General features: G+C 39.3%; 3 protein-coding genes across 3 annotated transcripts; 1 reads left to right on the forward strand and 2 right to left on the reverse strand.

Annotated features, from left to right (window-relative positions):
- Window positions 1–18,613: 18,613 nt before the first annotated feature.
- Window positions 18,614–78,557, reverse strand: IKZF3 (IKAROS family zinc finger 3). Its single transcript, XM_081345663.1, has 8 exons — window positions 78,505–78,557; window positions 73,150–73,203; window positions 72,724–72,837; window positions 52,971–53,234; window positions 52,348–52,515; window positions 50,465–50,581; window positions 34,590–34,706; window positions 18,614–19,437 (listed from the first exon to the last, which is right to left on the reverse strand). Exons 1-8 carry the CDS (start codon window positions 78,509–78,511, stop codon window positions 18,728–18,730), a joined length of 1,551 nt encoding a protein of 516 aa, XP_081201789.1. The 5' UTR covers window positions 78,512–78,557; the 3' UTR covers window positions 18,614–18,727.
- A 2,865-nt stretch (window positions 78,558–81,422) lies between these two features.
- Window positions 81,423–95,414, forward strand: ZPBP2 (zona pellucida binding protein 2; the record flags this gene model as incomplete). The annotated part of the gene is made up of 8 exons (XM_081346194.1): window positions 81,423–81,474; window positions 84,114–84,191; window positions 85,546–85,671; window positions 87,069–87,230; window positions 89,901–90,119; window positions 91,137–91,222; window positions 92,525–92,702; window positions 95,317–95,414. The coding sequence occupies 8 exons, from the start codon at window positions 81,423–81,425 to the stop codon at window positions 95,412–95,414; spliced, it is 999 nt and encodes a 332-aa protein (XP_081202320.1).
- Window positions 95,415–137,371: 41,957 nt separating this feature from the next.
- On the reverse strand, window positions 137,372–138,249 carry LRRC3C (leucine rich repeat containing 3C; the record flags this gene model as incomplete). Its single annotated transcript, XM_081343289.1, has 1 exon — window positions 137,372–138,249. One exon carries the CDS (start codon window positions 138,247–138,249, stop codon window positions 137,467–137,469), a length of 783 nt encoding a protein of 260 aa, XP_081199415.1. The 3' UTR covers window positions 137,372–137,466.
- Window positions 138,250–144,179: the final 5,930 nt, after the last annotated feature.

The raw sequence follows: 144,179 nt of genomic DNA on the forward strand, positions 1-144,179 counted from the left end.
CAAATAAAATAAATAAACCTGGAGGGGTGAGGGGGTAAGAAAGACATGTGAGGTTGCCCACAGTAACTCCAGCCATATTTCCCTGTTTCAGGTTAGCAGTATGACCAAAAGCATGCAAATGAAGTGTTTCTTGAGGAATCCCTCACTTGTTGTCTTCTATGTATTGATTCATACAGTACATTAAGCTATTATGTTTTATTTCACTTAGAGTACTGTTCAAACACAGAAAATGGATGTTTTAATGGCTTTTTTTTACATGTCCAATGAATCCAGCTAATCGTGGTTTATTCAACCAACTATTGCTAAACATACCATGGGCATGATTCCTTCCATTTTGGCTGCAAAGCTCTAATAAACCATTTGAAAGAAATAGATTAGCAATGACACCCAAGGGCATCTATCACCATCCTGCTCGCTTTGCTCGTCAGGGCCAGGCCTCCCTTGTGGGCAGGATACGGGATGGGTTTGGCAGCTGTGAGAGCGTGGCTGAGGGGAAAGAAAGACGCAGGCAACAGACTGCAGCAGCTGCCACATGTGGCCTCTCAACCTGATGCAAGTACATTGGTGAGGGAATGTGGGAGGAAGAGGAGCGGTACTTCCTGAGTGCAGAGCCAGTACTCCACTTAGCCCTCCTTGGGTAGGCTACAGCCCATCTGGCTTATCCTCTAGGGAAACTGCAGGGGAACGGTGTGGTGGGGAGAGCATGCTTGCTCTCTGCACCTGATGCTGTGGTCCTGAGCAAAAGCATTCATGCATATTTGGCCAATGGTGGCAGCAGTCAGAGCAAAGGATCTGATCTCTGCTTATCTGTCTGTAGGATTCAACCCAGGAAAGTGCTGGTTTCAACTGGAAATTTCAGCAAGTTATTAAATCTTTTCCACTGAAATTGGAAGTGGTCAACATCAGCAGGGATTGTCCCCTGCCCACCTTTTTTTTGTTTTTTGCCTTTTTTCACACATCTTTTCTCCTGCACTCCCTACATTTTTGAACAAAGGAAAGTTTTATTCAAATCTGCAGAAACCACAGAGTCAGGGGTGGCTGCATCTTTTGGGGTCTTTGATGGGAACACATGTGAACTGTGGATCCGGCAGGTGCTCTTCCTGTTACTGTGGCAGCGGAGGAGGCGGCAGCTGGCTGCAAAGCTGGCAGCTCCCTGGCTTCTGGTTCTCTATTTCTTTTGTTTATTTTTTTTTCAAGTGAGATTCAGCGAGCAATCTGTAACAAGGAAAAAAAAAACTCCCTTGTGCAAATCTAATGAAGGAAACAAACGGATTCTGTGCAAGAGATCAGTTTCAAAAACTGAAAAGTCTATGCAGCGTAATTAGAGAATATTATTATGTTACTGCGGTAAATTTCAGTTCATGGGAAACAAGCAATAGACTTTTCTATTCATCATTTTTTGACAGAATGAAAAAGAGAGGGGAAAAGAGAGAGGGGAAAAAATAGAGAAAGAGAGATGCTTAATTCTCTTTTGCACCAAAGAAGCATTTCTAGACAATATTCTCCAATTTCTCCTTTCAGTCTTGAATCTTAAATAACACAAAATATAGTCAGATCAGGGACTCTTAAAAAGCAGGGCAGAAACAGTATTGATGCCTTCAAACTTTGATGTTGGAAAATACTGTGGATAGCCATGAAAACATCAAATGAATCACAGATTAAATTCAGAGTTCTCACTCAAGGCATATTTTGGATACATTATGCAAGACAAACTCCCTAGTCCATAATACTAGAAATAGTGGGAAAGAAAGAGAAGAAGAACTAGCAGCAAGGTGGATGGTCTCAATTACAGCAGTGATTGGAAGATCTGAAGGGCCAGGCTGGTCAGCAGATCATGGAGAAGATCTACCTATATGGCTGCTAAGAGTGGACATTGTGATAATGTCATGGCACATTATCAATATTTTTTTCAAACTAAGCAAAAAATACTGGGTTAGGAAAATTTCCCGTACATGTTTAATTGGGATGGGAAAATACCTTGGCCTGATGTTTAAGGCACCATACTAGACACCAATTGTCCAAAAGTTTTAGTCCCATCTTAGCCATGAAAGTCAGATGGGTGGCTTTGACCAGTCATTCCCTCTCAGCTCAGCTCAGCTCAGCTCACAGAATTGTTGTTGTGAGAAAAATCTGACAACCCAAAACTCAAGACTTTATGATTGAACAGAGCATAGCAGAGAACTAAAAAAGGCCAACCATTTCCACTGTGATTTTTATTTGTAAAAATATTTTGTAGACAGCTGGGGAAATTTGTGGGTACGAATGTTCATTATTTTTAAGTTGAAATTGTACTTTTCTAAAACAGTACATATCTTATTTCCCAATAAAAATGTTTATCATGGAAGCAATAGAAACAAAATCCTTTTTATTCCTGTTGTGATGATACTATGATTAAAGTGAGTTTGAACATCTAAACTGCACATGCTTTGAGTATTTCTATTTTTAATATCAAATATTCTTTTAAATATATTCTAAGATACTAAGAATGCAGATGCAGTTTTAATGTCTAGGTGGGGAGATAGTACAATGGTAGGGAGATGAAATTTTTCTATTAAATTTAAAATTGCTCATTTCCCATTAAACATTGCAGTCTCAGCCTGGAATGTCTTAGATGTATATGAAAGTACAATTCCCACCATCTCCAGCCAATCTATCCATGGGGATTATATTAGTATGATGATAATTGGTCATCCTGTCAGCAGATATTTAGCCTGGATTTGGCATTTTTGTTCACTTACTCACATCCTTCCCAACCACCAGCAATAGACAATGATGTACAGATGTTGTTTGATGGTGTGAAAGATCTTGTTGCAGATCATAAGCTGTTCCAATTATTATTATGACTGACCACACAGTCAGCTAGATGTTTATACTGGATTGATATTTTTATCTATCCATTGAATCCTTCCAAAGACCTGAGATAGGCAGATATTATTATGTTACGATTATTATTATTAACTTTCAAAATATTATGCAACACAAAACAGTTAAAAAATATAACTAATGCAAGTTTTGACAGATACAGGACAGATAGCCTTCAACTTATAGTGGCAATTGGAACCAGAATTTATGTTGCTAAGCAAGGCAATTGTGAGACACCCAGTTTTAAAATCTTTTTCGCTATGGTTGTTAAGCAAATCTGGCTTTCTCCATTGACTTTGGTTGTTGGAAGCCTGCTGGGAAGGCCAGAAATATCAATCACATAACCCCAGGACACTACAACAGTTGTTACTTGCCAGTTGCCAAAGACAAATTTTGACCATGGACTGCAACAGTCATAAATACAAAGAGCAGTTGTAAGTCCCTTTTTTCAGTGTTATTGTGACTTCAATGGTCACTAAACAAGTGTTTATAAATCAAGGACTATTTGTAATTAAGCCTCTGAGTTTAGTAATTGATTGCAACTTGCCTCCAACCTCTCGGGAGACTCTCCCTGCTTCAGGATCAGCTGCTCAAACTGAGGGAGACAGCAGGCAAAGAAAGACGAGGTGCTTTATTTTCTGAGGTAATCCCTGATTTGGACACCTGGACAGCTCAAATAGCTGAAATTCATATGAAGGCTGACAGGAAGAGGGCGCGTGAACCCACTCCCTCTTTCTGTTTCACTATGTACTCCAACTGGGCCTGTCAACTGTTATTCTAGCTGCTTTTGACATGGGTTTAGATCTCTTCCAGAAGCTCAAAGATTACTGACAGTAACTGACAGGCTTGGAGTGCTTATGATTATGTATATAAAGCTGTGAAATAGCAGAAAGAAAAAGTCAATTCTGTCTTTTCTCATTCTGCTTTACCATATAGCTCTGAGACTGCAGCTACAAGCAAGCAGTTCTTAGAGCTAATCAAGATCTGAATTCAGAGACTTAAATGGAAGACAACTCCGTTCAAAAGAACTAGTTTCTCTTCCTATGTAAACCAGAATGACCTTGGAGGGGAAGGAAGGGGTTGAGCTCACACTGTTTAAAGAGGCCAATATGTGTTGAGTTTTCCCAACCCAAGTCACCTAAAGTGCATCAATAAAATAACTAGGGAAGCAAACTAAGTTGTTTACCAGCAAACTCTAAGAAAACTTCTTTTGTTTGGTGGCTATGTAAGGGGAAAAACATTGTTTTAACAACAGAACAATAAGCTATGTCTATGAATTGCCCCAGATATAAGTAGAAGACCAATTAAAGGTATTATCATGGGGACAAGGAGGGAAAAAAAGTCGCTATGGCATATCTGCATCATAATTGAATGGCAAAACAGAAAGGGTCTTGGAGAATTCTCAATATAACAAGCACGGAATTTTTCTCCAGATTTTTAAAGCTAGCAATACAGGAGATTTCCCTCTCACACACACATACCCAGTAAATATCTGCAGAAACATAGACCTTCCAGTTAAAATGTCATTTCATTTGTTGTCAAGTGAGACTTGTTGAGGCTTCAGCTGCTATTGGAAAGCAAAGAATTTGTTACACCAAACCACTGAATCATTTCTCTTCCTCACTCACACCTCCTAATAATTAGAAAATGTTTTGTAAGGGTTGTGAAAACCTCTTGAAAGAGGTAGAAGATAAAAATCAATCTTAAAGTTCTCACCTTTGCAGTGGTTGTTCACTAATTTGAGGTGGGAAAGTATATGTGGGTGGTGGGAAGCCTTGTTTGGGTCAAGGGGGGCTTAAGATAGGGGAGAGAAAAAAGAATGTAAGACAGGTTCTCATGGATAACATGGTAACATGGGAGAAATAGAGTGCCACAAAAGTTTGCTAATCCGCATAAGTGTCGAATAGTAGTATCTTTCAGTCTTTCAATGAAGTCAGTTGTCACTGTTAGAGCAGCCAAGAATCTGGTGAAAAAAACAAAAACAATCCTTGCCCAACAATTTAAAAGAAAAAATTGTTTTGGTTTCTTTTTTTTCTTTATTAGTTTATAATATATTAATACAAAAATACAAAAGAAAATAGTAGGAAAATAAGGGAGGAAAAAGGGAAGGGAAAAGTGTGGGGCAAAACGAAAAAAGAAAGAAAAGGTGTTGACTTCCAACTCCCTTCGGTGAAGTGGAATAAGATAATAACCTCAACTTTTCACTTTTACATAATAATATAAATTAGCCATTTCTATAACAATGTTTGCTTTGTTTTTGTTTTTGTGCATTGTTGCATTCAAATAATATTTCAACAAGGATGAATGTTCTTCCCTAAATTTTACCCACCAGGCATATAAAGATTGTAGCTTATAAAGAATTCCCAGCCAAGCATGATTATCCCACAGAAGAAAAGCGGGGGGGGGGGATAGTGAAATATATGCATCACTCCATCTAAGCCTTATTTACACCCATCTTGATATGAGAATACATTTCATTTTTTATTTTTTGTTATTTTTGAAATTTAAAGTTCTTTATTATACTTGTTTTATACATGGCACTCACTTTTTTGTCTTTCTGATCTCTAAACCGTCCCTTTTTCTGCCTGCTCTTTTCTTCTAGATTTGAAGTGTTATTCTTGTGTCCTTCCCTCTTTTTTTTAGATATAAGCACACATTAATAAACCAACTTTTTTAAATATTAGAAAATATCACAGTTCCAAAGATTAAACAGATTGGCAAACGTAGAGCGAACCTCACCTAAATACTATACACACATATCACACAATCTTGATAGTCTTCTAACAAAGTCTACTGATTCTAGTTGTCCCTACAAGTTCCAGCTTGCTGTAGGATTTCCAGCCTTTTCCTCTGAGTTGCTGGTTGTGTCCCCCAGCAGGAACATCACCCTTCTGAGATGTAGCACTACTTCACTGCACTACAATTAAGCTAGAACCATTCTTAGATACTTGACATTTCTAATCAAAGCTCTACTATCTTGGGTGTTAATTAGTTCAGTGCTCTGAAGGATAGAACATTTTTATATGTTGGCTGAAATTTATATTTAGTAAAATGTTTCACTGTTTTGAGGAGACTTCAGCATGCTGCCAATGCAACCAATGATTTGAGTGGAATTTAGCAGACTATAGTACAACCCTATGGAAGAAGTCAGACTCAGAATAGGTTTAAAATATTTCATTTCAACTCTCCATGATAATTCTCAGCAGCATACCTATTTCAGCCTCTGAAATGTTCAAGAACCACAAATGATGAAGTGGAATATTTTCTCACAAGTAGGACATTGGGGGAAGTGGCTGAGATCAGGAGTCCCCAACCCCAGGCTGTGGTCCACTACCAGACCCTGAGCTATTGGAACTGGGCTGTGGAAGTGCCAGCCAGGCAGGTGCACCCACATCCCTACTTCCATGAGTGGTGGGCGCACGTGCATACTGCTCTTGCTAATGGAGATGTGTGCATGTGTGCACTTGCCCGTTGCTCGTGTGGAACCATTCCCTCTCTCCCTCCCCACTGGTCCACAAAGCTGGAAAGGTTGGTGAAGTGTAATGGGTTAACACACACAAGACGATGCCAGGCAATGAATTCAGCTCTTTATTTGTAGAGAAGAACCAGCAACAGAATGGGCTGCCTGTGCCCTTTATATACTCTGACTGCTGAGCTGACAGCCAATCAATTTAACCAGGCTTTCCCGCTGAAAGCTGAGCCACGCCTTGCAGCAGTTATGTACAGTCCCTTCTAGCTGTCATCTGTTAAGCTATTGCTTAATACAATACACAGCACCCCTTCCCTCTTAAGAATGAACAATACAACAATATAATACAACTATATATACATTTTTCCAGACAATAAGTTGGTTCTTATGGTTGCACATAGTCTTTGAGATAAGCCGGTGGCCTGTGATTCCTAGCAGATCTTCTCAGAGGCTCGCCCCTGTCCTGAGCCGATGAGTCAGTGGGTGCCTTTGCTCTGTCCTCACCCAGTGTACCACCCCCAGTTCCCAGCTCATTGTGAGCTCCCTGTGCCTGTTCTTGCCCAGGTTGAACAGTTTTTTCTGGCCACAGATCCAGTTCCCCCCTTGCGTTCGGCTGGTGATCATACTGAATCGTGGGTGGTACTGACAAGTGTCCCTCATGTTGGTTGCTGGCTGGCAGTCTTTCAGAAACTCGTGACCTGATCTGATCAATGTGTCTTCTTATTTGTTGATCCCCCTCCACCCCTATAATGTAAGACAACGGCCCTGTTCTGTCAACCACCACCCCCGGGATCCATACATGTCCAGGCCCATAGTTCCTTGCCCATACCAAGTCACCTGTGTGTAGTTCCCTAGGGGGGGTTGGATCGATCCGACTCCGCAGCCACTCTGTCGGGGTGCAGTCTGTCTAGCTTGGTGATAAGCCTTCTGCCCCAACAAAGTTCCGCTGGGCTCTTTCCAGTAGCCGTGCATGGTGTGGTGTGTTGGTTAAGTAGGAATTGGGCTAACCTTTGGTGCCAGTCACCGCTGATAATTCATTTTAATGCATCTTTGGTTGTGTGCACCATGCGTTCTGCCAATCCGTTGGTGGCCGGGTGGAAGGGTGCTGATGTGACGTGTCTAATTGCCTAGCTCCTCGTGAAAGCCTGGAATTCAGAGGAGGTGAATTGAGAGCCATTATCCGATACTAACACATCCAGGAGGCCATGTGTGGCAAAAAGTCCCCTGAGCGCTTGGATTGTCCTTGCTGTGGTCATACTAGTTACTGGAACTACCTCCAACCACTTGGAATGGCTATCTACGACCATTAAAAACAACTGTCCCTGGAATGGTGCTGTGTAGTCAATGTGGACGCAGAACCATGGGGTGTGTGTGGCCTCCCACTTGTGAACAGGCGTATGTGGCATCTCAGGTCTGGACCTTTGACACACATAGCACCCTTTCACTTGCTCCTCTATGGCCTTATCTAGGGCTGGCCACCACAGGTAGCTTCTGGCTAGTGCCTTCATCCTTACTATTCCTGGATGCCCCTCATGTAGAGATTGGATGTCTCTGTCCCTTAGCTTTTCTGGAATTACCACTCAGCTGCCCCACAATAGGCAACCCTTGTGCACGGACATCTCATGCCTGCAAATAAAATACGCCTGGAATTCTGGCCCCGGGCTTTTCTCCTGCCACCCAGTTGCTACCCATATTAAAACTCTGCTTAGGATCTTGTCTGCTGCTGTCTCAGCAGCGATATCCTTTGCCTTGAGTGGGCATTCTGGCAGGTCCTGAATGGTCAGTAGTTGAGCTGCCGGTGCCAGATCCGGATCCACTTGCGTTAGTGGCAACCTACTTAGTCCATCAGCATGACCCATCTCCTTCCCTGGCCTGTACACCAGTTTACAGTTATAGGCCGATAGGAAAATGGACCACCTGAGCATTCTTGGGGATAAGATCTGGGGAGTTTGCCTATCTGATGTGAACAACCCCAGTAGTGGCTTGTGATCTGTGAATATTGTGAATTCTTGGGCGTAGAGGTAACCATGAAACTTTTTAACCCCAGCCACTATTGCCAAGGCCTCTTTATCAATTTGAGCATAATTCCTTTCAGCCCCTGACAGTGTCCTGGAGTAGTAGGCAATGGGTCTTTGAACCCCATCCCCTTCCAAATGACTCAGAACTGCGCCCACTCCATATGGGGAAGCATCACATGCTATGCAAATGGGCTTAGATTCTATAAAGTGAGTCACAGTTGAATCGCTCGACAACAGTTTCTTTAAACTCCTGAAGCTATTTTCATGTATAGGGGTCCAGTTCCACACTGCCTGCTTATCCAGCAACCTGTGAAGGGGCTCAGCAATAGCTGCTTTATTTGAGAGGAATGAATGATAGAAATTTAGTAGCCCCAGGAATGCTTGCAGTTCTGTCTTATTCTTGGGGGTGGGGGCCATCTTGATGGCCCTTACCTTGGACTCTGCAGGATGGATTCCCCTGGCATCAATTCTGAAACCCAGGAATTCAGTGGCCTTTACGCCAATGCTGCGTTTGTCTTTCTTTAACTTAAACCCTGCAGCACGAAATCTTCCTAACACTGTCTCCAATCGGTCAGCCAATACTTCTTCCGTGTTCCCTGTGATGAGTACATCGTCAAAGTATGGACATACTCCTGGAATCCCTTTCAGAGTCCTCTCCATCACCTCCTGAAAAATTCCTGGAGCCACAGTCATTCCGAACTGTAAATGGTTAACTTTATACACTCCACGGTGAGTTACAATAGTTTGTGCGTCGGCCGTCTCCCTGGTAATCGGGAGCTGCTGGTACACCTGCGCAAGATCTAATTTAGTGAAAATGGCACCACCTTGTAGGGAAGCGAGGACATGGCTGACCGTCGGGACCGGTAAGCATGCGGATTGAGTGTTCTATTGATCGTGCACTTGTAATCCGCGCAAATCCTAACCTCCCCATTTGATTTGAGGGGGGTGACTATTGGGGTTTCCCACTCACCCCCTTCTACAGCCTCTAACACCCCTTGTTCCACTAGTTTGTCCAGTTCGCTCTCAATTTTATGCTTGAGAGCGAAGGGAACTTCCCAGTGTATTTGCCCAGTTGATCATTGAACACGTCTGCAAACTTTTTGCAGACGGTTTCGATGCTCTTGGCCTGGGTGTTGTGGATCCCTCCAATCACGATACACAAGGCCTTGAACCAATCTAACCCCACTAAATTAGTCCTTCGGCCTTCAACTACATCCAAACGCCCCTGGAACCCCTTGAACCCCACATACAATGTGGCCTCCCCCTTAATTTTAATTGGAGTGTTTTGGAAATCTGCTAATTTGATATCGGAAGGCCTCAACTTGACCCACCGCTGACTTCGGTTGCACACGTGTTCAAAAGTCTCATTTAAAATTACTGAGACCGCTGAACCAGACTCCAGTTCCATCTTGCAGGGAATCCCCTGCAAATGGATATCCAATTTGATTTTTGGGGTGAGTGGCCGGTGAACCCCGGTGTTATATATTTTGAAATTGCCAATGGATGACTGCTGGGGCCCCCAGGTACCTGTTAGATCTTCGTCCTCAGACTGGATCTCGTGCAGGCCATCTCTGGGGCAATTTCGGCAGACTGTTGCGATGTGGCCTGTTTTTCCACAGGCCTGACATTTGGCCGTAAGGAATTTGCAGGCCGCTCTGGTGTGATTTCCCCCGCAGACTGCACACTTGGGTTGGGTTGTGCTGCATCCGCAGCAAGTGCATTTGTGTTGTGTTGTTGGTGTTGTTGGTTTCTTCTGGGTCCTTTTGCTGTTGTTGTGCCCTTGCCATTGTTGTGGCATCTAGTCTTTGTGAACCACGTCGATGTTGGTTGTCTCATCCCAATGTCCACTCCCGTCGTACATAGCGTTTGCTGGGTGCATGGCCCCTCTGGTAGTGCTGGGTCTAGAGTCGCTCTGATCTGCACCATCGTCCAAGTTTCTGGCCAAAACCTCATCCTGGACCTCCTGGAAGGTCAGGTTCAGCTTGGCGCAAAGTTTCTGCCGCAACTGCTTGTCCCGGAGGCCAAAAATGACCCAGTCGTGAAGCCTCTCATCTAAATTTGTGAATTTACAGAGGCGGGCGGCTTGTCGCACCCCTGCGATAAAATCTGCCACTGATTCGCCTGGCCGCTGATCCCTTTTTTCAAAATGGAATCGCCAGGTCAGCTCAGACTTTCTTCTGTTGAAATGCCTGTTCAGTTTTTCCACGAGGTCGTTGTATGTAACAGCTTCAATGGCTGTTGGCATGCACAGTCCAACGGCCAGATCGTGAACGGCTGGGCCGCTTGTGCACATTAGAGCTGCTACCTTCATACTGTCCTCCATGATTCTGTTCACCCGTAGGTAGAACTCGACCTGACTCAGGTGTGATTCCCATCGCTCGGGATACCTTGGGTCAAATGGCTGGATCTGGCTGAACTGTGCCGTGTTGCGTCTGGTCCTGCAGATCCTGCTTCAGATAGCCCTTAAACTTGGTAGCTGGGGAAGATGCCTCTTCCCCCAGTGAGTAATGCGGGCCCTTTGTTAAATCAGCTCTTTCTGAAGCAGGATCCCACCTTCGTCGCCAGTGAAGTGTAGTGGGTTAACACACACAAGACAACGCCAGGCAGTGAATTCAGCTCTTTATTTGTAGAGAAGAACCAGCAACAGAATGGGCTGCCTGTGCCCTTTATATACTCTGGCTGCTGAGCTGACAGCCAATCAATTTAACCAGGCTTTCCCGCTGAAAGCTGAGCCACGCCTAGTGGCAGTTATGTACAGCCTCTTCAAGCTGTCATCTGTTAAGCTATTGCTTAATACAGGAGTCTTCAAACTCGGCCCTTTTATGACTCATGGACTTCAACTCCCAGAATTCCTCAGCCAGCATGCCTGGCTGAGGAATTCTGGGAGTTGAAGTCCATGAGTCATAAAAGGGCCGAGTTTGAAGACCCCTGGCTTAATACAATACACAGCAGTTGGGGAACTCTGCCCTAGCTTAATACCAAAAAGTTTTTAGCATTAATATGCCACTGTCATAAGACTAGAATTTGAGGGTTTTTTTAAAAAAAAGTTTTGGCAATAAATTCAAGAACTTAATCTTAAGACCTTTAACTTTGTATTTTCCCTACCATAAGTTATGCAATGGTCATTGGTTTAGAGGAGTTTCAGCTTTAATCAGTTTGTCTCCACCAAACACTTTCTGAAAATGCTAACTAGAATCCTCTCAAGTGAGGTTAGTGACATTCATGGAAACTTAGTATATCAGAACTTAGTTGCAAGAGGAAACTCCCTATACCTGTATAAAAGAAGCACATTCACTCAAAGGAGACATTATTCTTGGTCCCTCACAGTGACAGATTATTTACACCCTTTCCTCTATGTCAGTGTTTCTCAACCTTGGCATTTTTAGGATATGTGAACTTTAACTTCCAGAATTCCGCAGCCACTAAGACTGAAGTCCACCTATCTTGAAATTGCTAAGATTGAGGAACACTGGTCTATGGAAATCAAAAAAGGCTAGTGTTTATTTAAATAATAAAAAGGGATTCTAATTAGGGATTCTGGGAAAACAGCTTAGCATGATGGTGTTACCTCTAAATAGCTCCTGAAATTTACTAGAAGCTGAGGAAGTTCAAGAAAGAAAGCAGAGTACTTTTGCTTCAGAAATACGTCCTACTTTTATGGAAATAGTTAAACCTCTAGCTAGGAGATAGCAATTTATGGAATGGAATCTAAATCTAAGATTTATTTCCCTGTAAAATGTAAGAAAATACATGAAACTATATTTTTTAATTTTTATTTTAGATTTGTCATTCCACCTTTATTATTTTTTATAAATAACTCAAGGCAGCAAACAATACTCCTTTTTCCTCCAACTTTCCCCACAACAACAACCCTGTGAAGTGACCTGGGCTCAAGTCACCCAGCCAGTTTCATGCCTAAGGAAGGATTAGAATTTACAGTTTTCCTGGTTTTTAGGCTGCTGTCTTAACCAGTAGACCAAACTAGACCAAATGTTGTTAACCTTTTATTCAATGTCAGGACTGTTTATGCAGCTATAATTTTTCTGTAAAATTGTTTAAAAATTCCTCCATTGTTTGAATAATGAAACCCTCCATTTCTAGAAAACCAGTGCCATCTTGTGGCTTGCCTGATATTTTATTATCTTTTTTCCTTTTTTAATTCCTCAAGAAGTGGCTGACCTGAGTTGGTCACTTTGTATCAGATTCTCTTCACCCTTAATGTTTGTATTTCAGTGTTTAAAGTTAATAAGAGATTGTTACATTTTATCTCTTTTCTTTTTATAAAAAGGTTAATTTTGTTCATTCTTTATGAGATTGGTCTATCACTCCCAATAGAAGGGCACTATTTTTTCAATTTCTTTTTATCTCCTAATTACCATAAACGACCTAGTTCTGCTGCATGCTGCTTATCAAATGAGCAACAGATAAAATGACACCACCACCCCTCCCAGAAGATAGACTGTGGCAGCAGAAATGAAAAATCAGAATTCAGAACCAGAGGAGATCTGAGACCTTCAACTTCCCATTCCAAGCCAACCAAGCATTCCACTAAGGCAGGGGTAGGCTGCCAGCTGGCTCAGGAATTCTGGGAGTTGAAGTCCACGAGTCGTAAAAGAGCCAAGGTTGCCTACCCCTGCACTAAAGCTTGGTTGGAATTCCTTTATTGAGAAATTGTGTTCCTTAAGTATAATGTGTCCTATACCAAGGATAATATAGGAAAGACTTGTGAACTGGTTTTCTGAATTTGTTGCTTCTTTGTTCCCATATAGTGCTTTTCTCTTCTGCAAGATATCATTGAGACAGACTAAAAAATATTGCAGTGATTGACAACTGAAAGTAGTGAATCAGCACTTGTCAAATAAGGATAGAATATTTTCCCCCGTGGAAAATGAATGTGGTAGTAGAAGATCTCCTAGAGAGAGAAATTGGCTTCCTATTTCCTTTGCAATTAAAACCTCTTATGCCTTTATTGTCCACATTGCTATTCATTCCTAAAAGGTTCTGATGAGTGTAATGGGTAGAGGATGACTTGGCTGTAATAGAATGTGCATTTTAATCCCACTGTTATTAGGTTTCTTACTTCTCAATCTAGATGCCTTGTTTCAGGTATTAACTGACTGTTTTTTCCAGTTTACAAAGAAGGCTTATAATATCTAATCTAGACCAATATTAATAATAAAGTAAAATAGTCAGAGCCGTGTATATTGAAAATCATATTGTATTAAAATTATATCTACTCATTTACATTGAAGAAAAGACTTTAAAATAAGTGCTTTACAATATAAACTAAAAACAATAGAAATTTATGTTTAAAGCCAAAACATTCCACTGAGTTTTTCTAGAGAAGATTCTGAGCAGCCGTTAGTTGAAATAGCAGTGTTTATACACAATATTACCATATATTAGAATGACAGCTATTACGTGATAATATTAAATCTATTTGGATAATAGTTTGTTTACTAGGTAAGAGAAAGGCTTTTTCTTTCGGAAGTATTAAAATGAAAGGAGATTAAGCAAACTTGAGTAAAAAATTACCAGCACAGTAATGCAAATCTTCCGACTGGCCTGAGTAATTTCTCTAGCCTTATAGAAACTTCTTTTTTTTTCTTAAGAATTCATTGAAGGAAAAAAAACTACATTTTGAAAGCTGATTCTGAACAAAGTTTCTTAGCATGTATTGGATTTTCCCCCTTTCCTGTTGAGAGATTATTTTACTGTTCGTTGTATTTCAATATCCCTTCAATATTCCTCTACTTTTTTTGCCCAGAAGAAACTTTGACATTTCATTGAAAATGTGACTCTCATTGAAATTTGGTGGGATGTCTTCATTTCCTCACACCCACCTTTCTATCCTCTTCATCAGTTCTGGGGTTTATCTTGAAGGACAGAAGATAATCAAATTGTCTTCTGCTTGGTGTGATTTTATAGCTAACAGTCTACTATTATCCCATATGAAGCAGCTTTTTGATTGGAACACTACTATTATAGAGGATAACTTCATACCTAGAATAATAACAAATCAGTACTCAATATTCAACAAAAGCTGAAGGCATTCCCTGCAAATTTGACAAGTATCCTTGACACATGACTTCAAATATCTATTGAATACAAATAGCTATTACAGTGCATGTATCAAAGAATGTCACGTATAAGAAATTCTAAATTCTTCGCCTACAAATCTTTATCTAATGGTCATATAATGATATACCTTCATTTTTTTCATGAATGTCCAAAACATGATTATGCCAGCCCTACAACACTATCCCAAAGCTTATTTTTAATACTAAAGATGGCAATGAGTTACATGTTCAGCACTTTGGCTTCATAATGATTTAGATTTCAGTTCAGTCACAGGTTTCCACATTTTAAAAATTCCCTTATTGTTGGCATTCCTTGCATTTTAACCATATGAGTTCTAGATGTTTGCTAAATTGTAATTTCTTCTTGTAAGAAAATGAGGCCTGCCTTCAGTTTTGTCATTATACTTTTCTATATGTCATCATTATGTGCTTCTGGACTGCTGCTGAAAGACATTGTGGAATGATTTGGGAGCTTTTTTTCTATATTGCAATTCTGAGACAAGAAAGTTAGAAATAGAATATGATGTCATTTGGAGATTTAGTAGAATTCTGAATAAGGCAGTTTGACAGCTTAATAGAAGTCTAGTATGGAAGAAATCCCCTTCATGGATTACTGCCTTGTCGTGGCGAAGGGGCTTGCGTAATTCAATGAAGCTATGAGCTATGCCGTGCAGGGCCACCCAAGACGGACAGGTCATAGCAGAGAGTTCTGACAAAATGTGATCCACTGGAGGAGGAAATGGCAACCCACTCCAGTATCTTTGCCATGAAAACCCTATGGACAGTACCAAAAGGCAAAACGATATGACGCTGGAAGATGAGCCCCTCAGGTCGGAAGGCGTCCAATATGCTACTGGGGAAGAGCAGAGGGCTAGTACTAGTAGCGCCAGAAAGAATGAAGCGACTGGGCCAAAGCCGAAAGGACGCTCAGCTGTGGATGTGTCTGGTGGTGAAAGGAAAGTCCGATGCTGTAAAGATTTTTTCTCCATAGGAACCTGGAATGTAAGATCCATGAATCAAGGAAAACTGGACGTGGTCAAACAAGAGATGACAAGACTGAACATCGACATCTTAGGTATCAGCGAACTAAAATGGACAGGAATGGGTGAATTTAATTCAGATGACCATCAGGTATACTACTGTGGGCAAGAATCCTTCAGAAGAAATGGAGTAGCCTTCATAGTCAATAAAAGAGTAGGAAAAGCAATACTGGGATACAATCCTCAAAATGACAGAATGATCTCAGTTCGAATCCAAGGCAAACCATTCAATATCACAGTAGTCCAAGTCTATGCCCCAACCACCAGTGCTGAAGAGGATGAAATTGACCAGTTCTATGAAGCACTACAGCACCTTATAGAACTAACACCAAAAAATGATGTTCTTATCATCATGGGGGATTGGAATGCTAAAGTAGGAAGCCAAAAGATAACTGGAATAACAGGCAAGTTTGGCCTTGGAGTGCAAAATGAAGCAGGGCACAGGCTGATAGAATTCTGTCAAGAGAATACGATGGTCATAGCAAACACTCTTTTCCAACAACCCAAGAGACGGCTCTACACATGGACATCACCAGATGGTCAACACAGAAATCAGATTGACTATATGCTCTGCAGCCAAAGATGGAGAAGCTCTATACAGTCAGTAAAAACAAGACCAGGAGCTGACTGTGGCTCAGACCATGAGCTTCTCCTTGCAAAGTTTAGGCTTAAACTGAAGAAAGTAGGGAAAAGCACTAGGCCACTCAGGTATGAATTAAATCATATCCCTGTTGAATATACAGTAGAGGTGACAAATAGATTTAAGGAATTAGATCTGATAGACAGAGTGCCTGAAGAACTATGGACAGAGGTTCGCGACATTGTACAAGAGGTAGCAACCAAAACCATCCCAAAGAAAAAGAAATGCAAGAAAGCAAAATGGCTGTCTGAGGAAGCTTTGCAAATAGCTGAGGGAAGGAGGGAAGCGAAAGGCAAGGGAGAAAAAGAAAGATACACCCAATTGAATGCAGAATTCCAGAGAATAGCTAGAAGAGATAAGAATGCCTTCTTAAATGAACAGTGCAAAGAAATAGAAGAAAACAATAGAATAGGGAGGACCAGAGATCTTTTCAAGAAAATTGGAGAAATGAAGGGAACGTTTAATGCAAAAATGGGCATGATAAAGGACCAAAATGGCAGGGACCTAACAGAGGCAGAAGAGATTAAGAAGAGGTGGCAAAATTACACAGAAGAACTATATAAGAATGAGCTTAACGTCCCTGATAATCACAATGAGGTGGTCACTGACCTCGAGCCAGACATCCTAGAATGTGAAGTGAAGTGGGCCTTAGAAAAGCTGAGCAACAACAAAGCTAGTGGAAGTGACAGTATTCCAGCTGAGCTATTCAAAATCTTAAAAGACAATGCAGTAAAAGTGCTACACTCAATTTGCCAGCAAATTTGGAAAACTCAACAATGGCCACAGGATTGGAAAAGATCAGTTTACATTCCAATTCCAAAGAAAGGCAGTGCCAAAGAATGTTCAAACTATCGCACCATTGCACTCATTTCTCATGCTAGTAAAGTCATGCTTAAAATCCTACAAGCTAGACTCCAGCAGTATGTGGATCGAGAACTACCAGAAGTGCAGGCAGGATTTCGAAGAGGCAGAGGAACTAGAGATCAAATTGCCAACATACGCTGGATCATGGAGAAAGCTTGGGAGTTCCAGAAAAACATCTACTTCTGCTTCATTGACTATGCTAAAGCCTTTGATTGTGTGGATCATAACAAACTGTGGCAAGTTCTTAAAGAGATGGGAGTACCAGACCATCTTATTTGTCTCTTGAGAAACCTATATGCGGGCCAAGAAGCAACAGTGAGAACTGGACACGGAACCACTGATTGGTTCAAAATTGGGAAAGGAGTCCGGCAAGGCTGTATACTGTCGCCCTGCCTATTTAACTTATATGCAGAGCACATCATGAGAAAGGCAGGGCTAGATGAATCAAAAGCTGGAATTAAGATTGCCGGAAGAAATATCAACAACCTAAGATACGCAGATGATACCACTCTAATGGCAGAAAGTGAAGAAGAACTAAAGAGCCTCTTGTTGCAGGTGAAGAAGGAGAGTGCAAAACCTGGGTTGAAACTTAACATTAAGAAAACCAAGATCATGGCATCTGGCCCTCTCAATTCCTGGCAAATAGATGGGGAAGAAATGGAGGTAGTGACAGATTTTATTTTCCTGGGCTCCAAGATCACTGCAGATGGGGACTGTAGCCAAGAAATTAAAAGACGCTTGCTCCTGGGGAGGAAAGCCATGGCAAATCTAGACAGCACACTAAAAAGCAGAGACATCACCCTGTCAACAAAAGTGCGTATAGTCAAGGCTATGGTCTTCCCAGTTGCAATGTATGGCAGTGAAAGTTGGACCATAAGAAAGGCTGAGCGCCAAAGAATTGAGGCCTTTGAACTCTGGTGCTGGAGAAGACTCCTGCGAGTCCCTTGGACCGCAAGGCGATCAAACTGGTCAGTCCTAGAGGAGATCAATCCTGACTGCTCTTTAGAAGGCCAGATCCTGAAGCTAAAACTCAAGTACTTTGGCCACCTAATGAGAAGGAAGGACTCACTGGAGAAGAGCCTAATGCTGGGAAAGATCGAGGGCAATAGAAGAAGGGGACGACAGAGAATGAGGTGGCTGGATGGAGTCACTGAAGTAGTAGGCGTGAGCTTAAATGGACTCCAGAAGATGGTAGAGGACAGGAAGGCCTGGAGGAATGTTGTCCATAGGGTCGCGATGGGTCGGACACGACTTCGCAGCTAACAACAAATGGAAGAAATCTTCGTTTTCCTTAAAAAAACATGCAGCAAAATTATGCAGTAATGTTTGCTGGAGTTTAGGCAACACTATAATACAATAAACTCTTTGCCGCAAGACTTGTTTAACTAGACAAAAGATGACTAGACCAAATGTTAATACATTGCTATTAAAATGTTGAAAAGCAGAGAATCACTGAAAAATGAACCAGTTTTTCTAAAAGTTTAGAATTTAAGGAGATCCTTGTTTTTAAAAAGATCTTATTATGCTTCTATATAAGTAATTATAATCTGTTTAACCTTCCTAGTTCTGGTCAAAGAATGATGAACACTTTAGTTCTATAAGTGAACTTCATAAAAATACCCATTCATACATCATGATCAGATGTGTTTTGTTTTTTGAGAAAACTCAGTATTTAACTATACTTCAAAATCTGGCTGATTTTGCAGTACAGATGCACATTGAGTCTCTCAGAAAATAACGGAGTAATTTTGCTTTCATATCAGCCCTATTCTGTGTTCACCCCGAATTATGTGAGAGGAGAACTCATATTTGTCATGGCTCCTGTGCCCACACATGTTACATTCGAAAGGGTCACGGAAACCATGACATCCCATATGGATAGTGAACATAACATAATCCAAGAAAAGAACACGACAATGATCACATCGATAGAATCCAACGGGTTCACCTTCTTTGTTGAAGACTTTCAAGACATCACAAGGACAAATGGTTGGTTGTCTGAACATGTCATATGCTCTAGGAAGTTCCTTGAAAGTCAGGAGTCCATTCCTGGCCTGCAAAGGAGGAGGAACCATTTGATTTTGAAGGTAGGCATGATTCTGGTTCTCTTCTTGATTGTTATCTGAATCTGCAGAATGTTGACCACTATTACTTGGAGAAAGGCCTTGTTCAGTAGGTATCTTGTCCCTTGGTTGGGTGTCACTTTTTTCCATTTTTTGTGGGTTATTATTAGGCATTTCAGTGTGAGTGAATGTAAGGGGGTACAGGCTGCTGATAACAGGCACCATCTCTGAAGTTGGAGCAGCTGAGGTCTGCACAAGTGGGCGCACTGGTTCTGCACCAAGATAGCCAATGGCATTGTTGAAGGCTTGCTCTGCCATGCATCCTGGCAGCATAGCCTCTCTCTCCTTTTCATATAAAAAGCCATGGCTGTAATTCATTTCAAAGTTGGGATGTTTTTCTCCTATGAAAGAAAATAATACTTGAGGAGTTAGAAAAAAGGTTTCAAAAACAGCAATATTTGCGATGGATGAAGGAGGCCACATCTTTGAATCTCAGATGTGCAGCATGTACATTTAATAAACAAATACTTTCTCCATATTTTCTAGCTTGGTTCAAGTACTGGAAAATTACCTTTAAAGTAATACAAAAAAGGAAAAATTCTTTGGCAGGTAAATGCTGTACAATATAGAAACCTGTATTTCAGAAATAAAATCATGGAATCAGAGTTAACAGTTTCATCAAAACTGCTGACACAGCCAACTTTTTAACCTGCAGCAGACAATACTTTCATATTAAAACTTTGTAAGCTACACAATAGAAACTAGAAAAAAACCTTGAGATATTTATCACTGGCAGAACTATGAGTCAAGGACCTCCAGTATTTGGTGGATAGGAGTGAAACCATACGCTCACGTTTCTTTAATAATGTGCTTGAGAGTGCTGACAGCTTATTGCCAATCTCAAGACCCATCTGATAGTTCAAAGGAATTTTAAAAAATCCCCGCAACATGACATTTCATTATGACTCATAATACCTATTCTAGAAAACATGAATCAAATAATATTCTTAAGCTAGGTTCTCAAGGGGCATCCTGAATATATGTCAATACATTTGCCATCCCTCCAAGTTGCTGAGATATGAGCAAAAGGATGCTGATATACTAAGTTGCTTGGAACTGAGTGATCATTTCTGTGGTAAAACTGAGAATTGTTTGCACTTGTTGAATATTGGCCAATGTGTGCCTGAATGTACCATTCTTATCTTTACCATTAGAAGGAAATGCCCCATATGGTACTAAGGCTGCTGCTATAGTCTATCCTGTCCTTATCAAAAATGTACTATGCAAAATCATTGAATGACCAAAGCCATGTTGGGCAGTGGAGGTCAATTTTTATGGGGCCATCTGTGATGAACATGGTATATGGAAAATTCCAAATGAAAATGAAATGAAAAATGAAAAATAAATTGTGTTTTTATGAAAATAAGACAAATGATATAATGTTTTATATATAATATAAAAGTAGTCTGAGTTGAATTGGTAAATACTTGCAGGGAAGTAAAGATATATATGTAATTATGAATAAAAAGGCTGCAGAAATGTCTGAACTAGAGTCATTTAAGTTGCTATGAGTATGTATGAGAACAGGAATTTATAGATTGGTGTTAATTGCATCTTATGCTCCACTGAATGGTGATAACCGAAAAACTACAGAGGAGTTTTAGGGAGAACTGTGCAACCTTTAAAATAAATGTGATTCAGAGGAAAATATTATTCTCTGAGGTGATATGATTGAATGGGTGAAAAGAAGATGATAAAAGAATACAGAAAAAGGATTGGGATGAATGAGAACAATGATTAAAATTTGCTTAGAAGTTCTGTTTGTTTCTAATACATAATTAAGCATAAATTTATTCATACATACTTATGTCAAAAAAATAATATTAGCCTAAAATCATAATTTATTTAACTCTATATAATGAGAAATTGAGAAAATTAGTGAAAGATACAAGAATAATGAAAGGCTCCAAACGAGGAACAGACCATTTTTTGTTAGTTCATAAATGGTTCTTTAAAAAAAAAAAGACATAGGAAAGAAAGAAGTAAAAAATCTTAGAGCTGAAGTAAAAACCTGAGGGAAAAGAAAATGCAAATTATGTAAGGAAAAAAAAGAGAAGAAGATAGATTAAATTCTCAGCAGAATGAACATAAGTTAACAAGGGAAAAGAACATGAATACCGCTTAGAACAGAATGAAAAGAATTATGTTAGAGACTATAACAGAAATATCTAGAGTTACTCTAATGATCACTGTGGAAAAAATGTTGGGTGGGATGACGGTGGAAAAGATTGCGGAGGAGGGAAAAATGCATTTAATGGGGATGCCACTGCACTCAAATAAGACACAGCAGAAATAACTGGACCTTGCTTACTTGCCCCAGGAACAGGCATCACCCAAAAGTTTCAAAGATACTTCATTAATCTCAAGAGATGTAGCATAAAAGGCATAGACATAATAAAAAACACTATCCTGATTTTAAGATAATCTATTCTGCTATTTTGCCAGGCTATACCAGGAAAAGAGTTTATTTATTCATATGAGCTTAAATGGACTCCAGAAGATGGTAGAGGGCAGGAAGGCCTGGAGGAACGTTGTCCATAGGGTCGCGATGGGTCGGACACGACTTCGCAGTTAACAACAATTCATATCCCACATTTCTTATTTTCACAAATAACTCAAGGCAGCAAACATATTTAACATATTTTCCTCCTCCTATTTTACCCAGTGCAACAATCCTGTGAGATGAGTTGGGCAGAGATAGAATGACTAGCCCAAAGTCACTCAGCTGGTTTTCATGGTGAAGACAGAACTTGAGCTCACAGTCTCTTGCTTTCTGGGCAGGTGTCTTTTTTTAATATATATATAGACAATGGCTAAAATGATGATGATGTTTATCAACATCAAATAGATCTAACATTGAACATACAAAAAAATCCACCCTAGCTGGATGCTGGAAAGAAAATAATATTAAAAAAATCTTATAAATTTTTCTCCCCTTACATGATGGCTCTAGAAATAATTATAAGGTTTCTCGTGTTTTTTTTAACAAGAAAAATATATGAACAAATATTTCAGAGGAGGCAATCTCTCAGCATCTAATCAATATATATATTGTTTTTGTTGTGTTTATATATATAAAAGAACAGTCAATAGATTAACCCAATCATTACATAATCTTCAAATCCCTCTGTTAATTGTTTAATTTATAGAAAGTCCACAAACAGCTCCAGTCTCTTATAAAGCTGTCTAATCCATTGTCTTTAATCAATTTATTTGAAACTGCCTTCTGAACTCACTTTTGTTTCTCTTTATCCAGTTTAATGCCTGATGCCCAGAATTGGAGCAGAACTCCAAGCTAATAAGTGTACATTATTTCCCATCACATAGGTGTAATGCCTTTGTTAATGCAATCCAAAACAGCATTAGTCTAATTATGTGTTTCATCATAATTTTTGCTCATGTTCAGCTGGTAGTGTACTAAAAACTCTAAATCATTCTCAGAGGCATGGTGGTCAAGTCTGATTTCCCCAATCATGGATCTATATATTTGATGTTTTCTCTGATGCATCATCTGTTAGATACAACTAAATGTTCAAGTCTGTCAGTGTTATTTAATTTGTGGGGCTCTTTTTCTCTAATTTTTTTAGCCAATCACCACTTATTGGCATCTACCAATTTAAAAAGTTTCCATTCCATCCAACAGGTCATTTATAATAATATTTAATAGCAGGTGGCCAAGGTCAGAGCTCACTCAGTATGTTTCTTCCAATGAATAATCATTTAGTATTCTTTGTGTGAGCCTTTCATCTAAATCCTCTGCACTGCAGAACTGCAGAATCTCTAGCTCACACTTATCCATCTTGGGTGCAAGAATGTAATGAGAGGTTTTGCTTTTGCTAAAGACGGTGCTCAATGTCTGTATCACCTAACAGTATCAGTTTTCCCTTTAATATTCCATTTTCTACCAAGCTAAGGGATTACTCTGTCATGAAAAAGGGACAGACTGATATTTGTTCTTGACAACCAATTCTGAGTCCTAATAATCACAGCATTGTTTCTATATCTTCCAAAACATACGTCTTTATAATCTCTTCTAGTATCTTTCCCAATGCAGGTATTAGTTTGTGTGTTTCATATTACCTGATGGTCTGACTGTTTTCCAAAAGAATCAGCTTGTACATTTAGCAAATTATTACAGAAAATTGCGTGACACACATATGACCAGCACAAAGAAAAGCCCCCCCCCAAAAAAAGATACAAGTCCCAAATAACAGAAGTTGCAAAATAGTAGTACAAAAATGAATATTGCACTCCCATTAAACAGCAACAGGTCTAGGCACCCAAGTGGGAAGGAGAATAACAGATAAAGAGTGGAGTCGAATGAGAGTGAAACTGCAGCTTTAACTTCTGAAGATGGAATCAGCAGAACAGTTAAGTTCTTAGAAAAAAAATAATGATTACAGAGATTAGAATGAAGCAGGAAATTGTTTTTCCTGTGACATTCTAGGGAAGTAAAGGTTGGACGTTAAAGAAACAGAATAGAAAAAGTACTGATACTTTTGAACTATGGTATTGGACAAGATTCCTGACAATACCATGGATAGCCAAAAAAACAAAACAAACAAAAAGGCAGGCACTGAACAAATCAACTCAGAGTTCTTATGCAAAGCACAATTTACCAATCTCAAACAAGCATACTTTGGAAACATTATAGATCTCTGGAGAAGTCTATTGTGCTAGGAAAGGTGGAAAGAAAGAGAAGGAAATGAAAGAGAAGATGAGTACAAGTAGCAGGATGGATTGACTCAATTTTGGTCACCACGATGTAAAAAAGATGTCAAGACTCTAGAAAGAGTACAGAGAAGAGCAACAAAGATGATTGGGGGACTGGAGGCTAAAACATATAGGGAACGGTTGCTGGAATTGGGTATGTGTAGTTTAACGAAGAGAAGGGTGAGGGGTGACATGATAGCAGTGATCCAATATCTCAGGGGCCACCACAAAGAAGAGGGAGCCAAGCTATTCTCCAAAGCACCTGAAGGCAGGACAAGAAGCAACAGGTGGAAACTAGTCAAGGAGAGAAGCAACCTAGAACTAAGGAGAAACTTCCTGACAGTTAGAACAACTAACCAGTGGAACAACCTGCCTCCAGAAGTGGTGAATGCTCCAACACTGGAAGATTTTAGGAAGAGACTGGACAGCCATTTGTCTGAAATGGTATAGGGTTTCCTGCCTGAGCAGGGGGTTGGACTAGATGACCTCCAAGGTCCCTTCCAACTTCTTCTTCTTCTTCTTTTTCTTCTTCTTCTTCTTCTTCTTCTTCTTCTTCTTCTTCTTATTATTATTATTATTATTATTATTATTATTATTATTATTATTATTATTATTATTATTATTATTATTATTATTATTACAGGAGCAATGGATGCACTGACAGAAGACTTGAAAGATCAAAATAGAGACAGATAGTCTTGGAGAAAACCAAGAACCTGATACCAACTTGGTGGCACATAATCAATCCTATGTGGAACTTTTCAAAGATTTCTTCGATTTGATGGACAGCTTGGGGGGGGGGCTAGCTGATATATGGAGGTAGAAAAACAGTAATTCAAAGGATCCATTTCAAGTCTGGACCTGATTTAGATTTCAAAGAACTTGGCTACTGAGGTTTATACCATATAGATATTATCAAACATTTTTTAGGATTATAATCTTGTGAGTTTGGTTTATAAAAGAAAACCAAATTATTTTAGATGGAGACTAAATGAAATGTTGCTACAGAAAGAAGCAGTAGCAAAGGATTGTAAAAAGAAATTAAAATAAGTTTTTGAAAATAATGTAGGTAAAGGCACTAATTTAAGAATAGTTTGACATGTTGGTAAAATTTTTATTATATATTATTTAATACAACATAATAGTGAACTTAAAAAGAAGAGCCAAGAGAAAACATAAGCTATTTTGGATGAAACAAAGAGGGGGAGGGAGGGGAAACAAGTAAACCAGGAAAATGACTAGCATGTAAAATATAAAAATAAGAAGAAAATAACCTAGAGTCACTTGGTTGAGTTAGAAACTGAATGAGTGAATGAATGAATGAAATGATAAGAAAGAGATACAGTTCTAATGGACAATGCATCCATACAAAAAACATCCCATAAATAGTATTCCAATTTATATAAAGGAGATGATATCTTACTAAAGAAAATAGATGAATATCTAAAGAAATAAAGTTTATCAAGGGTTGCAGAGGAGCAAAAACTATATTATGAATGGACCTATAACAATAAGAGTTGCTGAAGTTGCTGAAGATATAAAAAAAATTAAACCAGGAAAGGTGCTTGGACCAAATGGATTGCCAGGTTCTTATGTTTTGAGGATGAACTTTGACAACCTTTACAAAACACAATGAATTTTATCTTACTGGGAGGGAAAATCCTGGAGACTTGGAAAAGGACCAATATAACACCAATGTAGATTTTTACATAAAGGACAGTTAAAGGACAATGTTACAAATTTGTTGGATATTTTGGAATATTTAGAGCAACATAATGAAAAACAAGCCACACTGATTTTCTTAAGATCTAGAGAAGACTTTTGACAATTTGAATTGGGCCTCTTTGTTCAAGGTTTTGAAAGATATGCATTTATACATGACATAAGCATGAATAATTGTTAATGAAAACAATGGAACTAACAAAACCATGTGAAATACAAAAAAGAACAAGACAAGGATTCCCACTGTCTCTTCTCTTATTTATTCAAATGAAGATTTGAAAAGAGATTTAAAAGTTAAGGGCTTTTGTACATAATTTGGTGTTGGTTCTGGAAGATCCTCTAAAGAGAACTGAAATATTAATGGACAAATTAAAATTATTTGGTGCACTAGCAGCTTTTAAGAAGGTAAAATATCTGGATGTCATTAGGTCAAATATGATTGCATGTTATTTCAAAATAGTTATGTTAAGACATGGAATGAAATTAAATGATACATTAAGATGTGGGAAGCTAAAATTGTTGCTGGAAAAAAATTCTATGATAACAATGAATGTTTTGCTTAGAATGATGTTTTCATTTCACACAGTACCTGTTTTGATAACTCATGCACCATTTAAACAGTGTCAGAAGGATATGTCTAAATTTGTGCATGGAGAAAAAAAATAAGTTACATACAGTATAAAGTATTATAAGATGCAAAGGAGAGAAGAGGATTGGCAGACCTGATTTGAGATTGTATTTCATAGCTCGCTTTTGGTCTGGATGAGAAACAGAAGTATACGACCTAAGATGTGAGTGGCATGGATATTTGTGACACAATAAAGTCAAGGTTAATAGGGATTTTAAAAACTATTATATTGGATGCACAATATTAAGAATATGGAATATGGACATTCAGGTTGTGCCTGAAAACACCTTTGTGACTGTCAGCACAAGAGGCATTTTATAAAGAGATAATAGGCAAATGCAAATGGCTAACTTATCACAAGATACCAGAATCTGGACAAGAGAAATATAATATAAAATCAAGAAAAGAACTGGTGGCAGAGGGATATAGTTTTCAATAGTTTCCTTATTTGCAATTATTAAAAAGATTTAAAGTAAATAAAAGAGTTTGGGATTTTGAAGATTGTAAGACTGACTTTGAAATAGAATTAAGTACATGTAATTGCTAAAATGTATAACATTTTTATTGAAACTTGAAACAGAAGAAAACAGATGAACAAATGCATGATAAAGTAGCCTTAATTTTTTGGTTATAATATGCAGCTGTAACAATGGAAAATATATGGATGAAAGGACTGAAATTAACATTAATCTTAAAGAGAATTTTTATAAAATGATGTACCATTAGTATATATCACCAGAGAAATTGTCTAGAATGTTTAAAGGCATTCCAAATCTATGCTGGAAATATAAACAACAAGAACAGATATTTTACATTTTGATGGACCTGTAAAAAAAAGCTACAAAAATTCTGGATTCAGATATACATATTAATTCACAGGATTTTAAACATTAATGTACAATTGAGACCAGAGGTTCTTCTTTCAGGATTAATGGAGAAACGCTTGGGGAAAAAAGTCATGGAACTTTGTTTTGGTACGTTAGAATTGCAGCAAGATTACAGTATTGTATGCACATAAATAAAAAGATTTGACATCAGCCACAATGGACGAATGGATGGAGAAGATGATGGAAGTAGCTGAGATGAACAAATTCATTTATTTGATCAGAGAAAAGACAATATTTGTTTATTGCTAACTGGAAACCCCTTACAGACTTCCTTGTATGAAAGAGAAAAAAACTTGTGATTTATGATTTTGATGATTAGACAGAATAAATCATAGAAAGAAGACAGCTATGTTGTAATCATAAAGTAAGAGGAAAATTCATACTGTTATACTTATAACTGCTGTGAAGAAAATCAGAAGCTACTTTTTGTATGGTTTATCTTCATACTTTTCTATTTTTCTCTTTGTTTTCTTTTATTTTTAGTTTTGTCTTTGATTTGTTTTCTTCTTTTCTTTTTCTCACTTTATATTAATTTATATTAGTCTTTATCTTATTTTATAAAAACTCTCTAGCATAATTATATCAAGAAGGAAGTTGGCTTTGTAGTCTTTACAGATATCTTATCTTGTTTTTATACTGACTGTGAATCAAAAGTTTGATGTTTGTAAATACCAGCATATGCTGATAGGTGCAGTGGGAAAAATAGAGAACAGGTTTAAAATGATCTTCCTTTCATAGAAGTTACTTAGATCACCAGATTAAGGTAAAGGTAAAGGTTCCCACACATATGTGTGCTAGTCGTTTCCAACTCTAGGGGCTGGTGCTCATCTCTGTTTCAAAGCCGAAGAGCCAGCGCTTGTCTGAGGACATCTCCGTGGTCATGTGGCTGGCATGACTAGACGCCAAAGGCGCACAGAACGCTGTTACCTTCCCACCGTAGTGGTCCCTATTTTTCTACTTGCATTTTTACATGCTTTTGAACTGCTAGGTTGGCAGAAGCTGGGACGAGTAACAGGCACTCACTCTGTTACGCGGCACTCGGGATTCGACCCGCCAAACTACCGACCTTCTGATCGACAAGCTCAGCATCCTAACCCACTGAGCCACCGCGTCCCTTATCACCAGATTTTTGGCATTTCTGCTCAATAGACAAGATGACTAACAATGTCTAGGCCACTATATGTTCTTCTTTATCAATTGGATCTGAACAGCATGATAATTTTGCACATAATATAAAAGAAAATGATGCAATAAAAGAAAAATAATGCAATCAGATGTACATTAAAATGCATTCAATAAAAAGCTAGGAATCATGTTGCTTCAGCATTCAGGTGACAGCAGGCCAGCTAGAGAGGTACACAATACAGGTAGATCTCAACTTACTGCTCAAAATTTATGGTGGTGAGATATTTGTTAAGCGAGTTTTGCCATTTTTTGCCCCATTTTGCAACATTTCTTGTCTCACTTGTAAAGTGAATCACTGCAGCTGATAAGTAAGCAACACAGCTGTTAAGTGAATCTGGCTTCCACATTGCCTTCACTTGTCAGAAGGTTGCAAAAGGTGATCACATGACCTTGGGACACAGCAATGGTCATAAACATGAACTAGTTGCCAAGCATCAGAATTTTGATCACATGATCATGGGCACGCTGCAAAGATCCAAACTGAAAAACGATCATACGTCACTGTTTTCCGTGCCATTTTAACATTGAACACTCACTAAACGAACTGTTGGAAATCAAGGATCATCTTTAGTACCTTATAGGCTCTGTACTTGTAACCTGCCACAGTAAAACACACATTATCACTGATTTAAAATACAGCATTCCTGCACCCATCCCTCTGTACTTATCATTCTTCAAGATTAGGGTGGTTCTCTGTATTTTATTTTCACAGCAGGAAGCTCATAGCAGATCAAGGGTTTGTACCTCCAAATGCTTTGATTTATTGACCTCTGCTGGAGGAAGAGTTATTGATTACGTATAGAACATTAAAATCTGTAATGTTGAGTCAAACTTTGAATCTCCTCAGTTCTCCAAGCACAACAAAAATAATCTGCTTTTTTGCAACTATCACATTTTGGATTCATCTCCAATATTTGCAATGAAGCTTGCACAGCAGAAAATCTGTGTCACTGCAAATACACTCTGATCAACACATTCTTACACAGAACCATATCTGAAGTTTAATATATGGCACCACCAAACAGTTTTGCATAGCTTTTGATGTAAATAACGGAGGGAGGTCTTTGCGGTTAAGGTGAACAATTGTTCCCCCTTCATTTTTGCGAAGTCAGAGGAAAAATATTAGATCAACTTTTTTTTTAGTTCAATGACAAAGACAGAAACAGTAAAAAGGAATTATAGTTGTAAGATCTTTAGATAAATATATAGTATTATAGAGCTCTTTATATAATTGTGGTGGGCTTAATTTGGGCGTGGGGAGCAGGGAAGAAAAGGTTTGGACATATATGTATCTTAAGAAACAATGTTTCCTTCTATTCTGAATGGAAATAGAATGATACACAAAATCAGAGGTTAAAGATAGAAAAATTCATCTAGTTCTAAGGGCTAGTGTGCAAAGATTTATATTATGTCATTTAGATCAAACTCTGGAAGAGGTATGCCTGTGATTTAGTGGGTTTTTATGAATCTTCAAAAGTTAAATGAAGTTGCTACCAAAAACTACCCAAACAAATGGCCAAAGCCTTTAACACTGTACTAAAATCCACACTGAGAATATTTAATAGGCTCCTATCAAGTTGGGTAAAAAGCTGAGAAGTCAAGTAACCACCATTTTTTCCATTTGAGAAATATATTTGATTTGAAATGGCCTGTATAATTAAAAATATTTTTTTCTCTCTTACACTCTGGTTAGTATGAATTGTATATTCAATTTATTTCGTATTTGATATTATAAAGTTCTTAGGAAATATTACAAATCCTAGAAATTAAAAAGATATATATATATATATATATATAGATAGATATAGATATAGATATAGATATAGATATAGATATAGATATAGATATAGATATAGATATAGATATAGATATAGATATAGATATAGATATAGATATAGATATAGATATAGATATAGATATAGATCCCCTTCATGGATTACTGCCTTGTCGTGGCGAAGGGGCTTGCGTAATTCAATGAAGCTATGAGCTATGCCGTGCAGGGCCACCCAAGACGGAAAGGTCATAGCAGAGAGTTCTGACAAAACGTGATCCACTGGAGAAGGAAATGGCAAACCACTCCAGTATCTTTGCCATGAAAACCCTATGGACAGTACTAAAAGGCAAAACGATATGATGCTGGAAGATGAGCCCCTCAGGTCGGAAGGCGTCCAATATGCTACTGGGGAAGAGCAGAGGACTAGTACTAGTAGCGCCAGAAAGAATGAAGCGACTGGGCCAAAGCCGAAAGGACGCTCAGCTGTGGATATGTCTGGTGGTGAAAGGAAAGTCCGATGCTGTAAAGATTTTTTCTCCATAGGAACCTGGAATGTAAGATCCATGAATCAAGGAAAGCTGGACGTGGTCAAACAAGAGATGACAAGACTAAACATTGACATCTTAGGTATCAGCGAACTAAAATGGACAGGAATGGGTGAATTTAATTCAGATGACCATCAGGTATACTACTGCGGGCAAGAATCCCTCAGAAGAAATGGAGTAGCCTTCATAGTCAATAAAAAAATAGGAAAAGCAGTACTGGGATACAATCCTCAAAATGACAGAATGATCTCAGTTCGAATCCAAGGCAAACCATTCAATATCACAGTAGTCCAAGTCTATGCCCCAACCACCAGTGCTGAAGAGGATGAAATTGACCGGTTCTATGAAGCCCTACAGCACCTTATAGAACTAACACCCAAAAATGATGTCCTTATCATCATGGGGGATTGGAATGCTAAAGTAGGAAGCCAAAAGATAACGGGAATAACAGGCAAGTTTGGCCTTGGAGTACAAAATGAAGCAGGGCACAGGCTGATAGAATTTTGTCAAGAGAATACGATGGTCATAGCAAACACTCTTTTCCAACAACCCAAGAGACGGCTTTACACATGGACATCACCAGACGGTCAACACAGAAATCAGATTGACTATATGCTCTGCAGCCAAAGATGGAGAAGCTCTATACAGTCAGTAAAAACAAGACCAGGAGCTGACTGTGGCTCAGACCATGAGCTTCTTGTTGCAAAGTTTAGGCTTAAATTAAAGAAAGTAGGGAAAAGCGCTAGGCCAGTCAGGTATGAATTAAATCATATCCCTGTTGAATATACAGTAGAGGTGACAAATAGATTTAAGGAATTAGATCTGATAGACAGAGTGCCTGAAGAACTATGGACAGAGGTTCGCGACATTGTACAACAGGTAGCAACCAAAACCATCCCAAAGAAAAAGAAATGCAAGAAAGCAAAATGGCTGTCTGAGGAAGCTTTGCAAATAGCTGAGGAAAGGAGGGAAGCGAAAGGCAAGGGAGAAAAAGAAAGATACGCCCAATTAAATGCAGAATTCCAAAGAATAGCTAGAAGAGATAAGAATGCCTTCTTAAATGAACAATGCAAAGAAATAGAAGAAAACAATAGAATAGGGAGGACCAGAGATCTTTTCAAGAAAATTGGAGAGATGAAAGGAACGTTTCATGCAAAAATGGGCATGATAAAGGACCAAAATGGCAGGGACCTAACAGAGGCAGAAGAGATTAAGAAGAGGTGGCAAAATTACACAGAAGAACTATACAAGAATGAGCTTAACGTCCCTGATAATCACAATGAGGTGGTCACTGACCTCGAGCCAGACATCCTAGAATGTGAAGTGAAGTGGGCCTTAGAAAAGCTGAGCAACAACAAAGCTAGTGGAGGTGACAGTATTCCAGCTGAGCTATTCAAAATCTTAAAAGACGATGCAGTAAAAGTGCTACACTCAATTTGCCAGCAAATTTGGAAAACTCAACAGTGGCCACAGGATTGGAAAAGATCAGTTTACATTCCAATTCCAAAGAAAGGCAGTGCCAAAGAATGTTCAAACTATCGCACCATTGCACTCATTTCTCATGCTAGTAAAGTTATGCTTAAAATTCTACAAGCTAGACTCCAGCAGTATGTGGATCGAGAACTACCAGAAGTACAGGCAGGATTTCGAAGAGGCAGAGGAACTAGAGATCAAATTGCTAACATACGCTGGATCATGGAGAAAGCTAGAGAGTTCCAGAAAAACATCTACTTCTGCTTCATTGACTATGCTAAAGCCTTTGATTGTGTGGATCATAACAAACTCTGGCAAGTCCTTAAAGAGATGGGCATACCAGACCATCTTATTTGTCTCTTGAGAAATCTATATGCGGGTCAAGAAGCAACAGTGAGAACTGGACACGGAACCACTGATTGGTTCAAAATTGGGAAAGGAGTCCGGCAAGGCTGTATACTGTCGCCTTGCCTATTTAACTTATATGCAGAGCACATCATGAGAAAGGCAGGGCTAGATGAATCAAAAGTTGGAATTAAGATTGCCGGAAGAAACATCAACAACCTAAGATATGCAGATGATACCACTCTAATGGCAGAAAGTGAAGAAGAACTAAAGAGCCTCTTGTTGCAGGTGAAGAAGGAGAGTGCAAAACTTGGGTTGAAACTAAACATTAAGAAAACCAAGATCATGGCATCCGGCCCTCTCAACTCCTGGCAAATAGATGGGGAAGAAATGGAGGTAGTGACAGATTTTATTTTCCTGGGCTCCAAGATCACTGCAGATGGGGACTGTAGCCAAGAAATTAAAAGACGCTTGCTCCTGGGGAGGAAAGCCATGGCAAATCTAGACAGCACACTAAAAAGCAGAGACATCACCCTGCCAACAAAAGTGCGTATAGTCAAGGCTATGGTCTTCCCAGTTGCAATGTATGGCAGTGAAAGTTGGACCATCAGAAAGGCTGAGCGCCAAAGAATTGAGGCCTTTGAACTATGGTGCTGGAGAAGACTCCTGCGAGTCCCTTGGACTGCAAGGCGATCAAACCGGTCAGTGCTAGAGGAGATCAACCCTGACTGCTCTTTAGAAGGCCAGATCCTGAAGCTAAAACTCAAATACTTTGGCCACTTAATGAGAAGGAAGGACTCACTGGAGAAGAGCCTAATGCTGGGAAAGATTGAGGGCAATAGAAGAAGGGGACGACAGAGAATGAGGTGGCTGGATGGAGTCACTGAAGCAGTATGTGTGAGCCTAGATGGACTCCAGAAGATGGTAGAGGACAGGAAGGCCTGGAAGAACATTGTCCATAGGGTCGCGATGGGTCGGACACGACTTCGCAACTAACAACAAAAATAGATATAGATATAGATAGATAGATAGATAGATAGATAGATAGATAGATAGATAGATAGATAGATAGATAGAGATAGAGATAGAGATAGAGATAGAGATAGAGATAGATAGATAGATAGATAGATAGATAGATAGATAGATAGATAGATAGATAGATAGATAGATAGATAGATAGATAGATATAGATATAGATATAGATATAGATATAGATATAGATATAGATATAGATATAGATATAGATATTCAGTAAGGGGTTTTTTTTGCCTTTTTTCTCTTTTTCAACAAATTATTTCAGATATAGTTCAACAAATCACACCCCCATTAATATTCTCCCAATACAATTATCAGATGCCTAAAATATCTTGCATTATAATAAACATATTTTTAAAAGCCAGTATTAATGACAATGATATTATTTTATTATAAACAATCATGCTAATCAATAAGTTTTAATTGTACAAACAACTGATGTGACCTAACAATCATAATATTTATTTTAAAAAATTCCCTACTGAATCAATATTCAGTTTATCTAATTAGTAAATAGTAGAAAATGATTCTCAATCAACAAACAGAACATCTCTGCAGTAACTTTACTTTTAACACTGCTTCATCTTGCTCTCTGACAATGGTAAAGAATGAGACATTTTACTTTTGTGGCAGTTTATTCTATATTTCAAAAAATTTATTGCTCAGCTTTTGAAAATTCACAAATACTTATCAATGAAAGGCAGTCGGCTAAAACCAATTTTGCTAAAAATATTTATTATAATGTCTATTTCATGGAGGAAGAATTAATGCCCCCCCCCAATATAAGAGAAAGGAGACAGAACTATTTGCCTTGAAGTAGCTGCATATACTTTGGTACCAGGATCTTTTGTATTGCAGCTGCCTTGATTAGTTGACATACTGTGAAATCAGTGACAATTCTCAGTCTAATGCTTTGTGGTCTGAAAGAGTCATATATCATCCAGAAACCTCTGCTCTGTATATTTCAGGGGCTGGTCTGCATGTGCCAGGGATACATATAAAACCATTCATGTCATTGTAAAGAGGGAAGAAGGAAATACAGTAATGGCTCTTCCTTATTTGATATATTACAGTTGTCTAACAAATGCAAGTTTATGAATTTGTTCGTAAGAAGAAGAACCATGTCATATTTCCACTGCTTTCAATGACTATACGCAAAAGAGAGTCCATTAAAAAACATCCTTACCAATAAATTTCTGTGGCATGGAACGTTTTCGTTTGGCAACATTGCTTGCTAAGCGGTCCAGGACAAGGGCCCGCTCAGTCCCCATTTCACTTCTGATGTGCCTTCTCTCTGAACTTTCTAGATTGGGAAAATCAAACAGAAAAATTAGAATGAAGTCCTTAAAAGCAAGTTTTAAAGGAAGACCTACACGCCCACAACTATTCATTTAGCAGAGCTGCATGGGATTAATTGTGTGGGTTTTTTTTCTTTTCTTCTGCCTCTCTTATTCTCATACCTCCGTTTCACTAATGTGGTCAGCAGAGCTGGAGCAAAACAGAAGACACATCCAAATTTTGCAGTTCTCAGGTTCACAAAGCCTCACAGAATTAACATCTTGATTATACACTTCCTCTTGTTAATGAACAAGACCTGGTAATTTATGAAACACAGAGGAAGATATTGTCCCACCCAAATTTCCATCTGATTTTTGAGAGCAATAACAAGACACCTATAGAATGGCCCCTGAAGATGTAAGAGGCACGGGCGCATGGTGAATATTCAAACCCTTGAAATGCCGATCCACTGAGATGAAATCTTACTATCGCCACCTATGAAATATCAATTATTACCATAATAGTAACAGTAATATTCAAGATTGCAGTATATTATCACTAGGCTATATGTAGAAACTTAATAAGAATAGACTGCTCGAAGACTATTCCATGTACAAGGGATCATGGTAATAATGATTATAGCAGTAATATAAGCAAAAAATAAACTCGCACAACAAAATTTCATGGTGGCTGGGTTAATAACACATGCTAATTTCTATCTACAATGCATTATTCTCTTAATTTCAATGAAATAGTATATCATATTTTGTTTTATTAGGGTTTAGAGCACCATGAGGACAAAACAACAGAATGTAGGGGGTTTCTTGGTTGGGAAATGTTCTTATTACATTTTATTACAATGAGCCGCTCCACAACCAAACCAAGGAGGTAGGTTTGTAAATGGAATAATTGCCATAATAAAACTGCCCCATTTTTCCATTTTCTTAATATTTTGTGAGTCTTAGTGAATGTTTCCATTGCAGCTATATTCCAACTCCTTTCAGTGCAGTAGCACATGGCAACCCCCTCCTCCTCCAAGGATAACACTAAAACCATTTTTTTCATTCAGTTATATGTCTTCATACAAAATGTATAAAACTGAAACCTTGTAGCATTGGCGTAAACATGTCAATTTGCTTTGGTAGGCATAGGGGCAGGCTGCAGTCATGTAAGAAGTGACTTTCATATGCAGATGAAAAAGTAAAACTATTGAAATTGTGTTTTAGTCAATTTTAGACTTCCTGCATAGATAAATAAATAAATTGGTGTTTGCAGGAATTTGATGGCACTGGTCATTTTGACAGTCCAGTGGAATGGGGGATTGGCCTTGTGGTGATGGGCTGTCTAAGAAACCCTAGGGAACAGGTGCCAGGCCACCCCCACACTCTCAGATACTTTTACCTCCTATCATTTGATGTTTTGCTCCTTTATTAACTTTATAAACAGGACATAATTTTAGCTGAGAAATATAGTACACTGACATTAGCAAGAATTTCGTAATCTGAGTTGATCATAATTTTGAAAAGCCGTTGTCCAAGCAAGTTTCCAGTCTCTTGAGATTGGCTTCAGTCCCAAACTATTTATTAAATTCTAGAATTTGCCTACACTTTAGATGAAATGTTCTTATTTTGATCTTGACTGAATAAATATAATTTTTGCAATAAGGTGATTTTTCCAAGTGGGCTTTCTTTTTTTTCCCTCTCCAAAAATATTCCTATTGCCCATTTTTTGAAGCAAAACCTTGTATTATAGTCTTTTAATTTATCTAATATTTTTTTAAAGTTCTGAATAAAAAGCTTCCTCTCCCTCTCTGTTGCAATCCTTTATAAATTAAATAAAATGTCCCCTAAAAACAAAGATACATCTTGGAGAAGAAAAGCTTAAATACATTTTTCTAGATTTTTTTAACCACAGTATATTTTTATGAAATGGTTTTTAAAAAAAATATGTAAAACAGACAATATCTGGGAGCACCTTTAAAAAAGTATGGTACAGACATTGGATTTATCAATCATTACTCTTGCCAGATTACCTATATCTAATTTTTCATTAGTGGATTATAGCAAGGCTGCATCTGTAATATATTTTGTAATATATTTCAGCAATGGGGTAGGTGAAGTACCTCATGCTGTTCTGATTAGCAGCTACTTACTGTAAGTATAACCATAATAAGTAAATACATAGAACAATCAACAATCATGCTCTAACATCAACAGATCTGCTTCAAGATGAACTGATCAAACTGAACTCAGGAGTGGAGTGTAACGAGGTTCAGTCCTGTATTTCAATGATTTTTGGCTGAGGAAAGAATTAATGCTTATCAGATCTGCTGATAAAGCTCTACAACAGCTTCTCAAAGTATTTGTCAAAAAATTTGAGGAGTTGTAAGATCATGGATTGGGAGATTCCTGAGAGCATGTCTTCTCAGCAGTTCCTCATGAGCAGGCTTACCACTTCAATGAAAACTTTTGCAAAGCAAAAAATAATATTATACTTCCAGAGCCTATATAAAGATTAATGTTTTTTTGTTTTCTTTGTAGTTTCACTTTTTCCCCCCACCCACCTCCATTACATTTGACTTTTTAAGGAAGAATAATCATGCCTTGAGCAGGACCATCAATTCCCATCTTAGAATTATGAATGAGGAAGAGAGGCAGCTATCAGAGTACAGGGAAGAGAAAGTTCAAGAATAGGGGACAAGATTTTAAAGTATCAGAGTCTAAAGGAAATAGATGATCATGCAGTGACTTTATGGTACTGCGACTATATGGGGGGAAAAGTACCAAACCCAGTTTAAAGGCTGTAGTGGTTTGCAAGCTTTAGTATTTAAGAGCAGGTGATTTAAAGGAAGAAGTTCATGATTGTAAAAGCTCAGGGGGAAAACCCCATCCATTTCTATTCTTTTTTTTTTTGGACTTTCTTGAGTTAAAAGTAGGGAGAGAGTAAGTTACAATAACATAATCACCTGATCCACACACCAATTAAAATCAGTGTGGGAATTAAGTTTTTGCCTATATTTGTATTTTGTCTCATAAATTAATAATATAAAAATGTGTTATTTTATTTGAAAATAAATATTGCTTGGTTTGGGCTTCAGAAATAAGCAAATTTATCCTGGACATTTAAAAGAAACAGTTTTAAATCTCCAATGATTTCTAAGTTGTGAAGTTCTAGCATTTTTTTTTTTTGATACGTGAGTTATTTTATAAATAAGTAGTATTTTTATTTCTTGCCCAATCCTAACCCAAATGAAATAATTAGTTTTATTCATGTATTGGGTTATGCAAACCCATTCATCATGCTAGATCACTGTATTTGAGAACCTCTGTCTAGAAGACTGAAACAATATTTCAATCTTTACAAAGTCCTGTTAGGGAACAACAATCAAGTGCATCAAAGAGACTGGAAATGTGGCTTAGCAACAATATTTATTTAAAAAACCCCAAACATTAATTTAATTTAATTTAATTTAATAATATTTATATACCGCCCTTTTCCCGAAGGACTCAGTAATTAGTCAATAGCATCTGGCTGCAGAAACATTAAGTCCAATTTTAGGGTACATCAACAAAGGTATAGTTTCCAAAACTATAATGTAGTACTTCCACTTTATTCCACATTAGGCATCCCTCATTTTAAGATCTGTATTCAGTTTTGAGTGTATCACTGCATTTTAAAAAGATAGAAAAATCTGGAGGGGGGTAACTTGGGAATTAGAAACTACATCCTCTTCACAGCAATTGAAAGAATTGAAAATATTTAGCCTTGAGAAATAAAAAGTGAGTGTAGCTAAAAAAAAAAGTTCCATTAAAAGTCTAAGCAGGTGTTACACAGAAGATGGGGAGAGCAGTAAGTCTCCTGTTTGTTTTGATATGAAATTTATTTGCATTCCTGCCGTAGATGAATTGCACTTAGTGCCCAAACTCTATCACCATTTTATAATATAAAATAGTTATGCATTTCAGTCCAGTGTCTCTTTTTTAAATTAGAAAAATAAAACAAGAAGTTTGCAAAACAAAAGCAATACATTACAATGCAGAAAAGAATCTCATAAGTCTTTTTTGTTTAATTATTTGAATGACTGTTGATACTCTTAACATTCTTTCATCAGACCTGAAATAACACTTACCAATTATATTTAATGCAATACTAAGGTAATCTGTAGTTGTGGTTTTCAAAATACGTTCTTCTGAGTGCAACAGGTTTATCAGTAGTTTCTTAATGAGAAGATTTATAAAAGCAGACAAACTTGCTAAAAAGTAGTGTCCTTCAGATATTTTCCTTTGTTTGAAAGATAGGAACAAATGCTAAACATGCTCGAGGTCACTCATTCAAAGCAAAAGCACACTCAGAAACCACTTCATTCTAATATGTTAGGACTTAAAACACAGAAAATCTTGGAATACCATCCATTCAAAATTTCAGCTCCTTAGGTTAAGCATTGTAAGAAGAGTTTACTGGGAGGAGTTCAAAGACCTGTCAAACTAGAGATTTTGTTCTTCACAGATGCCAGATTGATGGCTCAAAGACTCATTGCTGTCTATGCCAAGAGTAGCTAAGATGACTATGATCTGCCCCACTGGAAGAGGTTTATCAAGAAAGAAAGAAGTGCTTTAAAAGCTTCAAATACAGAGACATAATACCGTACCATAATATTGTGCCTATTGCTCTGTAAGTTCTCCCTTGACATGTTTTGTCAACTCAGTTTTAAACTCAGAGGTATTTGAATTGGCTGTGATAGTAATCATAAAAATGGGACCAAGGCAGATTACTTTATTTGCCAACTTGCACTTTACACAGCAAGTGCTATTGAAGGAATAGGGCCATCAAAACACGCATTTCCTAAGTCGTGCTTTGGAAAATTTGTCAGAACTGGTGAGGGGGAAGAATATGATTAATCACCACTGTGGCTTTTTGTTTCTTTCTTAGGACATTATCTTGACCAAAAAAAAAAAGACAGTCCCACTATACAGCACACTATATATCATTCTCTTTGGTGTAGCAGCTAAGACATCAGGCTAGGCCAGGGGTAGGCAACCTCGGCTCTTTTATGACTCATGAACTTCAACTCCCAGAATTCCTGACTCAGCTATGAGTCATAAAAGAGCCGAGGTTGCCTACCCCTGGGGTAGGCACTTAAAGTATGTGAGTTCCAGTCCTGCCTTAAGCATGAAGCCAGCTGGGCCAGTCATTCTCCCAGTTACCACATGTCATGACTGACTTCAAAGCACCAAAAAACTAACAACAACCCCCCAACCCCACCCCCCAAAGTATGCAACTTCATTCCTATTTTCAATTCAAGGACTGGGGTTGCGGGAGAATAATGCACATAACTTTTCAGAAATGCCTAATCCTACGTTAAATTTTGTTTTGTAGTTGAGATTCTTTTGTGTATTTCTAAACTTCATAAGACTATCCCAGCATTGAAGCAAACGATTGATGCCTTTGATAAAATAGCAGGATACCCTATACAGTAATTTGTTCCAAAATCAGAATTAATGCCTATAGGTGAAAATTTGGTTAGCCATTCATTTAAAGAACATCAATTCTATATTTTTACCATATCCATTGAATATCTAGGTATGTGTATATCAAAGGATATAACTCAGTAGTATCATATAATATAAATAAAATACAAAGAGAGGTTTCTTCAGATATCAATAGTGGGAGCCATTAAACCTTGCCCTTTGGGGAAAGGTAAATGAATATTTTTCACAAATTATTTTATATTGCTTTATATAGTATTAAATATATACTGACCAACAATCAGTGTTAATTTTCCAATTTGGGCAATTTTGGAATTCTTTTCAAATTTTGGAATATTGGTTGGAATGGACAATATTAGGATCTAAGTATACTAAAAATGGAAAATCTCTTGAAACAATTGCATCAGTTAGAAAAGTATGGGATGTTCACTTTTCCTTAATTTCAAAATATTCAAAAATCCACACCAAAATCCAAACATCTTTTGGGTGACCTTTTCTGTGTATGTTTCCAGTCCCCCAAAAGAGTAGATACATTTTCCAAATATGTATGTATTTTTTTGCCCATTTTTCATCTCATGCACACTTTGTATATAGTTTTTTTAATTGTAGAATGCATTGCAATGGCTAAAAGACTTTTAGTTTTTGGGAAGTTATTTCACTAAATCTTACTTCACAAGTGATCTCTGTTGTACTTGAAGCACAACATACAAACAGTTCAAGAAGTTAACTGATTACTTAATTAGTTCTGAATAATGTACAATCTCACAGTACATATTTCTTTCCATGTGGCTTGCATATTAGGGGGAAAATGCTCAGATCACATGGAAAATATTAATTTACTGGAGTTGTCTTCAAGCAGTATAATTTCAATAAGCTCCACACTAAAGAATATGCACACAAGTTCATCTAAAAAAATCAGCTCTGTTTAAGCTGACTTAATGTAAATGCAACTAGACAAAAAATCCTTCTTGACTTAAAACTAGAGATGGATAAATCTGTCACTTGTGTTGTAATGTATTGGCCATTTCTGTTTAAAATCACTTGCTTAATGTCTGATCACTTGCTTAATGTCTGACCTACTTTTTCTGTGTTATGTAATGGCTGCTGTTACTGAGCCAGACTTGCTGTCTCCAAGCTGATAATTAGGTTTGGGGCATGAAACTGTTACTTTAAGCCTATTGGTCACCACCTAGAGGCCAACCATATAAATAGCTGTGTAGCAGCCATTAGCTTGCTTGTGTTTTGAGTTAATCAACTTGTTAGCTGTTTCAACACCTCATCTTGCTTAATGCCTAAAGAACCAAAGATATAACAGTGGCGACGAAGGTGGGATGTGCTGCTTCATCACAAGAGTCTGAAATCACTAGGGAGTGAGGCCAGCACAAAGCTGACAGGGACTGCATTTCCCCCCCTCGGTCTGCCAACAAGACACGCTGGAGACCACCATGCCCTAAGGATCTGTCTTAGGGCCTATGCAGAAGCCAGCAACACAAGGCAATGCGAGCAACAAGAAACGCAAGCAACTTACCATGGCAAAAGTGGGGAAATTCGAAGAGTTCAACATCACACACCCCGAGAGATGGGCGTCCTACATTTCCCGCGTCGAAAATTACCTCCGGGCCAACCAGGTCAGCGAAGATGGGCTGAAGGCTGCAACCCTCCTCTGCATGTGCAGCCCAGCCACCTTTGACATTGCCGAGAACCTGGTCATACTGATGCCGCTTGAGTCCGTCACCTACGTGGACTTGAAGAAAAATCTCCGAGACCAAATTATCCGTCATAGCGTGGAGGCATACTTTTGAGCAGCGGGAGCATCAGCCCAGCGAGACAGCCACACAATTCATCACCACTCTTCATCAAGCATCCCGACTCTGCAATGTTGCAGATCTGGAGGAGAGACTAAGAGACTGCTTAGTCTGTGGACTCTGGAACAGAGAGCTCCCAACAAAAACTGTTCGCCAAGGAGACTCTCTCACTACAAGAGGCCTTGAAGGAGGTCATGGTGAACAAAGCCACCAGAGGGGCCGTTAAAGCCCTGCAGCCCTCCAAAAGCACTTCAAGCACTGAAGCCATCCACCATGAGGACGCCGAACGGATGGAGGACACCGACTCTGACTATGAGGTCGACAAGCTACAGAAGCACAAGGAGAAGGGACCACGGCCAGTTGACAAGGCAGTTCAATTCCTTAGATGCATGGGCTGTGGAGGCCACCATCAATGCGCGGAATGCCGATTCCAAACAGCAACGTGCTGGGCATGTGGCAAACCAGGCCACATCACCGCCATCTGCTGAGGTCACCCGAGGGACCATCAGCAGGAAGACTCATTGAGGAGAGGTACCGGGGCCATGGGGCAACACCAAATAGGGTTCTGCTCCAGCTGGAGGAGCATGTTCCTCATTGGTGCCTACTGCCCACTTAAACAGAAGCTTCGACTTCAGGTCACGCTTCAGGGAGTTCCATGCAAAATGGAACTGGAAACAGGCTCAGCCATGTCCATCATCTTCATAGGAACTTTCCGGCACATATGCAACTGCAGCAACAGAGGGGTCAAACTTCGGCCATCTAACCTTCTGCTCATAGACTTCCAAAACTCCCAAGTGGTGGTCAAGGTGAAGGCACATTTCTGGTGAATTTCAAGGGGTTTACAGGTCCACTAGATGTTGTAGTGGTGGAAGGCCAATGCACGAGCCGCATAGGGCTTGATTGGTTTGATGCATTGGGCATCCAAGTAACTAGCATTCACCAAACACACGGGGCAGACTTGTCTTCAGTCTGCCAAGAGTTCGTGGATGGTTTCAATTCAAGCCTAGGAGAGTACAAGGGCCCTCTGATAGCTTTCAAGCTTGATCCCCTGGTAACACCAATCCGGGTCAAGCCTTGTCAAGTGCCTTTCACTTTAAAGCCCAAAATCAATGCAGAGCTGGACAAGCTGGTCAGTCAGGCGTTATTGCAGCCCGTAGATAGTGGGGTGTGGGAGTACATAGTAACACCACTTAAGGCCAATGGAGAAGTATGCATATGTGCTGTCTATAAGTGCACCATTAACCAGGCACTTCAACAGCATGCATACCCAGTGCTAGTTTTCAACCATATTTTGGTGTCTTTGCAAGGTGGCCGCATATTTGCCAAATTAGATTTGGTGCAGGCCTATCAACAGCTGCCAGTGGACAAGGCCACGGCAGACGCCCAAACCATTGTTACCCATTGGGGGGGCCTTCAAGGTCAAGCGCATACAGTTTGGGGTGAGTATAGCCCCAGGGATTTTCCAGGGAGTAATGGAGCTCACACTCAAGGGCATTCCAGGGGTCTGCCCCTATTTTGATGATGTACTCATTGCCAGGGAGTCTACAGAAGTTCTGGCTGAATGGCTTAGAGCCATCCTTCAGCAGTTCCGCACAGTGGCACTTAAATTAAAAAAAGAAAAGTGCAAGATTGGGGGAGAGTCAACTGAGTTCCTTGGGTTCCGCATTGATGCCGACGGCATTCATCCTGTGGATTGAAAGCTGAAAGCAATTTAGCAGGCCCCAAGCCCTAGGTCCAAAGGGGAGCTTCAAGCCTTCTTGGGCCTTCTTAATTTTTATCACGCTTTCCTCCCACATAAGGCCACAGTGGCAGAGCTGTTACACCAGCTCTTAGACAAAAAGGCTCAGTGGCAGTGGACCAATGTCCACAAAAGTAGTTTCCAGGCAGTCAAACCACTGCTCTCCTCAGTGCTCACTCATTTTAACAAAAAGCTGCCAGTCTGCATCATGTGTGATGCATCCCCATATGGGGTTGGGGTTGTGTTGAACCATTTGTTCACTGATGGGAAACAGTCTCCCATCGCTTATTATTCGAGGACCCTGTCATCTGCAGATTGACAAGGAGGCCTTGGCCATTGTGGCCGGGATTAAAAAGTTCCATGATTATTTATATGGCCGCCATTTCATGGTCTTTACAGACCACAAGCCACTTCTAGGGTTGTTCACTACGAACAGGCAGACACCTCAGATTCTGTCTCCTCGAATGCTGAGATGGTCTATATTCCTTTCAGCCTACAGCTACAGGCTGATTCACAAACTGGGCAAAGAAATGGGCCATGCAGACGGCCTTAGCAGGTTACCCTTGCCACACATGTAGCCAGATCCAACTCCAGCTGCATGCATCCTAGCTATACAGGACTTGCCAGAGTCTCCTCTCCTTGCTGGAGATGTAGCTGCTGAGACAGCAGCTGACAAAACACTTAGCTGCATGCTAACTTGGGTTCACACAGGATGGGTGGACAAATGTCCAGGGCCAGAATTTCAAAGATTCTTCATGAGGAAAGATGAGCTTTCAGCTCATAAAGGGTGCATTCTTTGGGGAAGTAAAGTCATAGTCCCCAGCTTGTTAAGGCCCAATGTTCTTGAGTCTCTGCATAAAAGCCATCTGGGAATAGTCCGAATGAAGGCACTGGCAAGGAGCTACCTTTGGTGGCCATGGCTAGATAAAGCTATCGAGGCCCAAGTACATGGTTGCTATTCATACCAACAATCCAGACTGGAGATGCTGCAGGCTCCTGTCCACCGATGGGAGGACACTCACACATCGTAGTCAAGAATCCACATTGACTTTGAAGGACCCTTTCAGAGACAGTTGTTTTTAATAGTGGTCGACAGCCACTCTAAATGGTTAGAGGTTGTACCAATTCCCACTATATCTACTGCTAGGACCATCCAGGTACTGCACAGAATATTTGCAACACATGGGCTTCCAGACGTCTTAGTCTCAGACAATGGGGCTCAGTTCACCACTTCAGAATTCCAGGCCTTTCTCAGGGCAAATCTCATAAGGCACACCACGTCAGCTCCCTTTCACTCGTCGTCGAACGGTCAAGCAGAACATATGGTCCGCACAACCAAGGAATCCCTGAAACAAATTGTCACAGGGGATTGGCATCACAGACTGGCCGATTTTCTACTCTGCCAGCACACAACACCCTGCACCACCATGGGCAAGAGCCCAGCTGAGCTTTGTTGGGCCAGGCGTTTGATCACCAAACTGGACAGGCTGCACCCCGACAGAGTCACCTCAGACACTGCACAGCCAAAGACACCAAGAAGTTTACAAGTGGGTGACTGGGTTTGGACCTGGAATTATGGGCAAGGGGCTTTCTGAGTGGCAGCAAAGGTTGTTAAGGTGTCAGGACCACTCTCCTATGAGGTGGTCCTGGAAGATGGGCGAGTTATTCACCAGCACATTGATCAGCTACCTCAGTGGCTAGCAGATCAGTCGCTGGATCAGGATTCCCAAAAGGGCCGAACACAGGGCCCGCATGACAGTGGTCCAACAGAGCAGCTTGCATGCTCTGAAAGAACTCTTGCTCATGGTGATGGGGGAATGGCCGTAGAAGAGTCTCCTCTGGACACACAGACTGTATCCGCTGATCAGGACGGGCAAACTGCACTGAGAGACAGCCCTGCAGACTTCGCTGCACAATTAGACTTTGGTTTGGGCCGACCGGGACTGGCCAGCCAAAGGGACTCAAGTCACTCCGACTCCACTGAACCTCAGAGCCCTGGTCTACCCAGCCTGGCAGGCAAGCAGGTAGACCGGGAGATCCCTGTAACCCCTAGACATTCTGAACGGTCAAGAAGGCTGCCTAATTATCTCAAAGATTATGTCAAACAATTGAGAGTTTGAGCTATCTAGGGGGAAGGGGTGTAATGTATTGGCCATTTCTGTTTAAAATCACTTGCTTAATGTCTGATCACTTGCTTAATGTCTGACCTACTTTTTCTGTGTTATGTAACGGCTGGTGTTACTGAGCCAGACTTGCTTTTCTCCAGGCTGATAATTAGGTTTGGGGCATGAAACTGTTACTTTAAGCCTATTGGTTGCCACCTAGAGACCAACCGTATAAATAGCTGTGCAGAAGCCATTAGCTTGCTTGTCTTCTGGGTTAATAAACTTGTTTGCTGTTTCAACACCTCGTCTCGCTTAATGCCTAAAGAACCGAAGATATAACATGTGGATTCTTGGTTTCCCATTTTTCCAAGTCAAATGTCCATGTTTCAATTTCACATACAATATAAAATTTATCACATAATCAAAAGGTCATTATAAAATTGTACATGGAATACTTAATATTTTTTAAACTATACATAAATTTGATAATGATTTTACATGCATTTTTCTAATAGATGCATTTTGCATGTATTTTTTCCAACTATATACATTTTTGCAAATGTGTTTTGCAAAAAAAAAGTTTTAATTTGAAATGCTATACTGTGAAAAGTAAAAAATTGAAGTGTTTCAACTCAAGTAGTGCTTCAAAATGTAAAATAATGCTGCAAGTATAAAACAAATATTTAAAATTAACAGAAAATGTGATTTAAATTAGTTGATAAAAATAAATCAGTTAAACTGTTTACAACAAAATATACTTCTGATATATTATAAAAAATAAATGTGTGAACCATTTTTTCAAATCTTAATATATTTAAATTTAATCAATCAAGCCAATTAAAGCTAATATCTCTAATACTTTCATATGACATTGTGTTAAATGTTGTCTATAGAACTACTATGTGATGTTAAATGATATTCAAACTTAAATTACTATCAAAGGATAGTAAGAATAGAAAGAATTAGTAGCTAAAAACGTCATCGTAAGTTTAAGTAACTAATCTCATCAGAAGTATTTTTCTGATCTTTATTCCATTTCTCTCTATATCCCTTGATTCTCTATTTGATTATTATTACAGTGGTGAGTCTTTTGGAGAGACAGTTCACACTGTTCCAACATGTGACTTTTGTCATTCCAGGCCTATAGTTTCACATTTTTCAGAGCAAGAGAGCTGGTTAACAAAAACCTCAGAAATGCTAAGCGTGACCTGAATGAACGGCACTGTTTCCTGTAACACCAAATGATGTGGTCAGCAAGGGAATGGAACACGGAAAAAGAAAACCTGTTAATGGTCTGATATGAATCTCCAATCAAGCATGGGAGCCACATTTGAATTCAATGTTACATGCACGTCCCTACCTTCCCCCAATGCTTTCAGCCCTGTGGTCACAAAAGTTAAAATTATCATCAGTAACAAATTCCAGAGGAGCAGTCAAACAAAGGTTAGTTATTGTTAGGTAATTATGTATGTGTGTGTGTGTGTGTGTGTGTGTGTGTGTGTGTGTGTGTGTGTGTGTGTAAAATTCCCATGTTCTCTCTTCCAAAAGACCAGCTAACTTTGATATAGCCATATAGCTACCATGAATATGGGCAGCCTCAATTTTTTTTACCTGTGTCATTTATGATTTAAAAAATGACTAGGTTTCTTTTTAGTGATATTGATAATTCCACCTGTTCTATTATTTTTGACACAAATATGATCAGAGATTTCAAAATACCCTATTTGCCAAATTTCAAACATGAATTTTGGAGTACTGCATTGAACAAAGGCCTGTGATTTTTAAATCCATATTTCTGCATTTTTTTAAAAAAATGTAAGATATCATAAATTAGAAAATTATAAAATATTAACAAATGCTAAATACAATTGTAAATCAACCATTATTATTAATTCAGCAATGAAAAAGTGTATATGAAGGAGATGAGTGATTAATAAGTTTGATAAATAAATAGATAAATAAATAAATAAACAAATAACCATATCCTCAGCCAAAAATTCCCACTGTAGAAGTAGCAAGCCATTTGAATTGAGATGCCATTTACCTATCATTTAAGACAGACATTTTTTTTAAAAAAATGCCATTCCTTTGATGGTACAATTGAGAGAAGCCAGCAGTAAAATCACGTTGCAGTCATGTGATGCCTCACTTCATGACCTTGGATGGTTCACTTAATTACCATGGCAGAAGTGAGATTTGCACTGAAATATGTATATTGCAGTGACATATTTTACTTAACAACCACATCATTTAGCAACTGTTTTGCTGGGCTGATCGTGGACTACCTCTATGATATTTAAATTCCCATATTATATTCATTTAATCACACAGTTCCATTGTTTTTCCTTACAGCAAAAGGGAAATAAGATTCCCAACAAGACTATTCCAAAACAGCAATTAAGAATTCCCAACTTCTGACTTCCGGTTTTGCCTGGTAGCGACCAGTTGCAGCCTTGTGGATTCTCTGCACCCCTGTGGCTAATTTCACCCTGCCAGGGGATCCTAAATGGGTCTAAATCGCCCCGGAGAGGCAACAAAGAAAGAAAGGTGCTCCAGCAATTCTGGAATGGCAGTGGCTGTTCCGTTCAACTTGGGAAAAGCCTTCTAACCTGACAAGAGAAAGGCTGGCCATATTGCATCAACCAGCCCAAGCTACTTGCAACCGAAGTCCAAAAGCATTAACCAGCACAACTGTGAACAGTATGCTTGAAAGTGGGTGAGGAATTTGATGTTCTCTTTTCTATTTTACATTTAATTTCCCAGACAAGATCCCCAAGAAGCAAAATACCTTCGAAAGGGAAGGAGGGGGATTTCCGCCCCACCCTTATACTAATGGAAGTGGCGAATTAATCTTTTTATGGAGGATCAAAATATATGGAAGTGAAATAAATAAAAAACCTGAAACTTAAAACTTAAACTTGGATGAATCTAAATTGTTTTAATGGTTAAGACTCTCATTTCAGAGATTATTTTGGAAATTGAAAAACAAATAGTTGCAAATAGTTTTGAACTATTTGGATTACAAATATCTACCTAATTGGGACTCTAAAGCTATTTACAGAGAAAAGAAAGGAAAAGGAAAACTCAAATTCTTGGCTATCACGGATCAGAGACATGTAGAAAGAACATATCAAGAAAACATAAAAACGTCACAGGAGGAGATATATAGTATACTGCAACTAATTCAAACAACAATGACTTTAAACCATGAAGAAATCCAAAACAACTTTGAAAATATAAATCAGTCTATTTCCATGCTAACTCTATAACAAAAAAAATTCCCAGAAAACAACAACAGAGAAGGAGCAGATAAAACAGGTAAATGGATATAGAAGTGAGAATAGAGAAATAAAAATGGAACTTAACAAAACAAGGAAACATGATTTAATCCTAGTGGAAAAAATTTCACAAGAATTGGAAAAAACAACTTATACCTTAAGACTACAAAATAAACCTGAGGAAAAGAAAACAGATCAGATAAAATGGACTGCAGAAATGTCAGGAACATTGGAGAGAAAGGAAATAATAAGAGAAGCGGAGAGAAAGAAAAAGAAAAAGGTTTTCAACAAACATGGGAAGACAGAAGTCCCGTACAAAGACACTTCTCCTGATTTACTTTTTATATCTACAGCAACATTTACGAACATACAGAAAAACTTTCTGATTCAGCAAAATACATTGATTAAGACAGACACTGGGCAAAAGAAAAAGACTAAAGTGAAAACTAAGAAAATAGATGATGGGACTTACCAGAGAGAATACTTAAAGAAGAAACATTTGTTTGAATATGATTAAAGAAATAGAAAAGTTTTGGAATATACATGTCACTTTAAGAGGGATGAATTCTCTAAATATAATATAGTATGCTTTTTCCCTTTTTTGTTCTCTTTCTTGATATGAGTAATATAAAAAAGTTGAAATGACTTAGATAAAGAAAATGTTTTAGATATTTAAATGTGATTGAATTTAATAAAAAATGTTTTGAATAAGAGTTAAAGGACTAGATGACTAGATGCATTAAATGGAATGTTTAAAGATCAAACATATTTTTAATTATGGTTAAAAAGAATAAGAAATTTAGGAAATAAATACATATTACCTTAGGAGGGATATATATTTTAAGTAGTATGTTATTTTTTATGCTTCTTTACTCTTGCTTTTCTTTCTTTTTTTACTATTTTATCTATTTCTTAAGAAATGTAAAAGTGTGAGATGGTTCATTTGGAAAAATAGAGTTAAATTCTTAAATGTAATTAATTTTTGAGTAAATCTTAACCAGTAAGAATATCTAGAATTTGGTGGGAGAAACAAATTAAAATAAGGACTGTAACAGGATCTATGATAAGGCAACCAGAATGATTGGATAGAAAAGAAATATTATATTGATGTGATTATTATTTTTAGGACTATTGGGAAAAATTATATATCTAATTGTTATCTATCAAAACAATAAGAATTGTATTAACTCAATGTTTGCAAAAGAGGATATTTTGGAAAAAGAGGAAATCAAGTAAAACTATTATGTAGATTATGGATTATAGAAATCAATTGCTAGTGATTGTTTTACAAATGTAATTATTAAGTGATTTATGTTTTTAAAAAATCAATAAAATATATTACACAAAAAAAAAGAATTCCCAACTGCTCACCAGCTTCACTGAGGCTAGCATTCTGGAGGTATGTTCGACATCTTTCTTTGTGTTCCTCTAATGAACTTCTCTGCTTATAACTCCGTCCACAGAATTCACACTTGAATGGTTTCTCCACTAGAAATGAGTATTTGGTTTATAGATATTATGTAATAAATATATCATTTTAACATATCAAGCACTTCAAATCATAATCCGTTAATCCCCAGAATGGTCCTGCTAAGTTAAATAACCAATCAGTTTTAAGCCTGAAATAGCGAAAGGTGCTCTAAACTGGGAATGATTGATTTCCTAATCTAAATATATTTGATTAACAGAAGGAAGAAGGTTTTTTCCCCTTTCTCTGGATAATGCTACACAAGAAAGATATTTTAATCTTTAAAAAGCCATGGTCTCATGAATGTCTGTGGAGGAATTGGATTGGGGGTGAGAAATGATATCACATGCATTTTCAATTACTTAATTGACAACATTTGTACAATGACATCATGACACACAAGCCCTCCTTTTGATTTGAAGAAGTTGGTTCTGTCTGAACCTTTGTGTTTCCATACTGTCAGCAGTGGAAATCTCAGCTCACTTATACAATATATGATTAATCAGTGATGTACTGGAAACCACTGCAAAGTTAGATATTTGCTTTGCTTTACTGCAGCTCCGTTTCCATGCTAATGAGTCCTCTTACTTAATACCTCCTCATCGTTCCTGAACTTTAGGTTCCATTAAGGAGATGCCAGCATGACGTCTTTGCAGCTACATCTCAGCTGTCTAGACATAAAGTGCAGAGCATTAGACTGCTGTGTCAGTGTCCTCCACATTGGATAAACTAGCAGTGAGAGGGACTACTGGAATGCCTTCCTTCCTTCCTTCCTTCCCTTCCTTCCCTTCCTTCCTTCCTTCCTTCCTTCCTTCCTTCCTTCCTTCCTTCCTTCCTTCCTTCCTTCCCTCCCTCCCTCCCTCCCTCCCTCCCCTCCTTCTTTCTTCCTTGTGGAAGAGGGCTGCAAGGGCCTCAGAAGCTGGAAGAGCGGTTGCAGCACAATCTATGGCTCCGATTTTCACTTATTTTTAGTATTGCAAGCCACAAATCCTGAAAATAATAACAAATTATCTTTAGATATATCTGATAATTTTCTTTCAAGAAAAAAACAATAGCAATGAAGAAGTGCCACCAGTATTCTCAATCTTTCTTTGGGGTATTGACTAGTTTTCTTTGTAATTCTTTTTTTCTTATCTTTTATGCCTTCGTAATATAATATAAAATAAAGTCGTCTCTCCCCAGATCTTTTATATTATTTATTTATTTATTTATTTATTTATTTATTTATTTATTTATTTATTTATTTATTTACTGTATACTTCCTATTTCTTAACTGTCCATTTCCCTTAGAATTGTTGTTCCTTACTTGCAACAATAAAATTGATCAATCTAATGTTATTAATAGATCCTTATAGAGGATGTGCTTTCAAAATGATTTTGCATGGTTAATATGGAGAATTTGATCATTGTTAAAGAAACTGAACTAATTTCCGCTTCTCAGCTTACAATATGGACCTGCAGTTCTTAGATCAAAAATAAAAACTGCCTAGTGTGTATGCAATATGGTCTATATATCTCCTTCCAGTATATGTATTTTTAGCTGAGAAATATGCAGGAATTGGATGGTTCTATCATGAAATTGGATATATATATATGATATTGATGTAGATTAGGTAAGAACTTACTTTTTCATTTATGGTTATAAAACATGTTGTTGTTGTTGTTATTATTTTATATTATTATTATTATTATTATTATTATTATTATTATTATTATTGAAATTAAAATACTGCTGATAAAAACAGAAATAAAGGAACTAAATCAATCTGGAGAGAAATAAACTTACCAGAATGTGTCCTTAAGTGTCCTGTGAGTGCATCTCTTCTTTGACAGGCGTAGCTACAAAGGTGACATTTGAATGGCTTTTCCCCAGTGTGAAGTTTAACATGGCGGAGAAGATTTCCCTTCTGAGTAAATGAGGCTCCACATTGATTACAATGGAAAGGGCGCTCACCTTAAAAACAGCATGTGTGGTGGAATGATTATTAGAGCACTATAGTCTTAGCTAAAAATAAACTCAAATTATCCTGCCATAAGAACTATGGGGTTGATTTATCTTGTCAGAGCAGAGGCCTGAGCTAGTAGAAGGCTTAATGCAATAAAGGCTTGGTTGAGAAGGGGAAAAAATCTGTTTCTGATTGTATAGCACAGTTTCCCGCAGAAGCCAATGAATGGCTTTCTTTACCAAACAATTTCCTTTTAGAATGCATAAGAGTAACAACTTCAAGGTATTCTCCCCCCTCCCCCAACATACATACATACATATGTATGCCCCCTAAATTGGGCCGTCCTATCTTGCTTGATCACTATCTGGACTCTGCCCAACTTAGTGCATTGCAATGGCTATTGGAACAGCCTCAGATCAAGTATTTTCAAATGAGATCTTGCTTCTGAATGAATGGTAATTACCAGTATGACTACGCTTGTGAACCACCAGAACGTTGAGGCTGACACAGCCCAGTCCACAAATGTCACACTTCAGTTTTGCAGTATTTGATTTAACAAGGTCATATGGTTCAGAATGCCTCTCCAGTTCCATATGGTCATAGTCTCCGTACTCCGGCTTGCAGTTATAAAGGATCCTGGGTTCTTCTCCAGTTTCTACCGGCTCAGACTTCAAAATTCCATCTTGTTTTTCATCATAGTCACTTTTGACCTTAAGCATGCTGTCTTCTGGAAATAACATCATCGTGGTCCCAAAATAAAGCATAAATATAAAAGTCCACAGAAGGAAGACGACTACTACTACTACTACTACTACTACTAATAATAATAATAATAATAATAATAATAATAATAATAATAATAATAATAATAATTGTTTAAAATAATAACTGTTTAAAATTATGTTGAATAGTAATTTCCTTTGTCCATATTTTTCAACTTCTTTGATAAGATTAATCAGTCATATGCACAATGAAATGTACTGTAGATCAATAAAATCCTACCATTACATTTGATATTTTCTGAGAGAGGAAAGAGAGGAGGGAAGAGGAGGGGAGGGGAGGGGAGAGGAGAGTGGTTGCCTCCCTCCTAGGGGTGAGGGAAACTGACTGGCCCAAAGTCAGCCAGCTGGCTTTGTGCTTAAGGTAGGGCTAGAGCTCACTATCTCACCATTTCTACCCTGGTGCCTTAACCAGCATGTTTGACTGGCTCTCTCAATTCTGATGTCAAAACTGAATAGAACTTTATACTGAACATTCAGATTGAGACAGAAATGTTTTTTTATGTTCTGATTTAGAAAACATTCATTTAAATTGTTTAATGATCCTTACCTGCAGATATTATTCTCCTTCCAGATTTTCATTGCTCAGCAGTACAAACTGACATTCCATTTAGCAAATATAAATGTGGTAAATTGATTCCAAATGAAGGGGAACTTTATTTTCAGTTTCCTAAAAACTGCCTCTATTGTGTAGTGGGTCCGACGCAAGGAAGAGACGCCAGCCGGTGTGTGAGTTCAGCTCTTTATTGGAGGGGGGTAGTGAACTGGGAGATGAGGGTTACCTGGCCTCCTTAAATACCTAGCCAGGTAAGCGGACAGCCAATGGGGTTGGCCCTAGGTTTCCCGCCGAAACTGGGTTTCCCGCCAAAACCGTTCAGGCCAACGCCCCCTGGTGGCTGTTGCTATGCAGGTGCCTGCGTACATGACACCCCTCCCCCCTTAGAGAAGAACCACATAACAATGAAACAACTTGCAACTAACTATAACTATGTACACTCTGTGTCAATAAAAAAAACAATGCAACTGTGTAGGGGTCATTTGCACACATAGTCCGACAGGTAGGCAGGTGTCCTGTGGGGCCGGGTGGACCGTCTGGGTGTGGCCTGGCCCTGGGCTTGGACAGCTGGTTCCTGGGGCCTCTGTGCTGAGCTGAATAGAGCTGGGTTCAGGAGGCCCTCCTCCTCTGGTTCCTGCTCTGTGTTGTTTCCGGTTGGGCTGGCCTCTCCTGGGGTGTGGCTCTCCAGTTGGGCGTATGTGGTGTGCTCAGGGACCCTTCCTCTGAGCTGGTCGATGTGTCGCCTTATGTGTCTGTCCCCCTCCACCCCCAGGATGTAGGAGAGGGGTCCAGTTATCTCAGTCACTGTTTCTGGAACCCATGGATGCCCTGCCCCATAGTTCCTTGCCCAGACCAGGTCCCCCACGTTGAGAACTCTGTGTGCTGGTGATGATGGCGATGAAGATGATGATGGTGGTGGTGGTGGTGGTGGCCTAACCTTCTCGGCTGCTACCCGGTCTGGGTGTAAACGGTCCAGCTTGGTGATGAGACGCTGTCCCCATCGCAGTTCTGCTGGGCTCTTCCCAGTAGCAACGCATGGTGTAGTGTGCTGGGCGAGTAGGAATTTCACCAGTCTGTGGTGCCAGTCCCCGCTAATGATGCGCTGGAGTGCGTCTTTAGTCGTCCTTACCATCCGTTCAGCTTGCCCGTTGATCGATGGATGGAAGGGCGCGGAGGTGGCGTGCCTAATCCAGTTCACCTTCAAGAATGCCTGGAAATCATTAGCGGTAAACTGAGGCCCGTTGTACAACACAACTACGTCGGGGAGGCCGTGTGTGGCAAAGAGAGCTCTGAGCACCTGGATTGTCCTCCCCGAGGTCATGTTGGGCACTGGGACTACCTCCAACCACTTGGAGTGGCTGTCCACCACTACTAAGAATAGTTGGCCCTGGAATGGCCCTGCATAGTCAATGTGAATGCGGGACCAGGGTGTGTGTGTGGCCTCCCACCTGTGCACGGGTGCGTGTGGCATTTCCGGCCTGGATCTCTGGCACATGTAACAGGCCTTGACCCGTTCCTCAATGTCCTTGTCCAGCCCCGGCCACCAGAGGTAGCTTCTGGCCAGAGCCTTCATCCTAACCACCCCTGGGTGTCCCTCGTGTAAGGAGTCCAATACCCTGCCCCGTACTGCGGTGGGAATGATGACCCTGCTCCCCCAGAGGAGGCAGCCCCTGTCCAGAGGAGGCAGCCTCATTGCGCCTGGTGAAATAGGCCTGAAACTCAGGCCCCGGGGACTTGTCCTGCCACCCTGTACAAACCCATGAGTGTACCCTGCTCATGATGTTGTCTGTGGCTGTGTGGCTGGCAATGTCCTTGGCATGAACTGGGCACTCTGGTAGTTCCTGCAGGGCTAGGATCTGTGTGGCTGGGGCTGGGGCTGGCTCAGGGGTGTCTAAGGGTAGCCTACTTAGACCGTCTGCGTGGCCCATCTCCTTCCCTGGCTTGTGCACCAGCTTGTAATTGTAGGCTGCAAGGAAGATGGACCACTGGAGCATTCTGGGGGACAGAATTTGGGGAGTCTGCCTGTCCGTTGTGAACAGGCCCAGGAGTGGTTTGTGGTCCGTGTAGACAGTGAACTCCCTGCCATACAGATAATCGTGGAATTTCTTGATTCCTGCCACGATTGCCAGGGCTTATTTGTCAATTTGGGCGTAGTTTCTTTCTGCTCCAGACAGCGTCCTGGAATGGTAGGCTATAGGGATTTGTGCCCCGTTGGGCTCAAGGTGACTGAGTACTGCGCCCACACCGTAAGGGGATGCATCACATGCGATGCAAATGGGTTTGGACTTGATGAAATGGGTTACTGTGGACTTATCCGACAGTAATGCTTTCAGGGCCCTGAAGCTCTGGTCGTGGGCGGCAGTCCAGACCCATGCTGCCTGCTTGTCTAGTAGCCTGTGGAGTGGCTCTGCAATGGCTGCCTTGTGTGGGAGGAATGCATGGTAGAAATTCAACAGGCCCAGGAATGCCTGTAGCTCTGCCTTGTTCCTGGGTGTGGGTGCTAGTTTGATGGCCCTCACTTTGGATTCTGTGGGGTGGATTCCCCTGGCATCTACTCTGAACCCCAAGAATTCTGTGGAGGGAACCCCTATGCTGCATTTCTCCCTCTTAAGTTTGAGTCCAGCTGTGCGTAGCCTGGACAGTACCTCCCTGAGCCTACATGCTAGTTCCTCTGCTGATGCTCCTGCAATGAGGATGTCATCAAAATAGGGGCAGACTCCTGGAATGCCCTTGAGTGTCTTCTCCATAACTTCCTGGAAGATGCCAGGAGCGACGCTAACTCCAAACTGCAGCCTGTTCACCCGGAACGCCCCCCTGTGTGTTACTATGGTTTGAATGTCAGCTGTTGCCCTGGTAACCGTGAGTTGCTGGTACGCCTGCGCAAGATCGAGCCTTGCAAAGATGGCGCCACCTTGGAGGGAAGCGAGAACGTGGCTGACCGTGGGGACCGGGTAAGCGTGCGGGTTCAGGGCGCGGTTCACCGAACACTTGTAGTCGGCGCAGATCCTTATTTCCCCGTTAGATTTAAGGGGGGTGACGATGGGGGTTTCCCACTCCCCCCATCTATGGGCTCTAAGATTCCCTGGGCCACCAGCTTATCTAATTCACACTCTATTTTAGTTTTGAGCGCAAAGGGGACTCACCGCGGCCGGACCCTAACGGGGGGAACGTTCAAGTTAAGCTTGAACGATATGGGGGGCCTGTGTACCTGCCCAGCGACCCGTTGAAGACGTCTGCGAACTCCTTGCAGACGGCCTCGATGGAGTCCCCCTGGATCCGGTGGATCCCGGTGACTGTGATTCCCAGGGCCTCGAACCAGTCTAGGCCGACCAGGCTGGCTTTTCGGCCCTCTACCACTACAACCACCAGGTGCACTTTGCGACCCTTAAACCCCACCGAGATGGTGGCCTCCCCCTTTACCTTGACCGGTGAATTCTGGAAATCGGTCAGGGTTAAATTGTAGGCCGTAATTTAATCCGCTGCTTGCTCCGGCTATTTATGTAGTTAAGGGTCTCATCTGAGATGATTGAGACTGCTGATCCGGAGTCAAGCTCCATGCTGCAAGGAACGCCTCGCAAGCGGATTGTTAGTCTAATTTTGGGTTTGAGCAGCCGGCAGCTACCCGTGTTGTTAACGGCTAGCCGGCTCTCAACATAGCCAATTCGTGATTTGGACGGGGCCCCAGTACCTTTGAACAGCGATTCCTCCGGTTGCAGCTCGTGGATCTCCTCTCAGGGGCGGCGGCTACGGCAGACCGCAGCTATGTGGCCTGCTTTCTTGCAGGCCCGACACGTGGCTGACTGGAACTTGCAGAGGCTGCGCACGTGGTTCCCACCACACCCTGCGCACTTCTGAGGGTTGGCGGCATTGCTGGGAGGCCTGGGCTTGTCTGGGCATCTGGCTCGCTGGTCGGGGGTTGACTTCCACTGGAGGAGGTTGATGCTCTGGTCGTCCTCCTCTGTGGCAAGTTGCCGGTGGATGCTGGTCGCCTGGCTGCCGGTTTCCTGGCATGCTTGGACGGCCCCGCAGGCCGCCTCGTGGGCTAGGATGGCGTCCTCGGCTTCCTGGAGCGAAACCTCCTCTCTCTCGAACAGGCGCTCTTGGAGCCGCCTGTCTCGTAGGCTGCAGATCAGCCGGTCCCGCAGCCGCTCCTCCAAGTTCGAGAACCTGCAGGCGACAGCAGCTTCTCGTAGGGCAGTGAGGAATTCGGCACCGGTCTCGTCGGGGCGCTGGTCCCTCTTTTCGAATTACGACCGCGCGGCCACTTTGGAGCACCGGGGCTTGAAGTGGGCATTGAGCCTGGCCACAAGGTCCCGGTACGTGACGTTGTTGATGGCCTCCTGGGTGAATAGGTTCGCGGTGATCTCCAGCAGCGCTGGCCCTCCGATGCAGAGCAGGGCGGCCGCCTTCGCACCGTCCTCTGATATTTGATTGAACCGCATGTACAGTTCGGCGTGAGCCAGGTAACGGGCCCAGGTCTCGGGGTGGCGAGTATCGAATTCACCGGGTTGTCCGGCTCTTGCCATGGCGGTGCTGTTGCGGTCCAGGTCGCGGATATGGTGCTCGGGGTGGTCTGGTTGGCTGGCAGTCGTGGGGGGGAGAAGGAAGGAAAAATGCCTTTTCCTTCAGCTCGTGGAGCATTTCCCCAGTGACTTCAGCTCTTGGTTGGCAGCGATCCCACCTTCGTCGCCACTATTGTGTAGTGGGTCCGACGCAAGGAAGAGACGCCAGCCGGTGTGTGAGTTCAGCTCTTTATTGGAGGGGGGTAGTGAACTGGGAGATGAGGGTTACCTGGCCTCCTGAAATACCTAGCCAGGTAAGCAGACAGCCAATGGGGTTGGCCCTAGGTTTCCCACCGAAACTGGGTTTCCCGCCAAAACCATTCAGGACAACGCCCCCTGGTGGCTGTTGCTATGCAGGTGCCTGCATACATAACAGCCTCTCTCCAGCATAAGCATTGTGATAATGGATTTCAAGTAACAGGAGTGCATTCTGAGTACTCATTCCCCTTGACATCACTTACATTACAAAACAGATTTGCTGGCATCCAAAATAAGTTGGAACTTGGAAGAGGTAATATTAGCTCAAATGCTAACTTCTTTCAAGAGTTTCTTTTTTTAAGAAGTGATGGCCACTGCTTTGGAAGCATTTGTGGCAAGTCACTAAAATAGTTTGGATATGATTATATTTTCAGTTCATGTTTGTAAGTGGAGAGAACTGTGTACCAATCAATGTTCATTCTCTTTTCAACTCATGAATAACAGTGTCTCAAAAGAAAACGAATTGTTCATATTCTTCTCCATACGCTACTATATATTCTATAGCTGTATATCTATAACTGTAAATTCTACACAGTTTGAAGGCAAGTGATACAAAAGAGGGTTAATTATAAATATACTGTACATATACAAAAAGTTTCCAGTCATCAGAGCTTTTGTTGCAAAGCAAATTGTAATTATGGTATTTCAGCAATGTTGTACGTCCTTTTCCTATTTCTATACCATTATTTATTGGTCTGAGACCATAAACCAAAAAGTCAATCAATCAACCATGCCAACGTATATCTGGGTGAATTGGATAATGTGGAGTTAGATAGAAATAGAAGGTAAGTACTATGCCTAGACATTGAAAAATCCAGGCATTAGAGGTCTCCAAATTTAAGACATGGCTGGCACAGGAATTCTGGGAGTTGAAGTCCACAAGTCTTAAAGGTGTTAAGTTGGAGACCCCTGGATTAGACAATAGGAGATTGCAGGATGGGAAGAGTAAACAGTACAACTGCAGTTGTTGGTTTAGAACTGTCCATATGGATTGTGAAAGAAGCTGATACATCCCAATTCAAAGAAAAAAGTTGAGTATTCTGTGTTTTCAGAAACACCATGAGGTAGCACATAAATAACATCCTTTTTGAGACCTTTTGGAAGCATTGCTAAAATGTATTCTCTTACTGGATTAATAATAATAAATGGAAGTCCCCAAAACAAGAATAATTTTAATATTCTAAAATTCCTAAAATGATAGCTATAAATCTGCCTTACTCTTTTAAGCATCCTAAGTGGATATGAACTACAATATTTCTCACAACTTTTGTACTGCAGATTCTGAATAAGAAGAAGCCTTCCTGAAGAACATTTCCTTAGCTAACTAAGGCTGTGAAGGAATCTGTAGCAGTGGGATGTAGTCAGTTAAGCAGAAAAAGAGGCCTTCAGCTTTTGCAGTTCAGTACCAAGGAGAAGTTTTGCAAGAGAAAGAGGGAATCAGAAAAGGGGAATGTCTTTTAGAAAACTCATGAAAACTCATGTTGCTTTACTTATTAGCACTGCCTACAAAGGTGTTTCCATACTTCTCAGTGCTGAATTCTGGAAACAATCAGATGCCACAAATCGTGCCAATCCTTTTCACATAAGCCTTGGTGGAGCAGTGGGCTAATGCCTCCTTAAGTAACACCAGCTGCCTGCAATTAGTGCAGGTTCGAGTCCCACCAGGCTCAAGGTTGACTCAGCCTTCCATCCTTCCGAGGTAGGTAAAATGAGGACCCAGATTGTTGGGGGCAATTAAGCTGACTTTGTAATAATGCCGCTGGGGGGGGAGGGCTGAAAGCCCTAATAAGCAGGCATATACACAGAATGAAGGCTACTGCTAAGCACATTGATTTGTGCTTCTTAGAGTGTAAGCCACCCTGAGTCTTCGGAGAAGGGCGGGATATAAATGGGATTAAAATAAAAAATAAATAAAAATAAACAATAAAAATTGCCACTGTTCCAAAAAGTCAGGGGTTTTTTGTTGTTGTTATTGTTGCACAAAAGAGAACCAGTCCTCTATTTGGGGAGTTTCTTTTTCTGAGAACTCCACTGCATATATATATATAACTCATTCTGATATTTTTCTTTTTTTTTTGGGAGATTCCTCCATGGTAAAAAATATACCTGCTGTTTGCCTTTCTTCTAAACCACCTGCTTTTATATAAGCATCTCGGCCTTTGATTGCTTCTGGTAGGAAACTGAAAGGATGCACCTGAATCTTCCTCCTGACTTTTTTATCATGCTCCAGCTGTGGAAAGCTCCCCCCAAAGAAAACCTCGAGCTTTTTCATTTAAAAAGTCAGTGGAAAACATGTGCTGACTGGCAGATAAACCAAAACTGAGAAAACAGCAGTTTGATTTATTTATTTAATTGTATTTATATACCGCCCTATTCCCTGAGGACTCAGGGCGGTTTACAGGGAATTAAAAATCCAAAATACAAAAATTAAGAACCAAATTAAAAAAAAATTAAATTAACCCTGTAGTCAGTTAAAAAAGAACCCCAAATTAAAAATTCCTCCTCAGTCTGGGCCCGAGAGCTCGAAGAGCCAGGTCTTCAGGCCCCGGCGGAATGATCGGAGGTCGGGGGCAGTCCTCAGCTCCACCGGCAGCTGGTTCCAGAGGGCAGGCGCTCCCACAGAGAAGGCCCTATCCCTGGGTGTCACCCGCCGGCAATCTCTCACCGGCGGAACCCTGAGCAGACCCTCCCTGTGGGAGCGCACTGGGCGAAGGGCGTTTGATGCCGGCAGCAGGTGTTCCCTCAAATAACCCGGACCCAGGCCATGTAGGGCTTTATAGGTGATAACCAGCACCTTGAATTTCACCCGGAGGGCAACCGGAAGCCAATGCAGCTCGCGGAGTAGAGGTGTTACATGGGAGTATCGGGAAACCCCCATTACAACTCGCGCGGCCGCATTCTGCACCAGTTGAAGCCTCCGAGTGGTCTTCAAGGGCAGCCCCATGTAGAGAGCGTTACAGTAGTCCAAACGGGAGGTCACAAGCGCATGAGTGACTGTGCGTAGGGCGTCTCGGTCCAAATAGGGACGCAACTGGCGCACCAGGCGAACCTGTGCAAAAGCCCCCCTGGTCACGGCTCCTATATGATCTTCAAAATTGAGCCGTGAATCCAGGAGGACGCCTAAGTTGCGAGCCCTATCAACGGGGGGCAACACCTCACCCCCCATCGTTAGAGGTGGAATAACATGGTTAACCCGAGACGCCAATATGCAGAGCCACTCAGTCTTGGCGGGATTGAGACGAAGCCTGTTTCTCCCCATCCAGACCTGAACCGCCTCCAGGCACCGGGACATCACGGAGAGGGCATCACTGGGTTGGTTTGGGGTGGAAAGAAAAAGTTGGGTATCATCAGCGTACTGGTGATACCCCACCCCAAAACCACGAATGATCTCACCCAGCGGCTTCATGTAGATGTTGAACAGGAGAGGCGAGAGAACCGACCCCTGAGGAACTCCACAAACGAGAGACCTCGGGGCGGATCTCTGCCCTCCTGTCAACACCGACTGCGAGCGGCCCTGGAGGTAGGAGGAGAACCACCGTAAAACGGTGCCTCCCACTCCCAACCCCCTGAGACGTCGCAGCAGGATACCATGGTCGATGGTATCAAAAGCCGCTGAGAGATCTAATAGGACCAGGACAGAGGAGCAGCCCCTGTCCCTAGCCCTCCAGAGATCATTCACCAGTGCGACCAATGCCGTCTCCGTGCTGTGTCCGGGCCTGAAGCCCGATTGGTACGGGTCCAGATAATCAGTTTCCTCCAGGAACATAGGGAGCTGATGCGCCACCACACTCTCAACAACCTTCGCCAGAAAGCGAAGGTTGGAGACTGGACGATAGTTGTTTAAAACAGCCGGGTCCAAAGCAGGCTTCTTGAGGAGGGGTCTCACCACCGCCTCCTTCAGGGCGGCAGGGAAGACACCCTCCTTCAAAGAAGCAGTTATTACTGCATGGAACCAGCCTCGTGTTCCCTCCCGAGCCGCATAAGCTAGCCAGGAGGGGCACGGATCCAACAAACAGGTGGTGGAGCTCAGTCTTCCCATGATCCTGTCCACATCATCAGGGGAAACAGGGTCGAACTCAGTCCAGATAACATGCTCAAGACCGCCTGATTCCTCCACATCAGACTCTGCCCAGTCAGAGTCCAGGCCGGTCCGGATCCGAGCGATTTTGTCCGCCAGATGATGACTAAACTCCTCGGCTCGTCCCTGCAAGGGATCCTCTCTCACCTCCTGACTAAGGAGGGAGCGAGTCACCCTAAACAGGGCGGCCGGGCGATTATCTGCGGATGCGACAAGGGCGGCAAAGTAGTTAGACTTCGCCGTCCTTATCGCCGCAAGATAAGACCTTATAAAGGTTCTTAACTGCAATCGGTCGGATTCGGATCGGCTGGATCTCCAACCGCTCTCTAGACCTCGTCTCCGACGCTTCATCTCCCGGAGCTCCACAGAGAACCATGGGGCCCAACGGGATCTGCGCCGAATCAGAGGTCGCATGGGTACAACGCAGTCGAGTGCCCTGGTGGCAGCCGTTTCCCAGGCCTCCACCAGAGCATCAACTGGGCTGTGGGTAAGGGTGATAGGTATCAATTTAAATAATATTGTAAACCTCCCAAAGATATCACGCGCTAAGATGGGTGGCCAGTAAATTGGATAGATTAAATAAATAAATAGTCTGACCAGCAAAATATAAGTCTTGCATTGCCCGAGAGCTTACTTCTAGATGATAAAAAAAAACCTGCGCAGGTCAGTATGCTTGCTTGGTTAAAAAAAAAAAAGTCTGATCTGGAAGCTTTCCTTAAATCCTACCACATTCAACCCATCAAGTTCCCTTCGTCCAGTGCGCTCGCAGAGGGAGGGTCTTCTCAGGGTGCCGCTGGTAAAAGATTGCCGGTGGATAACACCCAGGGAGAGGGCCTTTTCTGTGGGTGCGCCTATCCTCTGGAACCAGCTGCCCGTGGAACTCAGGACTGCCCCTGACCTACGCTCATTCCGCCGGGACCTGAAGACGTGGCTCTTTGAGCTCTCTGACCCAGGCTGAGAATTTTAACTGGGGTTTTATTTTCAGGGATAATTTAATCTTTTAATTCTCTTTTAACTTTGTACTTATATTGATATGATTTCAAAATGCCCTGTAAACCGCCCTGAGTCCTTCAGGAAAGGGCGGTATATAAATCTAATAAAATCTAAAATCTAAATTACAGTTTATTAGATTTTTACTTTACTTTCTGTAATCATGGTACTCAGTGCTATCTCCTCTTTTTTTCCCTTCATCATAACCCCCAGAAAGAGGGAGTGAGGGAATTTCCAGGGCTGAGGACAGACTGAAACCAGAATTTTCCCAATACCATCCAACATCTTAACTATGACAGTATAATGGCTTTTTTTTACTGCCTATTGAAAATTGAAACAACTCATCAATAGATGAAAACTGGAAAGAATTCAGTACATTTCATTGAATTCAATAAGCCAGTAAACCATCTGACCAAACCTATAGAGGATGCTGTAGTTTAGTTTGCCATTCTGTGTATATTTAGCTGACAATAACTACTACTGAAATTTAAGGATGTTACTCTAGAATTACCAGGGCTTTTTTTTCTCATAGAACGCTCAGAACGGAGTTCCGGCACCTTTTTTGAATGGAACCTTGTAGGGTAGACAAGGCGGGTTGTATGACATGTGTGAGTTCCGGCACCTTTTTCTTTTACAAAAAAAGCATACTTTTATCAGTTCTTATCTATATTCTTAATATATTATTCCTTCTCACTTCCCCTCCCATATAAAATTACTCACTGGGAAGAAAAGTGGCTTTCTCTGTCACGTCACCTCATATATACAACTAAAACTGCTTTCCAGTATAGAAGAAGAAACTTCTTGAAAGCTTAAAATAAAATACAATTGGGATAAAACTAGATGCCTGAACTAGAATCATTATCCATATTGTGAAATGGGTTTCACAGGACAGCCAATATAATATGAAAGAAAAGAAACATTCCACAAGCTAAATTCAACTTCTCCAAAAATTCAGTCTTGCTTTGGAAAATCAGATTTATTTTATCTATCTATCCCAGCAATCGTCACAACAGTGTTGTAAGACAGTGAAAATCAGTACATTGTAGGTTAGGAAAAGAAAGGAGGCAATTTCCGAAAATATGCCTGATTAACATTATTTACTTACTGACATAAATAAAATCGCACTGAATTCAGTCATCTTGTTCCCACCTAGGAATATTTTCTTTTTTGTTCATTTGAAAAGGAATTTTTTGTCCTCAGGTCTAAGGAAGCCTTATTTTACCCACACTAGTTGGCAGGGTCCTAAGATTTCAAATGAAACAACTTCCAAGTTGCAAACACTTATAATATTCTGATTTATACTTAAATAATAAGAATGCACCCAAATAGCAGGAATTCAGTCATCATAATGGGACAAAATAATGTCACACCTGATTTATTATAACAATTCCAAGATAAGAACACCTCATGCTTGTAGATGTTTGGTTTGGTACACAACCCTGCCTGCATCAGTATATAAGGCATATAATAGTAATGTGTAGGTCACCTTTCCTAAATATCCTATTAAAATGTGTTAGAAGTGTGTTGACAGCAGTCAATTTGCTTTAAGAGTTTGATGCAGCAAAACATCATTGCAGCCCCCCCTTCCCATGCACTCTCTCCAACCTCTTACATAACTATAACAAATTTGATTACATTGCCTCCAGGCAAAAGTAGTTAAAATTATTTAATTTTGACAGTGGTTTGCTTGTTTCAATTTAATTTCTGAACAATACGTTACCAGACTAGGTAACATCAGCAGCAGGTTTTCTTGTCCTATTTTCCTTAGCTGATAAATGTCTTGTGTTTTATTAATATTTAGGATACATCCACATTACAATAAAAACGTAGTGAGATTCTTTGGGGCCATTCCCAGAAACACATGATGCAGATGGTAACAAAAATCAAATTAATGTATCAGAGGAAATTTGCGTACTTTTTTGAATGCTTGAGAAAAAGCAGCCCTCTAACAGTCTATGTGAATGATGTTTGGAGTACTAACAGAGAATTTATTGTGTAGGACTATCTCGGATGGCCTTAAAATTATCACACCTTTTACCTAACCTGACATTTCCACCGAACAGCACAGACATTACTTAAATTCTTTTGAGTATTGCAGGTAGATAGGTCCTCTTAACCACAGAATTTTAAGGCTACTGAAAATGTAGACAAGGATCACCAGTCAGGTTGCAAAGTTTTCCGAAGTGTTGTAAAAAGCAGTTGTTTACCCAGCTATACATTTGTTGCAATGGTGGGATTCAAATATGTGAACAACTGGTTCTCTGTGTGGATGTCACTTCCGGAAGTCCGTTCTGGGCCTGGGCAACAAAAAATTAGCTATCAGTTCTGCTGAATTGGTGTGAACTGGCTGATTCCCACCATTGATTTCTTCCTGCCTGACTCAATCTCTTACTTCTTTCAGAACTCAGGATTAATACCAGGTTTTAATATCAGAACCAATTTTTTATTTCCGGAACTCACAAATGCAGCATCAAATATAGTTTCACGAGGAACCACACAAGGATAGCAATATATGTGTTTGGAAAGACAAATCTGTCTGCTACTTTCTATAACTTTTTATTCACAACTTCATTCCATTTTATTTCTGCACCAATTTACAATTTCAGTTTAAATTTTGAAAAAAAAGAAGGCATGAAAATGTATTCCCCTCTTAATAGGTTTTATCATATAGATGGATGGATGGATGGATGGATGGATGGATGGATGGATGGATAGATAGATAGATAGATAGATAGATAGATAGATAGATAGATAGATAGATAGATAGATAGATGAAATTAAGAGAGATTTTAAATAATTAAGTAGTTAAATAGATCTAATTTAAAACTAAACTCAAATCATCTTTCTTTGTTTTTCTTCCTAATCAATGCACTTTTGTACTCATTGTTACATTAAACTATCATAAAACACAGAGAAGTGCAAAAATGAAAGGATAGTTACTTTATGCTGTTTTATTAAGTGTGAATCAGGATGAATCATATTACAAAGTGAGCAAAATATTTCTTACCATTTCTTCAGCATTAGAGTTTTTAAGTGGTTAATTTTGCCAGTCCTTTGGTTTTTCACTAACTGTCAGAATAGCTAAAACAGTATTATGGCTGTTTTACCCACCTACCCACCTAACAACAAAAAAACCCTTTAAGACACCTACAAGAGGACCTTCAGGACTAAATGAGTTATCAGCCTGTGGATCATGCTGGTTCTCTTTCTCTGGAGATCTACAAACAGATGTTCTAGCGAATCCTGTATTTACTGGATAACTAAGGTAACTTCCACCTGTACCATTCTGTGATGTTAAATTGCTACAGTATGTATCCTTCATTCTTCATAATTTTTGCAAATTTGCAAAATTTGCAAATTTCACCAAATTGCTACTACAAAGGCTTTCCCATACTGCATTGCAGAGATAAAAGTGGTCTTAAATTATACAATTACACAATAATGGCTGACTCGTGCTATGTTCATAAACAAAGGCAGAAATGAAGCCACATGTACAGTCTGTCACAGGATCAAATGTCTAAGTGACTGGACTCTACCCTGACCTAAAAGTAGGCACTATACCTGATCCTTCAAAGCAAGTAAAGAAAAATCTGAATTAGAAAAATTCATCTCTTATCACAAAATCTATTTTAAAAGATGAATAGTCCTGATGGAAAATGTCAATCAACTTCAGAGAAGAATGTGTACCTTTTAGCATTTACCATTAAGAAAAACTGGTTACAAAAGAATGGAGAAAGAATATTGATGTTGATCTCAGTGTCTTGTTTCCCTGAAGAATTTATAGACATAAAAGCTAACTTAGAAACTTGTTAACTTAGGAGGGTAACATGTAGCTTGGCTTCTGTGGATGGTTCACAGCAAGGAGCCAGTTATCTATTATTTCTTTTACACTATTCCATTCTTAATATCCATTGTTTTAAACCTTATATTTCACTCATTTACACTATGGTTCTGGTAAACTGTAAGTGGGAAGAAATTGCAGAGGTATAGTTTTCATAAAAAGGAAGTGCCTTGTGGATCTGAGTTTGGGGGGGGGTGGTTGGGGGGGCTCTTTTTTCAGTCCACTGAAACACTGGGGTAGGAAGGGATTAGTTTTGAACTTGTCTTCTTTTTCATTTAAATAATTCAGTTTTGGGGTGATGCCTCAATGAACTCAAACAGACAGTAAACACCTGGTGGAAATTTCACAAGTTAAAAATAGCAACAGAACTTTCTGAATTCCCTACGGAGCATGAATGTAGAGTACAAATTGGTTCACCTCTAAGAAGGGAAGGGAAGGGCCATTCTTATGAAATGACATGGAAAACTATTAAGATTTTTAAATATTGTAACTTATGCTTCCAATATAGAAGCATCCAGGTATTTGAAGCAACTTTATCTCAGGAAGTTGATGGTGACTGATACTGTTATTTTCCTCTATCAAAAAGCCCATTCCAAATAAACTAGCTTCATAACAAATTCCTGAATAGTGAAAGGCATTTTGGGATTGTAGAGTTCCAGGTCAGATACTTAATTTATGTATTTATGGAACTCATTTATGTGATGTGAGAAGTCAAAATGAACTTAATATGGCCACTGTATAAATGAAGGGTAATGTTGAAGGACAATATATATACACCATACTGGATTTGTCATTGAGCAATCACTGATTAAGCATAAGTAAATCATAACTGCATGCAAATGAAGGCATGCAAATCTATAATAAAGAATATTCTAGATGGAGGAGGGAAGGGGGGCACAGCTTATTTACGGAGCATATCTTTATTGAATAAGGTTTCAGTTTTAATCTCCAGCATTTCCATGTTTAAAGATACAGGTCAGAAAAATCTTCTGCCTGAGAGACTGAAGATCTAATGTCACTGGACATGAAGAGATACGTTGACATGCTTCATATTCTTTGAGTCTAAATACAGGTAGTCCTTGCTTAATGACTAGTCATTTAACAACCATTCAAAGTTATGACAGTCTTCCCCCCCATCCTCAAAATTGTGACTGCTATAACCCACCCACCCCCACTCCTTTGTCATGTTCAGGCATTTGGCAACCAGCCCACAATCACTTGTAGCATTCCACAATTACCTGCCCATGATTTATGACACTTTTTGCTAGTTTATGACAAAAAATTCCATTCAGGAGAATGGATTCACTTCATGATCATGTGATTCACTTAATGACCATGTGATTTGCTTTAGCAATCACGTTAACTCACCTTACAACTGTCATAACAATGATCATAAAATTGAGTCAGGTCACGTAGAGACTGCAATGATTTCCAATCAAAATTCCAGATTCAATAATGGTTGTTACATGAAGATTACCTATAGTCTACATATACAAGGACAGCTGTGCAAAATCATATAGTTATGCGCTCATATATATGATTTTTGCACCATGTTTGTTTATGTATATGCAGGGCTTTTTTGTCATAGAACGCTCAGAATGGAGTTCCGGCACCTTTTTTGGATGGAACCTTGTAGGGTAGGCAAGGCGGGTTGTATGACATGTGTGAGTTCCGGCACCTTTTTCTTTTACAAAAAAAGCACTGTGTATATGTATAAGTGCTGCCCTCTGTATGTATCTTTGTATATTATCCCTGGCACTGTGTCTATATATCTCTTTGTTTCCTATGGCTAAACATATGCTTAACAATTAAATATCTTTAGAAAAGACGACCTGCCTTGAAGGTACACTGAGATTTGTTTTAAATGCTATATATACTGAAAGAAGAAGAAAATACAGGAGTACTTCCCTTGATTTCTTAGACACAGAATTATGTTTTATTAACATAAGAGAAAAAGAAACAATAAAACCTGACTTTGAGTTTCAAACCATGGCCACAATCAAAGGAAGGCCATGCCATTGTAGTGAGCCAGGTTCCATGCACTTTTTAAGGTTTTGAATCCTTTCTATAATCGCTTGTCGAGTGAACCTCTGATGAAAAAATATCAGCTGGGTGTGCTACATCACCCACACCTGCACCCTGCTTTTATTTTTTATTTTTTATTTAAAAAAATAGCTTTATTAATTTTTTCAGCTGCACCCCACTTTCTAACTCAGCAGGACGGTACACAAGATCTAATTTTCCGACTAGAAAAACACAGCATTTCCTTTCCTAGCACAACCACATGTCTTCTAAGGCAAGGGTGGCTGGAACCTCAGCTACAAGCTTGAATGTACTTTTGGCTGATTTTCCCATTTCTTTGTTCCTCTTTCCTGCCTGTAAAACACCGCCCTCACCACACCAGTTAATTTAAAAGCCTGTAGTAGGACCACTTACGCTGCACTTATTTTTCCTGTTTTGCATGCACCATATCTATGATTTCAAATTCCCATGTAGAAAAGACATATCTTTTAAGAAGTTGTTTGAAACTCCAACAGAAGTATTTTGACCCTTTTGAATGAAGACACAAAAACTGTCTTCATTTTTTAATGAGAAAAACTGACTTCTATTCCTATTGCTGTTTATCTCTTCCCCATAGTTTTGCTATCCTTTTTGTTTTCTTTTTTCTTTTAAAAAAGCTATTTCAGATGCCCAGACTTTCTCAATCTTATCACTATGTTCCTGCAAAGGTCTATGGAAGTCCTATGCAATATCAAATGATGCTTGCAATACTCATTGACACAAACTTCAGTGCACTTATTGCTAGAGACAGTGAGTGGTTTAAGAAATGTATTTCTATGCACAGGCAAGATATTCCCATAAATCTCTTACTTCAGGGAATGGAGTTCACAAAAACATGGAGCTATCCTTACTTCTCTGACTGGCAGATGCTACAAGATGCTATTTATCTGTCAGCAAAGCAGAAACATGGTCTATTTATACAAACAGGTGTTAATATGAGGAGGATTTGCATACAAGAGTCTCAGTTGCAACTTCTGTGGAAAGGATTAGGACTTTTAAAGAAGAGATTGGACAGCCCTTTGTCTGAAATGGTACAGGGTTTCCTGCATGAGCAGGGGGTTGGAATAGAAGACACCCAAGGATCCTTCCAACTCTGTTATTCTGCTATTTTGAATGCAGTATGATCATGCTGAAAATTGAAAGAGGATTGTGCATGTAGAAAGTTTTTTTGCTTGAGGAAGACAAAACAAAATCTCTTACTCCATGATGGATGGACAGCACTTTCTAAGGACAGCATTTTTTTTGGAGGTATAGTATTGAATGGGCAGCATGCTAGAAATGGCCTGTTAAAAACCTATATTGAACAGTGCCAACAATAGCGATGACCAATCCCTTTCCTGTTTTTATTTTTCATTCTTCACCATATGCCCTGCTAAGGGGGTTTCAGAAGACTCTGGCCAAAATTCTTAATTTGGAATTAGCAATACAAAATTAACCTTAAGCCTGCTGGTTGCTTACAGGAATGGCTATGAACAATAGTGGTATGGAAAAGTTAAGACTGATGTGAAAATCTAGACTTCAAGAATTTAGGAAAAGTAGCAAAAATATACCATCTTTGCAAAGATGACATGTTTTTGCTATTCTTCCTAGATTCTTGAAGTTTGGTTGGCCAGAGCACAAAGGACTAGATAGGAAGGGAAGTTGGATTTTGGAACTTCCAGAATCAGTTTTGATTAAATGGCTATTAAGTCTTGAAAAATAAATAAAATAAATATGGTTGTAATGGGGGAGAGACCAGTATAGTGGCAAATGAAAAAATACATATTTGAAAATGATCATCCTTAGTTTGCACAACACACTAAGCAAGATAAAAAGGAGCTTCATTAGCATGTGCTTTGACATATTATAAGAACCCAGGTGTTGCCATTTAATGTTATATAATCAAGACACACTTTAAGCCATGATATGTTTCATACGTTATACAAACAGGCAATAGCAGTGTGGAACAGAGGAATGTTGGAGTGACTTAAACACCTTTAAGTGGTGTTTAAATACCTTTAAGTGGGTATAATGAGGTAGGGAGAAATTTCCAGTAGCAGCAGCCAGGAATTTGTCTTCTCTGGAAAAGAAACATAAAAAGCAGTGGCTGTGCCAAAAACATGATAAGTTCAGACCTGGCTGACTTCTTTTTTGTTTGTTGGTTTGTTTGAATGGGCTACTTTTGTTCAGTGTTAATAGAATAGAATATATTAAACATATAAAATTAGTTCTTCTCCCTCCTCCCTCCTCTCCCTCCTCCCTCCCTCTCTCTTCCCCCACTTTTTTTGGCTTAAACTTTGAAGTCTCTTCAGTGGAGGGACATAAAGAGGAAGTTCATGACCTTTTCCTTTTTATCTCCCCTGTTGCTTATCACTTTTTTTGATGCATAGACAGTTACTGTTCTGCTAACTCTATAAGAGATAAAGTTAACGTTTCCAGCTAAAGTCTGTTGGTGAAAAAAACGAGTCGATTTGCCCTCTGAATTCTTCCAAACTTGTAGCTTTTCTACCTGGAGAGGGCTTTTTCTCTGTCAGGATTCAGTCATACTGTTTTGCTATTACTACCCATTTCAATTTAAAGCTGCAGTTAGTGGCAATTTTGCAAGAACAAGTCAGATTGTAATCCAGGAGTCAAGGTTTGACCCTCTTCTGCTTTTGCTATCCATATACTTCCTGCTTCCGATCAACAAATCTTTGTCCTGTGTCTGTTATTCCACAGTATCTACTCATTCCTCACACCCATCCCCAATTCCCCACAAATGTCCTATAGGTCTAAAAGCCCATTAGACCCATTCAGGTTATGGAAGACATTGCTTTATTGATATCTTCACAATTATGCTATTGCAGGTAGTCTTCAACTTACAACTGTTCACTTAGTGACCGTACAAAGTTACAACAGCACTGAAAATTGACCTATGACCATTTTTCACACTTATGACCTTTGTAGCATCCGCATCATGTGATCAAAATTCACATGACTCATCACAGTTGCTGTGTCCCAAGGTCATATATATATATATATATATATATATATATATATATATATATATATATATATATGTCATATTCTGTTTACCAAGTTATGAATTTTAGTTTGACAATTTCTACTTTACCTTCTCTCTCTCTTCCATTAGTCAAATTATATCCTTTCACATCTTCACTGTTCTGCATGTTTTCTGTTTCACGGTATGTGTTACGACTGCCATCATTCACAATGTCCCGTAAACCTGGTACAGTTTTAATGAAAAGAAGACAAAGACAAATGATGAGGAAGATGATGAATCACTGTTGCATGAATTTTAATGAGGTTTGAAACATTTAGGTCATTCTTTAAGTATTGGGTGCTTTGAGTATTGGATAATATAGCAAAGGAGTAGTAATAAGTGCTCAGGTAGGAAGATAAATAAGTTTGTTAAGTTTTATATAATAAAGCTTCCCATAGGGAAGATTGTTGCTGGTCTGCACCATTTTCCAAAATGTCATAAGTAGGTAAGAAGCTTTTTTAAGGAAGGAAATGAGGAAAGTTCAATGGCCCAAACCTGCATGTTCTGTCTGTTCTTGACACAGGCTGAGGTCCAGGCCAGCTGGGGAATCTAGAACAGGAAAACACAAAGAAAGAATTCAGTCTTTGTAAACTCTGTACTGTATTACTTCAGTAGCACAAGCAGGTAGGAATTACATGGGCTCAGAACTCCACAGTATTGTTATTTTGTAAAATGACCTTTCAAGTTAAAGCCTTTTTCCAAAGTAACAGCTCTGAAAGAAATCTATGCAACAATTCTTGTAATACTTGCAGTGGAATTCATGTAATAACTATATTTCCAGGCTTCCAGGTGCAAATAAATTATCAGAAGAGAACATAGAAAATTCACTCTTAAAGTAATGCATATAATTTCTGGGTAGATTCTGATGCAAAATTTAATGAATGTCTCTGCAAGCTGACCCTAGTGCAGATTTGCATTTTTATTGCATGGTCATGGCTACGTTGCGACTTCTTTGACCTCCTCTGTGGAAGCTCCTGAAATTTCCTTAGGATAGGGTTGGACAACCTGTACCTTCATGTATGCACCTTAGTACAAGATCATATTGAAGTTTTGTGCCACTTTTTCTTTCTTCTTTTTGAGAAAAAAAAGATAGGAATGGAAATGAAAGGCATCTGAGAGGTGCACCATTTCCATCCTAACCCTGAATCCAATCCAGGTGTGAAAAAAAGACTTTTAGCCCATCCAGTGCTCCTCAACTGCCCAGCCATTTCCCCCCCCACACACACACACACATGACATATAGGCCAATAACACAGCCTGGTGTTTTTAATAGGCTCTTTTCCTTGCTGGTCTGTTCATCGCAAAACTGATCAACTGCAAAATGATCTACAACTGCCTTTGATGAAGATTAATCAATTTTTCCTCTCTTAAAGGTGATGCTACACAGTCTCCCTTTTTAAGTTAATTTCTTCCTTTCTCTCCACTTTTAATCTCCTTATCAAAGAATCTGAAATCTTAAAATCTTGGTCCTGGCTGTTACATAACTGCAAAATTTAGCTCACTTGAAGCAGCAGGAAAGTGTTAACCGCTTCCCTCGCTTTACCACTAAGGTTTATGGAACATACATGGGGCCTCTGCAAGCTCTGAGTATATAAACTTTGATAACTGAAGACCTTTCCAAACCTTTATCAAAACACCACTTTTATTTCCCTGAATACTAAGTACTTTTGGGTGGAGCAAGTTCCAGAATTAGGAACACATTATTAAGATGGAATGGAGTGAATAAAGGGAATTAAACCCAGTTTCTTCCCTCATGTTTCTTCACCACTGGAAGAAAAATGGGCTGTAGCTTAAACTATAACATTTTAATTGTTCCTATCTCCAGATTACTTTTAAAATCTGTATTCATCGTATATCACTTAAAAAATAGGTACCTAATACCGTGGAATTTGAGAAAATATCACTATGATAGTACTTTTTCCCCTCTCCACATCACTTCAGATAGGATATGTATACCAGGACAAATAAGAGAAAAGAATTAGAAAAATTCTTCTTACATAATGTTTGAGACTGGAAGGTCAAGTAAAGCCAACCAGGTCTTGAGCTATGAGCCAGAAGTTAATGGCCACTCATCCCTACCATCATTAACAGTTGTTTCTCACAGGTAAACTATGGATAGATGCCATCATATTTGAGTGAGAAACCCAGAGAACTTCTTTGCTGAAATATTATTGAAAGCAATGTGCAGATCAGCAGCATAACAAAAAAAGAAGGGGAATATCTCTAAACATGTAGTGGTTTCCTTTTTCTTACAATTATGGGACTGCATTGAGCTCTCTCATCCCATGTGAGAAAATAACGGGTTTCAAAATGACACTTTCAAGGAGAGCCTGAATCTTTTTGAAGTTAAGCAAAGCAACTTCTTATTTATTTTTCTCCTTTTCTTTGATATTGGCAGAATTAAGCTAATCATCATCAAGGTTAGGAATGTGGTGAGCCATTGTCGCCAAAACATTGGATACCTTTCATTTTTTCATATTAAAAAAAATTTATATACTTTCTCACAGGTTTGATGTTTGAGAGAATTGCCTCCCTAAATTGTACATTCCTGCAGAATAAATAGAAAACAGCAGCTGCAGAGTCTACTTTAACAATCTGTCTTGCGAGGACTTCTGAAGCAAGGAGTGCTTGTGAATTGACCACAACAGCTTTCTTTTTCTTTACAAGTAAAGGGGAAAAAAAGCTAACAATGTTTGATATCAAAAATGAAAGTGATTGTGCTTATTATAGAACAGCTGCAGCTTAAGCACATTAACAAACTCAGTTATTTGAGAATTGAGATTGTATTGAGAGAGAATGTATTGGGAGACAGGTTGTAATAGAAGGGAAAGGAAAAACTGCCCTGAATTTTAGGTCAGTAGTTTTTGGATGTGTGTACCCAATGATCAGTATGCATTTCTGCTCCATCCACTCACTTCTGAGGTTTAAATTATAGAGAGCTGGAGAGAGAAGCTAAAATAAAGGCTGAAAACTGTCAGCATTAGCAACTTTCACTCACAGAGTTTTCAAATAGGGACTAGTGACCTCAAACTTTCTCAGGGACAAAAGCAAAAGGGGAAGATAAAGAGACATAAACTTCAGGGAGAGATCCTATTAAGATTTATTCCCAATAAGAAAAAAAAATGGAAAAACTTGCCTAAGAAATAAACAAAATAAAGGACAACATCTAGGATTTTTACTAATGTCTGCTAATTCATTTGATATGAAGAAAAATCACTTAGTCCTAAGGCCTCACATTTGTAGGTTGTTCAAGGTAACAGTTTAATGATCCATAGTTCATGTCTAGATGTCCATAGAAGGCCTGCATTCACCAATAACATGAACCTTCCCATTACAAGTTACCAATGTCAACTACTGTAAATCCTTTTTTTTTACCTTTAAGACCTGGGACAGTCCTTCAAAAACTATAAATTAGCTTTACGTATGAAATAGTCAAATCTTCCAATCATAAACATCTAGATATCCTTGGGCTGCTAATGCCAGGAACCCAATCAGAAAAAGGCTGATCAAATATTTCATCTTTGTTTAGGGAGAAATTGTATGGCGGCCCATCAAGCACATTGGTTGTTTAAGAAATGCAAGAATAACTAAAAGACCTATACTGTATTTAAAATGAATAAGGGGCAAATCATACACCTAAACTCCTCCAATCGTCAAAGGCCAAGAAAACCGTTCTAACAGAACAGACCTATGATTGCTAATTCTTCATTTACAGGGAGAAGGAAGTGGGGTTGGAGAAACAAAAGGAATTAGATCTAGAATCTGGACAACCACCACTAAGGATATAATTAAGTACTCTTCCTTTTTCATGCTACCACTGCCAACTTCTTCTATTAAAAAAAAATTAACATCCTTTTCTATTTAAAATGGAGTCCCAGATGATGTTTTGTTATTCACGTTTGTATAGCAGAATATCTCAACTTCTCATTACCCAAGAATTTTAATTTCTGTTTCCTCAGGATAATAAAAATGGATCTAATCTTAGGGCATAATATATATTTGTATATCTTTGCCTGCAAAAAAGAAATAGGAAACAGTTTGATAAAAAAAAGTTTAAAAGCTCCCTCCCTTTGTCTAGAGCATTAGATTTATATATTAGATTTATAATATGATCACTACCTAACAACAGGTCAAAAGATTGCAGGAGAGGCTCAGAAATCTTTTTTCCCCAAAATTTTTCTCTTTTTTTCTCTTCCTTTTTTGAAGCAAAGAAACCTTAGTCTTTGCATTAATATTTTGCATTATATTTGCCTATTTTCTTGCTCTGCAACGATCATCTGAATTTTTTCAAATCTAAAATAACATGGGTTGGGATAGGTCAATGAAGCAACATTAAAAATATTGAGAAAATCTAAATCTTCAATTTCAAAAAAGAAGTATAATCCATGCTGGACTAAAAAATAAATAAAATTGAAAGAATGCAACTTGAAAATAAATTATTTTGTTTCTGACATTAGGAAGAAAATCAAAGACACTGCCTCATTTTTACTACGTTGATCCTAAAAGTATATTTTAAATTGAATGCAATCTGAAAAAAAGCAGTGTAGTGGTGTTTTACATTTATACACAAGCATATAAATAGCAAACATATTAAATCCTATTGTTCACTAGTTTGTATATTCCTCTCTCAAACGGAACACATAGACATAAAAAGTTTATTTGTTTTGATGTGTTAGTGGCAACTTATTAGATGCAGACACTTTTTAAAGGTGTAGCACACTTTAAAAACGGTTTTGGCACCATGCAAACATTGTTGCTAGAACCAAATCATGTTGACTGAGAGGAATTCTCCACTGATTTGAAAAAAGCTTTCTTTTAAATAAGCACATGAAATTTCACTTGTGTGACAGATAAATTTTTAGAGCACAAATTCACTTGACAGGTGGGATCTCTTAATATCACTTATGGAATTATAGTAAAGAGTTCAACTTGTTATGCTGAATAAAGAACTTTAGAAATTCAGAATACTCTTAACATTGGCAGATAACATTTATGACAGGTAACTGATTCTAATTATCTTGGTTGCAGCAACATTTTAAACTTCCAGATTAAAATGTTCGAAATATGCAATATTTGTACAATTTTGCATCTGAAATTATACCCTGATATAACAAATAAAGAGGAAAATGGGGATTGTACAGTAATAACCAGATCGTATTCAATATAACGTGGGAGGAGATTTTACTGATTTTGATAGAGTTTAACTTATAGAACATTTTTAGGAATTCTTTCTAAATTCCTTCTAAAGGTTCTAATCTATGACAAATATTTTCTATTAAAATAATTCCAAATATATAGTCAACAAAATGCATGTACTGTAAATATATATCTCATGTTTTGAGTAGCTATGAGAACCAGAAAAAAAGGTAAATTTTCTCTTGTAGTTTTTAAAGGGACATTTTAGGATGTTCTTTGCAGGTTTAGAAATACAGCCGGTTTTGTGGGGAGGGAGGTTCTTGGTAATATCTTTGTAAATCTTATCATTCTGTTAGAAATATATTGGTTTGTTCAATATTATTTAAGAAAAATAAAACTGTTGGAAAATCCTAATAACAGAGGCATAGGAAAGGAAAGAAAAGGAAAGCTCTGTAAATTGAGAAGTAAGTAAGTAAGAAATTGAAGAAGAATTTCTTATTCTGACAAAGTGTTTGCACTATTATTTCTCCAAGATGGTAAAGTTAAAATCTTGAGTGGGGGGAGGATGCTTAAGTAGGTGATGAAAAGGAAATAAATTTTAAAGCAAAAATGCTTTTTAGAAATTGGTAATTCAGATTTCTAAGTGTGCTGAAAAATAAAAGAAACTTGAGTTTCACTAAAATAAAATCAACAGAATTCCAGTAAATCTCTCACCTTCCATTTTGTTTGATAGCAGCAACTAGTCAGAAAGCTTCTCTCCAGGGTTCAGGGATTCCACTGAACTTCAGAAAGGAAGGAAGATTCCCAAATAGGCAGGTTTCAGATTCAAAAAAAGAGCTGGTTGCATTGCAATAATGAGATGACAAGGACAGGAAATGGTTAGATGTTGTGAAGAAACAGGGCGCCCTCAAGCTGTGAGGAAGGTGGTCCAGTGGGTGTAAATCATATTCCCAAACCATGGTAATTGTAGAGTTGTTGTTATTATTCATTCCAGGCTGAGAACCTACAACTGTTTTCCAAACTACTGCTAAAGAAAACAAAAGCACTTTTTCATGATGCCTAAAAAAAGAATGTTGAATTTGATAGGGCTTAATTCAGTCAGAAAACAATACCTCCTAATCAGAAAGTCCTTTATTTTGTCAGACAGAATAAGAATTAATTTCTTTTTTCTTTCTTTCTTTCTTTCTTTCTTTCTTTCTTTCTTTCTTCTTTCTTTCTTTCTTTCTTTCTTTCTTTCTTTCTTTCTTTCTTCATTCTCTATCTTAGAATTCGGTAACAATAAAGAGCAAAATTCCTCAGATTGTAATTCATCTTAAAATTGCCACAAGTTTTTCTTATTTTAAATCTAAACATTGGAAAACCTGGCCTATTTTCTCAGATGTAAATTCCGTTTATAGCTACACCACATACAGTTCTGCCATACAATATTCATCACCACTCCCTGCCCCCAACAATCTCTGGTTGTGGCAACAGCCCCCTCTTGCAAAAGGGAGAACCAGCCCTAAGAGGGGACACACCATTTCCATAAAGCCTTAGTTGAACCTATTGAGTCCAGCAGTCAGCTGAGGGATTTAGAATCTATCTGTTCTTCTCCTGAACACTGAGCATTATATGGGACCTTTGGCAGTAGACAGGCATCAGCCCACCAGAGCTGAAGTGAATATGTCCACAAAGAATCCCAACGTTCTCTGGAATCTAGTTGAAAACCAGTAAAGGAGAAAGGTAGTCATGGTTACAGTTGGTTGACAGTTGGAATGCCATGTGGGTGAGGAAAGGAACTTCTTGCTCTTTCTTCTTCTGTATGGACAGAAGGCTGCCTAGGCCCGAGTAGGAGGAAGGATGGGCTCTCTCTTGCACTATGCAAGGTGGCAACACTTGGTTAACTCTTTCTCTCTGCATTGTCCTGCACCTAATCTTCCCTGCAAGGTTTGTGCCGAATGGTGTCATGGCCCCAGAGCAAGGTATATGGCATCTTATAAACTGTGTGTATAGGATAAAGGTGGAAAACTTCTAAGAAGTTGAGTAACACTCTATCTCTCGATAATCTGCTGAAGACCTTCATATTTCTCTAAAAATGCTGAGGGCATCAGAAGGAACATGGCTGATTGGGGGAGGGGGTAGGAAGAGGTCCATTTTTCCCCAACAGAAGAGGGCAAATCACTACACTTCCCACTTTAAACACCCCCCAAAAGCAACAGATCAATTTTCATAGTGAAAAATAATGCAAAATACTGTGGACTAGTAGCATATGTATACCTTCCACATTGTATTGTTATTTATCCCATATTTTTGCTCAGAAGAATTATTTGTTTATTGCTCCCTCCCTTCCGCTCTCCTTTATCTTTTATTATTGCTTGCTATATTCTTGTGATCGAATCAAAATAACTTGTTTCCAATCTAGTCAGTTTCAAGTTAAGAGAAAGCATGTCGTTAAAGCATGTCGTTAAAGTTTCTTAGAGCAGAATCTTTGATTTTCAATATACTGGTTTTATTTTTGAGCCCATTCCCTGAAGTATCGCTAGCCTCAGAAATAAATTATGCACCATTTGTTTTACAGTTTTATTTGTATCACCATGTTTGTGTTTACAAATATGTTTTTATAAATTTACAGTCCATGATTAGGATTCCACTTTTTTGAAATAACATTTTTTATCTTAATTTCTTTTGTGTTTATTGTTTATTATTGTAGATTTCCAGGATACATTGCACATGACAGGAATTCTTTATGGTTCCTCTATTTGTTTAATTATTCTCTAATAATTTATCCTGATTAAGTTTTTCTTAATAAAAAGTCAACATATGGAATAAAAAGAGAAATCTGAGAAAACAATGCAAAAGATTAAAAACCAGATTTTATTTCCCTGAACTACATTCAGTTCCCTTGTACCCTTGGGGTAATTTCAGGGTACGAGTAACTTTTTTTAAAAAAAACACACACACATTATTCTCCTTTGAGGTTCATCAGTAGTTTCTCAGTTAAAAGATTCCTAAATAGTTCTTTTCCATAGAATTTGTTAAGCAGTATGAAGTCTTTGTTCCTGTTTGCAATTGCTTGGTGTAGTAGGTATTTGCTTCCTCAACTTGAAAAAAGCAATGGTGAGACACAAATGTTCTGTACAAGGCTCCTGATAAATGTTTTAGAAACCTAGAATCATCCAGCAATTTTATGGGAAAGGAATTCTTAATAAATTCAACCATTTTATTCATTTATTTAGTTTTTAGTTTTTTATCCTGTTATTGTTGTTGATGATGATGTTGTTATTCTTGTTGTTTCATGACTCAAATCAGCCAGTGGTGGGATTCAGCCAGTTCACACCAATTCAGCAGAACCGGTAGCTAATTTTTTGTTTCCCAGGCCCAGGATGGACTTCTGGAAGCGGCATCCACACAGAGAACTGGTTGTTCACATATTTGAATCCCACCACTGAAGTCAGCCAATTTATATGTCATGCGGCTCCTATTTTCTCCACAACAATCCTTTGTCTTGGGTTGGGTTCGGCTGAGAGACTGTGATTAGACTAAAATCACCCAGCAGGCTTTCATGCTTAAAGTGGGACTAGAACTCAGAATCTCCTGGTTTCTGGGTCAGCACCTTAATCACTACACCAAACTAGTTCAAGTATTTATTAACAATGGAAAGTTTTGAAGCTTCTTTACTACAGGTCATCACATTAACTCTCCAGAGTGAGTCCATAAATGCTAGACCTCATTCCCAAAATAAGCTACTTACAACCAAAAGCATCAAAGGAGGTTGTTGGGGTTTTTTTTACAACTGATTAATCTAAGAGCTAGATTTAAAATTTAATACTTTAGAAATAATAATTTGCCCACTAAGGGGGGAAAAAACCCTGAAGGTTTATCCATACTGACTATGGGTTAGTAATTAAGTAGCAGTAATTAAGTGCGTATGAAAAATTCCAGGTTTGGAAAAGTATATGATTATAGGATCCAGCAGAAGTAACTATTAAAAGTGCACACAGGTGTATTTTTTGGCTCCATGTGATTACCTAGTCAGCTGCTGCTGATAATAAATATAATAAATTATATTTATTATCCAAAAACCTTGTAAAATATTAATATGGAACAATAAAAGATTCCAAATAGTAATACCAACTATTTAATAATTTAATAATTAAAAAAATAAAAAAATAGAGGTAAGCAAAATCCTTCCTGATAACCCCAGGACAATATTTGGCAAAAAAGCCTGGAAGCATGTCTTTTGCTTAAACTGGATTTGTTCAAAAGCAACAAATAGGAAGTCAAAAGCTATGGTATAGTGGTAGCTTGACTCACAAGGCAAAGTCTAGGACCCCACAACTAATGGATGGTTAAAATAACCACTGAAGAATGAATTAAAAAATAATGAAAATGCCAAAATATCCTTTTAATACACATACACACACATTATATGCTAAAAATAAGATTACAGATACTCATGCACTGATATATATATGTGTGTGTGTGTGTGTGTGTGTGTGTGTGTGTGTATGTATATGTATATGTATATGTATATGTGTGTGTGTCTCTCTCTCTGTATATATATATATATATATATATATATATATATATATATATATATATATATATATATATATATATATATATATATATATATATATATATATATATATATATATATATATATATATATATATATATATATATATATATATATATATATATATATATATATATATATATATATATATATATATATATATACGTCTTTGGTGTCTAGTCATACTGGCCACATGACCATGGAGACGTCCTCGGACAAGCACTGGCTCTTCGGCTTTGAAACGGACATGAGCACCGCCCCCTAGAGTTGGAAATGACTAGCATGCATGTGCAGGGGAAATATATATATATTTATATAAAAAATAAATTTTTCCCCACTGCATATCAAAAATGTAAAGAGAATTGTAAATCTAGGAACTGGAGGGGGAGGGGGAGACAGAAATGTTAATTGTATGTTTTACAAATTAAGATTGGATGCCTCAACATCTAAGTCACTGTTTGTCAACCTTGGCAACTTTCAGAGGGTGAGCTCCACCCCTAGAATTCCCCAGCTACTAATATGGGAGTTGATGACCACCCTTTTGAAAACTGCCAAGATTGAGAAATGCTGATTTAAGCAATAATGATCTCTGCAAGATGATGATGATAATGTCGCTTAAAGCTAACTATTTGCAACCGTAAGCAAAGAAAAACAACCCTGTGCTTCTATTCCAAGAAGGCATTTGGGAGTTTATTAATACTTGATATACAAAGGACTGAACTAACAAGTCACAGATAGTCCTTTTTTGGGGAACAGCTTCTAAGTAATGCTGATATTCCTCCTGACTATTCTGGCAGATGCTTACTCTGATCTTAGAGTCCAGATACTAGGCTAGCTGATTGATAATTGCTATTCTATTGCTGGGCCTCTGCAGACCTAACTATTGCATTCAAACTGTTAAATAAACTTTTTCTCAAACTCATTGAATGCAAACTTTAGATTAACACAAGGAACTCAAAGGTTTCTGATCAAGTCCATGATTGTTTAATCCAGTGGTTTCTTAGATACGGACCCCCTTTAAATACCATTTTTTGCTATGGAACGTGGCCACAGACCCTCCCCCAAGTCTTAATTCAAGATTTAAATCATAACATTTCTTCAAGCATTCACGGAACCCTGTAATGACATCATGGTCACTGAGAAACACTGCTTTAATCCTTAATCCTTTAATCCTGAGTCCTTCAGGAAAGGGCGGTATATAAATCTAATAAAAATAAAAAATAAATAAAACACTGCCCTTGAGGGAACAGCCACAGAAATTTTGTTTGGAGAAATAGTTTTTTTTATTAGTAATCTTAGGAGCTACAAATTATAAAATAAATGGATTTGTATGGATTTGAGGTTGTGAAATCTGCCAAAATACAATATAACACATATAGAAGTACAAATTGGAGCCTTATTGTGTCCTTTTTCTTGGGTTGAATGTCCTTACACAAATAATTAATTTGTGAAATATGTTCTAAACATTGTTTAGTTTTTAAAAATTAACAAAAAAGAGCTTATGTATTATGGTAAAAATGAAAAATGTTTCATCAGGGACATTGATGTAATAAAAAGTAATATCAAGACAATTTGCATTAAAAAGTCTTTGGGAAATGTTTAACTATGTACATTAGGGGAAGTGGTACCTCAAACCTTTGTTGTTTGAAAATGTGCTAAAATATATTTTTAAGTGGAAAAGTTCTTGAAAGCAAGCATTTGCACTTTATCTCCCAGGTCTAATCTGAATGATAAACATTTAATACTTTTATTTTCCCTGCAACAGGAAATGGAGTGGACGAAACACAGTATTCTGTTAAGTTAATTAGAAAGAATTATATATATGGCAACGTTAACCATGAAGGTAACATTTTGTGTGTTTAATGAAAAAGTAAGATGATGCAAGGAATGTGTATATTCTGGAAACAGCAATTCCTTGGAAAACCAAGGAAATAAGCACAAATTATTGACACAATAAAAAGCAAAACTCTTTGGGGCAACTAAAACCAAGAATGACACTCTATGTTCTGTAATCTGGAGCAGACCTCAAGGGTCACTTATTTAAAAATATGAAACATCCTTCATATTCCAGGCTCAGTCATCACTGTTAAATAAACACTGCCTGTATTTGTTGAAAACATTTCTAGCCCAACCACTAACTCGAGGTTCTTTTGGCTATAAAAATCCAAAAAAAACCAATTGAAATGAACTAAAGGTGCTGCTTCATCTCCAGGAAAAGGGCAACCTATAGTTGGGATGTACCAGCAGAGTCATATGCTATGTACTGCCAACATTCCATGGTTTTATTTTAGAGTATAAAACAAAATATAGAACATAAAGCAGAAATTTGGATCCTGAAATCAACAAAAATTTGAGTTAAAAAATATATAAATCCTTCCTGACAAAATACCAACATATAGTCTCTTAGATTATTTTTTCCTAAAATAGTAAATCTGTATCTGAGATATATCACTACAGACTATAGAGGAAACCATAAGTTTTGCCTTTTCCACCAGACATAATGCAAATAAGTTTGGGTATGCAGATCTATCCTTTCAAACAGAAATTTCCTGATACTAGGCTTTTTGTATTGTGGAATTATTTTGCGTTCAAAGCAATTATTCTGAATGTGAAGCAATCCTATGTTCAAAACACTTGCCCAAAGCAATCTATTTCACTATCAAACCAGCAGTTTCACACTCAAAATAGGACATTGTGTAAAGAAAATATTTTGAATAGCTTTAAACAATTGTGGGGGTGGAGGTGACTAGGCTGAGAATATTTATTCCTGATTGAAGACATTTAGGGCAATATTTCTCAGCATCAGGAACTTGAAGATATGTGGACATCAACTCCCCGAATTCCCCAGCCAGCATATATTCTTAAAATTCCCCAGCCACCAGTCATCTTAAAATTGCTGAGGTTGAGAAACACTGAATTAGGCCACTGAGTCCTACCACTAGCTCAGAGTTCAAATCCAAATTAAAGCACCTCTGACAGATGGCTGACTAGTCCTCATAAACATTTTCAGTGAAGTGAGGGGGCCATCATTTCTCTGAGCAATTGATTACATTGTCGGATTGCTCTTACTCAGAGAGATGTAAGTTCTACTTCACTGGATGTGTGCTCAAGGGGGAGCTAAGGGGAGCTTTAATTTTCTCTGTATTGTCATTTTGCACAATAGCTATGGAAGATGCCTGTTTCATCTTCTTCTGCAGTCAATGTTTATGTCAAAGTGCACAGAAACAGCCCCTATCTTGTCTGCATGGATTTGTCTCTTTCACAAAGTGAAGTCATAGACCCCAACTATCTATGGATTGGACCAAATGGACAAAACCTAAGAAGTAAGTTACATTTTTATCAAGAGATCAAAATATTCATTTGTTTTGAAAATTTACACTATCCAAATGGTCCTGCAAGCTCTATTTGTTCTGAAAATGTTATAGCTCTGTATGGTACATTAACAAAATCAGTAATAATAACAACAATGCACAAAAGCTGTAAACATGGTATTTTGGGGAAATAATTGTGTTTTTCCCCCTCAAATTCAGCTGGTAGGGTGTGAATCAGGAAGTGGGGACAGGAGAGTCTCCAGCAGTCTGGCCAATTCCAAAACCAACACATGCCATGGATAGAATTGCAGGGACATGAATCCCACCAGTTTCTGATGTGCCTGTGAAAATAAAAATCAAGAAGATGAGTCTTAGGGGAAAGAAAAACAATTATCCACACTTAACAAAACTCATTCAGAGGCCATTCTAACTCAAAACAATGACTATGATTAGTCCCTAAACTTATGTCAGTTGCAGTGTCCCTGCAGTCATCAGTCACAATCCAAGTGCTTGGCGCTGCCTTGCAGTTACAATGTTACAGCATCCCGCAGTCACATGATCATCGTTTATGAGACTTCTTTGCCAATTTCCAACAATCAAAGTCGATGGGGAAGCTAGTAAAGGAGTCTCATAAATTGCAAGCATGTGACGTTCTTACTTAAGCGATCCATGGTGATTCACTTAACGATGGCAACTAGAATTGTCGGAATTTCCACTGCAGTCACATGACACCATGCTTTATAACTGCATCATTTAGCAATGGAAATTCCAGGGTCAATCACCATTTTTAAATGAATACTACCTGTATTTGTTGGGAACATTTCCAACCCAACCACTAAACAGAGGTTCTTTTGGCTGGTAACAATCCACAAAAACCAATTGAAATGAACCCAAAGTACTGCTTCACCTCCAAGAAAAGGGCAACCCAGAGTTGGGATGCCCTAGTAGTTGAAACTCTTCCCCCTGAACTGCAGGACATTGAAACTAATGCTTCTTCCCATACACACACTTGTAAATCATAATATCTGAACAGTTATATACTGGAGGAGACACCCTTCAAGTATCAAAAAAAACCTACTAAGTGCCTTGAATACCACTATTAAACAGGAAACAAAAGTGAGATGCCTCTTAAAAATGTGATACTCAGCTTTTACTTTCCAATGGCTGCTGTTTAAAAGTCAAAGTCAAGACGAGGTGTGTCCAACCTGTAGCCTGCAGGCTGCATGCAGCCCTGGACAGATAGTAATGCAGTCCCACAAGACTGTAAACTTTTAATATTAACATGATTTTTAGCAATAGTTATTATATATTTTATATGTAGCCCAAGACACACTCAAAATAGCCCACGCAAGCCAAAAGCTTGGACCCAAATTGAATTATGTTGACCTGGCTTCTCATTTCTATTGCAGGAAAACAGTATGCAAACCTTACAGAAACTGGAAAGCTGATGTTGCTTGGTTTTAAGGAGCAAATGTCTGGATCTTATATGTGCACACTTTCTTACAGAGTTTTTCGAAATGACATGCAAGCAGAAGAAGAAAGATTCAAGACCTATAAATTTATGGTTTATGGTAAGAGAAAGAAACTCTGTCCTTATTCTGCCCTATTCTAGCCTGTGCCGAGTTGCTCCTCATTGGGCTAAATTAGGCTAATCTAAGCTTTAGAGCCATTTTTTTTAAAAAAAACATTAAAAAAAAAGTTTGGATTTTCAAAATGTCTAATCCAGCTTTCACTGCTACTCTCCCAAACAAACAATTTAAAACAAAATATAACATCAGACATACTGTAGAATTTTAATTGTATGAAAATTAATAAACTTTATTAAAAAGTTTATCATTTGCTATCTCTCTTCCTGCACTGGAAAAGATGTGCAGGCAATGTTTTTTTTCTCTCTGCTATGAGTTGGAAAATAGTTCGGGGGCAAATTAAGAAGTTAGTTGCTGTGAAAATATAGACTTCAGACAAAGAATTCAGTAGGAAGTACTTCCTCCAGCCCACTCACAAAGCTTCAGGGCCAACTCAACATGATGGAAATATCTCCCAGTGTTTTTCTTATTCTTGTCTTTTACCATATTATGTCCATGGTAAAAGTCTGAATTTGTTTGGAACAATTGTATCAGAGAAAGAGGGTGCTTAATTTTTTCCCTGTGGGCCACTGTTCTAATCAAAAGAATCCCTTCCCTCTAAAGATGTTTTCAAATGCCTATGCATTTTTTCCATTATAATGAGTAAACAGCTGAAAGAGATTCTAACAAAACAAAATGTTCCACTAGATCAATATTGAAAGGTTCTCTGTCTCTGTCTCAACCTTCTCATAATTGTTCTGATCTAATTAAGAACACACACCCCCTCTTCTATTTCTTTCCCAGGGTCGTATTTAGTACCTATTGTTTACCCTTCAAAAGCATATAGTACTCTGAATGGAAGGGGAGATGGACAACATAGAACCATGATGCCACTAGATGGCAACCACTAACCTCCAAATAAAAATGCCCCAGATTTGAACAGCCAAATCTTACAATAATTTTTTTCCTGTGAAATTACTATTTTGGGTTTCTTAATTTTTAAATTTAGAAATCATGTATGAGCCTGAGAGACTTCTTTGATAAAACATTATGATTCCATCCTACTTGATGCCTGTATTTACATGATATCCTAAATTTCTTAACTGGTTAACAGAACCCAGTTCCTGCATTCCCATAGCATGTAAAATTCCATTAAATGTGATAGCCTGATTAGCACAGTGCTAAGAAAATGAATTGGTTTTCCACAGTACATAGAACCAAAAAATATATCAATCCTATTTTCACCTAGTATGGCATTTTGCCTGATTACAAGCAGTTTATACTATTTTATGTGGTACTAAAAACACATACATAAGCTATTATGTATTATGTTAAAGACATACTAATCTCTTCAGTTATGCCAAAATGATACTGGGAAATATAAATAATGTATATTATATGATATTTATAATATGATATATTTATTATGTTATTATTATATTATATTATATTATATTATATTATATTATATTATATTATATTATATTATATTATATTATATTATATTATATTATATTATATTATATTATATTATTATATTATATTATATTATATTATTATATTATATTATTATATTTATTATATTATTATATTATATTATATTATATTATATTATATTATATTATATTATATTATATTATATTATATTATATTATATTATATTATATTATATTATTATATTATATTATATTATATTATATTATATTATATTATATTATATTATATTATTATATTATATTATATTATATTATATTATATTATATTATATTATATTATTATATTATATTATATTATATTATATTATATTTATTATGTTATGTTATGTTATGTTATGTTATGTTATGTTATGTTATGTTATGTTATGTTATGTTATGTTATGTTATATTATATTATATTATATTTATTATATTATATTATATTATATTATATTATATTATATTATATTATATTATATTATATTATATTATATTATATTATATTATATTATATTATATTATATTATATTATATTATATTATATTATATTATATTATATTATATTATTATATTATATTATATTATTATGTGTTTTATATTATATATTATATTATACCATACCATACCATACCATACCATACCACATTACATTACATTACATTACATTACATTACATTACATTATATTATATTATATTATATTATATTACATTGCATGCATATCAATCAATCAAAAGCCAGAGCTAGATCTTTGGGCCAGATCAGTGTTTCTCACCCTCAACAGTTTTAAGAATTTTTGTCCCATAATTACGTCTTTACTGAAGTACCTGTTTTTAAATTTCTTTTCTTTATTGCAACATCTATATGCTAGCCCAAGCATTCTCTGGAACATGCATGCTTAAGCAGCATATAATATACAGATATACACAGATATTATGAAGATATTATTCTTTCCATCCACTGCATGCTAATCCTTTTCGATAAATTATGAGAAAAAGAAAATAAACCACACTATTGGTCATCAGTTTGTCAAGATGGTAGATACTTCAAAAGGACACTTTCTCAAGGAGAATGCTCCAGATTTTTATTCCATATAGAATTTCTAATGCATGAAGATAATAAAGTAAGAATTATGAAGAGCAACAATATATTACATTATCTGCCACTTACATTATATTTCCTTCCTCTTCCTGTTTTTGAAGCATATCGGGAACCAGACTATACTTATCGTATATCTGTTCACTTTACAACTAAAGAATGCAATCTAGCAGCTAACAGACAATTCTTTGAAGAACTACAGAAAATCTTGAATAATTTGCTTGATTATCTGAAATGCCACATCGTTGAGTCATCATACAGATGTTTTTCTGTCAAGCGACCCAAACATGGATTAGTAGATGAACTATTCATTGTTTTTCAAGGTAATGAAAAAGTGATGCTTTGTTTGCCTCCATGATTTTTATTTTATCTGGACAACCTATGTGGAGCTGGATTGCGGGAAATGAGTCCCTGTTCAATATAACTATGTTTTCAGTGCCTTTCTTATTGATGGTATAATTCCATCAAACCATAATCCCTTTAATTTGGCTCTGTGTTCTTGCAAACATAAGATTTTATCCATTTGATACAGACCTAGCTGCTCTCATTTTGTTTCTGAAGTGAGCTGCATTAGTTCTTCCCCTTAAAAATTCCAAAACTGTGTCACTCCAAAATATATTCTCCTGAATTCAGTCACAGAAGGTTTGCTATGGATAATCCATAAAAAAACCTGAACAGAAAATTACTGCAGGCTAATTATTAACACCAGAGCTTCTGCTGTATTTTTGAGGGGATGGGGAGGGTGGGGAGGCTCTTACCGGCTAAATCTTTTTATTTAATTCAGCATCAGCAAAAAATTCTATACCTCTATTAATTCAACTGAAAGATGGAGTCTGTTGCACTGCTTACATGAAGTGATGGTATGACTAATCTGCACCATGAGTGGAATATATATCTTGAATTCATTGCAATTGGGGGGGGGGGCAGAGGAAAAATTGGGAAATATTTCCTTAGGAAACTTTGACAGCTAGTGTTAAAATGCTTCTTTCAGCTGCTGTCCATGGTACCTCATCGGATAAAGTGGGATTCAGACATCTGTTCTTTTTCCACTTCCATCCGTTTTCACAGTAACAATTTGGGATAGATGTTTTGGCCTGGCTAACTCAAAGATGGAACTTCATTACAGGTTATGTCTCTTCTGAATTAATTGTTCTTCCTAGGAACAGCTGTATATAAGGTACAAGGAGAAATAGCCTTTGTGGCTGAAATCATAAATCATAAATCCATACAATTGTGAGTCCCATTTCAATGCCCAGGTTTTAATTATTTATTATATTTAGGCACAATTCATAGAGAACTATATTTTTATCTGCAAATGTTTATCTCTTTTTGTCACTTAGTAAATCCATATGCCCCTGGCTGGGAGGTTAGTTGCCGTCAAATTACCACTGACTGTGAAGACATTACCAACAGCCATGTACATAAGGTTAGAGGGTTTTTTTCAGACTTTTTCATACTGGCATGTTTCGGGATACTCAAAGTACCAATCAGTTTAGAAATAGTTTAGAAGGTGTCAAATTGCAGGTTGTGCAAGAATCTATTGTAACCCCTGGAATCTCCCTGCAGATTTAAATATTTAACTTTAGCAGCAAAATGCACAATTCAGTGGTGGGGGTAGAAACTCGGATAACAAAGCATAGAGAGCTTTGAAACCTTAACAATAAAAATAAGTAAATATCCAACTCCCACCAATTAAAAAGAGAAAAAAAATTAAGTGCATCCCTTCCAGTGACATTGATGCACCAGCACAATTGCCCCGCATCCCTTAGAGTTTGAAAATTAAAATAACCTGAACCAGATAAGCTGTGTTCCTGCCAAAATAGATAAATAAGTAAAAATTACATACTTCAACACACAATGAAGTATCACAAACACTTTCTTCAGTGTTACTAAATTACATTGAGGACAGATTGCGGGTCATTTTTCTATATGAATTTATAAATAACAATTAAATCCAACCAAAATCAGAGAAATCCACTCTCTCATTGATTGTTTTAAGCAGCTTTCAGAATAGCATCAAGATTTATGCCACCTTAGCATAGAAGAAGTGCCATCACCCAGAAACATTGTTTCTAGGCCCCTGCCCTCTAAATTGAGAGAAAACCCATGATTTCTCACAAAAAAAAGTCAGATTGTTCAATTCCATTTAGAAGAGGTAGCTAAGAGTAGCTGGGGGGCAAAACATCTAAGCCCCTTGGGGTTAAAATCAGACTTTGAATCACAAAAACACCTTGAAATCTATCTGAAATAAATGCAGGGATTTTATCAAAACACAAAATTGCAACACAAGTGTTATGTGCCCTGGCAGCTCTCCTGTACAAACAGAGAGAACAAAGACGAGAGAAGATTGACCTAGAGGTTTATAGAAACATTGATATAAATTCTTACGTGATTATTTTCTTGAGGAGTGTGCTTCTGATTTATCCTTACCATTAGAATCCATTAGAGTTGGGTGCCCAATAAATTTCAATAAATAAAGTTGTAAAGTGGACTGAATAAGAAATAGCCTTTCCTCCTGGAAATCTGTGAAAGGTGGGGAGGGGGGAACAATCTGCAAAGATTGGCCACATGACCTCCAATTTAATTTGCCTACAATGAGGCCTAGACATCCTCCAGGCAGCTTACCCTTTGATTTGCCTTGCATTACATGAGTTAGATTCCAGGCTACTGGGCATCAAGCTTTATTCCTATGATTTCATTTATTAATGTTCTTCTTTTAATGTTTTAGGCTCGAGAGCTCATTGAAAAGTTTTTCCATGAACAATGGTACATCTTGAAACATGAATTTGTGAACATCCCTGCAATCCATTACATAGATCACAGTTTCCAAGTCACTCGACTAGACAGCTGTCGCCCAGGGTTTGGGAAAAATGACTTCATCCACAATGACTGTGCAAATTGCTGTGGTATTTATTTTATCCATGTGCTTTTTTTTCTCAAGGACTCTGCTTTTGATTTATCCTCACAACCAACTTAGCATTTATGATTGGCCATAGATTACATTCCAGGGGTTAAATCCTTTAGGCTTGTTGGTTAATTTATTTTGACAAAAAACATTTTAGGAAAAAATATTTTTTACTGAATTTGATTTAGAGTTCAGGTTTTGTTTTCTGCTACAAGGTTTATAGCTGCACAGTGTAATGTTCCAAAAGGGATTATATTAAGGTAGATAGTTTTCAAATACTGCTCTGGGTTATCAAAGGTTCTCTGTAATTTTACTCAGTGTTGTCACTAAGATTATGCCACTGTCCTTTTAATTCTTATTATTAGCCTCTAGGCTAGATGGCTGTTTCTACTACCACCACCCTTGTGTCAATCGTTCTACATACTTCCATCCGAACACAGCTCCTCTTTGTGGAGAAAGCAAAGTAGGACGAGAAGTTCTGATCTCCTGATCATCTATCTTTATCTTACTATTTAGTCCAGCTGTTCCTTTTTCTTCCTTTTGTTACTTTTAGCTTCCTTTGTGAGCTCAGGCCACTGTGTGTTTTAGCCTTTCTATTTTCCTGCCAATATTAGCTACCTCCTAGTAGTTTTCCTTTTTTTTCCTTTCCAGTTTCCATATCCTGTGCATGTACTATGAAAGCTCTCCATGCATCCCATGTATCCCTGGCTCTTCGCCCACCACCATCTTCATTTTTTTTCTTATTGAAATTACGTGCAATTGTACTTACAATATTGCTAAAAGGAGGAGGAGGTCAATTATAGCATCACTTTGAATATATTTGTTTTTGTCACATTCCAATCTCTGGTGTTCCTCTTGATTGAGGAATACTCTTTGTTCAGTCCTTTCTATTCAATTTCAGAAGAATTCCTTATTTTTATCAAATCATTCTGCACTCTCTCTTTTAATCTTATCTGTTCCCTCATCTTTTCTATTGCATTAATTGCATCTACCTATTTCTCTGCATACATTCTGTGTTTACACTCATTCTTTCATCTTCACTTTAGTAGCCACCGTTTTCATATATGCACTTTTCCTTATCTGCAGTCTTTATTTTAGTCAAATATAATATTAAAACTACAGAAAGCCAAAGAAACTGTGCCTTTACATTATTATGCCAGTAACATATAAAATATCTTAGTTCTAAATTTTGTAAATAAAATTATAGTGTTATTAATAAGGTAGGAAAACTCATTTGATGCAGTGGTTCAGGCATCAGGCTAGAAACCAGGAGACTGTGAGTTCTAGTCCCACCATAGACATGAAGCTAGCTAAGTGACTTCGGGACAATCACCTCCTCTCAGCCCTAGGAAGAAGAAAGCAATGGTAAACTGCTTCCAAAACCTTTGTCAAGAAAACAGAGATTTGTCGAAGCAGTCATCAAGTATCAACAATGAAATAAAGGTACCAAAAAAAGACAAAAAAAGCCCAATCACTTGTTTTGTACTTCTTGTCTCATATCTACCAGTCAGTCCTGTCACCCAGCAGGAAATTTGTCCCCTACAGATCACATTGATTTAGAACATTGCATAATTTTCTTCCCAGCTCATCCCTGGTTCTTCAGTTATCACCCTCTTATAGCTTTCTACTTTCATATTCACTCACAATGACCTAGATCATGCCAGTTCATACCTTCTGGTATATTTTTCATCCCTTTCATTCGAAATTCAATCTTTAACTTTACTTCCTGGCATGACTGATAGCTCTACTCCACAGATCACATCACTTTCATTGATATAAAATGCATCTTTCCCATCTCTTCAAGTTTCACTGAGACACAGTATTATCTTTCTCATGTTGTTCATATTGTTAATTCATGTTATTGAATTAATTCATGTAATTCAAACCCAGCATATTGCATCTGTGAGTATATGTCCTATGGCAGGGGTGTCAAACTCAATTTCATTGAGGGCTGCATCAGCATTGCGGTTGCCCTCAAGGGGCCAGGTAGGTATGGCCAGGGTGGGCGTGGCTTACTGGGTGGGCATGGCTAGAGTGCATATGGCCTACTGGGTGGGCGTGGCCAGCTCTACATCCATTGGCATCAAGGGTTCCTATGGGGGCCCGGGCAGGAGTGGGACAGATCTGAGGGTCTCTGGCAGGAGAGGGTCTTTGGGCCAAGGCCAAGGCAGTGGGGGCTGTTCCCTCACTGTTTCCAGGATGGCTTCACGGGCCACATGAAGCCACTTCGCGGGCCGGATCCGGCCCCCGGGCCTTGTGTTTGACATGTCTGTCCTATGGGATTCAGGTTGTTATGTATGGGGTGTGAGCAGCAGCTCTGCAAGTACCATCAGGGGGCGCTGTGCTGTGGTTGGATTGGCTGAGAGGTTTCAGCGGGAGATACGGATGGATGGATTGGCCAGAGCATCACCTAGCCAAGTATATAAGGGGTCCAGGTAACCCCCTTTGTTCAGTACGCGCCTACCACAAATAAAGAGCTGACATGCGGTACTCCTCTGCCTCTTCATTGTCATGTGGTCCACAACCCACTACACAATACAGGTATTGCAAAAAAATATCAACAATGGGCAGATGGTTTCCTTTCTGTAACTAACATACTGCTTTTTTTTTTGTAGTTGCCTGTGACCCTGGAAGTTACAGCCCAAACAATGACATAACCTGCCAGCCTTGTACAAGCATCCGGATTAAACATTATGGAGCAAAATCCTGCTAAATAAATTCAAAATAAGAAAAGGAGAATTGCTGCAAGGCATCTTGTTATCTCATCATTTACTTCTGTGTCATTGAGTCAAACTAGATATTATGCTAAATTCAAGATTCCAATTGAAAAACAGTAGTTATGCATTTAGTTTTCTTATGTAGTAGAATTTATATCCCATGTTATGGGCAACTGATAACAGAGTAAGAAAAATGCCAAACTTCATAATATTTAAACAACGTAAATTCTATCAGTTGCTATGATCACTGAACAAGAAGTGAAATAGTTGTCTTTCACGGCCAACAGCTAATTAGTCATGCTCTTCATGCAGTATGTAACTGAACTCTGGGATCTAATTCTCTATGCACTATTCAGTAATTCTATCTCTGAATATTATCAAATTTGCACTGATATAATTTTTGAAGGGTCTGCAAAATAGTGTTAGGAGAGCAAAACACTGGAGGAAGCCGTTTGAATGCCTATTCCTAGACAGTGAAAAGCAAATCAAGATTAGTGAAGCAGGTATGGTAATTTAAAAGAAAGGTTTATTTAGCAGGAATTCAGAAGATAGGCAGGAAAACCTAGCATCTACAAGGAGGAAGTCTATGTTGGAGAGAGGAAAGGCAACATGGAAGATGCTAAGACTAGGAAGCTTGTAAACAAAGAACAGGTAGAGTAAGAAATAAAGAGGAAACATAGGGAATTTCTCCTTATCTGTGGTCCACTGCCCCTGGAAATCCACAATTAAAGAGTTAAAAGAGGGAGTATATCTGAATCATCCTCCAAAATCTGCTGGAAAAGATTGTGGGTTTTCCACAACCAGGCTCTAATAATCAAGAACCAGTAGCATTAGTCTTGTTCTAATATTTGAAAAAAGGTTAGAAAGAAGGAAATACTATTGAATTTTATGTGCAAAAGTGTTAACTAGGCATCTGGGTAATTTAAATTTTAAAACCCTTTATTTGGAAAAAAAATTGTCAAAGAATGGAAAGATTTAAAATTTAAATGCATTTTTATTATCAGTTATACAATGTGGTAAAATACATAGGAAGTTTCCATATGAGATGTTGCAACTGTAAGTGGTTTTACACACACACACACACACATCTGCAGGACTTGGGTTTGGCTAGTCTAAAGAAAAAAAGAAATAGGGGTGACATGATAGCATTATTCCAGTATCTGAGGGGCTGCCACAAAGAAGAGGGGGTCAAATTATTCTCCAAAGTACTAGAGGGCAGGACAACAAACAATGGTTGGAAACTGATCAAAGAGAGAAGCAACCTGGAATTAAGGAGAAACTTCCCAGTAGTGAGGACAATTAACCAGTGGAACAGCTTGCCTCCAGAAATTGTGGACGCTCCATCACTGGAGATTTTTAAGAAGAGATTGGACAGTCACTTGTCTGAAATGGTATCGGTTCTCCTGCTTGAGCAGGGAATTGAACTAGAAGACCTGCAAGTTCCCTTCCAGCTCTATTCTATTCTAAGTCTATGGAGACCACATAGTAGAGTTGAAGGTCATCTAGACCACATCCTCACACCCACAGAGGACATCATTGATGTGCTTTCCATCTTCTTTAAGAATAGAAGCAAATAAGATCTCTTTGAAGAACTACAGTCCTTACAGCATTTGTATTACTACACATCAAGCATGAGACTGGTAAAGTCACTGCATAAGGACAGCAGCTTACTCTGCCACTCTGCTTCCAAAGAAATTTCCTTTCGGCTATGTGAAAGTCTAGCCACACTAAGGCCATGTTGCAATAAGTCAGAAGAGTCATTCTAGTTGAGTGATCAGGCCCAAATGGGTAACAGGAATAAGAGCAGCAAACAGTATTTTTCTTTCAGAAACTTTGTCTCTGGCATTTGACAGTCATAATACTCCCCAGTTGGTTTTCCACAAGATCATTATTTTCTTGACTGAAAAAGAGAGATTTCCTGGTTATTTTTTCTCCTAAGACAAAGAGGGGAAAAAAGGCCACAGAAGAATAGAAACTCCTGACAGATGGGAGAAGGCATTCTCACAGTGGGCAAATTGAGCCTAATGGTACACCTCTTCCATTGGAAAAGTTTTCACCTAAGGTGGTTTTCTTCCATTTTCTGATGGAAAACACTGCTTTTTTGCTGGATCACCTTCCTTTGGCTTCAGCCTCAGGGGAGAGGGAGGGATCTGTTTTACAGCATGTCCTTAATAAATTGTAAGGTGAACTATCTTGAACAGGGATTGGAGAATATGTAAACGTGACCTTATTCAGAAACCTGGGAGGCCAAAACAATATTTTCTCACAAATAAGTTAAAGGATTGTCTACCTATCTCTGACCTGGCACCAGACAAAACTGGAATAACATTATCAGTAATCCCAATTCCTATTCTGTTTCTATGTATCAGTTCCTATACTGTATCAATACCAAGGGGTATTTTCCCAAGTGTGTATGCCACTTGCTGTAGACAAAATGTTTGGATTTTGTCCCCTGGATTTTTTGCTAACCTCCTGAAGCATATCACCAGCCAATGGATAAAGCATCTATCAATGGGGTATTCTCAATACAAACAGAATGGGACTGATTTCAGAGCTCTGTTCAGAGCTCTGTTCAAGTTGTTTTCTCAGCCCTTCCTGCTACACTCCCTTTGGGCTTCTCCAAAATAAGATATGGGAAGACATCATAAAAAAATAAATAAATAAAATGGGCAGCTCATAAATTCTAGAGAACTGAAAACTGTTTGGCATTTTACTTCAAGGAGAGGGAGGGGAAGTGACTAAAACTGACAAATTCTGCAAAATGGCAAACAGATACAAAAACTCAGGTAAACCTTTCTTATTATTTTCTGAACACTGCAGTAATGGATAAAAAATCACCTTTGATGTACATATCTCCATTTCAAAATACCATCAGCACAGAACTGCACACATACAGTATGTCTCCTTTTCTTCATACTTAAAATAGTGGATATCTGCTCATTTCACTGTCAGAATCAAATTGGGCAAATACACCTCCGTTTTCTGCTCTAATAACAGATCAGAGGTGTTTTGTTCTCTTCTTTATTGGAAACCTGGAAAGAAGTTGATTTAAAAAATGAAGTAGGGTGAGAGGTACTAAAGCAACTCAAGAACCAAAATAAAAATGGAAAGTGTTGTGTCTGTAGATTAATTAAAAGGGGCCTTCTGGAAGCGGGAAGCTCTGAGTGCAATTATTGGCTGATGCAATTTAGGCGGGAGTTTCCGGGCTGGGGATTGGCCACTGTTTGAATGTAGCTAACTATATAAGGGGGAGTTAAACGGTTAATTGCCAGTTGACTTATGCTTGTGTTAATAAACGTTCTTGCATTAAACCTCACGGTGTGATCGTCTATTCGAACCTAACAATTGGCGACGAGGATGGGATAGACGACAGATCGGTGAAGGAACGGCGGAATCAGCTGTGCGCGAGGCGGAAAAATTCAAACGCAGTCAACCGAAGTACAACGCTGCCAAAAAAAAAATTCACAATGGCACAAGTCGGCTCATTGACAGAGTTTGACCCGCGATTTCCAGAAGACTGGGAAGAATATGTAGGCCAGATTGAAGGGTTCCTGTTAGTAAACGGCATTACGGACGACAGGAAGAAAGCCGCGGCTCTTCTGACCATTAGCGGGACGCCTGTGTATCGGATTGCCGTCGGCCTGTGTCAACCGCTGCCGGTCTCTAGCGTCTCGTATGCAGACTTGTTGGCAAAATTGAAGGTACACTTCACGCCAAAAAGGTCTGAATTATTTTGGAGACGGATTTTTGAAAAAAGGAATCAAAGACCTGGCGAATCGATTACACAGTTCGTGGCAGCGGTTAGAGAGGCGGCTTTGAGGTGCAAATATGACAACCTCAAGATCCGGATCCGAGATCGAGTGGTGCTCGGCTTGCGGGACGAGAATCTACAAAATCGAATCATCGCTAAGCCCACGGGAGATCTGCAGGAAGTCCTCGATGAGCTATTAACGTATGAATCAACCGGAACGCGAGACCCCCCCCGAAACAGCATGGCTTCGGCAGCCGAAATCAACCTAGAAAGCCATGTGGACAGCGGGGAGGTGGACCAGCAATGGGAGGCCGACATAGCTGAGATCTCCAGACGATTTGGTAAGATGGCAGCCAGACCACCGCGGACCGAAGCTCCTGACCAGGGCCGAAGACAACAACCACAAGCAGCGCAAAGAGTGCCGCGTGACAGCCTGCCCAGACCCAGAGACCAGGACACCAGATGCGGTAGCTGTGGGGGCAACCACCCCAGATCAAATTGCAGATTCCGCACAGCGAAATGCAGATCGTGTGGAAAGACCGGCCACATCCAGGCCATTTGCCGCAACCGGACGCGAGACAACCGAATCCACGAATTGGACGTCTGGGCCGAAGGTAAGGTAACCCCCCGGGAGCATGGCATAGAGACCCTTAGACCTAGGGCACAACAATCCAACCGCGGGGAGGGGGCGAGAGTCAACCACATAAGACAACAAAAAATAAATCATGTACTGAGGCCTAAATTAAAAATCGTAGTCCAGTTGCAAGGAATACCCTGCAAAATGGAGGTAGACTCAGGGGCCTCAGTATCAATAATTTCATGCGAAACCCTGAAGTACATTGAACGGGAAAGCGGTCACAAAATTCCGCTTAAACCGACAGGAATCCAGCTAGCCGATTTCCAAAAATCCCCCATAAGCATTAAGGGAAAAATCACCATTAGGGTTAGTTATAAGGGGTTCAATGGATCATTGGACCTGTTAGTGACTGAGGGCCAAAGGACTAGTTTAGTAGGCCTTAATTGGTTCCCTGCATTAGGAATTTGGGTAGGGGGAATAAATACAATTCAAAGTAAGACCCTCAAATCTGTGTGCGATGAATTCGCAGACGTATTTGATGGATCTTTAGGCAAATATAAAGGCCCCCCCATTAATTTTAATTTGGACCCCGCTGTAAAGCCAATTAGATTGAAGGCCCGGAGGGTGCCTTTTGCCCTTAAACAAAAAATCGAGGCCGAGCTTGATAAGCTTGTAGGCCAAGGCGTACTTGAACCGGTCGAGGGAGGCCTGTGGGAGACACCAATCGTCACACCCCTTAAACCTAATGGGGATGTGAGGATTTGTGCCGATTATAAGGCCACTCTAAATTTAGGAATGAAAAAACACGCTTACCCGGTCCCAACGGTGAAGCAGGTCCTCGCGACGATCCAGGACGACGCCATCTTTGCCAAGCTCGACTTGGCGCAGGCGTATTTACAGCTTACCGTGTCTAAGGAAGCCGCCGAGGCCCAAACGATTGTAACCCACAAGGGGGCGTTTCGAGTTCACAGGCTTCAATTTGGAATTGCAGCAGCTCCAGGCATCTTTCAAGAGGTGATGGAGAGGACCTTAAAGGGCATACCTGGTGTATGCCCTTACTTTGATGATGTCCTGATTGCTGGAAAAACTGAAGAAATCTTAGCTGACCGACTGGAACAGGTACTGGGAAAATTTAGAGCTGCAGGACTTAAATTAAAAAGGAAAAAATGTTTTATAGGAGTTAAATCAACAGAATTTTTAGGGTTTAGAATTGATGAGAAGGGCATTCACCCAACAACTGGAAAAATTAAAGCAATTAAATTGGCACCTGAACCAAAGAATAAGGCTGAATTACAAGCCTTTTTAGGATTAGTCAATTTTTATCATACATTTTTGCCACATAAGGCTGCCATAGCTGAACCATTACATAGACTCTTAGAAAAGTAAACCCCTTGGCAATGGCAGGAAAAACATAGAATCAGTTTTCAAACGTTGAAGGACATTTTGTCTAGCCATTCCACTGTTACACACTTTATTGAAAATAAGCCAATTTATTTAGCGTGCGATGCTTCACCCTATGGTGTGGGTGCTGTCATTAGCCATATGGATGACAAGGGTCAACAAAAGCCAATTGCTTATTATTCGAGAACACTTACAAAAGCCGAAAGAAATTATGCCCAAATTGACAGGGAAGCCTTAGCAATAGTGGCAGGTGTAAAAAAGTTCCATGATTACCTTTATGGTAGGAACTTTACTATTTACACTGACCACAAACCCTTATTGGGATTGTTCACCACGGGTAAGCAGACACCTCAGATCATGTCCCCTAGGATGCTTAGGTGGTCCATATTCCTCTCAGCATACTCATTCTCCCTAAAACATAGACCTGGCAAGGAAATGGGCCATGCAGATGCCTTAAGCAGGTTGCCACTGACTGACACTGAGAGGGATCCTGCTCCAGTGGGCCAGATTCTGTCATTACATGAAATACCTGAGTGCCCGTTGACTGCAAAGGACATTGCCATAGCCACTAAGAAAGATCTCACACTTAACAGAATTTCAGCATGGGTTCAGGGGGGATGGCCCAATAAGAATCCAGACCCCAAATTCACACCTTATTTTAGGAGAAAAGATGAATTATCATCTCATTTGGGATGTTTGTTGTGGGGCAGCCGAGTGGTGATTCCTGAGATTCATAGGAAGTCAGTATTAGCTGAATTACATGATGGCCACCCAGGAATAGTACGCATGAAGGCTCTAGCTAGAAGCCATTTGTGGTGGCCTGGGTTAGACACTGCAATTGAAGAGTGCGTAGCTGGTTGTTACCTATGTCAAAGATCTAGGCCGGAACAGGCTCACATTACTACACACAAATGGGAAGCGGCTAGGAATCCATGGTCACGTATCCATATTGATTTCGCAGGCCCATTTCAAAGCCTAACATTCCTAGTTGTGGTAGACAGTTTCTCCCGGTGGTTGGAGGTTGTGCCTGTTCAAACCATGTCATCAGCTAAAACAATTCAGGTTTTAAGGGGCCTCTTTGCCACCCATGGGTTACCTGACGTGATTGTCTCTGACAATGGGCCCCAATTCACCTCTGCTGAATTTCAGGATTTCCTCAAGGCCAATTGACTTTGGCACCCTTTCACCCGTCCACCAATGGCTTGGCTGAACGCAACGTCCGAACAACAAAAGACGCTCTGAAACGCATCATCCGCGGCAACTGGCAACAGAGATTGGCACAATTCCTTCTGTCACAGCATACTACACCCTGCACAGCCACAGGGAAGAGCCCAGCTGAGATGAGGTGGGGAAGAAGATTAACAACAAAGCTGGACAGACTTCACCCTGACAGACTACCCACAGAAGCTGAGGCGGCTATACCAACCCGGTCTCTCAACATTGGTGACTTAGTGTGGGCCAGGAACTATGGTCCGGGTGACAAATGGGTACCGGGAGTGGTCATTGATGTCACGGGGCCATTGTCTTATTCTATTGAGGGGGAAGGGAATAGAGTAATGAAGAGACATATCGACCAATTAAGGAAAAGGGCCCCAGAAATTGATATTGGGAAAAATGATGTGGGCAAATACACACAGGCTCAAGATGTCATACTCAATCCTGACCGCCTGAGCTCGACAGTTACCAGGGACGGTGAGGGTGGAGTTGAAACACAAACCAGGCTACCTAACGTAGTGCCTCAGCTGGGCAATGATGACGGGGAGTTGATTCCAACGGGTAGCTCAAGTGCATCTCATAGAGGTCAACAACAACAAACTCAACAACAACAACAGAACACTAACATTGTGTCATCAGAGCCCTTGGCCCAAACATCTGGGACAGGTGACAATAGCCAGACAACAAATGAGACGGTTGCCAACAAGAGTAATAGATACCCCACCAGGGTTCACAAGCCACCATCATATCTGAGAGACTATGTTAATAAATAACATTAGTGGGGGGGAAGGGGTGTTGTGTCTGTAGATTAATTAAAAGGGGCCTTCTGGAAGCGGGAAGCTCTGAGTGCAATTATTGGCTGATGCAATTTAGGCGGGAGTTTCCGGGCTGGGGATTGGCCACTGTTTGAATGTAGCTAACTATATAAGGGGGAGTTAAACGGTTAATTGCCAGTTGACTTATGCTTGTGTTAATAAACGTTCTTGCATTAAACCTCACGGTGTGATCGTCTATTCGAACCTAACAGAAAGGGCAAACACCAGGAGAGGAAAAAGCTGTGACAGATACTGCTAGTGGTTAGAGCAGGGGTGTCAAACTCAATTTCATTGAGGGCCGCATCAGCATTGCAGTTGCCCTCAGGGGGCCGGGTGGGTATAGCCAGGGTGGGCGTGGCCTGGGTGGGCATGTCTAGAGTGCGTATGGCCTACTGGGTGGGCATGGCCAGCTCTACATCGTTTGCATCAAGGGTGCCTATGGGGGCCTGGGCAGGAGTGGGACAGATCTGAGGGTCTCTGGCAGAAGGAGGGTCTCTGGGCCAGGGCCAAGGCAGTGGGGCCTTTTCCCTCACTGTTTCCAGGATGGCCTCACGGGCCACATGAAACCACTTCGTAGGCCGGATCCGGCCCCCGGGCCTTGTGTTTGACACATCTGGGTTAGAGGGATGAGGCAGGCTTTCATCACTCTGAGACCACTTCACTGATCATGCCTACAAGAACTAACCTCATTTCCAAGTAAGGGGTGACAAAGTATTACAGAATACCAGAATCTATGAAGAGACTAGACCAGCATAAGGAGGAGAAACACTTTTATAACAGAATATAAACAGTTATTTTATCTTGCAATCATGAGGGATCCTTAGGCATGAAATCATCATAGTAAACTGCAAGTAGGGATAGGACTTTCCAAACAAGTGTAAAAGATAATGGTAGGGCTGAAGTTGGCTGGAAAGCATCTTCTCAATCAGGAATGTGCTATTTATTTTTTCCAAGTTTCATGCTGAGTCGTAGTCAAACAGATTGGGGCATTTTACTCTCAGTTGAAACTGTAATGAAGCTCATTACATAGGTCATGTGTAAGGCAGCTGCTGATCATCATCCAAAAAGAAGATGGATAAAGTGTTCGCCTCTAGTTTCAGATATTACCATTTCTGAAATCAAATCAGTGCCTTGGTGATGCAACCTGTCTCTTGGAATTGTAAGATTTAGGAATTCGCTCACTTCACAAGTAATTCTAAGCTAGTAGTGAGATAAATAAATACATTTAAAGTAATACATTTTATTTGAACAAAACTTTTCAATTAATGTTGTAATAATAAATTTCACACAATACAAATGGCAACTTCATGTTGAACTCCTGACTGATTCTTACAGAACCCTTGGGTTCCAGGAAACAGAATTTGAAAATCACAGCTCTAAGCCATATCTTTTGATGTGCAGACTGACCCATTGTGATTTAAGAATTCTACTTTTGTGTTGAAGTCTTCAAAAATTATGTTTAACAACAAACCATGATGTATACTAGAGGATGATCAATGAGCCTAATCTCTGACTATGGTCTTTGAAGCTAAGCTTTTATTGGATTTTTAAAAATTTAAGTGTACTAATTAGGAAAGATTTTTCTCTATCCTTTTATCTGAGGCTCATTAGTATAATAGATGAAGTCAGAAATAAACATGGCTACACCAAACACATCTACACTGCTGGACAACAGCAACAATAACAACTTCCAGTTGTAGGATATGGATGTTAATACCATTTGAAAAGTAAAACCATTTTATTTTATTTGCTCTTCTCATCACCTCCTCCTATGATATATGAAAATCTATGGAGTGAATATCATAAGCTTGTAACACATAAAATGAATGAAATGTCCACACATAACATTATTTTTATTTATTTTTTTTATTTTAATCCCATTTATATCCCGCCCTTCTCCGAAGACTCAGGGCAGCTTACAATTTTAAGCATAAATTAATGTGCTTAGCAATAGCCTTCATTCTATGTTAGCGAAATGACCAATCAAATACAATAGTTTGATTTATTTATTTATTTATTTATTTATTTATTTATTTATTTATTTATTTATTTATTTAAATTAGTTTAAATAGCTAACCACATCACAAGATAGCAGTTCTGGGCAGCATACAACATTGCTAAAACAGTTAATAAATACATTAAAATATAAAAATAAACTAAAACAAAAAATAATAGATGAAGGGATGTTAAAAATAATGGAGCCACCTCATGCAAGTAACACAGGTGCTTGGGGCTTCACTCGCATGAGCATTGCAACAGCTCAGGGCCTCCCGCGTGCAAGCATCAGGGGTGCTCAGGGCCTCACTCACACGAGCATCATGGGTACTCTCGACCCCACTTGCACAAGCATGAGTGCACCTGCCCCCCCCCACAAAACTATCCTCTTTTTCCCCCTCCCCCTCTCCAGGCTGCCAACCCGGAAAGGTTGGAGAACTCCACCTTAAATAACTCTGTCCCATATCATGAAGGGCTTTAAAGGTCAATTTAAGCACCTTGAACTGGATCTGAAAACAAACTAGTAACCAATGTGGCTCGCAAAGCAGAAACCAGAAACTCACATAAGTGCTGACACTGCTGTACTTTACACCAGCCTGAAGTTTGCAGATACTTTTCAATGGCGGCCCTATGTAGTTGTTCCTCAGTTTTTTTCCAAGACTCTTGCTATTGTGTAGTGGGTCCGACGCAAGAGAGACGCCAGCCGGTGTGTGAGTTCAGCTCTTTATTGGAAGGGGAAGTGAACTGAGGAATGAGGGCTACCTGGCCTCCTTATATACCTGGCCAGGTAAGCTAACAGCCAATGGGGTTGGCCCTAGGTTTCCCGCCGAAACTGTCCAGGCCAACGCCCCCTGATGGCTGTTGCTATGCAGATGCCTGCATACATAACACCCCTCCCCCCTTAGAGAAGACCCACATAACAACAACAACATGCAACTACTATAACTATGAGTATATATATAAAAAAACCAGTGGTGTCCTTGTGTGAGGGTCACTTGCACACATAGTCTGACAGGTAGGCTGGTGTCCTGTGTGGACGGGTGGATCGTCTGGGTGTGCTTGGCCCCTGGGCTTGGATGTGGGTTCCTGAGGCCTTTGTGCAGGGCTGCAAGGAGCCGGCATCAGGAAGTCCTCCTCCTCTGGTCCCTGCCCTGTGATGTCCTCAGCTGGGTTGACCCCTCCTGGAGTGTGGTCCTCCTGTTGATCATGTGCGTTGAGTTCAGGGACGTGTGTGACGCGCTCAGGGGCGTGTGTGACGTGCTCAGGGACTCTTCCTCTGAGCTGATCGATGTGTCGCCTTATGCGTCTGTCCCCCTCCACCCCTACAATGTACGAAAGGGGTCCTGTTTTCCCGACCACTGTCCCCGGAACCCAAGGATGTCCAGCCCCATAGTTCCTTGCCCAGACCAGGTCCCCCAGGTTGAGGACCCTGTGTGTGGGTGATGATGGCAATGGTGATGGTAGTGATGCTGGTGGTGATGGTGATGATGGTGATGATGGTGATGTTGCCCTACCGGTTTCGGCTGCTACCCGGTCAGGGTGTAGGCGGTCCAGCTTGGTGATGAGGCGCCGTCCCCATCACAGTTCTGCTGGGCTCTTGCCGGTAGCCACGCATGGTGTTGTGTGTTGGGCTAGTAAAAATTTGGCCAGTCTGTGGTGCCAGTCCCCGCTGATGATGCGCCGGAGTGCATCTTTGGTCGTCCTTACCATCCGTTCGGCCTGCCCATTGGTAGATGGATGGAAAGGCGCAGAGGTGGCGTGCCTAATCCAGTTCGCCTTCAAGAATGCCTGGAAATCAGCAGCAGTAAACTGAGGCCCATTATCAGACACAATTACGTCGGGGAGGCCGTGTGTGGCAAAGAGAGCTCTGAGCACCTGGATTGTCCTCCCCGAGGTCATGTTGGGGACAGGGACTACCTCTAACCACTTGGAGTGACTGTCCACCACTACTAAAAATAGTTGACCCTGGAATGGCCCCGCATAGTCAATGTGAATGCGGGACCATGGTGTGTGTGTGGCCTCCCACCGGTGTACTGGTGCATGTGGCACTTCTGGCCTGGATCTCTGGCACGTATAACAGGCCTTGACCCGATCCTCAACCTCCTTGTCCAACCCGGGCCACCAGAGGTAGCTCCTAGCCAGTGCCTTCATCCTGACCACCCCCGGGTGCCCTTCGTGTAAGGAGTCCAATACCCTGGCGCGTAGTGCGGGTGGAATGATGACCCTGCTACCCCAAAGGAGGCACCCTTTGTGTGTGGAGATTTCATCGCGTCTAATGAAATAGGCCTGAAACTCTGGTCCCGGGGATTTGTCCTGCCACCCTGTGCAAACCCATGAGTGCACCCTGCCCATGATGTTGTCTGTGGCTGTGTGGCTGGCAATGTCCTTGGCAAGAACTAGGCACTCGGGTAGTTCCTGCAGGGCTAGGATCTGTGTGGCTGGTGCTGGGTCTGGGTCGTGTGTGTCTAGGGGGAGCCTACTTAGACCGTCTGCGTGGCCCATCTCCTTCCCTGGCTTGTGTACCAGCTTGCAATTGTATGCTGCAAGGAAGATGGACCACCGGAGCATCCTGGGGGACAGAATCTGGGGGGTTTGCCTGTCTGTGGTGAACAGGCCCAGGAGTGGTTTGTGGTCCGTGAAGACAGTGAACTCCCTGCCATATAAGTAATCGTGGAATTTCTTGATTCCTGCCACGATTGCCAGGGCTTCTTTGTCTATTTGGGCGTAGTTTCTTTCTGCTCCAGACAGTGTCCTAGAATAGTATGCTATGGGGACTTGTGCCCCGTTGGGCTCAAGGTGGCTTAGGACAGCGCCCACACCATAAGGGGATGCATCGCAGGCGATACAAATGGGCTTGGACTCGATGAAATGGGTTACTGTGGACTTGTCCAACAGCAATGCCTTCAGGGCCTTGAAGCTCTGATCATGGGTGGCCGTCCAGGCCCATGTTGCCTGTTTGTCTAGCAGCCTGTGGAGCGGTTCAGCGATGGCTGCCTTGTGTGGGAGTAATGTATGGTAGAAATTCAGCAGACCCAGGAATGCCTGAAGCTCTGCTTTGTTCTTGGGTGTGGGTGCTAGTTTGATGGCCCTCACCTTGGATTCTGTGGGGTGGATTCCCCTGGCGTCTACTCTGAACCCCAAAAATTCTGTGGAAGGAACGCCTATGCTGCATTTTTCCTTTTTGAGTTTGAGGCCAGCTGTGCGCAGCCTTGCCAGCACTTCCCTAAGCCTCCCTGCCAGTTCCTCTGCTGATGCTCCTGCGATCAGGATGTCATCAAAATAGGGGCATACTCCTGGAATGCCCTTGAGTGTCTTTTCCATAACCTCCTGGAAAATGCCGGGAGCAACACTGACTCCAAACTGCAGCCTGTTCACCCGGAACGCCCCCCTATGGGTTACTATGGTTTGGATGTCAGCTGTTTCCCTAGTGACCGTGAGTTGCTGGTACGCCTGTGCAAGATCGAGCCTTGCAAAAATGGCGCCGCCTTGGAGGGAAGCGAGAACGTGGCTGACCGCGGGAACCGGGTAAGCGTGCGGGTTTAGGGCGCGGTTCACCGAGCACTTATAGTCGGCGCAGATCCTTATTTCCCCGTTGGATTTGAGGGGGGTCACGATGGGGGTTTCCCACTCCCCTCCATCTACAGGCTCTAAGATTCCCTGGGCCACCAACTTGTCTAGTTCGCGCTCGATTTTGTGTTTGAGCGCAAATGGGACTCGCCGCGGCCGGACCCTAACGGGGGAGACGTTCGAGTTAAGCTTGAACGATATGGGGGCCCCGGTGTACTTGCCTAATGACCCATCGAAGACATCGGCGAACTCCCGGCAAATGGCCTCAACGGAGTCCCCCTGGATCCGATGGATCCCGGATACTGAGATTCCCAGGGCCTCAAACCAGTCCAGCCCGACCAGGCTGGCTCTGCGGCCCTCTACCACTACAACGTCCAGGTGCCCTTCGCGACCCTTAAACCCCACTGAAATGGTGGCCTCCCCCTTCACCTTGACCGGCGAATTCTGAAAATCGGTCAGGGTTAATTTAGTAGGCCGTAATTTAATCCGTTGTTTGCTCTGGCTAATTATGTGGTTAAGGGTCTCGTCCGAAATAATCGAGACCGCTGATCCGGAGTCAAGCTCCATGCTGCAAGGGACACCTTGCAAACGGATTGTTAATCTAATTTTGGGTTTGAGCAGCCGGCGGCTACCCGTGTGGTTAATGGCCAGCCGGCTCTCGACATAGCCAATTTTTGTTTTGGTGGGGGCCCCAGTACCTTCGAACGGCGGTTCCTCCGGCTGCAGCTCGTGGATCTCCTCTCGGGGGCGGCGGCTACGGCAGACGGCGGCTATGTGGCCTGTTTTCTTGCAAGCCCGGCACGTGGCGGACCGGAACTTGCAGAGGCTGTGCATGTGGTTCCCACCACACCCTGCGCACCTCTGGGGAATGGCAGTGTTGCTGGGAGGCCTGGGCCTGTCTGGGCGTCTGGCTCGCTGGTCGGGGGTCGACTTCCGCTGGAGGAGGTCGATGCTCAGGTCGTCCTCCTCTGTGGCCCCTTGCCGGTGGACGCTGTTTGCCTGGTTGCCGGGCTGGGTTCCCTGGCAGGCTTGGACGGCCCCGCAGGCCGCTTCGTGGGCTAGGATGGCGTCCTCGGCTTCCTGGAGAGAGACCTCCTCTCTTTCGAACAGGCGCTCCTGCAACCGCCTGTCGCGTAGGCCGCAAATCAGCCGGTCCCGTAGTCGCTCTGAACCTGCAAGCGACGGCAGCTTCCCATAGGGCGGCGAGGAAGTCGGCGCCGGTCTCGTCGGGGCGCTGGTCCCTTTTCTCGAATTGTGACCGTGCGGCCACTTTGGAGCGCCGGGGCCTGAAATGTGCGTTGAGCCTGGCCACGAGGTCTCGGTACGCGACGGTGTTGATGGCCTCCTGGGGAAACAGGTTCATGGCGACTTCCAGCAGCGCTGGTCCCCCAAGGCAGAGCAGGGCGGCCGCCTTTGCACCATCCTCCGATATCTGATTGAACCGCATGTACAGTTCAACGTGAGCCAGGTAACGGGTCCAGGTTTCGGGGCGGCGGGTCTCGAATTCGCGGGGTTGTCCGGCTCTAGCCATGGCGGCAGTTGGTCGTGGATGTGGCACTTGGCGTTGCCGGTTCGGCTGGCGGTCGTGGGGGGAAGAAGGAAAAATGCCTTTCCCTTCAGCTCGCGGAGCGTTTCCCCAGTGACTTCAGCTCTTGGTCAGCAGCAATCCCACCTTCGTCGCCACTATTGTGTAGTGGGTCCGACGCAAGAGAGACGCCAGCCGGTGTGTGAGTTCAGCTCTTTATTGGAAGGGGAAGTGAACTGAGGAATGAGGGCTACCTGGCCTCCTTATATACCTGGCCAGGTAAGCTAACAGCCAATGGGGTTGGCCCTAGGTTTCCCGCCGAAACTGTCCAGGCCAACGCCCCCTGATGGCTGTTGCTATGCAGATGCCTGCATACATAACACTTGCAATAATCAAAATGTAGTTAATTTAAAATCTAACTTCGAACCTGCTCAAGCCCCTTAGCCCTAAGGATGCAACTCATCCTTAATATAGGAAATATTATAATATAGGAAAATATATAATATAGGAAAATTACTGAAAATTGTAGGCAATCAGGTGGGAAACTCCTCAGCAGCTAATATCCACAATTTCTTACTTCTTGTTATTTCCTATAAGGAAATGGAAAATATCAGCCTAACTAAAACTGAAGAGGTGTTTTGAACCGCTAAGTACTAATTTTTTGAAACATTAGTTTTAGTTCAGTCTGGCTGATCTTTTGCAGTCACAAAAACATTGTCTTTTTAGAATCTATATTGGTTCCTCCTTCATCCCCTTAGGATCTTCAGGGCATTCAAGCTGGAGTATAGAGCAGCCAATTCTGAGCAGACATCATTATTCCACTGGCAGGTGATGGAATTTTCCCCAACGTCTAAATCTAGCCCCAGATTTGCAGCATATCAAGGTTCTAATCAATTTCCTCCTCCATCAGGGAATGGCATGGAAGAGTGAAAGTGCCACATTCTTCACCGAAAAGAATCCTTTCCAAAATGAATTCCATCTTTAGAAGTGAAGCAGGAGAACAAATGAAAGAGAAAAAGGAAAAGAAGGGGTGGGAGAGAAAAAGAATGAAAAGACCAATTTACAAATGCAGGTAACTGGCTAGTCAGAGATAGAATCAATAGAAACTGCAGCAATAATCATGAGATCTTCTCCTAGTTTTAAATTTTGGGTTGGGCAGCTCATTATCACCCAGGCTAGTCATGATTCCAAATCACAAATGCTGAAACTGATGGAGGCCTCCTATTTTGGATCTCTCATACAGCAGCCTTTTCCAAATAAATGTTTTGGATTGCAACTAGATAATCTTTTTAAACGTAATTTAAAAACAAAGGAGGCATAATCTAATTACTGGATGGGATTGCACTGTCCCAGACAGTCCCAGTATATAACCTCGCTGTTCTCCTGGACTTACAACTCCTACTCAAAGAATAGCTGGCAGGCTAGGAGAGCTTTTGCTCAACTTCATGCTGTGTGCACCAGTTATGTCCTTTACTGGATAGGAAGGCTTTTTAGTCAGTCACTCACACCCGTGTCATATCCCATTTGGACTATTGCAATGCAGTCTATATGGGGCTATCCTTGAAAAATATCCAGAAGCTTGAACTGGTACATATTGTGACCTCATGGGGAATTGTGGGTGCCCCAAGAATGGCACATGTAATATCTCTTCTGTGCAAGCTACTTTGGATGCTGACCTGCTTCCAGATCCAAAGTGCTAATTATAACCATTACAGTCCTACATGGCATGGGGCCCAGAACCATCTTTGCCCCATTAGATCAGTCCATCCTCCACCACCACCCCGCCACACCCCCCCAGCTTAGGCATGAACCCCAACAGTTAAAGAATTTTGACTTGCAGAGTCCAGGAAGAAAACTTTCTCTGCCATTTCCCCCACCCTGTGGAACGTTTCTGCTCCAGAGGTGAGGCAGGGTCCCACCCTCCTGGCCTCAGAAATATCTGGAAATTTGGCTCTGATGTCTTGCTCGCAGAGATGTCTACAGTTATGAAACTAGTTAACCTCTTGAAGGCCTACCCCTGCTTTTTTAACTTTAAATTTTAACTTTTCCTCCTAATGTAATATTTATGTACAGTTTTATGTTTTTATATTTTATTTGTACACATCCATGAGGGAGATGAGTAGTTTCTAAATTCAATGAACAAGTGGGTGGGTGAATGAATGAATGAATGAATGAATGAATGAATGAATGAATGAATGAATGAATGAATGAGTGAGTGAGTGAGTGAGTGAATGAGTGAGTGAATGAATGAATGACCTACATTTCATGCTTCCTTTGAGCTTGAGGCCAAGGGCAAATAGTCCTTCTTTAGTCCTCTTTGCCCCTGACAGATCATTTTACATGGCTTTGTACTTAATTATATTGAAGGAAGAAACTCACACAGGCTTCCTTCTTTGCCTGGCCTTCAAAACAGTCTCCCTGCCAACACCCCCAAGCCACGGCACAGAAATTTCAAGTCTTCCAACTTTCACCATCAAGCCATTCCTAAGTATAATATTCAAAGTCCTGCCAGACATGGAAAATAACCTATGATTGGATCAGGACATTCTACTTGGAATTCTATGCGACAAACTGGAGCCTGGGAAAAACAGCCTGCCATTTTTTGCTTCTTCACCAGAGCTGACAAAGCCACACCTTTGACTCATTGCTCTCTCAGCAGGAGCTGTGGTTCTTAAAAATGTAATAAATGAAAACAATGTTCTGAAAAGGATTTGGCATATGGCAGAAGAGCTTCTAGTGACAACAAGGGTACCAGGATGCCTAATTTACAAACAGAGCATTTCCCTTTTAACTGAGAATCAATATCTTCCAAGGAATTGGCACATCTCTGCCTAAATATACCCTTACGTAAAACCTCAATGGAGTTCTGATGAAGAACATCAGTTTTGGCTACCTGCTTTCTTAGGCATGCATGTTAGGTATGAGTTTGAAAAAGCATTGTATATTACAGCAGATTAGAAAAAGACAACAGCAAAGAATTAAGGCAATAAGAGCTCACCATATCCATTGGTTTGGCCAGTTGTTTCTTTTTCAACGTTTTTTGTAAGAGGAGCATCATCTCATAGTCTAAATCTATTAATGGAAAAACAGAGACAAGTATCATTCATACCATGATGTTTTCACATGTGAAGCTTATCTACACTCATTTTTCTTCTTCTTCTTCCTGATACCTCACAGTTTTTTGTTGCCTCCAGAATATAATTTTTCCCAAAGCATCTTTTATTACTTCTTTGCTACTGATTGTAGTTTCTGTTACAGAACCAGCTTTACAGCATTACTCTTTCTTCACTTCAGACTTGGGATGAGGGAAAGCATTTGTGGGCTAGGAATTTACAGATGTGCTCCATTCCTGTTCTTTGATAACAGAAATAGTAAGTTAGACTTTCAGATCAGTGGAAATACTTATTTTTCAGTGGGCATCCACATAAAACCTGGTACTGTATTTATTACAACAATCACAGAGCAGTGGGTGCTGTGAACAACAAAAAAACAGCTGGTACAACTGTGCCTTGGCAACTAGGAGGCTTTGGTGTAGAATCAACCCTAGAGGGATTTAGAAGTAACTAGGAGTTCCATCTGTTCTTTCTTTCTTTCTTTCTTTCTTTCTTTCTTTCTTTCTTTCTTTCTTTCTTTCTTCTTCTTTCTTTCTTTCTTCTTCTTTTCTTTCTCCAGCCAGCCAACCACCTGGCCAGCCAGCCAGCCATAGTATTGTCTGGAGAGCCAATACAAATAAAACAGTGTCGATCTGTATAATAAGTGCCCAGATCTTATTGCTCCATTTTATAAATATATTTATCTAATGGCAGTGGTTAAAAATATGACAAAGAAACAACACAACTCTTTGAACCAGGCTGAAAAGATTGTGTTGGAATTCAGGCTGGGCAGAGGCAGTTTGGGGGGAGAAATTGGATTAGCCAAACTTAATCTTATACTAGCATATATGCAGAAGAAAGTATGGCTAGTTGTGTTTCTTCCGTATTTAATTCAACTGTTAAAAATCCTTTTCTTCCAGCTTCAGACTTCTCATTTGAAAGACACAAAATCTACTGAATTACAATTTACAGATTATTGTTCTTATATATATATATATATATACATATTACATTGAAACAAATTGCTATAAATTGTGCATGAAGTACTGAAGAAGTAATACAACAGCAACATTCAAATGTCTCATCAAATGACCTGCTAGGTTTTGAGCCAGGCGCAGGCGTACCTTCAAAGCTTGAAAAAAGCCAAGAGCACTGTATAACTACAACAACATCCAAACAATAGTTTCTTGTACCATCTATAGAAGAGCAAAGGAAGTGCATTGGTCCCCAAAGATCTTGGTTTTCTCCTCTCTTAGTGTCTTGGAAAATCCCTAAGTAGGATAGCAGCATTTCCACTGGAACTCAGAGTTCCTCCTTCAATGACTCCAACATGGAGTGATCTGCATTGTTACTTGCCATGGAAAGCTCCAGCTGGTGGGAGAAAATTTATAGCAATCAGTCAGTCAGGTAGGGGTGAAATAGAGAATTGCCACATAATAAACCCAGTATGGTTGTGGTGTTGTGATTCAGACCTGACCTCAGCCACGAATGTTTGATACATGATTTGGGCCCAGTTACTATATCTTAGTTCAACCCTGCTCACAGGAATGTTGTAGGAAAAGAATTAGAGAGAGAGAAGCATGCAATGTATACCACCTTGAGCTCCGAGAGGGGAAAAAAAGGATATAAATCTAATAAAGAAATGAGCAAATGTTCACAAATTTTGAGAATAATTATGTTCTGCTATGGAGCAGTCAAGAGGTTCTTGGAACATATTTTCACAGGAGCTGAGAAAATGCATCTGGGTAGAAGTAGGCTTGGAGAAACAGGCAAAAGATATGCAGTTAAAAACAGGAAGTTGGAGCAAAGTGGTAGTGCTGGTAATAGAGATTTAGACTAAACATTCAGGCAGAAATTAATCTGGACAGGATTCCACACATAACAATCTAAAGAAGCAGCAAAAGAACTTGAGGAGACCTGAGATAATGGAATGGATGGTGCCACTTCAAACAGCTTCAAAAAGCACGAGGAGAGATCCTGTCCTTCCCTGTGTAAAAATGGTCCTGCAAATAAAAAAATAAAAAAGAGTAAACTTAGCAGGGAGAGTTTTTATCTATATCCTTTCCCCCTGTTTCACAATTTGTATTGATATGCAGGATTGGTGTTATGTATCCAGGTGCAGGTTGCCTACATACCAGCGGCCACTAGGGGGAGTTGGCCTGGATGGTTGGCGGGAAAACCTAACATCCGGCGGGAAACCTAGGGCCAACCCCATTGGCTAGCCGCCTACCTGGCCAGGTATATAAGGAGGCCAGGTAGCCCGTGCTTCCCCAGTACGGACCCCTACAATAAAGAGGTGAACCTGTACTCCGGCTGGCGTCTCTTCCTTGTGTCGGACCCACTACATTACAATTGGTTTAATTATATACCTGATTTTCCAATTCATAACTATATTGATGGACTTATTTATGTATCTCATTTTAATATCACCCTAATCAATCATGGATGGTAAACAATAAATATATACATAAACAATCCATAAATGAAAACTCAAAACAGAATAATATAATTAAACATTCTTCCTCAGTTACCATCTATTCACTTAAAAAAGAATTTTTAGGGTATTCTGGAAGACAAAAAACAAAGGGGCCAGACCTATTTCTGGGGCAGCATGATCCATAATCGGGGGGGGGGGGAAATCTGCTTTTTCTGACTTACTTTTAGCTTACTTAATAGTAACAACTACAACTACCAGTAGCAATAGAAGTTCATGAAAAAATCCTATTTGTGGAGAACTCTTTCTGACCTTAGAAGGAGGCTGATTTGTACTGACAGAAGGGTGTATTTTCAAAAATCGTGTCTCCTACTCATGCCTAAAGCAGAACAGACTACATACTTGCTTCAAATATGATGACCTCATTCTGCTGCATGTGCAGCTCTTGGGATATTCTCCTCCTTGGGCAACATCTCAAAATATGTTAAGTATTTTCAGAGCATCATCCAGCCATCCTTAATTGATGTAAAGCTCATTCTCACTATTGTTATTTTAACCTGATGGCTGTATGAATGGAAGATGCTCATGGAGAAATGACTTAAACAGTCTTCCAAATGCGCTGTCACTACAGTTCACAAACTAGCTGAGAATGGTGATACCTCCTTTCCCAACACATCCAGAAGATATGTGGTTGGAGCAATCTGCTTGCAATATTAGGAAAAGGGTGGAGGGATGACTGACATAAGGCAAAGGGATGGAGAAATAAAGGGGTGATTGTGGTGGTTGTAGGAAAAGGAGGAGGAAGGATTATTACAAATATTCACCTGGTTGAGTTATTTATAAAAATGATAAAGGCAAGGTATAAGCCTAATAAATAAATCCATATTTACACAGGATGCTACAGCACAGGTGAAGAGCTCTAAGTCATCAAACAGCCAAAAAAAAAAGGAACATACCATGGACCATACAGTGGAAACATTTCTGTTCTGTAGGAAAATCTCAAAGGATTCCAAAAGGTTCTTCTTCAAAGGCTGGGTCTGGCATAACAGTGGCTCATATTCTTCCTTAACTGCATCTTGCACTTGTGGACAGCTAAAGATTATTTGCTTCGTTAAGATTATGAGCAGCATCATTTCAATTGAACTTTTAGTTTAAAAAAAGCCTAGAGAACACTTTGTACAACTGCTGTGACCCATATTGTTGAGTCTCTGTGTGCCATCTAACTGGCACTTCTGATGGAGAGACATTACTGATTTTATTGAAGAGATCTGCACTATTGGGGAGATCAAACCCAATAGTGAATCAAAATTCAGTAATAACTTGCCTGTGAGTGAAGTTCCCAGTTCACTCTGGAATGCTAAAATGAAAAGAGGAAAATTAATATTAGATTGAAATTAAGCAGAAGAAGAAACTGAAGTATTCCTTCTTTGGAAGAGGTAAAGGAAGAGTAACATTCGGACATACTGTTTACTCAACGTTATTTTTTTATTGCCCCAGAGCCAAAAGATTAAAAATCTCCAAGCTTCAACTAAACTAGTATTGCACAACATCTGGAAATTCAACAGAGACATATATAATACTAGTAGTTATCCTGTACAAAGAGATACAAATTAGGTAGAGAACGTGTGATTTTCCAAATGATGGTAAAATATAACTCCCAGAAATTCCTTACAGCATGGTCAATAATGGGAAGTGCTAGGAATTATAGTTCAGCAACATTTGGAGGGCCATTAATGCCTCAAGAGGAAAGAGATAAAAATAAAATATAATATTCAATATAAAGTCCACCTCTTACATATTGGTGATAACCCAAGTACACACCTTGCGACATTACTTCACAGTGTCATTCATTAAGCTAGCTATGTAGAAGGCCATAGTTTTATTATTCTTAAAAATTATAGACTGATATCACTTCTAAATACAGATTATAAAATATTTGCTAAGGTGTTGGCTAATAGATTGATGAGGGTTCTGCAACAGGTGATTCATGGGGATCAAACTGGGTTTATTAGTGGTAGGCAAATGAAAAATAATGTGAGGCATATAGTTGATGTGTTAGAGTTTTTGGAAAGGAACAACCAGATCCCTGCGGCGCTAATTTTTTTAGATGCTGAAAAAGCTTTTGATCAATTGAATTGGCAATTTTTGATGAAAGTTTTAGATAAAATGAATTTTGGGGATAAATTTTTGCAACCAATTAGGGCATTATATCAAAAACAAACTGCCCGAATAATAGTTAACAATAGTTTGACTGAAGCATGTAATATTGAGAAGGGCACAAGACAAGGGTGTCCGTTATCACCTTTATTATTTGTTTTAACATTGGAGATATTATTGATAAAAATTCGGAACTCGGAAAGAATTAAGGGTATACGGATTAGAGATCAGGATTATAGATTGAGAGCGTTTGCAGATGATCTGGTTGTTACAGTGACCCAGCCTGAGAGCTCTGTTGTGGACCTGATGGAGATAATAATGCAATATGGGAAGGTTTCCGGATTTAAAGTTAATGTACAAAAAACTAAAATTTTGGCCAAAAACATGACAGCATCGCAAAAGGCCCTTCTAGAAGGGCTAACTGGATTTGAGATTGTTAAAAGGGTTAAATATTTGGGGGTGCTTTTGTCGCCCTCTAATACAAAATTATATAAAAATAATTATGAAAAATTATGGGGAAAAATCCAAAAAGAAATGGAGAGTTGGGAAAAATTGCAATTGTCTTTACTGGGAAGAATTGCAGCAGTGAAAATGAATGTCCTGCCTAAATTCTTGTTTTTATTTCAAATGATACCGATTCTTAAGAAAGATTCTAATTTGGAGGAATGGCAGAGAGGTATCAATAAATTTGTTTGGGCAGGGAAAAGACCACGAGTCAAACTTAAGATTATGCAGGATGTTCGTGAAAGAGGTGGTCTTAAAATGCCTAATTTTAAATTATATTATGAAGCTGCTGCGTTAGTAGGTATAAGTGATTGCATAGTTTTATTATTCTTAAAATACTCTTGCACATTGTCCCACTTTAATTGGGGATTGCAGGAAAACTATGAAGCTGTAGTGCCATGCTACATTTGGATGACTAGACTAACGGGAGCATTTTGTTGACATGGAAACCCAGACATCTTTCTGTCTGTTTCCTCCTTAGCCAGACTTCATGCAAATCCACTTAATTTAGCTATGGTTTATAGAATTAACCCAGTTTTCTAATCACTTAATGGTGTTTGGTGACTTCACATCATATATTGAGCTGCAAACTAATCAACCACATTATAATCTAGGAATTTTTTTTTGCAAAATTAACCTTTTATTCACAGTTAAAAATCATCTTGTGTGATCTTTGGTTCACAGATCTATCTTGTTTGTTTGTTTATTTGCTTAGATAGCTCCACAAACAATCATGCTTTTTCTAACTTTCATACACATATTTTTGTAAGCCTATATATTAAACATACCATCATAAGTGAGTGAGGGAACCAACGTTGTCTGAAACCTCTGGTTGAGATAAACTACAGAAGACAAAAATGCAAAGAAATTAGAATGAACAGAAAGATGCCTGACCTTTAGTATGGCAAACAAATCAGCCCAATATTTTTCACTCACCAGGGTCTTTTTCACAGATTTGGAATTTCTCCACTCCATATGCCATCACTGTACCAAAAGGAATTAGCATGGATTTATTTTTCATTGTCGTGTGTTGACCCTGTAGATTTGAGCACAGGATGTTAAGAATGCCTTACCCTAAACCAAGTCACAGATTGTGAAGGAAGCAAGCTAGCAATGCATAGGCATTCTCATCATCTTATAGAAAACAGGCAATGATAATTCCACACTTATGATCAATCATAAGTTGTCTAACTGGAAACTCATAGCCCTAAGGTTACCACATGGAGACAAAAGAGTTCTGCCAAAGTTCATGAGAATGCATCCCACCCATCTTGTTTTCAGCTATGGCCAGCCAGGAACCCCTTTTATCTAAATGTAAGTAGTGAGCACTACTCCTCTTCCAGCAGACCTTATTACATTCACTTTGGAATACAGTAAATGAAATAAATGTTCATTCCATTTTCTTTATTCAGTGCATCTGCTTATGATGACATGTACTTTCCAAAATCTCTCTTTCCTACAAGTCCATTCTATACACACACACGAACACACATGAAACATAAAGCTACAATATACTGTTACACTAGTGTACTAATCCTTCTGCAGTGAATGTTTATGCTTCGAGTTTGCCTATTCCTTACATTTCAGTCTGCCACATTATTGATTGTGCTCCCAAAAGCTGTCAATAAAGGGCTTCCCTGTGTGCTATAAGGCAAGGGCATATATACATATGTAGTACCAGGAGCCATTTTTGGTCTTTCATGCCATACCATGCTCCTAAAAGCAGAAGACCCAGGATCAAAAGAAACAGGTCATATGCTATTCTCAATGCATTAAACATGTTTCCTAGAGATGTTTTGTTCAAGTGAAGCTTAATATTCATCTATATAGGATTGGGTTTTATTTTGTTTTGCTTTGGCCACTGTGTGGAAGTGGTTTGCTATAACCTTTCACTGGATTTTATTTATTTTTTTAACTTTTTTATTATCTTGGAAATTCCTGCTGATCTCCTGTCCTGTAGGCTAGGCCTACTAATCTAGGCCTAGCTTTCTTTAACTTTTCAAGGTCAGCCCAGTTAGACTGCTACTACTTAAATAAACCATTTCCTTCCTAATCTCACATTTTAAATTAAGTTTTATGGCAGTTATAAAGGCCCTAGGGGCTGAGCTCATGTTTTGGTCAGAGAGGTTTAGTTTGTGCATCTTATTCCTATGAAAAAGATAAAATACTTGATCAGCAAGCCCACAACTGTTGGTAAGCAATCAACTCCTCTTTAAGGAATGATTCTGCAGTGCCTTTAGCCATTAACCTGTTCATTTAAAAAGCAAGAAACAGCAAAAAGAGGAAGCCAAAAATGATAACCACACCTGGATCTTAAGTATGTCCACTGCAGAAACTCCCCCCTTGCCACCTGTCTGGGCAATCTCTTCAATGAGAAAGGGCTCTGTTATCTCCAAAACTTCTGTCACAATGTACAAATGGAGTTTAGGGTAGGTTTTCTGGACAACACTGAGAGATATATCTCTCTTCCTACAGACAAAATGCAAGAAGGTCACAGCTACAGTTCTTACAATGCGGTCAGAGTTCTCCTGCTATTCCTGGAAACTTTATTCTATGCTGTGGGACCATCCAAGGCTTCAGAATGAAATCCTTCCACCTGGGCTAGGACTGGCCTCAAGCATTTTACTATCTGCAGTAATGGGTATAGTGGATAAGAAAGTTCTCCTCTCTACAACAAACTGTTCCATTTTAGATGATGCCCTGAAAGGAACAAGTTGGAGCTAAGTTCAGCTCCATGTTTAATTACCCTGTCTTCCCATTTATCAACTCCTTTATCTGGCCAGCAGAAACAGTTTTCAGCAGATTGAGATCAATACAGAAATGCTTGAACCCCCAGAAGGGAGACTGGGAAGGATGAGAGGTGAGGAACCCCTGCCTTAAGTGCAGACAAAGCATAAAGAAAGGAACACAGCAGGGCTCTAAATTAGGAACAGAGCAATTGCTCTACTGTTCCCTTCCCTAAGTATAAAGGCTTTTAAAGACTTATTGCTCTATGTAACAGAATCCTTGCTGCCCCCATTTTGCTTGTTTTCAACAAGCTGCATTATTGAGTCCTGGAAGCTAGGACCCCTAAATCTCAGAGAACTGGCAAAAACTTCCCATTTTCTTTTCTGATCCTTCCCATCACCTAAGGACACAGAAATACTGAGGGAAACTGCCTTGACTGATCTTCACTGAATTTCCTCTATACAGTGGGTAGTTTTATGTGTTTTAGACAGGCCATTCAAATGAAAATCAAGATGATAAAGCCCTCTCACAAGTCACCCTGAACGTTACACACCAGTACTTTCGCCTGAATGAGTCTCAAGAGATTTATAGGAGTTCTGCCAATGCACCATAACTACCACTCATTTCATTGCAATTCATAAAGTTTCCAAATAGATTGCAGCAGATAGGTCAAAGCCATTTATTTATCCCTTTCTGCAGCTTTTAATAATACCGAAATCCAGTTTCCCCTTTGTGCTTCATGGTTGGATTATGAATGTTTTTCAGACATTTTTTATGTACAATTCTCAGGAATGCTAACTACTTAATAATCAGTTCCCATTCTTCCATTCTTGTCACACCCTTGTGTAATAATAAGCAAAGCCATATTCACCACAGCTCTCCTGGGTCCACATAGGTTTTTCTAAGATGTACTGGAGAGGCATTCAAGCAAGCTAAAGTCAATCCACCAACATCTACTTCTGTAGACCGTATCTTAAAATTCAGCTGTCCTCCAGATTTATGGCATGTATTAGTAGAAAACAAAAGTGGCTCAGAATGTTTCCATTCTAAAAAAAATTGAAAGCAAGCAAAATACAATGCTCAAAATATATTCTAATTGTTTTAGCATGGTCAAACCCACTGGAGCAAAGCTTACACATTTTTCCCTCTCTTTTCTATGCCCGTATTCCTTTCAAATAAGAAATAACCACAATTCACTGAATTCATATATAACACTGGTTCTGGCTTAGCAAGTTGCATGAATCTTGCCACTGTGATTTGTAATTCCTGATTTATGTCTTAGTGCAATGTTTGCATGTAGGATTACATCTGAATCTGGAAAACAACCACAAAGGCATGGTCTTCAGATCAAAAGAGGAATCTACACAGACTGTACAAAATCTGTGAGCCTGATGTACAATTTGGGTGTGGTTTCAGAGAGACCACTGTGTTTCTCCTTTGGTCCTAGGGCTCACAGAAAACTGTCCAGACAGAATTTATCCAGAATGATGTCTATGAATTAATTTTAACAAGAATACCTATTTCCATTATTGCTTCTTCTTGGAGTATGTCTGCCAGTTTGAAAGAGATTGGGGAATACTTTCTATTGTTCCAAGGCCATCTATAGGGCTTTTTAGTCACCAAAGAGAGAAGTTGAAAGCCATCATTTTGTGCCAGGCTGCTCACAGGAATCAGTTTCCCATCAGAATCCAGTTCTTGTATAAGCTGTTTGGCTAGCTTTTTAAACATTTTTTCCACCAATGGACAAATGGAACAGAAATGGTAATGGCAAGGAGATCTTGAACAACCTGAAAGAAAGGACGAAAGAAATCAGCAGCAGCAGCAGCACCCTGAATCAATCCACTGCAGGGTGAAGTCATACTATTACTACTACTACTACTACTACTACTGTTGTTGTTATTGTTGTTATATTATTATTATTATTATTATTATTATTATTATTATTATTATTATTATTATTATTATTATTATTATTATTATTATTATTATTATTATTTTGGAAGGGACCTTGGAGGTCATCTAGTGCAACCCCCTGCTCAGGCAGGAAACCCTATACCATTTCAGACAAATGGCTGTCCAGTCTCTTCTTAAAAACCTCCAGTGTTGGAGCATTCACAACTTCTGGAGGCAGGTTGTTCCACTGATTAATTGTTCTAACTCTCAGGAAATTTCTCCTTAATTCTAGATTGCTTCTCTCTTTGATTAGTTTTCATCTGTTGCTTCTTGTCCTGCCTTCAGGTGCTTTGGAGAATAGCTTGACTCCCTCTTCTTTGTGGCAACCCCTGAGATATTGGAACACTGCTGTCAAATCCTTCTCTTCATTAAACTAGACATACCCAATTCCAGCAACCTTTCCTTATATGTTTTAGCCTCCAGTCCCCTGATCTCCAGTCTACTTCATTGAGTAGCTTCATTTTTTACTTTGCACTGTAAGGTTGAATCAGAAGAGTTAACCTAAGTCACCCAATTAACTTCTGATACATGCATACACAGACCAGACCCACAAGTTTTCAAACCTGTCATATTAGTAGGAGAGGATTGTTTGACAATTAAAACAATGCAGAGGAAAACTCCAGTAGAGCTGTAAACAAGTCTATCCTCAATTCTAAAGAGAGAAAAAACATGCCTCTCCTCTTGACTGGGGACAGATAGTGAAAACTCTAGTTTTATCAGGACAAGCATAGAGCATTTTGTTTCCCCCATAGCTATAAGCACTCTCATCTTCAAGAAACCTCCCTGACATGATCTCTCTGGCCATGGCTTGCCCTAACCATCCCATTTCCTGTAATCTATTTTTTTTAGTTTCAGACTTTTCTAGCAGAAATCGACAAGTATCTACTGTTGAGAAAATTAATGTCATCAATCAATGCATCTGTAACTTCCAGTTATTAAAATAAAAATAAACAAATATATCATATGCATTCTTATACAATCCATGATTAAAGGTAACACAAAATTGCAGACCTTTATCCTTAAATTAAATGAACATTATTATTTTTTTAATTTCTCTTTCCCATGATGCCTGACTGAAGCTATCCCAAAAGCTCTTTTTTTCCAAAGGCAACTGGACTTTGTTTTTTCCTTGAAGACATTTTGCTTCTCATCTAAGAAGCCTCTGAAGCTGAAGGAGCTTCTTGAACGAGAAGCAAAATTTATTTATTTATTTATTTTATTACATTTATATACCGCCCTTTCCCGAAGGACTCAGGGCGGTTTACAGGGTGATTAAAAACAAAGATACAAAAGTTAAAAACAGATTTAAAAAATTATATTTGGCCCTGCATAAGTAAAACCCCAGTTAAAATTAAAATTAAAACTAAAATTTTCAGCCTGGGCCAGAGAGCTCGAAGAGCCAGGTCTTCAGGTCCCGGCGGAATGAATGGAGGTCGGGGGCAGTCCTCAGCTCCACTGGCAGCTGGTTCTAAAGGGCAGGCGCACCCACTGAGAAGGCCCTATCCCTGGGTGTCGTCCGCCGGCACCCTGAGAAGACCCTCCCTGTGGGAGCGCACTGGACAAAGGGAGCTTGATGCCGGCAGCAGGTGTTCCCTCAGATATCCCGGACCCAAGCCATTTAGGGCTTTATAGGTCATGTCTTCAAGGAGAAAACAAAGTCCAGTTGCCTTTTGAAAAAAAGCACTTTTGAGACAGCCATGACTTAGATCACTGAGAAACTCCATAGACATATGACTGAAGCTACTTCAGGGCATTATGGGAAATTTTAAATGACAAGCATTTTAAAGCAGATGGCCCTAGTGTTCTTTCCCAGAAGCCAGCTGCCAGTAGTAAAACTTGATGATCTGCATTAACTAATCTGGGAGCCCAACAGATAGGAGCTTGTTTCAAATGTCACCTTTGAGAGTGAAGAATTTATGCCATAGAACCATTATTCACAATGGCTCGGAGTTATTGTTGCAAAGCAGTTGAAAGGTTGTTGTAGTTATGTCTCTGAAGGAAATTCTGAGTTTTTATAGGTGTCACCAAATACACTCCCATGGATTCTTTGGAGTAAGATATAGTATTATAGCAAAATGTATATAATGAAAGGAAGATAAGTTGGTTATGCATATACTCTGGAATCTGAGCTTTAAAATCTCCATATAGTGCTCTATCTACTGTCCATCTGTCTGTCTAGCTATCTACTTACCTATTGTCGCTGTGATTTTGCCAAGCTCTTGAAATGTGGAGAGAATTAACCTCAATAGTTCTCCTACATCACTGTTGTTTGAGATTGTTCCTTTAACAGGCCCAAATTAAATCTTACCAGATTTTAGAAAAAAAATATTTCCCATTGCCTGAGAAAAAGCAAGACTCTCTGTCTTAGTATTCCTAAAAACTTCCTGGTTCCAGAGCTATAAAGGAAGATGATTAGCCCATTTCTTAGTATCTTTGGAATTAAATAAACAAGTCTTAGCCTTAGATTCAATTTTGTATGTAATATTTATTAAATATTTTATTCAGGCTCTATTATCTAATACCAAGTTCAGATATATGTATAACTTGCCTTTGAGTCTTTGGGCCATAAGTGAAATTGATTTGTTCAGTTTCCTTATTAGCTTTCTGGTCATCTGATGTTGGTTGCTACTGGGCTGGTCTTTGCTTCTTATAAGCAGAAGGGTTTCCAGGCTTTTGAAAGTGTCCCCAAGCCAAGCTAATCCCATTAATTCTCCCAGAATGACTCTATTCCCTCTCTTTGAGAGATAGGCAGGATATTTGCAGAAATGGTTTAAAAAATATTTCTTAGCCAAGGTGCATTTATTATCAATGTTTTAAAGGCAAGATGAAAACCAAAGAAGCATCATTAATTATTAATAATTATTTAAATGTAATTAATCAATGTCAGCTCCAGTTAATAACGATAATTACAATTCTATGGGTTGGATCTGGAATTATCCGTATTTAGAACAGATCCTTGAAATTAGTTCTGCAGAAGATGATCATGATATCAACAGATCTATCTAAATATGACTAAATCTGGATCCAACATGGTTGACATTTGACTGTTCAAAATACTTAGTGTTTTGATATATATAAAACAGGTATGATTATCTTTTAGCTAAAAATTCTCTCCTAATGACTTGGTAGCTTCTAAAATTCAACCATTGTAATGAAGATAATGTTTATATGCCTTCAGTTATTGCTGGGTGATTATATGAAGATGCATATAAGTAATAAATGGAGAAATAGCAAGTCCCATTAGGAATTTCTTGAATAATTGTGCCCAGTTTGAACTTTTGGAGACAAAAGGAATCCTCACTATATTCAAAGAGTTTAGTCTTCATAAGTGTGCGCAAGACTGTAGCCTCTCCTATTATCCTAGTCAAGTTCAAAACAAGTTTTCCATTTACTTTATTGCTATGAAAAATTAAAACTGAAATATTGTTTCAAACATGATATGTGAAGAATTTACACCTGGTGGTGAAAACAAAAGTTTATGCTGATGAAAATAGCATATGAAAACTTCACTAATGATTTCCACTTAAATTGTTTGGTGCAAAAGAAGTTGTTATTGGAGAAGTTCAAAGTGTGCCTCTAAATTTACTCATTTCATGGTTGAAACTAGTCTCTTATTTCCTTTTCTGCTAGTGCTCTGATGCCATTTTGAATTCTTTAGAATTCTCCCTAAAGAACACTTAGTCAACGCAGTAACATCATGCCATTATATTACCACTCTGATCCAACTACAAGAACACCAAAGGCAATTAAGAAACATAACAAAGCTAATTCCAGAACTAGGCAATATGTCCTGTGCAGCTTCACTCTTATTAATAAATTCAAACATTTTCCTTATTTGAATATTTTCATCAAAAAGAATCAAGTTTGTACTGTTGTCCAACATATACTCCCAAATGCTCCCTGTTCTGCCTTTGCTCGAAATATGTCAGAGGTATATGCGTCAAGGTTTACTTTGGCAGTTTGTGCAAATTGAACCAATTGTAGTTTAGTGAGGAAACCATGGTTAATCTAATCATGTCTTAGAGCAATAGATGTCCTCAGTCACTCTTTTCAGTCTTAGATAATGGACAGCATAGAAGTAGCCTTCTTTGACAGCTTTTAAAGAATAATTGTTGACTTACCTAAACTGCAATGCCTTCTGGTTTCTTCTTAGATTTACCGGTGCTCTTCGTTTAACAAGAATAAATCTGATGTTGAATTTAGCAGAATCTGTGCAGGAGCAATCTTTCAGATTCCACCACAGGTTGAAATGAATTATGAAATGAAACGCTGGCCTCTTATTTTCTGGTAAGAGGAGGAACTTATAGCTTCCGACATTCATAGTCACTTTCTTCCCCTTTCCCTATGATTCACACACAAAAAAACTAGTATTCATCTGTGTAGGAGATTACAAGAGGGGATGAATGTGGTTTGTTTATCTTAGGGTGAGAGAGTTCAAAAGTGCCAAGGTCCAAGTGACCTCAAAATCACTCTCTTTCACCTAATCATGATTTTCCCTGACAATCATGTCAACCAAGTGGGTAGAGGATCAAGCCTGCTGTGGTGACATTGAAAAATGCACAGGCTCAAAAAACTGAAATTCTGGTCATGTTTCTATTACCATTGGTTGGACCACAATTTATATGATCAAAAACTGATTTGTTTCGCTTCTGCCTGGGGACTGATTGATGTGGTGACACCAGGGAGTGGAAGGAGCAAGCCCAGAATTCTTGGCCCTTTGGGGGCATATGCATTTGTGCGGGATTAAATAAAATGTTCATATTAAAACAAATAGATATTTACATCTTTTATTTTCTGGCATTTCAAAGGGAGGGGATGTAAATTGGTGATTTGCTGCTTGAGCTTCTTGGTGGCAGATTTTTAAAAGGATGCAGGGATCATGAAAAGGGCCAAGGAGGCTGTTGATTCTTATAGATTGTCAAAGATTGCCATCTCCAGAATATTCCGTTCCCCGTTTCTGGATTTATAAGTCCTTCCTCCCAAAGTCCCAAGTGATGCTGAAATGTGGGTTGATGGTCTCAAATAATCCAGATTTGCATGATGGAAATGGAGAAGAATTCTGTTCCTATAAAACCTGCCTTTTTTTTTTACTGCAGCAACTTAGGAACCCACGTTTTGATGTCATATAGTACAATATTTTTCATTTCTGGGTAACCTTAATATTTCTAATTGTTGCCCTTTTCATACTTTTATTTTATAGGGGTTTTTTATTGTACATCATCCAGAGTCACATTTTGTGAGGTAGGCAGCCATATAACTATGAGGAAGAAGTAAATAAAAATGAAATGAAATAAATATGGCAACTACAAGCAGGTGTGGCTCTAGAGAGTTAAACAAATGGATGAGCACAATCCCATACAAGAATCTGGTTCTTCACTGTCTCTCTTCTATGAACTCCTGAAAATGTGTGTGTGTGTGGGGGGGGGAATTCCCTCTGCCTCCATATAAAAATAACTCCTTTGATACTCTGTTTTGCTTCCCTTTGGTTGTTGCTATTGGTTTCTATTTTTGTTCAATGTACCCTCAATAACCCTAGTCAACTTTGCAATTTCGCTTCTCCAAATTGTCAAAGAAATTGTGCAAATATTGAACTCTGCAGTGATGATTTGACTGGGTCACCCTTCCTACAGGAAGGAATCATGTAATTAAAAGCGGGCTTTCCTTTCCATGATGCAACACTGCTTGTTTTGCAACTCTCACAATTGGCTTCCTGGGTTACTAGTCACACTTGTCAAACCCCAAGATTCATTATTTCTGAGAATCCTACAGCACCTAATTAATGTGAAGTGCATGCTTATAATTGATTAAAGTGCATTATTTCTTTAGGCATTTTCACCCCTTACAAAATCTGCTGGGTAGTGGATGGGCTATAAATATTTTATATCACAATAAAGTTATTCTTTAGCTAAAAAGGCTCCCATAACAAGCCAAACTACAGATAAGAACGGTAAGGCAGCTCCTGTCCCCAGGTTTGAAATCTAAACAATGAAACAAAAAGATAAAGGGGAAGAGATGGAAGGAAGAAAATCAGCAAATTCATGTATTAATAAAAGTGGCATACTTGTTTTATAGTGACAGCCATCAAAGTCAATACTCTATCCTTAGAAAAATAGAGATCCTTGATGAAATGGCTGATATTGTCAAGAGAATGTCATGAACAGGTGACTTCTTCTGTCTGAATGCTCTCCAGATGTGTGGACTAACACTCAGAATTCTCAGAAGTAGCCATGGTGATTGGGAGATACTGGGAGTTGATGTCAGCATCACATCTTCTAAATCAGCCACAACTGCAGCCAGTATCTATCAATGTATTAAAGAATCCTGCAACAGTCATTATAGAATAATTGTAAAATAGGATATAAATATATCCCATTGTTCACTTATAATGCACAGCTAAGATTCGCTGAAACCAAGATCTATACAACAATTTAATGGTCTGCTTAAATATAACCCTAAACCACAATTATTAGTTTTGTGCATTGTGCGAACCATGTAGTATATTATACATTTGATTCATCATATCACCCTTGGTGATAAGGCAGACACCAATGCTGATTCATTTTATGTACAGTATTTGTACAACCCTATCTCTTATATTGGCCTTCCATTAGCTATTAGCTCTTCCTAATATCTGTATTTTTAAGAGTCTTTTGCTTTTTTCTGTTTTCTTGGTTTTATATTTTTTACACTTACAGTTTCAGGATCCTTTAGCAGTAGAGACATATTAATTACATGATCAATAGTTGTCTACAAATCTAGCTTGTGACAGCCCATCTTAGTTGCTTTCAAATATTTGGGCTAAAATCCTTTTACCTGCAGCCAGTATCTTGAAGGGACAAAGCTAGAGAGGGCTAATTAATGCCAAAACACTCAATACAAGCTTGTCTTTCCTAACAGACATTTAATATTCTTGACAAGAAAGTTGAAGTAATTGGTTTTTTTACTTCCGTTCAGCTACCCAATTATCCTTCGTTTATGAGGAAATTATGGTAATAGCAATTTTCATTCCAGCAGTGAGAAGTATGTTCCCCAAAATTTCAATGCCCAAGACTTTAAACCTAATATTTTTCAAATCAGCCTAATAAATAGATAGATACCTATGGTTCTGGTTGACCTTAAATAATCCTTAGAACAGTTAAATACAGTTTAACTTGCTTTGAGTCTGCCCAGTTCAAATGAAAGTTGTGTAACAATTTGGTTCACAAATTTCTCTTATTGCAACAGCCCAATTCTTACAGAGTGTCAACTGATGTTTCCTCTCCTGTATGAGTCATTCATTCTTCAAAGAAGGGCTGTGGGTTTTTTTTAAAAAAATATACTGTTTAACAAGCAGATAGAAAGGGTACTGATGTTTTTTTGAATTTGGTGTTAGGGATGACTCCTGAGAATATCATGGAGAGCCAAGAAAACAAGCAAACAGATTATGAAACAAATCAACCAAAGTTGTCTATTGGGTCAACCCAGAGTTCTAACTCATGAATTCTTGACACAAATAATCAATTATCCTACTTCGGACACAATAGATGAAAACCTAGCTGTCTGGAAAAGGCTTTAATGTTAGGAAAAATGGAGGGAAAGAGAATAGGAAGACCAGCAGAAGGTAGTTGGATACACCCAGTGGTGGGATTCAGCCAGTTTGCACCACTTCGGCAGAATCAGTAGCTAACTTTTTGTTGCCCAGGCCCAGAATGGACTTCTGGAAGTGGCATCCAAACAGAGAACCAGTTGTTCACATATTTGAATCCCACCACTGGATACACCCTTGTACGACGTGAAACTTAGTGACAGATCATCATGGAGAAAACATAGCAATAATCAATTAATAAAACAGGCAGGCAGGTCTCCTTCAGATTTCAAAATATCAGTTTGGTTCCAGCCTCTTGGTCCAGAAGATATTTGCCTTCACATGATCCAGAAGATACTTGACTAACCTTCCAAGAAGAATTAGAGAATTAGAGAAAGGAAATGGGAAGACCTACCACTGCTATAACTATACTGGATTTTTAAAGGCAAACTAATCCTGGAAGACACACCTTGGTTGTCTCAAAAATATAGACTACAAATTCCATTCATTTCCACATCAGTTTGTTTTGGAAAATAATTATTTTTCCAACCCTTAAGAAACATAGGTTGTACAACCAATTCCTGCCAAAGTAATAATTAAAATAAAGCTTTTTTCTAGATTCTTATACATTTGACCCATTTATTGCATTGATAGCAATAAATTAATCTGATAGCCAAGACATAATATTCCTTTCCTGGGCTTGTTGCTCTCCAAATATGTTGAAATTACAATTCCCAGATTTTCAACCCAGCATGATTTTCACTGTATTCACTGGGAATTCTCAGGCTCACAACCCAAGAAATGAGGAAGAAGATGGTAACCTTATCACAAAGGTCCTGATAATGACCTCGATCTCCTATTCACAAATCCCCAAAGGCTTGTTTTATTCATTCAAGGATAAGATAGTATTACACATTCTTGACTGAAAGTAGGGTAGTAATGTTTTGTTTCTAAACCTTGAACACAAAAAAGAAAGCCAGGGAGGCACTTATTAACTCAGAAAAATAAAAATATCTTTGCAGACACCCCCCCCCCCAACAATTAGAACTCAGCTGTAGTGTATTTTTATTTAATTTAATTTAATTTAATTTGTATCCCGCCCTTCTCCCGAAGGACTCAGGGCAGTGAACAGGGCAATAAATACCAAAAATACAAAATACAAAAATTAAAAACAGATTAAACTTTTTATCCAAAAAGGGCCTCAGTAAAGTAGTTAATCTTGTCTGACTACTTCTAAAATTGAGGATCTAATCAGTCATGCATCTTTGTTAAGGCCCAGCTAAATGTGAGGTAGGCATTCTTTTACCCTGAGTGGATTTTCATTCCTGCACAAGACAGTTATGAGGCCCACAGGAACTGTGATTATTAAGATTCAGGACCAAAATTATTCCAGTTACAACTAGTTAACTAAAACCACCCATCTCCTGCACTATTTAGAATGAGGAGGAGAAGCAAGCTCCATGAATGAATCCTATCCTAATCTTGAACATCTCCAGAAGTTGAGTTAGCAGGTATGTCCTATCCCAATCCTAAGGCAGCATCTCCAGAAAAAGGCTGTTGAAGATCTTCATTTTTCTAGAGCAAATTAATTTTGTTGTCTGATGATACTAGGATAATACCAAGTAGAATCTGAGCCTCTGTCAAAGTCTATGCTATTATACGTGGAATGTTAGCAATGGCAGTAGTTTTCCAAAATGCAACTGGCATTTTGCACACATATGAAAATATGATTATGATATCTAGTAATTGAGTACAAGGCATATAACTTATAACCATAGGAGAAATAAGAAGTGCCAAGAGGGCTATGCATTTTAAACTTCAGGTGTTGCTGTCCAATATGTTATAGAGTGTTCTTTCATTTTCTTTCTGGAAAGAGTGGAGCTTTACACCATCTTTCTTTCATTACTCAACAATTCATAGTGGGTTTTTTTAAAAAATATGAATCCTTTCCTGTCTACCAGTTCTTTAGTGGAAATAAAAACCAAGATCTCTTTCCTCTTACCAGCCTCATCCACCATATATTTTAGCCAATTTTCTAAGCTGATTTTTGGGGAACTAATAATCTGAACAATTCATAATAACTTAATCAGTTTCACAATGCTAACACAAAAGTAGTCCATTTTCCAATTTAACAAATTAGCATGCACTTCTCTTGGCAAAATCTTTGGAAGCAGTCAGAAGATCCATGCCTTTCCAACAGCATGCTAGGTTCTCAGATTCAGAACTAAGTTAATTTTATAGCAAAAACAAGAGACATTTATATTAATATTTAGTAGTATTTTTATTTGATATGTGGTTATATCTAAGAGCACTACAAAATCTATATCTATCCATCCATCCATCTATCATCTATCAATCTATTTTGCCCACTGCAGAAACCCACCCCGATCAGTTCAGAAGTGTGAAAACAAGGACCTCTTTCCAGAGACACAAGAACATCATGGCACCATCCAATACATCCTGCTTAATTATTGTTTATTTATCTTTTTTCATGGGAAAAGAAAATTAAATAAATAACATTGTTGGGGAAGGGAAAACAGGAAATATTTTGATTATTACATAACTTCTTTGTTTTCTCCATTTTGTGCATGTGTAAAGGTTTTCAGTGAGCATTTTCATTTGTTAAGATTTTCTTTGTGCGCAGCTCTTTGTAAACTACCAGCATCCCATTAGAGGAGTCCAACTGCATACTGGGAATGTAGAGAAGAGGTACTAAGTTTGAAAAGCTCAAGGCGTAAGGCTGCTTATCAACGGAGAAAGAGAGCGTGTACATTCTTCTCATCCTGCGTTCCCTCAATACTTGGTCACAGTAGCAGGTCAGCTCTCATCTGGATCCTCACACAAACATCTGGTGACCAGTGCCCCTTCTGTTTGATGGTACACAACAGCAGCACAGTCTCTTTTTTCCCAACGAAGGCGTTTTGGCTTTTATTGGTAAGGAAACAAGACGGAACCTCTTGAAAATCAAGGGAAGAATTTTGTTACAAAGTAGGTAGGACTTGCAAAAAAAATTGTCCACCCACAAAAAGCTCTGCCCTGAAAAACCAGACCATAAAGCTCTTGAGGAGGCAACCTCTCAATAAAGGGCACTTGAGAGTATGGCAGGTCGATGCAATCTCTACCTCTTACCCTCATGGGCCAGAGCAGAGTGTAAGATGGTCTAGTAACCTGGCAGGGCAGAATTCCCTCAAGTACAAACCAGGTAGGCACATGAGGAATACAGGTGGACCTCCAGGTCATAATGGCAGTTTTGAATGATATGCCACACAGATGGTTTCATTGCCTATGGCTCCATCTCCAATATTAAGAACCTCAATATCCAGAGTAAGTAAAAACAGTCTCCCAAGCCTAGCACACTTCCCTAAAGTCCTCCTTTTCCCAGTATTTGGGGAAGTCTTGACAAAGCAACCCTTCAAAATGGCACATTGGTATATATAAAGGTGGTGCAAAGCTGGGTAGCAGGAGGCATCAGATTTGATTACATTTTCTATTGACATTATGTCTTAGCTGGAGCCATTGCAAGCGTTAGGGTAATTTTGTTTTCCATAAAGAATCTACTTACCATATGGAAGTAGCACAATGTGGGGATCTCAACCATGTCAATTCCCACCAAATTTCAAATAACTGGAGATATGGAAGGTATCACAGTTGAGATTTGAGAATAACTGGCTTACATTCATGAAAATAGGTAGGAAGAATAGATAGGCATCAAGAGCCAGCAATACTGCTAGAGGCTCTATTTTAACAATGCTGACCACGGAGGATAAATTTCATTACAACTGTATTAGAGTCCCAGTATGAGCCACAGTCCTGGCAGGCACCAAGTATGTAAGACTGCATTTCTTAATATTCCCAATCCTGCTACATATTGCTGGGGGTTGGATCTGACACATCCAGAAAATGCTGGCTTGAGGAAAGCTGTTATAAAAACATTTTTTGTGTCATTGCTCAAGTGTTGGATTCTTATTCACACAAGCAGACCATTTCTAGGAGAGAAAAAATAACAAAATGCAAGATGTGAATGGCGCCCCCCCTCCTTTCCTCTGTTTTACAGATTCATATTTCTGGTTCTGACAAAGAAAGCAATGCTCTTTTTGAAACCCATTAAGTTATTTTTGAATTTGATTCTAGAACTGTTTTTGTTTTTTAAAAAGGTATTGAAGAACACAACCCGCATTATTCTATTCTATACCTTACATATACTGTAGATGTATCTTGCACTTCATGTTTGACTACTTATCCAAATATTTATATAAGTGATCCATAAGTCCATATTCATGAGTAGAAGTGAAACATTCCAGCAAAATATATATCCAGCTATTGCTACAGGTTATATTTAAAAAATTGACCCATTTTAAAAACTATTGACGTGTTTGAATTTCCACTTTTTTTAAGTCCAGAGAGTTTAGCTAAAGAAAGTGTGCAGTGTTCCCCTTGAGAGAAGAAAAAAAAAAGACAACTGCTATACATTTCTTGGTCATGTGACATATGTTGCTTATAGGTGCCCAGCTAAATAATATTGGCTATTGGCTGATGATTTCTGTGTAATAATTATTATTTATCTAAGTTATTTCATCAGAATGATCAAAGCTCTCAACTGTTAGGCTTTTTGAAGTCCTGTATCACTGGTGTCATGATGCAACCATTTGTAACTAGAAAGAAAATGAGTGAAAAGCATAATCACACATTGATCAAGTGAAGTCACGGCACAGCAGATACCATTTTTTTTTATAACACACAGCTGCAGAAAAGGTTGCTTACCTAGGATAAGACTTCACCAAGCCATGTGCTGAACAGAGAAGTTCTGAAGCAGGTGAAATCATGTACTACCTCTTCCCCTACACACAAAGTAGCTGTGTACATACCTGTATAGCTAGTTGATCTGGCTGCAGAAGCAGATAACTCGTCTGCAGCTTCTGCTGTTCCTGCTTTCTCTGAATCAAGGTGACTATGTATGTTTTCTTTGTGTCCCTTTTCTGAATTTTTGCTGCAACAGTTCAATTGGAATTTTCCATTTCTAAATAGGCCCCATAAAGAATCTTACAAGAGCAGTAAAAATGGTAATGGCTTAAAACTTCAGAACATTGACCCTTGTTTCTATCCCTCCCTTTGTACTTAATGTACAAATAGATTCCTGCAAATAAGAAAAATATTTCTTTTTAAAAAACTTTAACCAGATGGAATACTACATGAGCAAACACCTGCTTGAGTGTGGTTAAAAGAACAGGTAATTTTGGATATAAAGGGGCTCTATAGTAAGAGGGATAAGAGATTTAAGTAGTATAGTATTTTTTTACAATATATGAAATGTAAAAATATTGGGATGATATATGTAAATGAAAAGTTTGAAATTTAAAGGTAACTAATATGAAGAAAACTAGGACTGAGGAATGACCAAAATATTGGGGGGAAATTAAGCTTAAAAAAATTTGAAAACAAGATATATAGTGACTTAACAAGATAACTTTTACAAATATAAGTGAAATATAAGCCGATCAAAAAAGATGTTATATGTAGATGTTGTAAGATAAATAGTACAGTATCCTTATAACACATGAAATACAAAAATATTGGGATGGTGTATGTAAATGGAAAGCTTGGATATTTAGATAATCAGTATTGAGAAAATTATGACTGATAAAAATGGTTTGAATATTAAGGGGAAACTAAGCTTAAATAAGAATTATGAAAATGGGAAGCATAAGGAACTAAATAAGATGATTTTTATAAATACAATACAAGTTAATTTAAAATATATCATATATGGACATTATTATTTGTACAAACATGAAAAAATGCCTATATTTAACCATTTATGCATATTAAGAATTAATCTGTTGATGAAGGAGAATACTATTGGAAGTACGGAAGATCAAATAAATATACTACTAATTAATACGCTAATTATGGAATTATAAAAATTAATCATTATTGACTATTAGTTATTATTGGTTTTTTTAATATATGAACCAAGACAACAGCTGTTCACTAGGCACTAGGGACTGTGATTGTAAAATCAGTAAAATATATATTTTTAAAAATAAAGTTTTTGATATGAAGCATTGGAGAGAGAACTCAGCCGTGATTATCAACGTGTGTGTTCAAAGAAAAGGATATGAATTTGGGATAATTTGCACATGAATAACAGGCTCGCATGTCTTCTAGTACTTAATTATTATTATTCTGCCTTCCCAAAATCTAGAATTGCATAGGACAACTCCTAAAAGCCCAGCACAATTAGTGGAAGCCAGGTTGGGGAAGTTTACTCTTGACTCCAATAATTTGGGGCTGCAGCAAAATCCTTGTGACAACAAGAGAAAACAACAATCATCTCACTTCCAATTATTGGCATTCTTGGAACATTATATGATGAGAACTTCCTCCATGGACTAGTACAAGTTGAGAACTAAGAGGTGTTACAAAGTCTGGCTGTGATGGTGCCTCAATTGCAGGACTGAGAAATAACTGATACATAACATGGCACTATTCCATACATTGATTGTGCCAATGAATTCAACCATGGCTATGATTTATGATTACTTGTGTTTTTTCATTGCTCAGGAATGAAAGACAGGCCTTTTATATAAGCAAGGCCTTACCTCCTTAAGTCTTTTAAAAATTTCATTCTTTGTTTAATAACAGTCTCTTCAGCCATTGTGCATTCAAGCATCTAGCAGACATGACCCACCTGAAGTAGATGTAAAACCTATCTACTCCAATGGACAATGGTTTTCTGGGGATTTGTAAGGGTGAAAGGGTTATTCATTTTGGTCACACTACAGTGCTAATTGTAGATGACTCTTCTGACTTCTTCTGCTTGCTGGGCAAGGACTTGAGATACTCTAAGTGTCGCCGGGCATCCTCTTGATTCTGCCGGACATAGTAGATTAAATATGAGATCACCATGGCGAACCAGCCAAACATGGTGACCAACATGGCGATGTCTGTGGTCTTTTTATAGATGTTGCAGAAATCTATGTCTCCAATCAACTGCAGAAAGGGCTTGCCAATATGCTCTTTCCGTGCAGAGGCATCACACACAATCCCATCAGAGGTACCAGCAACCAGCTCTACTCTCTCAATGAGCTGCTGGAGTGTGCAGTCACAGAGCCAAGGATTGTTGGACAAGTTGGCTTTGGCTTTTAGTGAACTGAAGACATCTTTATTGACTGACACTAGCTTGTTAGAAGACAAGTCCAGTGAATGCAGGTTCTCTGACAAGCCCTTAAAGACTCCAACTTCCATGCGATTTATGACATTGTGGGACAAGTCTAGTTCTACTAGAAGTGGCAAATGTTGGAAGGCGTCATTGGGCAGGAAAGAAATCTTGTTATAATCCAAGTATAACTTGTTGGTATCATTGGGTATATCTTTTGGGATAACTGTAAGTTGAGCTTTACTGCAGCGGAAAGTTTTGAAGCCATCTTCAGTGGAGGGGTAACACCCCTTGGGAAAAGTGGTGGCTGAGTGGAAACAAAAGGCCATCAGAACAAAACTCTGGAGGAGCAGCCACATGGCAACTGAGTGGTAGAGGAACCAGTCCAGAAAAGGCATATTGGGGCATCCGGTAACAGTGTATCCACTCTGTCATCTGTTCCTTCCAGTACTTTCTCTGTTTCTTAGGAAGTCTTGGAGAATATGACTTAGGGAGTGCTATCTGTGAAAGACAGAACAGGCGGGGGAAAGCTAGGTATGAACCAACACTTTAGAATTTCCACTATCCAAACAAAAGGTACGTGGTCTGGGTATATTTTCTATATTAATGCAGAATTGATTCACATTGGACAAAGCTGAACTGCAAGAGTGGAAAATATTTCCCACCAATTGGAATGTATTTCATTACACTCACAAAAAGGCTAAGTCACCTCCCATAATTAATTGGATAGTTGGAGCTGTGATCTTGCACATTCATCCCATTCCATATGCCCCTTTAATCAAGGCTTACCTAAGATTGAACCTGTTATGTGAACCCAACTGCTATCTTTTATTAGCAGAAATTTATACTACAATTTGAAACATGGGTTCACATTCTAAATTATGCTAATCAGAGAGATTGGCTGTTCCTAGTCTGAAAGACACATAATGTTTTAGGAAATCTTAGGACCTTGATGGGAAAGGACTAAGGTCTTGTGGGACAGGACTAAGATAGTAAAGAGCACTGTCCCAATCATTGAATAGCATGAATTAATGTAACGTGCACTCAGTAAGTAAGATAAATAAAATATATGTGCAAGTGCATGGGAGGCACCCGCACGTACTCTGTTAATTTACAATTAATCTGTCTGTTACACTTTTTCAGCAAAACACACCCAAAGCAACTATAGATGCAGATATGTAAATACTTATTTTTCTAATATACCTAATGCACATTTTCCAACTTAACTTGAAAACCTGTGAAGTTCCCATATACATATTAAGAGGATCTCCTTGTTCTTATCCATATTTAGCCCATGGAGGTTCAGTGGATGATTTTGGGCCCATCACTTTCTCCCAGCCCAACCTACCTCATAAGGTTGCTGTTGTGGGGAATAACAGAAGAACACTATGCATGCCAACTCCTATTAAAAAGATGGGAGATGACAGAGGTTGGTAGGTAGGCAGGCAGGCAGGTAGATGATAGACAGGCAGATAGATAAAATGAGACTATAATTCTATTAACAATGCCATATTATAAAATGCAAGCTTCTCGCAAGATCACTGACTACTAAATTCCACACCAGAGTATTGAGTTCCACCACCAAGCAGATGACAAACCCTGTCTCAGGTGCAGATGAAACCTACATCAGCTCAGGTGATTACACCAGCAATTGAGAACATGACCCAAATCAGTCATTAACAGTTGTTCAGGCTCCAGAGTAGAGATCTCAATTCTTTTTGACAGAAGAATTAGCTGGCTTGAAGAAAGCATAGTGTAGGCAGCCTGTTAGAACAGCCAAAGATTAGCACAATGTAACTGCAACGTGAATCCATTGTGGTAATGACCAGGATGTAAAGCATTGCACATCCACAATGGTACAAAGATTTTCTCTATGACATCCAGAACATATTCTGTTGGGGCGCTTCAGTTATCCACTCCACTCTCCAATTGGGTACAAGGGACTGCTATCAGCACCCCACTCGGCATACTCAAAAGTATCATTCTGAGAGGAAGCAGAAGACTTTTAACAGGTTAGAGAGAAACAAATTTGGAATTCTGAAAGCATTTTGTGAGCAGTTATTTTTTCAAAGTTCTGTCATGGGTACACTTCACAAACTGGTTGCCATGATGAATCACATCACTCACAAAACAGAAGGTTATATTTTGCACCATCATCTCTGGTCCTACAGAATGTTTATCATTACAATTTAGGACTATCTTTTTTTTCTGGGCAGGTGGCAGTCACCTGCTACTTTTATTTAAAATGAGGTTGGACCCTGCTACTTTGCTTTGCAACATGTCCAATTCCCATTTAACTTCTATTTAAGTAAAATAATATTTTTAAAAAATCAGTTGCACAAGAGCCTGGACAGTCTGCACAGATATGAGGAAGATGTCTGTAAGGACTACTTATGGAGTAGCTTTGTATTTAAAATTGATGGATCTATTGGAAAGACACATCCTTTATTTGGGGAGCTTACAGATGATATATTATACAAGAAAAAAAATGATTAGACCACTGCTTCTGAGTATCTTCCTTGTCCCATTCTGACATACTTTAAACAAACAAATAAGGCTCCCTCCCTCCAAGTAACACAATCCAACTATGTCTGCACAAGAAAGACTGTAGTTTGGGGGGAAAAACTGTAAGAGAGGCACATATAGACTTGAAAAGTTTAGATGATTCATGTTGTAAATTCCAAAATAAATTCTGAAAGGGGGGAAAAAACCCATTCAGATGAGTTGAGGTTGAGTTGGGAAGGTAACCATTAGCAGAAAAGGGAAACCTGCTAAGAGGTAAACCCAGTTCCATTGGCATCAAATAAGCTGTTTGTGAAATATACCCATGTAGCAGTTTCAACCTTTGTCCTGCACGGAAATGTCACTGCCTATCAAGTAACCAAGAGTATCTCTCTTGTCTGAATTAAGCTTTAATGTGTTTACCTTCTTTTGAGCTATTATAAACACCAGGTATCAGTTCAGAAGTTGGAACAACTTTATTGGATTTTAGTGGGAAAGAGAAAAATAATTGGGTGTCATCACCATATGAATGGCTTGCAAACTCTCCAAGTGGTTTCACCTGTATGTTAAATTGCCTAGAGATAAGATGGAACAGCAGAACTAACAGAAACAGGCATTTGCCGTCAAGTTCTGAATATGAATCATTCATTAATATGTCCAAAACAATCTCTGACACACAACTGTAAATCAGATTGAAATGTCTGTCATATGAGCATCATTCAAAATATTTTTTATAATTAGCAAGTAAATAAAATAATAAATATAATAAACAGAAAAATCACCATATCCATCTCAGAAGTTATTTTCTCCCCCCCACCTTTTTTTTAAGTGAAAAGTAATATCTACTGATCCAACTTCATCCTAAATTGCCAGAAGTTTTAGCCTTGGAAAGGGAAGATTTAAAGGGGAAAATCTTGTATATCTGGTTAAATTCTCTAATACAGTGGTACGTCGGGGAGACGCAATGAGTACCAAAAACAATGAGTATCAAATACATTTTTCCCAAAAAGAATAATGTAGTGAGTCACAAGGCAGCCAACACCAACAGGTTCTAGCTTGTGCATTGAGTACCAAACAAATGATGAGTACCAGGACAAAATTTTCACATCAAAATGCATTGAGTACCAAATTTGATGAGTTTCAGTGAAGTTGAATATCAGGGTACCCACTGTACTTGATGCATATACCATGCTAAGCCATGCCTTGTTATATAGTTGAATATGCCACATATTTTGATTTATATTTTTGCATCATATAAAGAAATGAAAGTATGATGGATCAACTACCATACATACCATCGATTTCCAATCACAATTGAGCCCAAAATTTCTGTTGCTAAGTGAGACATTTGTTAAGTGAGCTTTACCCCACTTTGTGACCTTTCTTGCCACATTTGTTGAGTGAATCACTTCAGTTGTTAAGTTAGTAACACAGTTGTTAAGTGAATCGGGATTCCCCATTGATTTTGCTTGTCAGAAGGTTGCAAAAGGGGATCACTTGACCCCCAGGAATATTGGCAACCATCATACATGTGAACCAGTTGCCAAGCATCTGAATGTTGATCTCGTGACCGTGGGGATGCTCCCAAGATCATAAGTATGAACAACAGTTATAAGTCACTTTTTTTTAGTGGCGTTGTAACTTCAAACAGTCATTAAATGAACTATTACAAGTTGAGAACTACCTGCATTTTTTCCATATATTGCACCAAAACCAACTAAATTAGACTTAAGGGTTAATGCTGCATATTTTCTTTGTAATCAGGAATTAGTGGCTAAAGCTCACTCTCAATGCACTTCACTGAATACTAGCTTCTTCTTATACATCTTTATATTTTCACCTCTAAGGATGTTGAGAATATTTGTAAGTTTTCTTTTAAATACAGAAGGAGAAAATGTGTGTACAACATAGTCAGGAAGCAAAATGTTATGGCAGATACTATACTTTTTTTAATGAATACTATGCAATCAGTGGAACAGCTAAATGGCTTTTCCAGATCTACTCAATGGACCTTTGCCCATTCCAGAAAGCCAGAGAGGGAGAGGTCCTGTAGACTTTCAAAAAAAAAAAAGGTCTTGCAGCAGAGTCTAGAATTCCATCAAAGTAATGAAGCAAAGTTGTTTGGGTCTTTCCTCCCTTTCAGGAAAATGGATTTTTTGCCAAAAAAGGCAATCCCATTAAACAATGAAAGGGATTCAATTTTAGCCTTTATAAATGATGGACTGAATGATGAGGAAATCCCTGCCTATGATAGACTAGCCAATTAACCACTCTGGTTACCAAGGAGACTTGGAGCAAGCCCCTTTGAAATTAATATACATCAAGGGACTTTAGGTCTAAGAATTTACCACTTTCACACGTGAAGTATACTGCACTTCCTTGTTTTCAAGACAGTAGCTAAAGAGACCTTAGCCAGTCAGGGCAACCATTTTCAGAAGAGCTATGATATAATTCAGTCTGAGGAACTGAAGCTACTTATGAAGTAAGGGAGCAAGTTGGGGCTTGAGTGGGTAAGCACAGCCTCGCAGTGAAGAGCACAGGAGCTGGACTTGAGGTGGGAATTAAAATGGCTGCCAGTGTTAAAGGAGAAACAAAGAGTATTTTGTGGATCAGCGTTTCTCAACTGCAGCAATTTTCAGATGGGTGGATTTCAGCTCCCAGAATTCCCAAGCCAGCCTGCTGCCTGGAGAATTCTGGGAGTTGAAGTCTACACAAAATTGCTTAGGTTAACAAACACTTCTGTGGATTCTATTCATTTTGATGGAAGACCATTGGCCAAATGCGAAATCTTCATTAAATTCATTTTTCTTCTGTTTTTAAAAGCAACATTTCAGCTACAATAGAAAGTGTGTTAGCCTTTGCTTTTGGATGAATGCATAAATAGGAACAGTAGAAAAACTTCTAGTAACTAAGCCTACCAGATCTGAGCTACTAAACTCCTGATGACCAAAGGGTTACTATATAACCCCTTGGCTGCCCTTTCGGGATCATCTGGATTTTGCAGCTTGTAGTTGATAGCCTTTGTCTGATCAGCAGTGATGAGTCAGAATGGCTTTCACTTTATCAGGTGATACAACTTAAATGAGAGAGTTCAAATCTGAAATTGGTCCGTTTTTAAGCTTTTCAGAGCCTTAGTGTGCCACAAACATTAGGAAGGCAGAAAATCAGCTAACTGCTTACATGTACCTATTCAAAGTTGAGCCACAAACAAGTACCAGTGTAGCTGCCAGATTTTTAGGTTTTAATTTACATTTTGTAGAGTCAGGTGAACAGACATTCAGGTAAAATAGGTTTATTTTTCTGGGATTCAAGACAAACATCAGTGACTCTGGTACTAGGTCCCCCAGCAGCTGATATTATCCCTTTGAAGCCATTATTAAATGTATACACCCTCTAGTAATTTAGTTCTAAACATTTAACGAGGTTTATTTATAATGTTTACTGCAACAAATGGTATGCCACTGCATGTCCAGAGATATTGAGTGGCTTTTCATATCAAAAGAATAAGATTAAGAGCAAAATGCAATAAGTACAATTATAATTAATCTATCCAATGTGCCATCATATTGGGGGTAGCATGATCTTACTCATCTCCAAATGCCTTCCTGAAGAGCCATGTTTTTACAGGTAGGAGGGGATGGTCCAGATATGCAGGGATAAGCTGTCCCAAAGGAGGAAGGTCATCACTGAGAAGGCTGGAGCCCAGAATCCCTGAAGATAGCAGCAGTAGAGTCAGAACATATATAAATCTAGCAAGCATCCTAACTGAGTAATACGAAACTACTAAGACAGAATACTAAGTATGCAAAAGGAAAAGAAGCAGGTA

The sequence above is a fragment of the Vipera berus genome (genome assembly GCF_964194415.1).
Source record: "Vipera berus genome assembly, chromosome: Z".
Classification (NCBI taxonomy): Eukaryota; Metazoa; Chordata; class Lepidosauria; order Squamata; family Viperidae; genus Vipera; species Vipera berus.

Bases quoted from the DNA above. Each gene is read 5' to 3' on its own strand.
- IKZF3 (XM_081345663.1), bottom strand. The intron at 50,582-52,347 runs GTAAGTTTATTT...ACTCATTTCTAG, and splicing joins ACACTTAAGGACACATTCTG to TGGAGAAACCATTCAAGTGT. The intron at 34,707-50,464 runs GTGAGCAGTTGG...TTCCCAATCTAG, and splicing joins TGCTAGCCTCAGTGAAGCTG to AAAGTTCAGAGAGAAGGCAC.